Source organism: Lissotriton helveticus, chromosome 2_1 (genome assembly GCF_964261635.1).
Source record: "Lissotriton helveticus chromosome 2_1, aLisHel1.1, whole genome shotgun sequence".
NCBI lineage: Eukaryota > Metazoa > Chordata > Amphibia > Caudata > Salamandridae > Lissotriton > Lissotriton helveticus.
In genome coordinates this window covers 1,045,714,517-1,045,858,695 of record NC_136059.1, presented here as the reverse complement: position 1 = coordinate 1,045,858,695, position 144,179 = coordinate 1,045,714,517, and positions in this window count along the sequence as shown.

Here is a 144,179-nt window from a genome sequence, read left to right as displayed (position 1 = left end):
CTTAAACATATTTAACCCAAATGGTTTTTCACCACAAGAGCAAAGAGATGAAATAGTAATTAATTTACAAACGGCATATCAACTTAGCTCATCCGTTTCTTTATGTGAGGTTGAGGATGCTTTGGTAAAGGGTATTTCCTCAAAAGCCCCAGGTCCAGATGGGGTGCCCTTGGATTTGTTTAAAAGCAAACCCCAAATATGGGCACCCTTGATGGCTAACGTCTTTAAAGCAGTAATAGTGGGTAATATTCCTTCATCATGGAAAGAGGCATTAGTGGCACTGATCTACAAAAAGGCAACAGGAATGACCCTGTATGCTGCAGGCCTATTTCTTTAATTGACGCCACATGCAAAGTCCTGGAGGGTAATTCTTCACGCCTGGAGTCATGAGCTAATGCCTCTGGACTCATATCTAATATACAATATGGCTTCAGGACGGGGATGGGAACAAATGAACAGTGCCTCAACTTGTCCCTGATTATGGGTAAGTACATGAAGGCCAGGAGGGGGTCAATCCAACTGGCATTCATGGACTGATCCAGGCTTTTGATACAGTAAATCGGGGAAGTTGTGGACACTAATGGAAAAAAAGCGGGCTTTGAGGAAGCTCCTATTACATTGCTGCGCAGGTTGCATGCGTCTACCACTGTTGCTATCCGCTATGGTCCTGGGTTAGAGTCGACTAGGCCCATTGTTTCTACAGAGGGGGTTCACCAGGGCTGTATCCTCGCCCCTTTTTATTCCTTTTATATACAAATGGTTTGGAGTCATTTTTGTTATAGCAGCAACTAGATTTTCCAAGCATAGGAGGCAAATTGGTTCCCTTGTTGTCATATGCTAATGACACGGTTCTGATGGCTTTAACGGCCAATCGCCTCCAAAAAGCCTTGAAAGCTTTTACTGACTTTATGATGGCATTGGACCTAAAAGTACATTTTAGTAAATCTTTTATTATGGTATGTGGTCCTAACCAAACCAAAAGAAGAACATTTGTAGTGAAGGAAAAGATCATTGATAAAGGTGACCAATTTGACTTATTTGGGGAATGTTTTTAATAACAAATGGTATTGGGACCATCTGATTGTGGGTAGGGTCCAACACACTAGCAGAATAGTAGAGGGGCTGTTCCGCTTTGCCTGCAATCTGGGACACAAGCCGGTAGCAGAAATGATAACCCTATACAAATCAAAATGCCCAGTAGCTACTTACAGGGCAGAAGTATGGGGACATCATAAAAGTAGCCAGATACAAATTTTGGAAAATACATTTTTTAAAAGACTATTGATGATTCCTATCAGTTCTCCTACACATTTTTGTCTCTCAGAGGTGGGGCTGGATTATGTAGAAGATAGAATAAATATCGCCCCACTGATTCTATGGGGAAAAGTTTGGACCTCAGAGGACCTATTATTCTCTAGGAGTATTCTCAGAGACTGTATGAACCTTGAAAAGACTCTGGCTATCCCCTGGCTTTATTACGTCAAAGATACTTTTAACAAGATTGACTTAGGGCACTATTATGATAATCGCAATAACATTCACCCTAACGTGAAATTGATTATAAAAAAACGCATATTATGCTGAATTAAGTATGTCTAATCAGGATCACGGAATACTACATTGTGTAGATGGGTCCCTAAACCATCAGCAATTTTACTTGTCTTTTACCAGGCATGTACAATCGTGTTTCCTCATGACCAGATTTCGGGTTTGCACGCTGCACTTTCTTGTGGCTTTTCCCAAACAGGCAAGTTGGTGTGAGAGACTGACTCCCTGTCCTTGTAATATTTCAGCCCAACAAAGCACTATGCACTTTATGTTGTTTTACACACTTTTCAAAGATCTGAGGGCACATTTTCTCAAGCCTGTTTTGATGGAACTCTGTCCCTGTTCTTACCTGGAGGGTTTTAATTATTTACGATCATTATCTACTGCTGCTATTTGCAGCAATGTGCTTAACTTCATTACCAAACTTACATAACTGCTTTATTAAGAAATTGTATGAATTGTAAAAGGAAATTAAGTTTTAAGTGGTTTTACAGTTTTACATATCTTGTATTAATGTATTGTAGAATGATAGGATGATTTAATTTTATTAATATAGAATTTGTGCTGGAGGAGTAAGAGCCATGGAGGAGGATATGCTTTTAGTTAGGCAAATTGTAACTTTTAAAATTTTAAACCTTAAATCAATGTATGTATTGTGTGTCTAATCTTTGTATAAGTTATCTTATTAATACTTAATTATTTTATGTATGTATGTCAAACGTTTATGATTTGAATGAATCAAATAAAGTTATTTGACCTGACCTGACTCTATAGGTGAGTGAGTAGGTATGTTAGTAGCTCTATGAATGACTGACAGTGAGTGAGTTGGTATAGGCGGGCTGTATGGATGACCGAGTGGATGTGTGTGTAGACCTTTGAGTTATGGAAGAGTATGTAGCCTTACGGTTAAAACGGTCAACCTTGAAGCTGGGGAACCGGGTTTGAGTCTCGGTAACGACACTCAACATCCTGTGATTCTGGGTAAATCACTTAATCTCCCCGTGCCTAATGAAAAATGAATGCGTTCATCTGTAACATAACTGGTGCTTAAGTAAAGCCTCTGATACGCAATGTCTTGAGTCAAGTTTGCGCTATATAAAACTCCCCCAAAACATTTGTGAGTGGGCGTGTAAGTTCTGGTGTGGTCTGTTAATGGTTTTGAGAATGGTAGTGTGGAAGTTGCAGTGGGTGTATGAAAGGATATATTGGAGTATGAGTGGGAGCATCAGAGATAATGTGTATGATGGCATCAGTGATGTCATTTGAGATGTCATCAGTGATGTCATCAGTGATGTCACTGACCATGTCATGAATGATGTAATATGTGACATCATCAGCAGTGAATTGTGGGGGCGCGAGTTATAGTTAGCTCAACTAACTATAACGGGGGAATTTCCATGGTTTTGTATGAGTAAAATGTCCAACGAACTATAACGTCCCTGAAACCTATGGTTTTTCAGTGAATGTCTAAGGTTTTTCAAATGCTAATTTCTAATTATAACGTCCCAGAAACCTATGTTTTTTTCTGTGAATTTCTAAGGTTTTTTAAATGCTAATTTCTAACTATAACGTGCCTGAAACCTATGTTTTTTTCAGTGAATTGCAAATGTTTTTTAAATGTTGATTTCTAATTATAATGTTCATTAAGCCTATGGTTTTTTCAGTGATTTTAAATTATCATTCCATTCTCAACCTAGTGAAAATAGCCTATATCGCCAGTTTTCCAGCAATAGATTCCGCAAAAAAATTTGCCACAAATGAGAGTGACAACTAACGCTAATAATATGCAGAGTAGGCGTTCCCGTGAAAAATACGACAAAAGTACCACTTCCCGATATTTTCAATGAGCAGCCAAATCTGGTGTGCAATGCAAAAACAGGTGATAATCTGCGTTAGCAGTAGGAATTTAACATCTGCCTTTTACTGGTGCAAAGCAGGACGACAACCTACAGTGTGAAAGGGAGCCCAGCCCAGAATCACATCTAAAGACCAACACATGTCATAGAGTTACTGATCATGCAGCTCCGACACCCAAGAAGGACACAACACTCACTGCCACCACCTTCAGTACCTCCCCCCAGACCACCCTCCTCCCTACTACCACTGAGGCAGCGCAGGCCAGCTGACCTTCCAAAAACGGCATGGTTCCTCCGCCACACAATAGCTGAATGTTGGGAGATGTGGCAACCAAGTATGTGTGAAGGACGCAAGTCCCCCATCTATAAAAATGCACACAATACCAAGTGTAGCAGTGATGTGCTGGACAGGCCTCACTATGCAGACCACAAACCTCTCCATGTGGACATATACTGCTGGTGCTTGTAGTGTTGGTGACAATAGACACAACCATGTTACCTCAGATGGTGGGGAAGATCTCGGTCATGTAGCAGTGTTGTCCCCCCCTGGAAGGGGAAGCGGAGTGGGTTGGTCCAACATACGCCACTCCAGCGTAAGAGTATGAATAAATAGGCTGGGGCTCTGGGCTTGGTTCACTTGCGGGAAGGCCAAAGTGTTTGCCAGGGTGGCAGCCCTCACCCTGCCACGAGGCCTCCGCTGTGACCACCAGACTCCTCGACACAGGCCCCCTGCAAACCCAGCAGCACAGAACCAGAGACTACAGACTGCTGCCTTCAATCTACACTGCGGACAGCAGGGTTAACAATTCAGATTGAGTCGCGATTGCAGATGACGCAGTCCAGTAGGCAAGAGACATTGCTCCCAGTGCTGCCCGCCCGGACCACGCATCATCCCAGGCTCCACACACGCTAGTTGCTTAAGGTGACACTAACTGTGCAGCATAACTCAACGCCATGTGGCAGTGGACATTTGCTCACCGCTGGCTCTGGCCTACATTGTGGTCATCAGGGCTCACATTTAAAATTGAGTCCCTTGATTCATTAATTGCCAGTCCAGTAGGCAACTAAGTATAACATCCCTAAAACCTAGATAATATCCTTTTAGTATCCTTGCTTCAAGAACTTGTTTTATATTAGCTATAGCTTTACTATGATGACCAAATTCATCTTGCAAGTCCAAAGGAACACTGAATGACACTGCAGACAGCAGAGCTCACAATTTGAATTAAGTCTTGATTTATTACTTACAGACAGAATTGTACTCTGTCCTCGGACTTTGTCAAGAGGAAGTGACAAAAAGAATTCCTTGATGTCTGTGCTGACTACTGCCTTTGATCTACACTGCGGACAGCAGGGCTCACAATTCAGATTGAGTCACGATTGCAGATGAAGCAGTCCAGTAGGCAAGAGACATTGCATCATCGCTGGCTGCGCACACGCTGAGTGCCACACTGACCACTAACTCTGCGCAGTTCAAGTCAATGCCACGTGGCTGTGGGCCGTTCCTGACCACTGCCTCCGGCCACCACTGTGCTCGGCAGGACTCACAATTCAAATTCAGTCTTCATTCATTAGTCCAGTGGGCAACTAACTATAATGTCCCTGAAACCTACATATTTCGACAGTGTATTCCATAAATGTTTCATCTTTTGTTGCATACACCTACACTGCGGTCAGCAGAGCTCACAATTTAAATTGAGACAAGATTTATTTATTGCAGAGAGAATTGTACTCTATGTCCTCGCATTTTGTCAAGAGGAAGTGACTAAAAGCATTCCTCAATGTCTGTGCTGACTAAAGCCTTCGATCTACACTGCAGATAGGAGGGCTCACAATTCACATTGAGTCGCAATTGTAGATGACGCAGTACAGTAGGCAAGAGACATTGCTCCCAGTGCAGCTCACCCGCACCACACATCATCGCTGGCTGCACACACGCTGAATGCTTCTGATGCCCCTATCTCAGTGCAGCACAACTCATGGACCCTTTATGATACAATGTTTTGTGTATAATTTCACATCTGCTGCCCCTACCTCAGTGTACCACAAGACATGGACCCTTTTTATGATAGAATCTTTTGTGTATTATTTCACATCTGCTGCCCCTACCTTAGTGCAGGACAAATCATTGACCCTTTATGATTGAATCTCTGTGTCTGATCCAATGATTACTGTTGTACTTGTTGCCAGCACCAACCATTCCCGGAGGGCTGGCTTACACTCACCCCACAAGCATCCAGCACAGACGTCACTGAACATGTGACCCTGGTAATAAAAAGGAGTCGAGCGCAAGTGCCCGTACCGAGTTCCACTATCTATCTGTGTCCGTGTGGTCATTATGTATGCAAGAAGCTGCCCCAGGGCCCTACCACATTACATTGTGCTGTGGACAGCGTATGCAACCATGTTACCTCTGGCAGTGGGGAAAACTTTGGTTATGTAACTTTGTCTCGGTCATTGTAAAAGTACGTATGTAGAGACTGGATCATTAGAGTACTGCAAGGAGAGTGAATAGTGAATTTGTGAGTACTTGGGGATCGACGGAGTGATTGTATAAGTACATATGTTGGTGCAGCCTAACCCCGAACACGAGCCTGGCTCTAATTGGCTGCCCTCCATGTGCCAAAAACAGAAACTTGAACTTTGCATGGCCCGGTGTTGCTACAGCTGCAACACTCCACTGAATGTGCAATAAACATTCATATCCACACAGATGTGTCATGTCGACCATCTTTCATGTGTGGAAGTATTGATGAATGTAAAGTCAGTGATTCCACATACGTTCCATGTTGGCCAACGCTACGTGGCCCAAATTTTCATTGCAGTGATCTGTTGGTCACAGCCTAGTTGTCAGTACGCCACAGCCATTCCCTCATGGCTGATATACACCAACTCCACACCCATCCAGCACAGGCATCACAGGACTCGTAACCCTGCCAATAGGAGTCACCTCTGGGCAGTGGGAATGGATGGGGTGCATCAGCCTGGGTGCGTAGCGGCAAACAGTCACATTGTGGTCACTCATTGTCCCTCTCCATCTCTTCCTTTCTCTCCCTCACACTCTTTCTCTCACTCTTCCTCTCTTTCTCACTCTATCTCTTCCTCTCTCTCACACTGGTTCTCTATTTCTCTCCCTCTCACTCTTTCTCTCTCTCCCTCTCTCTCACTCTCACTCTTCCTCTTTTCTTTCTTCATCTTTCTCACACTATTTCTCTTTCTCTCTCTATTCCTCTCTCTCACTGTTCCTCTCTCTCTTCCTCTCTCTCTCATTCTTCCTCTCTTTCTTTCTTTCTTTCTTTCTTTCTTTCTTTCTTTCTTTCTTTCTTTCTTTCTTTCTTTCTTTCTTTCTTTCTTTCTTTCTTTCTCTCTCTCATCCTCTCTTCCTCTCTCTCTCCTTTGATGGATGCATGACGCACAATCTTATCTTGCTCTTTTGTCTAGCAGGCTGTGATTCACAGATTGACGACCCCCCCGACACAGACCTCCCCCATGAGTCGATGACTTCAGTTCCACTGACTTAGTGCCACCAGAGCTGAGTGCGTGTGCAGCCTGCGATGATGTGTGGCCATCCTGGCAATCAACACCCACTTTGAATTGTGTGCTCGGCTTGACTGCGTGTACGCAACAGCTGAGGAGGTTGCTCCGGCACGTGGTGGATCCTCTTAGACACACGCCGGTGGTGGAAGGAGGGCAGAAAGGCTTGTTTCCACAGGTGCGTGAAGTCACCTCTGGGCGGTGTGAGTGGATGGGGTGCAGCAGCCTGGTTGCACAGGAGCAGGCAGACATGTGGTACTGGAAAAATATCAAGAAGGGCCACACTTACCAATAGCCCAATAACTATTACCAAATAACCAGTCAGTTGGCAGTGAAGAAAAGGCAATCATTTATTAACAAAAAGACTCTGCGCAGAGGAGCCTCCCCGTCCACACTAAGTCAGTGCGCCGAGAAGACTGACGATTTACACATGAGACAAGTCATTTATACCATAGTTACATTACATGAAATAACCATATTTGGCAGCCTTCCAATAGGTACAGGATCTTAATGAAGGACCATATATGGCACACAAAGCCTGCTCAGAAATCTGTTTCTGCTATTATGGGGAAGGTCAGAAAGGGTAACTCCCTTTTGTCTCGGTACATGGGAGTAACAGCCCCGCGCCGCAAGAATGTGCTTATCACTTCTAAAGCCAGGTGCAACCTTGGGCCTTGGAGCAGAGAAAACATCACAGATTCAGCTGTCTTGTAACTCAACTAATTGGGACTTACTCGGTAACAGGGAAACAACACGTGATTACTACGCAGGCCCGATTCGACAAATCTAAAATGGCGTTTGTGTGGTTTCTCTAACTACTGTGCAACTTAACTTATGAAAAGAAACAAAGGCTACTTTCCGTTGTTAACATTAAATGGTACATAACTATGAATAAACGCGTATGCAGCTACATCAGGCTAACAATTATCATGTTAGCAATTACAGAAGAAGGAATTCTGTACCACAGAACCGCCCTTTTAGCATGATGTAGCTAAATTAATCCTCAAAGATGCCCTCATCTATCTGAATCAAATCTCGAATTTCCTGCTGTACCATCTGAGATTTTTCCTTCATCGAGGGTGACGGTACCAGAGCAGAGGATACTCTCCTGATGCAATAGGAACAACAGGCAGGCCCACAATGTATACATAAGCAACAAGTGAAAAGGACACCAACTATACCTACTAGTACCATTAAGATCTTCCATCCCCAGGCTGACAGTAGGCCCAAAACCAGCCGGAGAGGGACCAACTTCCTGTATCAGCATGTATTTCTGCTGCTAACCGGTGTAATTTCTGAATGGCTAAATGGACAGAGGGGGCGGAGTCAGGAACATATACACAACAGGAGCTACCAATGACCAGGCAAGCTCCTCCTCGATCTGCTAAGATGACGTCTAACACCATACGATTCTGAAGAGAGACGAGTCTTGTAGCTTGAAGCTCTACAGTCAAATTGGTCAATATGCCGGCAGTGGTATTAATGAGTCTTTCAACTACTCTGGATAATCGTCTCACCTCTTTACTGGTTATTATGGGTCCCCAAATAGGAAACACTCCCTTTACTATATCAACGAAATGCTGCTCCGGAGTATCAGTTTGATCTACTTCAGACATGTCCAATTCTCTTCTATCGTGTTTTATTAGTGACCCTTGTCCATCTAACCGATGATCCTTATGATAATTTGAGGGAGCTATATACACAGGTGGATACAGGAAGGATAAATACCAACGACCCATCCACCCCCGAGGAAGCCAAGTATGCGTTCTCTCCACAAACAAAATAAACATTCGGGGTGTTATTAATGGCGGACTACTAAAGGTACGTAATCAATAGGTGTAATTGCACCGGTAGTCTCCTACAGGGATATGTCCTGTTCCTTGTACACAAAATGCAGAGGTACTGTTTAATATGGGCACCGGGAGTGGCTTATCATCAGTAACATTTCGATCCTGGAAGTGTTGGAAATACTGGGTAAAATTAAATTCAACAAAATCCAATATCTCTGTTTTCAACCATGTGACATTCTCATATTCAGTATACATATTCATGCAAGCGTTGGGGTCCAGGGACCCCTCCCCATTATTCCCCTGCGGATCAAAACCTTGGTGTACTTCTATATAAGTCAAAATCATTTCATAATCCCTCTCGGTATATCGAGAGGTATCCACGGTATAATGCAAATACATCATACTCAGCAATTTGAACCAGGCTTCACAACTTCCTAAATAGGATAATGGTAATGAGATAAAGAAATCGTGTCGATGCATTACGGAGGGTAAAAGACCGCAAACCCAACAATTTGTCGTATTAGTAGCACTGTGAGTCTGATGCAGCATTTCCACAAATACATTTTTAACATATGTCTGATGATGTCTTTTCTTATGAGGTGCTAATGTAAAGAAATGATGCTCTATTGGCGGGGTAGGAATCCCTATCACGGTATGCAGGGGGTGATGAAATTCTAAATATAAAAATACACTCATTATTATGATTAACAACATTGCAATAGTTATCACGAAGGCGACCTTTACTCGGGTTGTCCATGATGAAAACATAGGTACATAAATGGGCATATATTGAGGAGCAAGGGGACGCTCCTCTTCAGGAATAAATCGACCAAAAGAGTACATTCTAACTAAAGTCCAAACTATTCTAAACAAGTGCAGTCCGTCCTGCCAGAGGGTGCTTCTTTCCTGTGACTGACGATTTACACATGAGACAAGTCATTTATACCATAGTTACATTACATGAATAACCATATTTGGCAGCCTTCCAATAGGTACAGGATCTTAAGGAAGGACCATATATGGCACACAAAGCCTTCTAATAATAATAATAATAAGACCATTTATTAAGCGCCTGGTTACACCTATGACGGTGTGTCCCCGCGCTGAAAAACTACTGCTCCCAGCTGAAGCTAAAACCAAGATGCACTAACTCCCAGAAGTGTCAGGGTACATTACTTGGGAAGGAGGTGAGTTTTTAGGTTTTGTCTGAATCTTGTTTCGGATGGCTCCATCCGAAGGTTCAGAGGGAGGGCATTCCAGTGCTTGCTAGGTCTTTAGTCAATGCATACAAATAATCTGTCATCATTGGGTAATCTATCTCTCTAAAACTTCTCAGACGGGGAACGCCCCATACATTAGCTGGTCGTCCAAAAATAACCTCATACGGGGACAGACCTGAACGGGAATGGGGGGTCATGCGTAAAGACGTCAGAGCCAAAGGCAACGTGTCCGGCCACAGTAACCCGGTACTCTCCTGAATTTTAGCCATCTTCAACTTCAAAATCCCATTATATTTTTCAACCAACTCAGCAGACTGAGGATGTCGTGCAGCATGAAATTTCTGTTTTATGTGTAATCCATTACAGATATGCCTGATAAGATCAGCATTAAAATGGGTCCCGTTGTCCGACTATATGACCCGAGGGACCCCGTATCTCGGGAAATATACCTTGATTAGAGCTTTAGCAGTTGCTAGTGCAGTATTTTCCTTGGTAGGGTAAGCTTCTACCCACTTGCTGAACGCACAAACCACCACCAAGACGTACTTCAGGTTGTTCACTCTCTCCAGTTGGATATAATCCATTTGGAGCACCTCAAAAGGTAAAGAGGGTGGTGCAAAATTCCCACTAAGAACAGGTTCTCCTCCTCCAGGATTGTATCGTAAACAAATCATACAGTGGTGAACCAGATGGGCGGCGATTTTAGAAATATTGGGATTATTCCAAACTGGGTCCAATAAATGACAAATTCCCTTTGCTCCTATATGTGCAGTCCCATTGGCCATGGTTACTACCGCATTAACAAAAGCATTAGGAAGCATCCATCGTGAAGAGACTGTCATTATCGCCGCAGGAGGCAAGATGGCGCCCGCACGGCTGGACGTGGACGTGCTGGACGTGTGAGCTGATCTCTCCCTGACCCACAGGTTTATCGCGTGGAGCAGCCGTTGGTGATCTGGGATGGACCGGGAGAAAACAGTGCCGCAATGACATAAATCTAAATACGGGAAGAAACGGAAAAGAAACGTGTGCAGCCCTTTCTTTTTTCTTACCTTGTGGAGAACAGTGCAACGCGACGCAGACGAGAGCGCTGACGTCGACGCCGATGCTGAAGGTGGTTACAGCGCTGACGAGACTCCGCCGAGCCTGGTGGGCGGTAACTCTCACAGGTGCTGCTGCTTGACTCCGCTACGAACGCTGTGAACACCGCCTCACTGGAGGTGGTGTGGAAAGAGGAGCTGCAAGAATTCTCAACGCTATGGCCCCGAAAGGTACACGGAAAAAACGAGAACCGGAGGCTAATACCACTCTGACTACAAGTGGAGGTGAGAATGCCTTAAGTGGGGCTGCGGCAAAAAAAACTGGGGCAGGGTTAATTTCTGAAAATTCTGGGGCAGCTAAGCAAATGATCTCCACCCTGTTTTTGGCGGTAGAGGAGAAAAAACGAAAGGAAGCGGCGTGTATTCCACAGTCAGCATCACAATTAAAGAACTGTGCTTGAGAACCTATTACGCTGGCAGTGAAAGAAGTGATGCAGAATGATAAATCGTCAGAGCAAATACCAATTATGGTGTCACAAAACGCTAATATATTACTTGGCACTTCATCTATAAATGAAAGCGCTGATGGCACTATGATAGACGGACAGCCTAGTTTGGGATCATTAGAGGGAAATGCTACAGAACCTCTTGAAGGCACGATTATGACAGAGAAAGGCTCGGCTGTAAGGGTGGATACAGTTGTAACTAATGACTCAGAATCTTTGGATTTCTACTCAGTGTCAGAAAACTCAGCCTCTTCATGTGAAGATTTGGCCACACAGTATTCCAAACAAATGCGTATGGAGGAAGTTGAAAGTGAGGCAGACGACGAAGCCGATGAATATACAGAAGAAAGCCCCATCACTGTGAGGGTTGTAGGGGATGCGTCTATAACAGAGGGCGCTGTTGGAGGGTTTCAAGAAGATCAGATGGATAATATAACTTTAGCCACGATTTATCAGACAATTCTAAGCCATATGGACAAAACTGAGCAGGAAAGCCATAAAATTCAAAATTCTTGTTGGAAGCTTCAAAGCTCTATTCGGAGATTGGCAAAATCACAGTCTGAGTTCGGGGAAAGGTTTACTGAGGTTGAAGCACGAATATCTAATATTGAAGATGAACTGGTTAAACAGAAATCGGCCACTGAAACCTTAAGTGCCAACAAAGAGGACTTATTATGGAAAATGGCCGATTTTGAAAACCGCGCTCGGCGCAACAATCTTAGACTCATGCAAATTCCGGAAGGTAAAGAAGGGCAGGACTCACGCAAGTTTATAATTGAATTGTTCCAAAAGGCATTCCCGGATTTGAATAAATGGGATTGGGAGCGAGAGATCGAGTGTGCCCATAGATATCCTTTTAACATCGAACTTCGAGCTGGACAAAATGCCATTAAACCTAGACCTTTCCTCGTGGCGTTTAACAATTTCCGTGCCAGAGCAGACATATATACGCACACCCGTCCAAACAGTAAGAGCATGGGTGAAGGGTTTACTTTTTTTGCAACACCAGACTATAGTAAATGTACAATGGACACCCGTTGGCAGCTACGGCAGTTGGTCAATCAATTTCAAACAAAGGGTGCACAAGCCTATATTATGAACCCGGCGAAACTCAAAGTGACTTATAAAGAGAATACTAAGTTCTTCACTAATGTCCCAGCCAAAAAAGGAATATTTGCATTTTATGAAGGACTCTTAGATATTTAGATTTATCATATAGAATTAGAGTGATTGGATTAATGTGTTTATCTATTAACATGAAAATTAGCTAAATGAATAATATCTATGTATGAGTTTAAGGTACCAGTTATTGATTTAGATAATAGCCTTACATCCAGCAGGATGTATAATATAGAATGGCTGCTGGAAATTCGCTTTTCTCAGTTTTTTCAAAAAGAAGGGTTCTGCATTTAGGAGTTGTATTGTTTTCTTTTGGTCTAGGACAGTCAGAACTGGAAGGTATGGATAGGATGATTTGATAATAAAAAACTAGCAGTTTGTATTTAAGATAAAGGTTGAATGGAAAGAAACCTGTGGGGTGATGACAGGGGGGCTGGAAAGCTCATTACCATCACCAGGACCATGAGTCCGAAAGACTTAGTAATGGAAGGGGGGAGGGGGGATGGCGATTGGGGGGTTAGGGGGTTGCTGGTGGAGGGCGGCACAGGGGTTAAAGGGGAAAAAAACACGTTGGGGTCAAATGACTGTATAGAATTGATAAAAAGGTCACAGATTTACTATTACAGTACTAGCTGGGGATAAGATTGGATTAACTAAAACAATAACAAATCTTGTAAGTGGAGTAGGTAAAGATGGTGGGAAAGAAATATGATGATTAGGAATATCAAAATGTGTTCTTTTAACGTTTCGGGTCTCAATAATATAAATAAAAGGAAGAGGATTGCTTCTGAAATTCGTTTTTTGAACCGAATATCTTGTGCTTACAGGAGACCCACCTCCCTTGGGAGAAAAGGGGACTAGCTGCTGATTTAGGATACATAGTGCTAGTAGCATCTCAGCAAACAAGTTTGATCACAGGGGTAATGATTTTGATTAGACCGCGTTTAGGCATGCTTGTACGTAGCTTGACAGATAAGTGGGGTAGATGGGTGATTGCGACATTAAATATAGGAGGTACACATATAACATTATGTTCAATCTATGGATCCAATTTGGATGAGGGGGGGTGTTTTTGAGTATTTAAACTCTGAGTTGTTTAATTGGAGCTCTCCCTTGGTTGTGTGTGGGGACTTGAACATTAACTTAGCGGTTGGGGAGTTAGAGGCTGGAGCAGAAAATTATAAGAGGCGAAAACCACGAGTTTTAAGGCATTATACAATCTAGCTAAGGACTACGCGCTGGTTGACGCCTGGAGCAAAAATTATCCAACATTACCAGGGTATACTTACTATTCCTCACCACATAGGAAGTTTGTCCGCTTGGATTATTTTTTTACTTCAACTAGTATTCAATCCAATATAAAGATTCAGTTATACCCAAGGGTAACATCGGACCACTCCCCACTGATAATTGAGATTGCCCATGTTGGAGAAATGAAACAAAGCAGGAGCTTTTTGTTTGACAGGAAGCTTTGCCTGGACGAACAATACAGAGAACATATGGGTATATGGATTGTAGAATTCATACAGAACAACAGGAACTCCACTAATATTGAGATAATTTGGGATACCTGGAAAGCTTGTTTTAGAGGGGAAGCGGTGAGCTACGGACTTTATCATCAAAAGCAGCAACGTGGAAAAATGCGGGAATTGTATGGTCAGTTGTGTAAGGCTGAGGAATATTTGATCAAAGAAATAGAGAAGAGGGATTATACGACTAAAATCCAGGAGTATGAAGCTTTAATTGCTAAATGCTGCGCTAATATCACAGGAGTTTGGTCTGAGGAGATAGCTCGGAAATATTTAATATATAGAAGGTATACTCATGAGTATGGGGAGACTATAGGAAGGGCACTAGCTCTGAAATTAAAAATGAAGGAGTCTGCTTGTCAATTTGCAAAAATGCAAGATAAAAGTGGTGTCATGTATGAAGACCCAGAGAAAATATTGGAAATACTATATCAGTTTTATACTGAGTTATATACTCATCAATTTATTTTATCACCTGATGTTTTCTTGCATGAGATCAACTTTACTAAAATAACAGACTCCGAGAAAGAGGCGTTAGATCAGCCTTTCTCAATGGAAGAACTGGAAAGAGCAGTCAAAAATATTCCGAATGGGAAGGCAGCTGGCCCTGATTTTATCCCAGGGGAGGTGTATAAATGTTTTTTGAACCTTTAAAAATTCTTATGTTGGAGACCTTTAGAATGGCACAACTGGGGAGAGCTCCACAGTCATGGGATGATGCCTCAATTGTAGTTTTCGCAAAGAAAGGGAAACCTCCAGAGCAACCCGCCTCATATCGGCCCATATCTCTACTAAATTGCGACAGCAAGATTTACTCGAAAATGCTCGCAAATCGCCTGTCTAAGGTCATAACACCTCTAGTATCATTGACTCAACATGGGTTTATCCCTAATAGAGGAACTGTAGCACATGTCAACAAGGTGATTACTCTGATAGATATAGCTGAAATTGAGAGAAGAGACTTGGCGTTGATACTACTCGATGCTGAGAAAGCGTTTGATCGCGTACAGTGGACATATTTATGGGCAGTAATGAATAAAAGGGGATTTGGTAGAAACTTCCTGAGAGCTATTAAGGCATTGTACAGCTCACCTAATGTGAGAGTGGTAGCTATGGGCCGACAGTCGTAAACGATAGATATTACAAGAGGTACACGCCAGGGATGTCCCTGCTCTCCACTTCTCTTCGCGCTATTTATTAATCCATTTATAAATAACTTGTTAGAGTCACCACATATTAAACCATTTTACGCCTCAAACATACCTCACTCAGTATTCGCATATGCGGATGATATAGCTATTATTACTACTGATCCTGGCAGGCAATGATAGAGATTGAACGTTTGGCCACTGACTTTGGAAATAGCTCCGGTTATAAACTAAATGCTGCAAAAACGCAGGTGCTTTGCTCAGATAGCGTTCAATTTAACGATCATAGGGTCCTTCAGGAAGTGACATATTTAGGTATTACAATTAAATCCCATACACAAGAGATAGTGGACGCTAACTGGGATAAGATATTGCAACAAATTAAACAATCTTTAGACAGATGGGGGAGACTCCAAATATCTATAATTGGGAGAGGTAACATCATTAAGATGAATGTGCTACCCAAGATACTGTATTTATACCGCAGTATTCCTTTAGAGATACCCTTAAATTATATTTATAAGCTGCAAACTTTATGCATAAAATTCTTCTGGGCACCTAGTAAAACTAGGCGAGCAATGAAATGGCTGACCTTGCCAATAGAGAGAGGTGGGCGTGGGATTCCGGATTTTGTGTTTCATTATTATGTTTGTTTTTTACAAAGAATGAGAATTTTGCTGACCGGAGAACAAATTGAAGACCCGGCGGAGTCCCCGTCGATATTTTTTATATTATTGGGGGAGCATGCAAAGGGATGTTTGTTAAAAGAGTTGGAGGGGAACTACTACAAACACACCCGCTTTAAGAGGGTTATGTCTCCATTTAAAGTCTGGAGAAAAGTTGCGAGAATTATGAAGTTAGAGAGAATTACATACTATACTCCTTTTTCAGCGTAGAAAATACTTCCATTGATATTTTGGGATAGCGTTGCTAAGGATAGGAGTAAGAAAGGGGTGGTTAGAATAGGTGATCTATTTGAAGCACACGGAATATTTAGATCTTTTTCAAATATGGGAAGTAAATATCAGCTACCTCATTCATCTTTTTTTAAATATTTACAAGTTAGGGACTTTTGTTTAAAGAAATTAAACACACCCACTCCCAATAATTTAATAGAGGCAATTCGATAAAAAAAAGGATTGGTATGATATATCGGTTGCTGACGGAATATAAACCGGAAGACTTGAATAAATATAACGTATACTGGCAGAATCAACTGGAGGAAACTGATTTAAATGTTGTTGATACTATTCTGATGGCTAAGGATATGTGTTTGTCAGCTAACTTGAAAGTGCAGGTATATAAGACTATATTCAGATTATACTACACGCCTAAACGAATGGCAACATGGGGGCCTATGTATGACGGAAAATGCTTTCGATGTGGAGGGGAAGATGCAGACGTCATCATGTCTTCTACAACTGCTCCAAATTATCGTCTTTTATTTCCAGTATAGAAAGGTTTATATTCTTAGTTCTTCATTATCCTATTAAAATATCCCCTGCACTTATGTTAGTAGGGGGGGGCAATGTGTCAATAATAATGTGAATCTATGTAAATTCAAGAACTTCTTATTTGTAGCAATGACCATTGCCCGGTTATGCATAGCCACGGAATGGTTACAACCCGAAGCACCGACGTTTGAGTTTTGGCAAAGGAAATTGTTTAATGTATATGAATTGGAATGGAATCTGTATGCTCTAAAGGGTGTTAGGAAAAAACGACTAGGTATATCGATTTGGGGGGCTCTTAAAGAGTACCTAGAGGAATAGTTCATGGTTCTACGTATTGTGTATATGAATTTCGTAAGCTTGTCCTCCCTGTTTGACTCAGACAATTTTGTAAAAGAAGGTTATGGATATCTATATTTTATTTCTTTTTCTTGATGTTATGAATGTATTATTTGTCAAATGACCCAACTGTGGTAATAAAAATAAACTAAAAAAAAAGGAAGCATCCATCACTGCTTCTCACTTAAATCAACCGAGCAACCATTATCGTCCAACCTCCCTACTTCATTCTCCCATCGGGCCAATTCAGCAGGGGTAGCTTCCTTCTGCATCTCTCGGACACTCTCCATGGTATTATCAAACATATCAGACTCCTCCACCCACCTAGCTGAATTTACATACATCGGGACATTTTAGAATTAGCAATGTCCTTTGCAATTTGGTCAGCGAAAGCATTTCCTTCTCCCACAGTATCCACTATGGTTTTATGGGCACTACATTTAACAATTGCTACCTTCCAGGGCAATGTCAGCGCAGTTAACAACCTTAATATCAAAGGGCCATGTTGTATTCGTTGGCCATGAGAAGTAAAGAATCCCCTTTCCGCCCACAGCTTCCCAAAACTATGAGTCATGCCAAAGGCATACTGGCTATCAGTATAAATGTTTACCTCCAGTCCCTCACTTAGCTCACATGCTCGTAACAGGGCTATTAGCTCAGCTGCCTCTGCAGAATGACAAGAGCCATCCACATTCAACTCTCCTTGGGGGTCAGATAGGGGTGTGTCTATGAGGTCCACCCATCCCTTCGTTTCGTCTACTGTCTGAAATATACAGTCATGTATGGCATTATTTGGTTCATCCGAAGGGAGGGGTAGTAACGTGGCTGGATTCAGAGTGGCACACCTTTTTATAGTAATATGAGGGGCAAACAAAGTCAATTCGTATCCAGTAAGACTGCACTAGTAAGATGCTGTGTCTTCGTTTCATTCAAGAGTGTGTCCACAGCGTGCGGTACCATCACTGTGAGGTCAGAATTTAGCACGAGTCCTTCCGACTGCCTAATGGCCACCGCCACTGCGGCTGTAGCCCTCAGACAGCTAGGAAGTGCTCTAGCGACGTGGTCCAATACTGCCGAAAAATAAGCACCAAATACCACCAAATCCTTGCGTTAACACTGAAAGCGAACAACTGTCCACCTCATGCACGTAAAGTACAAAAGGTTTTCGGTAGTCAGGAGTTCCTAAGACAGGTGCAGAACAAAGAGCAGTTTTCAAAGAGTCAAAAGCTTTCTGACACTCATCCGTCCAAGGTAAAGGTTCATGCACCTCTTTCGTAATCAAGTATAACAATGGTTTAGTAAGAAGAGAAAAATTAGGTATCCACTGGCGACAGTAAGAGGTTATGCCAAGAAATGCACAAACGTCTCTTTGAGTACGAGGAACAGGCATGTTAAAAATAGCAGACTCACGCTCGGGAGTCAACTTCCTCCCCTCTTTCGACAGTAGATGACCAAGATAAGTCACCTCCTGTCGACAATATTGAAATTTAGAAAGAGATACTTTATTTCCATGGGCTTCTAGATGGGACAATCGTTTAACAGTAGCCTCTTTGCAGCCCTCCTCCGTATCAGACGCCACCAATAGGTCATCAACATACTGGAGAAGGTCATTTCCTGGGGGTAGGGTCAATTCATCCAAAATGACCTTCAAAGCCTGACTATAAATACTAGGGTTCTCTGTATAGCCCTGAGGAGCACGGCAAAATCTAAAGCTATGGCCTGATAACGAGAAGCCAAAAATATGTCTGCTCTCAGGGTGTATAGGAATGCTAAAGAAAGCATTCTTTAAATCAATAACTGAGAAAAATTTAGCAGTAGGGGGAATCATAGTAAGTATCGCTGTAATATCCGAGACCACTGGATATTGTGGTACTACCACCTTATTAACCTCTTGGAGGTCAATTACAAAGCGATATGTATCAGCATAATCAGGACTGCTCCCTATAGGAGCCTTCTTCAAAATCGGTAATATGGGGCTGTTACATATGATAGAAGCTGTCTCCTCCACTATGCCCTTGTCTATCAAATCCTGTATTATCGACATTAATGCTTTTTCACCTGCTGGGGAGATTTTATACTGTGGAACACGAGGCAACTGGGCATTCGATTTTAACGTAATGGAAACTGGTGGAATATTCAATAAGCCTACATCAGTATCACCAGTTTCCCACAACGTAGAAGGAATGGCCGCCAGCTCCGGAGGGAGTTGGTCGTTTTTCATGAAATTCTGTTTAGTACATTGTTCTGGTGATTGAACCGTCCGATATACTCCATCCGGAGACCAATGCATTTTAGCATGCATCTTTTTTAACAGATCCAATCCCAATAAGTTTTCCCCGCATTGCGACGTCAACTATAATGGAGAATCTACTATAACTGGACCTATCGTAAATGAGATTGGCTTCGAAATGGGGCTTACTACTGGAATACCAGAAAATCCGACTGAAACATTATTATGCCCGGACAGAGCAGCCCCTGGGACCAATGAACGAGCAATTGAACTATTCACTGCACCTGTGTCCACTAAGAAGTTTTCAGAAACTCCCATTATTTGTCCTTTAACATAAGGCCCCTTTTGGTCAACGGGTACTGACACTTGGCCCCTTCTCTGTCTGTGGCTGTCCTATGCATAAAAACATCCATCTGATATGTCCATTCCATAATCTTCATTTGAATACTGCTTCCCATTGGTATTATAAAAATAATTCCCTCTGGACTCACCTCGTATTACTTCGTCTCTTTTCATGTCACCACGATCGACACCACCCCGCCCTCTTCCTCTACCTCTGCCTCTGCCTCTCACAGTTCCGTTCTGTGCTAAAAGGAAAGGACACTGAGCTCGCCAGTGCCCTTCCTGCTTACAATAAGCACACTGATTTTTGCCCAAAGCAATGGCCGGACCTCCTCCTCCTCGTCCTGTCCCTGCCCCTCTTGGAACAAACCCCCTTCCTCCTCCTCCCGGGGCCACTTGTTGTAATAATACATGGGTTTTAAGATCCTTAGTCTTTTTATCGGACTTGTCTTTACACTCATTCTCACTATGCTCATAATATTGAGCCATACTTAATATAACTGAGGGAGTAGAGGTGGTCCAAGTACTTTCGGCAGCCTGGAGCCGTGCTGATATTTCTGACAATAGATTAGTCACAAAACGATTAACAAACAATCTTATTCCCCGTTCTACCGATAAATCCTTTCCACTGAAATCAATAAACACACCTTCGAATCGAGCAAAAAAATCTGATACACTTTCATCCTTTTTCTGTTTACAAGCAGTCAGTTTATCCCATTCATTTTTCGGGGTGGGATTAAAGTGTGCATATATGTAATAATTCGACCTGCCAGGGCCAAAATGTCGGCCCTAGGTTTATCTCCAGGTTTCCGTTCCCCATCCCAAGCCTTAAATTGCTCCCACATTCCCCCTAACTCATTATCGTGAGGTCGGTCGTGTACCTGGTGCCACACATCATTTGGAACCAACAGTCCAAAAAATAGTTCTATGTCAGCCAAAGTCATCACAACTGAAAAAGCCGCTTCAGTAAGCTCCTTATAATAGGCAGTGGAATTTTTACATGGATCAGGTAAATGGGATTTTAGGGAGAGGACTTTGCTCCTTTTCCAAGGAGTATATACCCACTGCTCTTGAAATCGTGCTTCAACACGGGCCTGAATGACCTGTTTGGAATTATCCTTAAGTTCCGGAATTTTGGGATGTTAAATGGGATGGACTTCTCGCATGGGATGCTGGGAATCCTATGTTGGACACTTTGCAAATAATCTTTGCTGAAATCGCATAATGGTTACCAAATTTCCATATACATGTTCCTGTCCTAGTTCAAACTTATGGGCCCGGCCCACAATATTGTATAGGACCTGCAGGGCTCTCCCGTCCTCAAAACATTGTTCCCATAAAGAAATCAACTGATTAGCCAAAGTTTCTAAGGCATATTGCTGCATAACCAGTTCGTAATCCTTCATAGTTCCCCAATTGTCCTCAATAGTGTAAATAGCATTCCACACCCACTGGAACTCCTGATCTATCACCATCTGCTTCTCCTTATACCCTACAACAGCAGGTGTATATAATCGTCAAACGCCCCCCATTCCGGGAGCATGGGAGGGGATCGAATCTATCTGAGCAGGAGTTGAAGTGGCTGACTGGGAAGGCCAAGCCGCAGAAGAACAAGGCGAGATCAATGTCATTGGGGACGTGTCAGGGGTCAATGAATCAGCTGTCAATAAAGTAGCCATAGCAGGTATCGTAGAGAAAGGAGTAAAAATAGTTCCCGTTGACATAGTAGTGGCAGGAGTCACAGGGGCCGTAGCTAACGCGACAGGTGCACCGGGGGCACTAGCCAGAGGTATCGCAGGATACACTCGTTGCGGAGCGTAAGGGGGTGGAGGGCGCGTATCTAATAAGTCCTCTATTTCGTCATCCGCCTCAGGTTGTGCTATGTACGTTTTATCTGCCTGCAATCGGAACTGTCTGTCCAAACATTCTATCTTTTTTTCAGTTTGTTCTTTATCATATGCTATACCCTTTTGAGTTATGGTCTGACCATTCTGTATTTTTAACAACTTTTCTTCTCTAATTCGGCGACGTTTTGCCTCCTTCTGCCATAATCGCAAAGAATCAAACATTCCCTGTTGACTTCTTTTAGAGAATAAACGATTCTGTAAATACTGTATTTTCTTCTCATCAAAAGACCCAGTCACAGGCCATTGTAATTCTTCGTTATCCCTGGTATATGTAAGCCATATATTAAAAAATAAAATGGGCGTAAGGCCATGTTTTACATACATATCAAAATTTGGACTGCCTTCTGGTGAGGCAGGCTGACTTTCATCTAATCGTGTAATTTTCCACCAACAACAACATCCAAAACATATTTTACTAAAACACGACATTTTAAAGTGATCACTCTTCACACTTCGTCACAAACAGTCAAAACATGGCCATGTTTCATTCACTCTCTATTTTCATTGACTCCATACCAACCATACACACAAATTTAAACACACAACCTTTCACATCAAAAGGGAAAACATTTTTCTTTTCAATTCTCAATCAATATGAAACTACCAAAGAACGGAGCCCGTCGACTCCCGTTCATAGAGAAGTTGTGAACCTCCAGCCACCGGACCACACAGAAACAAAGAAAACAGGCAGTCCGGAGACTACCAAGAGGTTATCCACAGACCGGCCTACAGACCATCCCGCAATCTTCCTGGTCCACCTTCAGGACTATTCTGACAAAGCCCGCTACCTTAGCGCTGCTTCAGATGTGTCCAGAAGTCACCCAGGTACAACCACAGGCTTTTACGAGGACAGTCCGTCCGGCTGTGCACTAGAAATGCCACACCGAGGCGTCAGATTAAAACCTCTATTATTCACCAAACAAGTCCGCAGAGCATCTGCCCGTGCAGCCTCAATGCTGCCCCGTCAGATCGCCAAAACACCTCGTGGTACGCCGACCACCAAACCACCAAAATCAGTTAACTGTTTCCAAAACTTCGCCCATCAGCACAATCCATAAACAACGAACTAATACACTCACCTGGTGCACTCAAGTAGGATTGCGAGTTCTCCACAGCCCCCTCCTGAAGATAAACTCGGATCAGTTCCTGGGTTACACCCGTAGGACTCCGGCGAGGGGTCACTAGCAGCTGGGGCTCTCTGATCGCAAGAGCGGAGTTCAGCCAAAATCGTTACTCCGTCCACCCCCTTGACCAGAGCAATCCCCCTAATGTCCTTATTTCACCCCGTATTACGGGAGGATGACCCCAAACAAGTCCCAGCGGAGTTGCCAACTGTAGTACTGGAAAAATATTGAGAAGGGCCACACTTACCAATAGCCCAATAACTATTATCAAATAACCAGTCAGTTGGCAGTGAAGAAAAGGCAATCGTTTATTAACAAAAAGACTCTGTGCAGAGGAGCCTCCCCGTCCACACCAAGTCGGTGCGCTGAGAAGACTGACGATTTACACATGAGACAAGTCATTTATACCATAGTTACATTACATGAAATAACCATATTTGGCAGCCTACCTATAGGTAGAGGATCTTAAGGAAGGACCATATATGGCACACAAGAAGTCAGAAGTCTGTTTCTGCTATTATGGGGAAGGTCAGAAAGGGTAACTCCCTTTCGTCTCGGTACATGGGAGTAACAGCCTGGCGCCTGCAAGAATGTGCTTATCACCTCTAAAGCCAGATGCAACCTTGGAGCAGAGAAAACATCACGGATAGAGCTGTCTTGTAACTCAACTAATTGGGACTTACTCGGTAACAGGCAAACCAAAAATGGCGTTACTGTGGTTTCTCTTACTACTGTGCAACTTAACTTATGAAAAGAAACAAAGGCTACTTTCCGTTATTATCATTAAATGGTACATAACTATGAATAAACGTGTATGCAGCTACATCAGGCTAACAATTATCATGTTAGCAATTACAGAAAAAGGAATTCTGTACCACAGACACCTCTAGGCAGTGGGAGTTGATGGGGTGCAGCAGGCTGGGTGTGCAGGAACGGGCAGTCACCTCTGGGCAGTGGGAGTAGATGGGGTGCAGCAGCCTGGGTGCACAGCAGTGGGCAGACACCGCTGGGCAGTGGGAGTGGATGGGTTCCACAGCCTAGGTGCGCAGACGCGGGCAGACACCTCTGGGCGGTGGGACTCGATGGGGTGCCGCAGCCTGGGTGCGCATGGGCAAAACAGAGAATTAGGCATGTGCAGTTGTATATACTCTGCCATTACTGATTCTATATTTTAAAGCATGATGGATGGCGGAACCTTGAAACTAATGCATCCCTTAGGGTTAAAATAAGGGGAATCTTCTCACATAAGTGGCATAATTTTGTATCAGGTGCATTAGTTTCAAGGTTCCGCCATCCATCATGCTTTAAAATTTCTGTTCACCTTGTTTGCACTGATCAGCCTTGGATTTTGACTGTTATTTAATTAAAACCGTGGGCACATTTTTGCCAGGTTTCTCAAACATGCCTGAGTTTAAAGATAGACGTCAGGAATTGGCTCAGGACCTCTTTGCAGCGAACCCCAAGCCAGGTACAATTCAAGGTCCCAAAACGGAGGGCTTGAAAATGAAATTTCAAAGACTTGAGCGTCTCAAAACAGTGAGATGTCTAGGTGGTGGGATGGGACCACCCTAGAGAAATACATTGAGAATGAAAAAATCCCTCGTGGATTGAGAATCCTTATATTTCCAACGTTTGAGGATTTGGATCCTGAACAATTGAACGATTGGGAGGGTAATTTGAGAAATGCCTCCTATAATATGATGAAGATTCTAATCCTCAATGCTGAAAAAAAGGGTGAGAAGTTAAGGAAGGAAATTGAGGATTTAGAAAAGGAAATTGATGCTTCACCTCTCAAGGAAGTGATTAAGAAGAACTACACTACCCTTGAAAAAATTCTGGAAGCACACCAACTTTATCTCAGGGACAAAAAAATAAAAAAGATCAAACGAGATGATAAGGACTACAAAGAAGGCAGAATTTACACCTTCGCCCATAAGTATGATAATGTCCAAACAACAAGGGAGGCCAAGAGAGGTAGGGAAGAAACCTTAGAGTTAACTTCCGCTAGTAGCATCACTTCCCTGTCATCAGTCGCCAGTACAGCTTCCATAGACATCATTCCTGAAACCAATGAGGGAGAAGCAAGACCCACTACCAATAATTTTTTATTGGAAATGGAAAGATTGAGACTAGGTGCAAGACCAAAGGAACAAAGACCAGAAGGGGGGGCAGGAAGTGGCAGGAACGAAAACAGAGGCAGAGGTCAAAGTGGGGAGGCAGTGGCAGGGCGAACGAGGTCGAACAGGACAAAGAAGCAATGAGTGATGGTTTTGATAACATGATTGAAACCGACGAAAACATTGTTGTTAACCTTTCAGAAAGAGTGCTCACTGAAGTGGAAGTAACAGTCTTAAATAAGGGTTTGGGTTTTTGTCCTAACAACATGGGAGTAGATACTGATATTTTTGTTGATTTGTTTAAATTCATACGTGTTTTGAAATTGAAAGATCATTTTGTAAGAAACCCTACTATTGTGTCCACTGATTGTAATGTTGATACCCCTTTTGTATATACAGCAACAGAAATAAAAGTTATACAATCCATGATGTCAGTAGAACTTGATACATCCTTTGAAGGTGATGAGGTCTGTGCAGAATTGGGGGTGGTGGATAATTTGACATCTGATAGTGGCTTAAAACCCATGTCCAAATTTATTCCTGTAGGGACACATGCCAACATTGACATTTTCAGACAGAAGGTCACACAAGGTCTGTATCATCTCCTCGATTATCCTATTCGTCCCAATGCACGCCATTACAACCTTTCATCAGAGGAACGCATTGCCCTCAACAACCTTAAAAAAGACAAAAACATAGTCATCCGCGAAGCGGATAAAGGGGGGAATGTGGTTCTGATGAAAAAAGCAGATTATTTTTCTGAAATCGAACGACAACTCTCCGATATCTCTTGCTACACTAGAATTTCTACTAACCCCATTACTGCCCTGAGTGCCCATATTAATATGCGACTTGTAGATTGGCGAGAAGAGGGACTAATTAGTCCTGAAGAATGCAGATACCTCATGGTGTCTGAGCCCACATTTCCATGTATTTATATACTACCCAAAATACATAAGGGCGGCGTTTTTCCACCGGGCCGCCCTATCATTTCAGGGGTCAACTCTCCGACTGAACGCCTCTCGGAATATGTCGACACCTTCATTCAACCTTTTGTACAGAATCTCCCGTCCTATATTAAGGACACTCAGGATATTCTAGCCAAATTTGAAGAACTGACATGGGCTGAAAACATGATTTTCGTGACATTAGATGTCACGAGTCTTTACACTTGTATCAGAAAAGAGTTTGGCATCAGAGCATTGGAGTTCTATCTTGGACAAAGGGCGGCAGGTTACATGGATCACAATGAGGTTCTTTTGGAGATGACTAATATCATTCTCTCCAAGAACTTCTTTTTGCATGATTCCATGTGGTACCAACAAATCCAGGGCACAGCAATGGGCTCAAGATTTGCTCCAGCCTATGCCGGCCTCTTCATGGGGTGGTATGAGCGGGAGCATGCCTGGAGTCGCCATGCAGCAGAATGGTCAGAGCATGTTATTTTCTGGGGCAGGTACATTGATGACGTGATTATGTTATGGAATGGACCTGTCCCAGCGCTACTGACTTATTTTGAATATTTGAACAATAATCCCTAGTTCACTATGGAGTATAGTGCTAGTGAAATCAATTTTCTTGACATTACATTCTTTGTGGAGAACAATAAGGTTAACAGCAAAACCTACAGGAAAGCCACCAGCTGCAACAGTACACTGCACTTTACTAGTGCGCACCCTCGACATATTGTGAATAACATCCCCTATGGGGAAATGGTCAGGATGCGCCGAAACTGCAGTACTCCCGATGCATTCTCAGTAAATATTAAGGAAACAACTAATCGATTTCAGAATAGGGGATATCCCCCACAGATACTTAACAAGGCTTTGAAAAGAATTAACAATGTCCCTAGAGAGTCTACCTTAACTTCATCTAAAAAAAGTAAGGACAATTTTCCTGGTGTTGCACTCATCACCCCCTACACAGAAGAGAGCACAAGAATCTATAACACCTTGCGCAAACATTGGCATTTGCTGACTTCCATACCTAGCCTACAGGGGATCATACCAGATAAACCTAAGATCACTTACAAACGGAGTCCCAATTTAAGAAACATCCTCTGTCCTAGCTATATCACCCGAGAAAAAGGGGTGGATTGGCTCAGTAGCAAGCCAAAAGGCTTTTATACTTGTAGAGGTTGCAATATGTGTGGCCTTGGTAAGGATAAAACAAAAGACTTCTGTTTCAATACCTCACATAGGCATAAAATCAATCATTACATCAATTGCAATACTCCCTACGTAGTCTACGTTTTGGGATGTCCATGTAATCAAATTTATGTGGGCAGCACAAAGAGGGCACTCAAAATCAGAGTACAGGAACATGTCAGGGCACATAGGAATGGTGACTTCAAATATGCAATGACACATCATATGCTAGAAAAACATCTACCCAGTGAGACTATCTGGTTTATGGGTATAGATCATATCCCGATCAACCCCAGGGGAGGGGATAGACTATTAGCATTACGCAAGAAGGAAGCAATGTGGATATGTAGATTGAGGACCCTGGAATTTGGCCACAATTTCGACGATGAATTACATCATTTTCTATCATAAGTTGACCACATGCTCTGACTAGAAATGCCTGTAACACTCACCTTTCTTGAAGTTGTCGCTCTGTTATAATGACTGCCCATATGTTGGTAAGGCTCTCTTCGATATGTTTGTAGTTCCATTGCTGGATTTTCTGTGTTACGAACTATTACCAGCAATGGGGCAATTTTGTAACACCTCAAATGTACAATACTGTTACATTATACGTTATGGTTATCATGAGAATGTGTACCATGTTAATTCACAGTAATATATGTTAGAATATTACTCTCTTCTTATTATGATTTCCTCTTACACCTCCTTCATGTTTCAACCAGTTGTTGCTTGAGTCCGGTTGAGTGACATTGCGCTCTGTTTCTTTCTATGTGTACCTCATATTTCATTTCCTTATTTTGTACAGTTATTTTTATGCACCGTGATAGTTGGAATCTCCCATACAGCTTATATTTCTCACACCATATTCTTTATTCTTGAAAGCACAGGTGAGTTACTATTAAACACACCATATTGGTGTGTGTTAGATCCTCCCTTCGGGTTATATAGCTCTGGTCTATTTAATTAGAACATTTTTCTAAGAGCCCATGTGAATAATTATTATACACCCCCACTGGCTTCTGATAAATCTTTACAGGTAGGATACCTGTGCCAAATAGAGACTGTTTTTGTCTGGCTAAACACGGCTGCTTATTTAAAATTATTTTGTTGTATATGCATACAGGTTGTTAGTATTATTAACAAGGGTGTATTTTTGATACTCTTTGTTTATATTGTGGATACTACCCCGATTTGTTACTCTGGAATTACTGTTCGAGTTCCTTATTCCGTGTTATATCGATAAATGTAGACCTTTTAAACATGGCCGACACGTTCATGTTTTTCAAGGTATGTCCCCACAACTATGGCCTTTTTAGTACCGCAGGGAACCGTCGGGCTGCCTTTTTACTTCATGAATAGTCCTCGGTTTATGCTCCCTTTTCATCGCAGTCTGCGTTAGGTGGTATTTGGCACATGAGTTACCTGATAGATTCCGAGGCATGATTTACTGCTCCGAAATGGCCGCCACCGAGGGTATGGACCTGGACCGTTCCATCATGGCCGCCACTTTCTGTAACATTCGTGTAGGCTTCATAGGCGGTTACATGCATAGCGCCGGTCCCGCTACTTTAGTTTACATTTCGAAATACAAAGCACACATTGGGCGTAGTTTTATTTATTCCTTCTGGTTCTATTAGGCTCCGGACAATCATACAGCCTATATTAATGGTCCCTATTAGCTTTCGCGGTATGTTTACACCGCTCAAAGATGGCCGCACCTTATTGGACATCCGGTGACTGATTTAACACGGCGGTCATCGGATACATTCTAGCGGACCACTTTTCATGCACAACGAACGGGTAGCTATACCGTCTTTTGTGCCTTATGATGTTATTCATATAGCATTGTATAGTTTTTTCAATCTTTAACTAGCTTTTTCCATTAATAGTACCATTAGACTAGTAGTTTTTTCACCAGTTCAAAATGGCGGCCGTGTTATGTCGACTTCCTTCGGTCTTTTTTCACGCAGGTGATTCCCATCAACTAATCAAGGCAGGTATATATACCAGTGTTGTTATGGCGGGTTACCATCAGGCGTTATTCACACTGAGGGGACCTTTCGGTTGGGCGGCTATCTTCCGCTTTATTTCTCTTCTCCGAGGTAAGTGCATGTTTATATCGTTTGTCTTTAGTTCTTCTAGTTTTCCTTCCTTTCATACTTTTGGTTGAGGATTAGTTAAATTTTGGTTAAGTTAAATTTTGGTTCAGGGCTCATTGTACCTTGGGGGGCTATTCTCTTTCTCTCTATTCTTTCTTTATTTAGGTAGCATGCTTTCTAGCATAGAGAAATGGTTGAGCTACCACTTTGGTACTAGTTCCTACCTGATGGATAGAGGGCAGTCAATAAAAATTCCCATCCATCATGAACATCTGGGACTGTTTGACTACACTTTGAATACATTTGGTCTTGGGTGCATGTAGTTGTATGTTGATTACACAATAGATAGCCTGTTGCCATATCCTTCCTCTTCTCATTGGATGTGCTTGGATATTTTAGAACTACGGAGGTGGAACCACGAAAACACTTCTTTTGATGGCAGGATATCCGCTATAGGGGGCACTTGGTCATCCATAGGTACTTTTTTGTTATTTGACGTTAACTTCTAGTGTTACTTCAATGTCATATAATAGGATTTATATTAAATAGGTTTCTGTTTTTTCTCTTCCCAGATTATAGTGCACATCTAAAGTTTGGTGCACCGGATATTTATTTACGTATGAAGAATTGGATGTTTACTTATTTTACCCTCAAGACTTGGATAGTATATTTATAGGCAAGTTGGGCATACATTCCTCTTTACCTCTTCTCTGTTGCCTCACTTGTGCCAAGATCATCAATCCTAGATTAAATCACATATTGGTTCATGGACCGTTTATTATCCATAAATTGAATCCTTACAGGACTCCACCTATCAGACTTTCTTGATCAAATAACAGAATTTTTTTTTTGTAACAAGTCTTTTCTTTTCTTTTATCCTTCATCATAGTATTTGGTACCAAGACCCCGTGTATTCTTGACCCTACATGATTGAAACATCTCTTGAACATCCATATGGATACTGACCATTTTGTAAGTGGCATGTTATTCTGTATTGATGTTGATTTAGTTTCATGGATTTCTCTGGGAGGATAGAATAATTCATACGCTTGTTCGATTCCTTCCACCTTTAATCCCCAGTTTGCATATTTATCCGCGTCTGATGCTCGCATAGGTGGTGTTTTCACCAGATTCAGAGTCTTTATTAATACGTATCTTTCTTATTGATTTTGGTTGCAGTATTGTAAATAGGGATTGACAGAGCGGTCTGCCACACAGCTGGTTCCGACAACACTTTCTGGTTTTGACATCATATTCTGGACATTGAATTTCCTATTGGTAGGTGCATTTCTCCGTCCTTGGGCCCCATAATCTTGGGGTACCTAGAGGCACCTATGTTATTAGATTTTTGCATTTCCTTTTAATATGAAGAGAGGTTCATGTCGTATCCATAAACAAATTGCACATCATATATTGTTAATGTATATTCTCACCTTTAAACTAAGAATTCCCTATGGATGTATATACTTCTTTATATAATATTAAAAACACAATAACAATATATGTTTTTTGTTTATACACTGTTAACTTGGGGTATCAATGACTGGCTAGACTCTAGAAATGCAGCAATGTAAAGGTTCTCGCCTGATTAGTACAGATTTACTGTATAGTGTAGATGCACTTTGTTTTTAATGCATGGGACCATTGTATACTCGGCTGGGTGTTGCAATGTACCATCTTTTAATTGTATGTTTATTTCTCTTGTCTTTTTGTAAACACAGCCCTGAAGAAGTCCCGGCTGGGACAAAACGCGTCGGCTGTTCTATTATCACTTTATTGAAAAATAAATCATCTTAAACAAAACGGATTTGCTGGACATTTATATTTACTAAGTGTCTATTGAAAACTGCTTGTCTTATGGTGCACCTGTGCTTTTGATTAACTTTTGTTTTATTACTGATTCTATACTATGTTTTTGGATGACTCAATTTAAGGGCTGCACTAAGTCCCGGCATGTGGTTGGAGACACACCGGTGGCAAAAAGGTGAGCTGTGAGGATTTTCTCCACAGTGGCAACACTCACTCTCCCTCTCCATCTCTTCCTTTCTGTTACTCACACTCTTTCTCTCCCTCTCACTCTCTATCTCTTCCTTTCTCTCTCTCACACTCTTTCTCCCTTTCTCTGTTTCTTCCTCTCTCTCTCAGTCTTTCTCTTTCTCTCTCTCTTCCTCTCTGTCTCACTCTTTCTCTCTCTTCCTCTCCCTCACACTCTTTCTCTCTTTCTCTCTCTCTCTTCTTTGTATCTCACTCTTTCTCTCTCTCTTCCCTCTCACTCTTTTTCTCTTTCTCTGTTTTCCTCTCTCACTCTTTCTTTCTCTCTCTTCCTCTCTCTCTCACTCTTTCTCTCTTTTTCTCTCTCTCCTTTGATGGATGCATGACGCACAATCTTATCTTTATTTTTGTTTCGCAGGTTGTGATTCAAAAATTGTTGAGGGATGACATACCATGCCTGTATCTACTCTCATTTTGTTATTTTGTTAAAATTAGGCCTGGGCGGTAAATTCCATTCCGTTTGCGGAATTTGGGTAATTGGGGAGAACGTGAAATTGCCCAACATTGTGCGTTCCGCGAGTTTGCAAAATTTTTTGCTTGTTCGTGTTCTCAAATGCGTGTTCGCGAGATATTACTCCCCGAGCACGCAAACAGTAATTGCGAACAGTAAAAAAGTGTCACGAACAAGCAATTCTGCATGTTCACGGAATTTCTGCGTGTTCGCTGAGATTTTTTACCATTTCGCGGAGATTTGCATAATGAGATTATGCAAATTCCGCCCACCCCTAATTTTAATAAATGTTTTATATGTAAATCCATTGATGACTGAGGTTCTTATTTGTCCAACCTCACATGCATCTTCTTAATTATAATTGTGTGACATCAGCCAATTTGATATATTCCAGATTTCCTACGGTTGCTGTCACATTTGTTTGTGGGGGGTGAGGGGGGATGGCGGACAAGGGGCTGGTGGCGGGGGGTGTCGGAGCAGTGTTGGGTGTCTGAGCTGCATGATCGTTGGCTCCATTGCATCTGTTGTCGTTCAGGTGTGGCTCTGGGCTGGGCTCCCTTTCATGTTGCAGGTTGTAGTCCGAAATTTTAAACTAGCTCAGAGCAGGTGTAAACTTCCTGCTACTAACGCACCTTATTGCCTGTTTTGTTCTCTCTTCGACGATCTTGCTGGTGGTTGAGAAACTTGCGAAGTGATGTGTTTGCTGCTTTTTGCACGGGAACGCCTACTCTACATCTCAGTAGTAATATTTGCCGGGGTCATCCGTGACAATGCTTTTTGAGGCTGCTATTGCTGGTAAACTGGTGATATGGGCTGTTTGCTCCATCTTGTGAATGGTGCGGTAAATTTATCACCATTTTGGTTGCAATAAAGTGCTGTTAACTCGGCGAAGTGTTCTTGAGAATATACCCCTCGGTGTTTGGAAGACTTAAGAAAGACTTGAGTGCAGCGCTGAGCGCCGTGCACCCATCGCTTTCACACGGGGGCACGCTGAGAGCCATGCGAGTGCTGCAACTCCATTTTCAAGTCCTCTTTCACTTACTTACATTCGCCTTGGGGACCCCATCCCCCGAAGCATGTGAAATGTTAATTATTTTTTTTTTTAAACAAGAAGAGGGTCCCATCAGCCTCCCTCCCGTGGGTAATTCTGGCTCGAGGACCCCATCCCCCAGGGCCTGGCCTCACAGTTGGGGACCGTGGGGGAGCCCCAATGCCCCTACAGTCCAGCCAGGTCCCCGCGTCCAGCGGGAGCCGACATTTCTTTTCCACACGGGGAGCTGCTGACATGCAGCTCCCCCTGTGGAAAAGCAATCAGCTTTGGATTTTGTAAGCAAGAGCAGGTTTCCCAGCTCCTGCTTCTAAAATACAAAGCGTTTTGCTATGACAGGGCGGGAGCCACGCGGCTCCCGCCCTTTCATAGCAAACAGCAGTGTTCCAGGAGTGGGCACCCCAGGACACTGCAGGAGCCGGCCCTGGGGGTTGGCAGTACCCCAGGGCCATCACGGGCTCCAGGACGGGGGCCGCACGCTCCCCCCAACATGAGTGAAGCCCCGGGGAGGTGGTGGTCCCCGAGGCTGCTATTATTTTTTAAGAAACGCCCCGGGACCTTGCCCACCTGGGGGCCCCATTAAAATAAAATGCGGGAACCCGCGCTTCTTTGTTTTTAAATGATTACGGCGGGATTTGCGACCCCAGCGTGGATTGCGACGTCATTAAAAAAAATGCTTTTTTAGCCCTGAGGGTACTTCTGGGATACCCTGAGTAGGCCTAGGGGGTCAGGGTGTTTCTACCCTGCCCACTTCTCTTGTTTTATATCTTTGTGTCTCTGTTTTCTGGTGACTCGCTTGTACCGAGTCACAAGATGGCTGCCAACACTTCCTGGTTTCCCTACTCTTCCCACGCCTTCATCAGATTTCACATCGAACCGAGCCAAATCTCCTCAACTCATACCACGGTCTACCACCCACACCACTAGCGTTCCAAACACCACTTTGGACAAGATTATGTCCACTCTTCTCCAAATTAAAGAGGAACTTAATACTTTCAAAGAGTTGATTTTGAATCAACCCAGGCACCCCACACCCCCCAGTACCCTTTCACATAGCAAGCTCCCCACACAACCTCTACACTCACACAAACATAATCCTCCTTACTGGACCTCAATTCCCTCTCGTAATTCTGCCATCTGCCCTATGTGAAGCATCAATCGGCTTTCGGAGTACGACATACGCTCCCTCCTACACTCTTATGATCCCGCTCTCACGACCCACATAGGCACCACTCACCTTCCCATCCCTACTATCCACCCCAACCCTCACAGGTCCTCCATACAAAACAATAGAGGTATCGTTTCCAATAATCTTTAAAAGGTCACACTCACTCTGGACACCTCCTCCTCCCTCATCACTCCCCCACTTAAATGCACACTCCTAAACTGTAGATCTGCCCCTAGACACGCATCAGACATAGCCGACCTCATTATCGCTCTTGACCTTGACCTGGACATATTAACCGAAACCTGGTTAACTGAATCTTCCTCGCCACTCATTGACATTCTAGTACCCACCAATTATCACAGCATCAGATTGGATAGGACTGGCAAGACAGGGGGTGGAATCGCATGTATTCACCGGAGCAACCTCTCAGTAATTAGAGCAATTTCCCCTTTATTCTCCTCCTGTGAACACATCTGCCTCAACATCAACAGCGAGGGCAATCCAGTATGCTTTCTACATATTATCCACCACCCACCAGGGGACAACCTCACCTTCACTGAACATTTCATGGACATGGTCACAACGAACTCTGGACGATAAAACACACAAATATTCCTTGGTGATTTCAACTTCCACTGGAACGATCACAACGACTCAGTGGACAATAGTCTCAAAAACTTCCTCAGCGCTCTAGACTCACCCAAATTTGCTACAGCCCTACTCACGACAAAGGCTCCATTCTGGATCTAATCATCTCCAAAGGTGACTCCATCCAACTCGAGTCAATCCAACCTTGTGACTGGTCTGACCACCACATTATCACATTCTTCATCAATGAAAACGTGAAACTCAACCCGGCTCAATCCACCAAACCAAAGGTCTGGAAAAGAGACCTGAAGAAACTCAATCCCAATTCATTACCTTCTCCCAGTTACAATCTTCTCCTACCCGCTACCGGCACCACCGACCACTACCTCAAGTCGATGACCTCGATAATCAACGAGGTTGCCCCCCTTCAGTTAAAGAGAGTTTCATCTAAAAACTCAAATTCATGGTACAACGTGCTGCTTAACGAAGATAGACGAGCTATGAGACTGGTGGAACGCAATTGGAGATCAGTCCCTTCGGCTATGCACCTTAAAACACTAAAGAAAAAAAGAAACGCTTACTTTAGAAAAATCAAACGCTCGAAAACAGATTTCTTTAGCCACCAGCTAGACCAAGCAAGAAACCGGCCCAAAAAACTGTACGATTTAATCAAAACTGAATCCAAGGAAGAACCTCAAACACTACAAAACACAACTAGTACACTACCGACCTGTGAAGAATTCTCTACTTTCTTTAATCTAAAGACAGATAACATAAGGAAAGATCTCCTCACTGATCTAAGCCTATACTCTAGCCCCCTCAGCAAAACACCCCTTGATCTAAAAAAACAAGGCTACATGGTCGTCCTTCAATACTTCAACATGGAAGAAACTATAGGCAAGATTCTCAGTGCCCTGAAGCCCTCCAATCACCTCACTGACCCTCTACCCGCAAACGCTGTAAAGGACTTTATCCCATTGCTTCTCCCGCTTTGGACCAAAATCATTAACAGCTCACTTCAACAAGGATGCATCCCAGACTCCCTCAAAGTGGGACAAGTATCGCCCATACTAAAGAAACCCACAGCAAACCCCACCGACCTAAACAACTATCGCCCTATCTCCAATATCCCTACCTTGGCCAAATTGTTAGAAAAATGTGTACACCTCCAACTGACAAAACACATCGAGCACTTTGACCTCCTCAACTCGCACCAATCAGGCTTCCGAGCAGGCCACAGCACGGAATCAGCCATGACACACATAATTGATGACGCGCTTCAAATTCTTGATCAGAACGGTACTTGCCTCCTCATCCTACTTGAACTCTCATCAGCCTTTGATACGGTCAAACACGAGAACTTACTCGATCTGTTGAATCTCAGAATGGGTCTATCAGGGACAGTACTCAAGTGGTTTACCTCCTTTCTTCATAATCAGACTCAGAAATTCAAGATTAACAATACTATGTCCACACCTGTTCCAGTAACACTAGGTGTCCCACAAGGATCTTCCCTATCCCCAACATTGTTCAATCTAGTCATGGAAACACTCACCGCACTGCTTCAAGCATCTATTGTGAAATCTCACAAGTACGCAGACGATACCCAATCTACCTTAAAATACAAACCCCTGAAGACATCAAACTACTCAACACAACGCTTAGGAACACACAGACATGGCTGGCTGAGAATCATCTCAAACTTAACGCTCTAGAAACGGAATTCCTCCTAATAGCAACTCCCGCCAAAGCCCCCATCACTCAGGCTTGGCTTAAACATCTCACTGCACTCAACGTTCAACCTACCATCGTGCACTCAGCGAAATATTTAGGCATTACCCTCGACTGGAATCTCAATATGCAGCATCATATCAGCAATGGGAACTAATTTCCAAATCAATACTTTGAGGAAGCTGAAACCCTTCCTCCAAGCCAATGACTTCAGGACTGCAGTCCAAGCCCTCGTTATCCCTCGAGTAGATTATGGAAGTGTCACCCTCTGTGGCCTCCGCATATCCACAACCGCACCCCTAAGAGCCTCTATTAATGCTGCAGCGAGACTCATCACTGGCTCAAAAAAACGCTCACACATCTCTCCTGACTTCAAATCCTTGAATTGGCTGCCATACAAATCTAGAATACACCTGAAAATCGCGTGCAAGACACACATGGCTATACACCACAACTCGCCCAGTTACCTCGCTCAGAAATTGACAATCTCGGGTGGCTCAAGAGCCACAAGATGCGCAGAAAATCTTCTTTTGAAACCACAAAGTTTCCACAAGAAAAAAACATATTAACGCTCCTCAGGGGTGGCGCCCAGGATCTGGAATGCCCTCCCGCCAGAAACCAGACTTATCTCATCCACTGCATCCTTCAAAAAAGAAGTAAAATCGATCCTCTTGGCTAGATTCACATGAATATAGGCTAAGGAATTCTCGAGACTCATTATTTTTCGTTTTATGACAATGAATGGCCAGACTACCTATGCACCTTTGCTACCTTGCCTTGACTCTATGGATAACCATTCGCTCTTCTTTGCACAAAATGCCTTGTTAATTATTCTTTTGTCTTTATATCCCATTTGTGTATAAAGTGCTCTGATATCCGTGAGGCTCTTGTTCGCGATCTATAAAACTTTCAAAATAAATTAAAAAAAAAAATTAGAATGAAGCTCGTGGTCGGGAGGGGTCGCGACTGAACTGCATCCCTAGGTATCAATTTTTTTTATTTTTTTTTATTTCTCAGCAACTACTGAACGGATTTACACCATTTCTGATCCAAGCACTACCTTTTACCCAAATTTGGGGTAATTTCGTTCAGTAGTTTCGGCTGTAGCCTTGCCCAAAGTTTCCTATGGGAAATTGATTTTTTGACTCTTATTTTTTGAATTTCTCAAAAACTACTGAACGGATTTACACCATTTAAAAAAAAAAAGGTTGCTTTCTGAACCAAAGCGACAGCAAGTCAGATGTTATGCAATGTCATTTTCTATTATTTCATTGGGTCAAATGTCCTGTGCTGACATTCCCTGTGATGTCATCGATAGGTCAATGGACATGCAATGTCTCTTCTGCTGCCCCTGGCATTTTGGTAAATCGAAATCCATACTTCGCTGTTTCTTTTGCTTTGTTAGCTCTCTCTATGCAATTGAGGTAGGGTATTGTATCTTCAGTATTTCCCTGAGTCCCTTTTATTTTTTTCAAATATATGGCCTTTTAGGTTAAAAGAACATATATTGATAGGCAGGTTATCTTCGCATATTGCCTCACACCACACACCCACTGCATGTATTAGCCAGAAGGACGACATGCTAATAATATTCAGGAGCACATCGCTGCCCCGAGCAGAGACGCCACTTTGATAATGCAACTGGGGCTTAATAAAATGGCTTGAGTGAGCACAATTTCCACAGAAGCTATTGCAGTAGTGCACAGGGCCAAATAAATGAGGCTGTAAAGCTGCATCATTTATTAAAGCCAATACGGATCGCAGCGGATGTAGGCCTCTTTATTATTGTTTGAAGGGCTTATTAAAAAATGCTTAATAGTGAAATAGGATATCAGAGAGCAGAATATTGGAGCCTGTTGGAAAGAACATGCCGTAGGCAAAACAAAACTCATTGCCCAATGCTTTTTGTTCCTTCCTCTCGAGGTGTAGGAATGATTCATAAACTATTATGTGAAATGCTTCCATCTTCACTGCAAGCTGGATTTTCTGACAGCTCCACGGCAAAGTGTGAGGACCTGGAATGCACATTTCAATCATGTTTCTCAATTTAAGATTAGAGAACATTAGCTGATCAGATTTCCAGTTGTTATAGCATTTGAGGACACATATTTGAAAAGGTCAAATTTCATAACGGGGCACAGAAAGTATTTCCTTTGTATCAAAATGCATTTACAATTATTCAGACGTGTTGGGAATTCTAATTTTTATTGGAATGGAGAATGACTGCATGATATGTACCTGGCATTCCTTCACTCGCCACCGCTTTCACAGTTTTACCACTTTCTTAGTTTTCATACTCGCGAAAACCCCAGCAGTTGTGTACTCTGCATATGAGTCCGTCTACTGAGACCTTCATTTCAGGGTGCCCGAAGTAAAATCCCATAGAAGAATTCCCCCTGGGAAATTACAAGTGGTCTTTTGTTTCCAGGCACAATAATACCAGGGGACAGTTTTGTCATTGAGTTGCATCGTTCTTGTCCCAGACAAAGGGGGCGCAAAGACTCCGCAACCACTAAGGCCGATATATCAAGCCACGCAAGGTCAACTTGATTAGCTTGATAAATCTAGAGTGATGCACCGCAGCGCAAATCGCTGCATTGCATTACCCTGCCCCAGGAAGTGTTCTATGGGTGGAGCGTGAGTGTTCCCATGCATCCATCCATGAATTTTGGCGCATTTCCAGATTTACCGTTACTGGTAGACCCCAGGGGCCTCATTTATGAAAAGTGACGCATCGCTGCATGAAAACAGCGATGCGTCACTTTTCACTGCGCCCTCCTTGCGACACCAATGGTGCGTCATATTTTCAGTATGACGCATCATGGCGCAAGGAGTTACAGATACGTCAGTATTTCTGACGTATCTGTATGGCGCAAAAGTGACGCATTGATGGAGTGTGTCACAAAAGTGACGCAACTCCAGCAATGTGTCCTTTCACATGGGGCAAGCCCCATGTGAAAGGGCCTGCGTCAGTCTTACACCTGCTGTGAGCCGGTGTAAGAAATTGACGCATTTGTGTCCTAGAAGTGGATGGGTCATAGAAGTGACGCAGTGAAATCTATAAGATTTCACTGCGTCACTTCTATGACCCTTTCTTGCGTCAGAACGCCCCCCTTGCATACATTATACCTGGCGTAGGTAAAATGTAGCGCAGGGGTTTACAAAGTGACGCATCTACCTAGATGCGTCACTTTGTAAATATGGTGCAACAAGGCACATTTTTTTACGCTGCTGGTGCGTCACAAAAAGTGATGCACCGGCGGCGTAAAAGTGATGCACGGCCTCATAAATAAGGCCCCTGGTGAAGTGTAACAAAAAAATATATCTTTATTTCTCCTTGAATTTATCTATTTCTATGTGTGTTGCATTCCGCAGCACACATAGAAGAGGAAAATGCCTCAGAGAATTGATTTTGAGCAGGAAAGTGTCCCTTCCTACAACAAAACAATCCTGTTTACAACACAGGCCCCATTGAACCTCTGGACAAGGATGCCTGTGTTGGCGCTATGCAGCACATTGTGGGCCAGTGCAAATAAAGGACAGGAATGCACTGTATCATGTTAAATACTGCACATTCCTGCCCTGTCCCTTTCACACAGGACAGCAAGGTGGCTTGCTGCACTGCATGAAATAATTATAAATCTGTCCCTAGGTCGGGAAATGCCATACCCGGTTTTAGTAGGTGCAGCATTGCACCCAATAAAATTACAGCTGGAGAAGAGAACGAATTGCAGGTAGAGGTGGCCCCCATCTATCCCCTTAAACCGTTACGAGGGGAAGAGCAAACTCTTGCCAGAGCCAGGTACCACCCTGGCATGTACAGAGATGACTTCCTTGCCCCCAGGCACCTACTTCCTGACCGCACTGGCCCACCATTGTCATTAAGTACCTGCTCAGAGAAGGTGGTAAATGGCAAAGCAAATCTCTCTGGAATGAGGGAAAGCCACTGGAATATCGTTCTCCGATTTTTATTTTATAGGAATATCCTAAATAGATTTTTAATTTTAAATATCGCACTAATGGAGTAAAATTATAGAAAATCAACACCCAATGTGACAATATTTCTGTTACACATATTTAGGACACAATGTGCCAGATTTACAGAGCTAATGTTAGACAAAATCCTAAACTTACTACTTTTGGTATTCACAGAAGGCATTTAGTAGTAGTAAAGTTAAGATTTTGTCTTAAGTCTGTCTTAAGTCTGTCTTAACTCTGTCCTAAGTTTGTCTTAAATCTGTCTTAAGTCTGTCCTACTACTTTTGGTATTCACAGAAGGCATTTAGTAGTAGTAAAGTTAGGATTTTGTCTTAAGTTTGACATAAGACAGACTTAAAACAGACTTAAGACAGACTTAAGAGAGTCTTAAGACAAACTTAAGACAAACTTAGGACAGACTTAAGACAGACTTAAGACAGACATAGGACAGACTTAAGACAGACAAGACAGACTTAAGACAAAATCCTAACTTCACTAATACTAAATACCTTCTGGGAATACCAAAAGTAATAAGTTTAGGATTTTGTTAGTTCTGTGAATCGGGCCTAATATTTATAACAGATAACATCTCTGTACATGAAATTCCTTCATGTAATGGGTAATTCTGGGTGTGGCAGGTGATTCCCTCTTCTTGGGAGTACAACTCTTTATCCTAGTTAAATTATTGGGAGATACCAGCTGGAAAAAATAATTCAAGCTCCGGTATCTCCCTTTGGAATAAACGAAGAACCAGTGGCAATGAGGCCCAAGCGGAAATAAATAGGAATGCAACCCTAGGAATTGGTATTAAAGATCCACATCCAGTGCTTGAGACTACAATGTTTTCCTCTCATGCACTGACGTAGGCAAATTGACCTATGTGTCCGCCAGTCTCTCATGATGAATCCTGCTGAACCCCGCAAGGTGGACTACCCAGTCACAGAACCAAGGTAGTGCGGCCAAGGCAAAGATTTCCTGCTACTGATGAGCATCGCTGCTACAATTAATAAACGACTGCCCTTTGGAACTCCCCAAGTTCCTGTAGCAGGTTTGTACAAGGAATCTTATGTACTAATCAGAACTCCAGTGCCACATCTTCATGATGTCTTCCCATGAAATACACAGCTGCTGCTTCAGCTGCATAACTGGTTCCAAAGAAAATCTTAATATACTGCATGTAGCCCAAGCTTCCTTTCTGCAACACTTTCTTCATGACTGTGTTCAGGTGGTAAACTGTCATGCTGGAGAAATCCGCAAAAGGCAACAAAGCTTCATCCTCCTGCACCCGAACCTGAAGAAAGGACCTTACAGTGTTTACTGGCCAAAGCCTCCCCTTGCTATCACCCAACTTTCTGTGCCTAACTGGTTTGCTTTTGATATGGAAATTCTAATAAATAGTGTCCTCCTCCAACCATGATGATTTCACCTACACTATATTGCTGTTATCCTAGTCTTTTGTGATCAACATCAACTCAAACATCCATATGGCCCCGAGTACATCAGTGAGCATGAGTATTGAAAAAATACACGCTCATACTTCCCATACATGTGTCTACTATTGTCAGTATCAGTGCACCCAAGACTGGAACTGTAATGGCTTTCCTCTTATCTGGTCATATGTTTGCTCTTTGACCCAACCAAACAACATCCTCTGTCAAGAAACCCAGTAGTGTTTCAATCACATTTCTTGCATTGGTGATAAAGGCTCATTCTGAGATCTGATAAGCCCAAGACTATCTTCCCTTGTGCCTTTTCCTTCTCTAGAACATCAGACATGCACTGTTCTGACAACAAATGTTTTCCTTTCATAGAACATTTGTTCCAATTTCTATAGTCATTGAGATCTTTTTTATATTTAGCCACTGATTATTAGGTGAGCGATTGGCTAGCTGCCTCTCTCATCTCAGGCCCCAAAAATTCTAGTATGCATGTAGAAATTCTAGGATTTTCTCTGCAGTCTCTTGTTTCAGATCCCAAAACTTCTTTGTCTTAAAATTGGAAAACACATCCCCATCACATGTGTAACTACTAGGCCACCTTTTGCAGTCATGCTGTTGAGCGCCTGCGGTGGATGATGGCCACAACAAATAACACGGATTAGAAAAAATTATTAGGGGTTCTGCCCACCTTACCCTCCCGTACCTGAGCAGGAGACATCCAAGGATGAAAAAATAGCAACAAAAAGGTATTGAAGGGATCAATCTACTTTTAATTCTCAAACAAGAAACAATCAATTATCTTGTGATTCGCGAAATGTACGCAGCATAGGTATATATAAATACATATACACATATATGAGCAAACAGCCATGGAGCCACCATATCAAAGAATTATACAATCTATACACAACACATCACATCTACAATATATACAAATACACAAAACACTATACAATACTAAACACACTTCTCTGTACCCTTGAGAAAAAAAGAATATATACACCAATTTACATATGTACCTCCTCTCAATTTAGGGTGGAGTATACAACAAAGCGGTCGTCCCAAACACAAAAAACACCAGGGGGTAACTTATCAACCCAGCCTACATTTGTGTTGGTGTGCCTTGGAAAAAAATCCAATCTTCCTTCAATTTTTACAAGGGACTCCGTTCAAAGCATAAGGTGTCAACAAACACATACAATACAATAAATGAAAACAAACCCTCCCTAGCTATGGACCCACATACGTGAAACCATTTAGTCATACAAAGAGCAACAAAAATGCATTATACAAGTTGCAAGAAATATGAAACCCTCACACTTGACAAAGTGTAAAGCAAAGATTAGAAAAAATGATTAGGGGTTCTGCCCACCTTACCCTCCCGTACCTGAGCAGGAGACATCCAAGGATGAAAAAATAGCAACAAAAAGGTATTGAAGGGATCAATCTACTTTTAATTCTCAAACAAGAAACAATCAATTATCTTGTGATACGCGAAATGTACGCAGCAAGGTATATATAAATACATATACACATATATGAGCAAACAGCCAGAGAGGCACCATATCAAAGAATTATACAATCTATATACAACACATCACATCTACAATATATACAAATACACAAAACACTATACAATACTAAACACACTTTTCTGTACCCTTGAGAAAAAAGAATATATACACCAATTTACATATGTACCTCCTCTCAATTTAGGGTGGAGTATACAACAAAGCAGTCGTCCCAAACACAAAAAACACCAGGGGGTAACTTATCAACCCAGCCCACATTTGTGTTGGTGTGCCTTGGAAAAAATCCAATCTTCCTTAAATTTTTACAAGGGACTCCGTTCAAAGCATAAGGTGTCAACAAACACAAACAATACAATAAATGAAAACAAACCCTCCCTAGCTATGGACCCACATACGTGAAACCATTTAGTCATACAAAGAGAAACAAAAATGCATAATACAAGTTGCAAGAAATATGAAACCCTCACACTTGACAAAGTGTTAAGCAAAGATTAGAAAAAAATGATTAGGGGTTCTGCCCACCTTACCCTCCCGTACCTGAGCAGGAGACATCCAAGGATGAAAAAATAGCAACAAAAAGGTATTGAAGGGATCAATCTACTTTTAATTCTCAAACAAGAAACAATCAATTATCTTGTGATACGCGAAATTTACACACAACAAATAACACGTACAGGCCTAAGGCAAAAGCACATTGGCTGCCTACACAAAGTGACCACCAGCCACAGGGTTTCAACAAAAACAACCAGCAAATAGGCATTTCAACAACAAAGAACACATGCAGCCATGTGGCTAAAGCACACTGGCCGCCTGCACAAAATCGCCGCCAGCTACATGGTCACATCAACAACAACCAGCAAGGATGTATGGCCACAACAAATAACACGTACAGGCCTAAGGCAGAAGCACACTTGCTGCCTACACAAAATGGCCGCCATCCACATGGTCACAACAACAACTAGCAAGGAGGCACGGCCAAAACAAAGAACACATGCAGGCCTATGGCAAATGCACACTGGCTGCCTAGACAAAATGGCCACCAGCCACATGGTCAAACAACAAGAAGGAGGTAAGGAAACCCAAGAACACATGCAGGCAGGCCTATGACAAAAACACACTGGCTGCCTAGACAAAATGGCCACTAGCCACATAGTCAAATACCAAGCAGGAGACATGGAAAACAAACACATGGGAGGAACCTGCTGGACAAGAACAGAAAGTTAGTGCCTCTGGGTACTTCCTCCCTATTGGAAACAAAAGGCTTCTCACACAAAAAACAACTCCAATGGCTCATTGGAGAAGAAAATCCAGTCAAAAAGCCTCTCAGCTGTTTCTCGAACACAAAAGCTGCTCAAGCGGTGTGTTCGTGAACAGCACTACATTGGCGCCGTCGGGGCTGAAAGCAGTTCAAGCGAGCATGAAGTATCACTCAAGCTCGCTAGCAGCCAGGGGTTCTTGTGGCGCTCGTGAGTGCCAAGACAAAATCTAAAGCGCACAAACAGAAAAAAACTTTGCTTCAGACCCGGGAAGGCGGAATTCAGGAACCCCATACTCTGCCACAGAGCATCTGAATCCCACAAAATCCGCAAGGGGAGCGTAGTTTACTGTCTAGGCCTAGTATGTACCCCTGGAAATTACCGGGGTACTGACTTAGTAGAAAAATAGGAATTTAGAGAGAATAAATAAGAATTTAGTGATTGAGAAGTAATTGTTTCATTTATTTTTTAAAGGATTATAAAGAAGGATAGTGGCAAGAGAAGGTGGAATGCAGTTCCAAACTTTTGTTTCACAGGCAGAGATCATTGATTCAGAGTGCGTGTTTGTTGAAGATGGAGATCTCTGGTAGGCGCGTTTCAAAATGCAGAATTGAAGGGAACCCTCAATATCTTAACCTATTTTGCCAGCTTGTGAGTGTGGTCAAATGTACGAGTTTATGAGTTAAGCATGCAGTTTGAATGAAGATCTCTCTTCAATGGGAAGCCAGCTCAAGCGGATCAATCTGTGGGTAATGTGGTTGAACCAGTCAGTCAGTAGCAGCATGAAGTGTACATTTAAGGGAGTGGGGGGATGTCTGGCTCACAATAGAGAATGGAATTATGGTAGTTTAATCTTGAAGAACAAGAGCTTTGACCACTTTCTTACGTCTTTGTCTAGTATAAAGATTTAAAGCATGTATGACCTGGTGATTGTCATTTCTGGCCATATAGATGATGTGATTGTGGAGATTCATTAGATTATCAAGAGTGAATACAATTGATTTGTCACTTTCAATAATGGATGGTGTGCAGTCCAGACTATTAGTTATGCCCAACCAGTCTGGAACTAGTGTGAATGAAAATTGAAGAGAAGTAAGTATGAACTCAGGTTATTTTTTCAGTGTTTGGCATCAGTCTGTCATTATGCCAGGGTGGTGAACATCATAATGTCTGCAATCGTGGTGTATTACCACCTGTCATTTTTAGATCTCTCTACTGCCTGACAGAGATCTCTGTGATTGTAGGAGGAATCCCCCCCGGTCCACACAGCAGTCCCTTTGAAGGCACTGTAGGTTTACCAAGTAACTACCATGTTTGTTTGCAGCCACACAACAAACATTTTGTTCTTCAGAAAGAATCTTCCAAATTGGGAGTGTGTTTTAGAAAGAGAAAATAAAAAAATATAAACCTGACACCCTGGGTGTTATCTCTGAGGATCATTTTAATTTTTTCTCTTTGGGACCATAACACTATTCCTGGTGGTCCAAAACAGAAAACATAGACCTCCACAACATCTTCCCTAAAGAGGGTGAATGATCTGAAGTACTTAGACCGATGGTCTAATGTCCGTGGGCCGTCAGTCCGAGGGTTTTGCTGATGGAGCCAGCAGGCTCTCCACTGGCGGAATCATGATGGGTGGTGCAACTCTAAATAAAGCAAATAAGCCAACCGTTTGGGGGCCAGGGTACTCTCTAACTATCCCCTTTAGTCTTATTTGGATTGCATCCCTCAAATACAGTGAGATCCCATCTCAATATTGGAGATATAATATTCCGGAAACTGTAATGATATAATCTAAAGGTTGAAGAGTGGAAATGCTAGAGCAAATCCTTGAGAAACATTTTGAGGTACAGAAAAGGATTAAAGATTTACCTGATTGTTTTAATCTGTTGCAAATGATTACTAAAATGGGATTTGAACCAATCCAATATCCTGTCGTTAAAGCCCATGAAATCATTTCCAGTATAAATGAGAATGTAGAAGGCAGCCAATTGAGCAGTATCAACAGGCAGGCCTTTTAATTGATAGGGATGCACATCAGTGATGTGCAGGAGTACAATATCCTGATCTGAAGCCAGATTGCCGAACTCCTAGAAAGTTATGAACATTGACAAACTATTTTATTTAAGTGAAGACTAATATTTTAGGAATTTTAGTGAGGAAAAGTAGACCAGAGACTAGCTATAATTTGTTAGCTGCACCAGATTTGTAGTTATTTTTTTTACATATACGGTACACTGGTCCAAACTTTAACCATCTGTGTGTGAGTGAGAAATTGATACAGTTGGAGGAGTGTATCACAAGGTGTATACTCATTTCTTTAGCTAGATTGACAGGTATGGGACCTATGAAATAGCTCGAGGAATTGAGTTTGGAAATACTATTAAGATTGTTCTATCAGGCATAAACTCTTGAAAAAGGAGACCAGTTATTAGATGATTTTCTACATAAGGATTGGTGGGGAATATTAGTAGGTATCTTAATTGAGGGCTCAACTACTTTAAATTTGTTGTCAAAATAACTGGTCAATTCCTCACATTTCTTTTCAGGGTTTCATCCATGTATATGAGAGGGGGATTGGTGATTGCTTCTACTATCTCAAGTATTGTCTGAGTCTGTTTTTTTGCCAAGTGGATTTGGAACCTAATGGACAAGGACTTTGCTGTGAACATTTGTTTCTTATAAGCTGTTCTAATAGCACAAAGGTGTTCTATATTGGCTACAGAAGGACTGTGGCAGTAGGAGCATTCTGTCACTCTAAAACCTATCTTTACCTCATTGAGTTCCTTGGAAAACCGGGGAACAAACGGTTTTCTCTATATTCTTATCTCCATCGAAAGAAAGAAATCATTTATAAATTTGGTCAATATTCCATTTGAAGACACAGTTGTATCATTCATAGCCTAACCTTGTGAAAAACATAGGAGAATGGCTGAAAGGCATGCAGTAATGATATTAAGAATAACATTCTTGGTCTAACAAGACCATGTATTTGGTCTTCTAGGCTGTCCAAACATCATGGGTTGAGAGATGGACATCAACAACGGAATTTTGTGGTGACCCAACCTGTGAAAATGGATGGGATAATCCACTTGTATAGAATCATCAACAAGTTAGCTGTTGTTCTTAGTGATAACATCTAGAGTGGCCCCTTTGATGTACATTTATTTATTTAGTAGCTTTATATAGTGCCAAGTCGCCAATAGGTATTCAAGTGCTTTGCAAAGTGCAATGACCTGAGCACACCAAAGTATGTTTAAAAATAGGGGGGAGTTTCAGAATGCTGGGGATGAAAAGGATAAGGGGAAGCAGGGATAGGTTTCAGAGATGGGGAAAGGGAGAGGCTGTAACCTCATAACTCAAATATCAAGATCCATGTCCCAATCTCTAAATTCTCAAATGCTCTTGAGGGTTGACTTGAATGTGGCCTCTATGAGAGTCTCCATTAAGAACTTAAGATCTTAGGTCCAAGGTCTCTCAAGGAGGTTCAGTCAGAGAAAGGATAGGAAGTCTGTACAAATCTCGAGTGCTGGGGTAAAGGGATCAGAGCACTTGGAGCTGAACCTAAGGACCAGTCTATGCCTCGGTATAATTGAACCAATGAATGCAGTGTGGGCATTTTCCATTTCCGGGCTATATCCCACTTTGCAACCATTGTAGCTACACCAATCAATGCCTAGTCGGCTCTCGTTTCCCCCATCCCCTCAAAAATAACCAGCAGAGAAATCTTTGGGAACAACTCCACTTCCCAGACTAGAACCTGTGAGAGCATTCGACCTACCTCATCCCAGTAACTGGTAATTATGGGGTACACCCATACCATATGATAGAACCTAGAGAGGCGCTGGCATAGGAATTACGACAACAATGATAGAGAGATATATAAGAAAGCTCTGCTTAGCTATAAAAAACTCATCATTAAGGAAAAATGCAATTTTTTTAGTACACAAATAGAATCAGCTCAAAACTCGAGCAAACAGCTATTCCAGGTGGTTAAAAAATTTGCCAATCCTCCGGCCCCCGCCTCCATAGAACCATCTCAAACTTTTTGTAATGACGTTGCGGAATTTTTTTAAGTTAAGGTCAAAGATATTTTTAATAATTTCACTAAAATAACTACTACTGCTTCAACTTGTTTGGATAACCCCCATATATCAGTAAAGCCAATCTTGGAGGCTTTCTCCTCACTCTCTCAGGCGTCCATGGAAGAGATTATGAACACTGTCAAGTCAGGATCACCTATGGACCCATGCCCCCCACTTATTCTTAAACCAGTATCTAATTTGATAGCCCCGGTGCTCACTAATATTTGCAATGCCATGTTCCGGACAGGTGACTACCCTTCAATCTGGAAGAAAGTCATTTTGAAACCCCTCTTAAAAAAAACGACACTAAACCCAGCAGAGTTAAAAAGCTATCGACCTATTGCCTCGCTTCCCTATCCATCAAAAATCTTCGAAAAGGCAATGAATCTACAACTGTCGAGCTTTATTGACAAAAATGAGCTGCTAGATGATACCCAATTTGGGTTCAGAAAGGGCCATGGGACCGAGACCGCTCTGATAAAAGCAGCAGAGGAGGTCAGGATAATCATGGACCAGGGTGGTGCAGCGGTCTTAATACTCCTGGATCTGTCCGCAGCTTTCGACACGGTCGGTCATAACATCCTGATCGACCGTGTCGCTGCTATTGGCATTCAGGGCAAAGCTAAGGCTCTCCTGGCATCCTTTTTATCGGACAGAGAGCAGTCTGTGAAAATGGGGAGTTATTACTCGCCTGATTTCACTTGCCTTGTGGAGTTCCCCAGGGCTCCTAGTGTAGTTCCTATTATCCCAATAGGCTCTGCGCATTGGAATAATACCTTCAATAGTATAGGCCTAGACCAGACGTTAACTAGGTCTACTACTGTCGATATTAGACTTAAAGTTTTGGGTTTGCCAGCTAGCTCAGAGTTCACTAGAAACTTTCTCGAATAGGCAAGGAGGAGTTGAACCTCCCTGGATAGACAAGAAGGGATTTCGTTTCTGACAACCATAGAACATGACAACTTTGCTCTCCCCTAATCAAGAGTGTATCTCGAGAGTCATGTGAAAACAAAAGGCAATTTATTTTACTCAGTCAGTACGTGCATTCTTAGTCTCATCAGATTGTAGAGAAAAGGAAGAGACGGGCGTGTTCAATAAAAGATGTTATTTATTGATCAGTCTCTTTTCTCGTACAAGAGAAATGGATCAATATTATTGCAATACTTATGATTAAGTAAAGTGCATACATTAAAAGCAGAAGTATAAAATAATACTGTAAAAACATTGATATGGTTTCTAAGCCATATGAAGGTTTAAAATGAATAAAATATATTAAATACACATATACATTTGACTAATCGTACTCAACTGGTGTTTCTAGCTACGCCTACCCCGTGTACCTGACCTAAGCCTAATACGTGGGCGGGAATAGAAAGTTACAGTTTAAGTTAAGTTTGTTTTGCCAAGTGACTGACTAAAGAATTCTCTGCGAGGGGTTATTCAGTTCTGTACCTGGAATCTAGGATGGATGAGGGATGGTATCTCTCGTCTCTGGTCTCGATATTCCAGGCTGCCTGCGAGGGCTACCCGGAAGCGCCGGAGCTGGATTTCTCGGCAGGAGAAAAACGGCTTCTCGTTCTCAGCGCGTCAGGAAGGCGGGGCTGCGCCAGCGGGGTCTGCTCTGCTCTGGGCTTCGGCAAGTCTGGCTGCTCCGTCCTCGTCACCACCGCGTGTCTTTGCATAGGGCAATATCAGTAATATTTATACCTTTAAGGTGCCGAGATTGACGTAAGGATGGACATAGATACGTCAATAAGGATGTCATACGACCAGGTCGTTAGCACATTCTTTTGCTGAAGTTCTCGGTGAAATCAAAACAATGGCCGCAGGGTTTTTCCCAAGGTGTCATAGGTTTGATTTGTTATGAGAACTCCGTATGCCTTATCAGGGGATGGAGGAATATCGCTTGTCTAATTAGATGGCAAGCGTTATGACCTAATCAGATAACACGCTCCTGTGCCGTAGTGTGGCTTTATCAGATAACGGTTCCTGCATCATGGGGGTTTTCTGCCTCATGGGATGGCTGCTAGTTTAACTTGTTAGTTTGTTAACCAGAATAGGGTCAGGAATAGGGGGATCGATACAGAACCTATAGGAATACATCACACCCACTCCACGCTAACTATGGACATATTTACTAATCTATGCATAGTAAAACATACTGTAGAGTATCGTGTATACCTTACTACCCCAAAATACATAAATGCATTTTGAATTTATCAAATATACGGGAAAAAAAAGCATTTACATGTATTGTATGCACTCAAGCTGTAAAATAATGCTAAAGTAATCACGCATTTGTATACATTATTGCTAAATGGTATATGAGAATTTACACATGAAATGGCTCTTAATACAGAAAAAAGTTTCGAGACCATTCCATCACAGAATAAAATAATTATGAACATATCAGCGGGCAGCTAATGTCTATAAGCTATCTAAAAGTAGAAATGTTAGTTCTCTAAGAATAGCCCTTACTTTAAGCAGAAGATAGTGTCCCGAAAAATATGCAAAAATATTTTGGGGCTGCTGAAAAAATTTGCTGTCCGTGAACTGGAGGGAAAATTGTTCATGGTATTTTGCTATTCTAGTTGAAGGTCAAATTCAGGGAACGCCGTGTATGAGCTTGCTCAAAAGTCTCTATTTCTGCTCTGGTGAGAACATCATATCATTTAGACTCTCGAAAAAGTTGTCAACAGCTTCCTGGGAGAGTTCCACTAACTCGGAAATAGGTGTAACCATGCATTCGTGCGCATGATTGTCTCCATTGACATTTTGATTTGGATTGCTGACAGAAGGTCGTACCTGATCGATGCTGCTTTCATTTTGAACCTCACTACCCCTTAATCGTAGTGGTGAAGCTTCCACGAATGCCGTCATCAGGATTGGTAGCCGTTGAGGGCAGCACAAAGCATGAGCCTTTGTTGGACTCAACAATGTTTCTGCATCCATTGGCGCATCCGATTGTAGCGTCAGACAGGTGTCTAACACGCATTCTTCTCTGCATAGCAGGCACCTTAATACAGGTAAAACACATCGTTGCCACATTGGTCGAAATGATAGAAACCAAGTCATGTTCAGGTCTCTAAGCCGGGATAGTCCCAGGATTTTTGATATCCGGTCCCGGTATCCAATGGCTAGGATTGTTTCTTCCCTTGTCGCAGGTGTTTTGTCTGTGACATGGTTTGCCATAACGAAATATGAGGACTAAGAATAGGATTCCTGCAATTAGTCCCAAAATGAGGGGAAGTCCGCCAAAAATCGAGTGGACGAAATCTGGAAAAATACCCAGTATGGCTTTGAATGGTGTTAATGCCATCGAAAATACTGTCTTAAATACTTTTGAGACTCCACTGGTATCAGAAATATTTAAGATTTCATTCAGGATTTCTGCGAAATGTATGGGGGAATTAGTCGATAACAATGAATGTATCTCTGCAGTCGTCCTTGCGACTAGGAGATCATACGTTTCTTTTGATGACGTGAGCCTTGTCGGCGTCTGAAGAAGCACTGTTTTCATTCTGCTTAAAGTATCTATTCGAATAGAAGTAATTTTCAAGTTGGGCCATGCCCTTGCCTCCCTGTCTGGAAAGGAGCTGGGGAACAATAAGCGTCCACAGCACTTGACCTTCGCAGTCGTAGTTACGAGATAAGGAGTCCCGGGCATAAGACTACAGCATCTGTGGTCCACAATTAGAATGTAACTCCCATTGTAGAGTCTTTGAAAGAATGGTTCTATCTCTGTAGCAGGTGTGCCTAGCTGGTGACATGAAAGGTTATTTGAGTTCCCTTCACAGGCTCCATGCAAACTAATTCCGTTACACAGAAGTGTACCGCTTAGTGACATCGCACAATTATTGCCACTAAGAAACACTTTCTGTCCTTTATTACTGACACATGCATGTGAATAGGGCAGGTTCCATGTTGTTTTAATGTACCCTTTTCCCAATTTTTCGTACATGCCAGCCTGTATATATTTCTGGCAGTATTGAAACCTGAAGGTTGAGATTGGAATATTAATTATCCCATGTATTATCCATTCACTGACAGGTCGTTCTGACATTGTCACTGGTAATCTTTCGAGTTTCTCAATGCTCAGGATTGTATAATCAGCACCCTTCTGGGCCATACTGATTTGTTTATCAGTAAGGTTAAAGATATTGAAAAGTGACGTTGTGTTGATTAAACGCCAAGGCACATAGCCTGAACGCAGATTTTGTAACGTCCAGCCAAGCTGTACAATAGAACGCAATTGAGACTGACCGTGTTGTAACAACAGTAAGTCTTGCGATATTATGTCGATTGCTGAAGACACAATGCTGTCCAAAGAAAAAATTCTGGAGGACAGAGTCATTAACCCATTGTCCACTACAGAAAGTGATTTTTCCAAATTAATACGGTCAATTTCCCGTATTCTTTCTGCTGTCTCAATTTGAGTAACCTTCCAGGCCTCGTTGTATGCTGCATATACAGAGGCTGCTATGAAACGTTTCTGACGCTGTTTGCGCGGTCCCATAATGAAATCACGCAAGTCAGCACCATCAGTAAGTAAAGTTAGGTGTTGCTTAATTTCTGCCAGTGTGGAAGTTTGTAGCCACTAAAGGCATAATTTGCCCACACTGTAGGTGGTTATTATTCCTGGGTGTTGTCTTTGGGAATATCTAGGGTCTGGCCTGGTCATTTTGAACCCCTGTGTTCTGTTCAGGAATCTGTTTTGACAGTTATTAGTATCTGTGGGCCAGATCAACCACTTTTTCCAATCAGGATGTGTTCTGTTTTGGTTTAATACATAATTTACGTCTATCTCTTCATCTGTAGAGCTATTGCTGTTCATTGTTGGTTTTGGAATAGACGGCTTATTTAAGTCTTTGATATTGGCTAGGCCGAGACAGGTAGTTTGTTGAACAGTGTCATTTAAAAATATAATTTGTTCTGGGATCATGCAGGCTCTAAACAAAGATTCTATACCCTGTACTTGCCATTCTTTTGTACCCCAAACACTCTTTACTTCAACATTTTTGTCCCAATAATCAAAACCAAAAGTATTCATTTGTTCAAAGAATGAGTCTGAATATATCAATTTCGTGTTTGTTATCATGGTCTTTGTCCCTGTCTTATTTGACAATTTGAAATAAAATGTTTCAGCATTACTTGTGTTAAAACCTGAAAAGTATGAATATTTGTCATAAACGGTTCTTGAGCTTCCTTTTGGAGGGGTTGCACAATGTTCCCATTGATTATAATTTAAAACATTTCTAGGTTGTGCAGATCTATGTAGAAAATGGTTACCATAGTGGTTATAACAGTACATACTATCATAATTTGTCGAACCCTGCAAATAATCATGTTTGGTAAATTTAGCAGACATCACTAAGTCAGACATCATATTGTTTATACTTTCAAAGTCCCAATCATCAGCAAATGTGCTTGGTTTTACGAAGTCACTTAATGAGATTTTAATTTGGTGTGGATATTTCAGGATTTCAACCGGACCATAGATTTCGTAGTCAGTGTTGTCCCATGCTACCCCACCCGGTATAGGATTGGCTGTGAAGTTGACTGAAGAAAGTTCTCTTTTCTCGACGTGTGAAGATGTGTGTGGTTTGAGGATCAAGTTGATTTTCTGACTTGCTGTGTCCATTTTAGCATATTTTCCCTCAATGAAGCGTCCCAATGTTAGTATCATGATGAGCCAAAGTATGAGGATAAATGCACCAAAACCCACCCAAAATTCAATCCATGGAGAAATTAGGTATGTTTCTTTCAGTTGTTTCAAAAGTACTTTAACTTTATCTTTAAAGTTTTTTGTTGATGTCTGTGTCTTTGATTCAGTGAAGCCTTCAGAGGAATCATCGAAGTTTATGAAGTAGCCGGATGCAGTTCTGTCTATTGTTCCAATTGTTTCAGGATTACTGTTTCTTGCATAGTCGTTTGTTACTTCATTATAGATTGGTGTGTCTCTACTAAATGTTTTTATTTGGGTTTTCAGAGGTCTAAGTTCCATTGCATTGTTGCAGCGTCCTTGTTGTTCTTCTGTAGGCGTTTCGAATGTGATTAGCCTCTTTGTTAGGACCTCTGTACTGGTAGCAAACCTCGGTGTTCTGCTACTCATGGGGAGTCCACTTGGCCTACTGTTTGTTATCGGCCACATGATTGTGGTTTTACCAGGTCGATGGATACAACTCGGTTCTCCTTTTTACCAGCAAGCGGCGGTAGTACAACTGATCTTGTCCCGTTGATAGACAAGACAGGCACTGCTTTTCTGTAAGAAGGCCCAAATTCCTTCTTTACCGCGATCTTTTCTCTGACTAGATCCCCGACTTTTGGAATCCAGACAGGTCTTGCTGGGACAGGTGGTGGTTCTTCAGTGGTTGTTGGCTGTTGTTTCAACTTTATGTTGCTCAGGTCTTTTCTTGTTTCGTTTAAGTCCTGTAAAATAGCCAAACGATCTTTGATATCAAAGCTTTTTTCCTTTACCACTGAAGTCTGACTGTCAAGGTCAGAGATTAACATCCTAGTTCCAAATAATAATTCGTACGGACTGAATCCCTTCAGAGAATTTCTTGGCAAGAGAATCACCTTCCGTCTCCTCACCCACGCACACAAAGCCCTACACGACCAAGGCCCGAGCTACCTCAACAACCGCATCAACTTCTACGCTCCCAAACGCCACCTCCGATCAGCCAGTCACGCCCTCGCCGCCGTCCCCCGCATCCGAAGATCGACAACAGGAGGAAGGTCCTTCTCCCACCTGGCCGCCAAGACCTGGAACTCCCTCCCGACCGACCTGCGCCTGACCCAAGACCACCTTTCCTTCAGGAAGAAGCTCAAGACCTGGCTTTTCGAGCAGTAGCAGCACCCCCCCCCAAGCGCCTTGAGACCCTCCGGGTAAGTAGTGCGCTATATAAATGTCCATGATTGATTTAGACTACGTTGGACACTTATTAGATGTTTGACCCACCCAGCTCCCGAACCTAATATCCTTTCCGTTATAGATTGCTTTATGCCTTGGTTTTTTCTTTACACCATCCCGTATCCCTCAGGAAGTAAGTGAGAAGATTCCCGCTGTGCTATGCTCATTTGGCCATGTTTTTCCTCAGGCTGGAGGGCTCGAGTGAAAACAATGGTCAAACGTAGCATGCTCTTAGCGTATATGCCATTTAGACTCGCAAATCTTTGTATAACAGTCCAGACGTCAGCCGAGTGCTGGTGATCTACATTATAAGTGGAAACTAGCCTGTATATGTTAATCGGACGCTTTGCTTTTTACTGTTGATCTTTTCTGGAGTGAAGCGACACGGTATTGCACCGTTTCTCTCACCACTGCGATTCCTGTTGCAGTTTGGGCACTTTTTTACAAACATGGTATGATGCAGGCTCATGCCTGGCCACCAGTACCTTGATTGTAATTCTTCCAGAGAATCTTTTAGTTTGAGGTGTCTGAGACCCTCGCCCATATGTGCGTCTGCGATTAACAAGTTTCTCCTGTCCATGTTTGGAATCACTCTATCCCCCACTCCAGGGATTCGAGCAAAAGGGACGGAGTTTGCATCGATTATGTATGTATAATTGAGTGGATAGTTGATCGGTAGCGCTGAGCAGTCGCCTTTTGATGACGTTTTCACTGCCAGCACTGTTTCACAGTCAATATACTTCACTGTACGCTTTTTTCGAACTACGGAAGCCGATTTATTTGCTACCGCTGTGGCTGTTTCAGCCAATGAATTCCCTGCAACGTGAACGCCATCACGCTGATGACTCAGTGAGTGTGTCACGTGAGTCTTTGGTAGTTCTTTTTGTAAAAGAGCTATTTGTTCCCAGAGCAGTTTCTGCTTTATTGTTGCACCTGTGTCATCTTTGTAACCGTTTTGAATCCATGTCTGCAAATCCTTGTTATATGATTTGACGCAGTAATATGAATCGGACACTATAAGTGTCGGGAATTCGCGATCCGCATTATCTAGCGCCATTTTCAATGCTATTATTTCAGTCTGTTGTTCTGAATTAGTTTCTACCGAGTGTGTTTTTGTTAATAGAGGTCTTAGCTTACCTCCGCGCCACACTTCTTTTGTAATCTCACATGTGGGGTTGTATGCTTGTTCTCCCCAAACGGAGGGTTGAGCATGTCCGTCTGTATAGATTACACAAGCGTATTGTCGTAAGGGCAGAATGTCGATAGGCAGAGGGAATGTTCTTTCATATTTTAGATTTTCCAATTCCTTTAGTTCTGGATCAAAGTAGTAGTATACTTTGTCCGTTGTAATTGAATTCACCCATTGTATCCATTCCGGATTCAATGTTGTTGTTGGTAAATTACCCGGTGTTGTTAATGCCTCAAAGGCCGATTCTGCTGTTCTGACTGTGATATGTCTACCGTCCGCTTGATCTTTTTCTCTAGCTATTGCGGTTTGAACTGCATGAACAATGTTTTCTTTAATGCTGAATTTCTTTTCAGCTTCTGTGTACAAGTGTGATTTGAATGCAATTGGTACCTTTTCTCCCTCATTAGAGGTCAGGTATGTGAATCCGCATCTTCCTGGGATGACTCGAATCACAAGATTACGTGTGTTATCACGTGTTTCTAATTTTGTTTTAATTAGCATGTCTGTTTGTAAGGATCTCAAAATTTCTGTGTGTATTTGAGTCCAATTGGTTCTTTTAAAATCTGGTTTTATTAGATCATAAAGGGGTTTGACCCTTTCTGCGTAATTTGCAATGTATGTTCTTCCGAAATTTAGGAAGCCTAGAATTGACTGTAGGTTTTTTAGTGTTCTAGGTGCTTGGAGTACGGCACATTTCTCTAGGAAATTGTCAGCCAGGCTTTTGCCTTCACTTGATAATTCATATCCTAAGAGCAGGACTGTCAGATGGGCAATTCTGGATTTTTTAAAGTTGAATTTGTAACCCTCTGCTGTGAACCCAAGTATTATGGTGTTCACTCTCTTCAAGTGAGTCTCCAAGTCATCATCTGTTAAGTATATGTCGTCGACATAAGATAATGCTTCGTCGTCATATGTTTGTAGTAATTCTGTTACTCTCGCTGAGAATACTCCCGGGCTGTTCTTGTACCCCTGGGCTAACCGACAGAATTGTTTTTGAGTGCCATTTATTGAGAATGCAGACAAATATCTGCTCTCTGGTGCTATGTTTTGACAAAAGAATCCATTAGAGATGTCTAATGTTGTTTTGTATTTTTTGCGCACTATGTTATTCATTAGTGCAGCACTATGCGAGTTTTGCACTGCAAAAGTTTTGCAACATGAGTTAAGGTGTCGGTAATCCAAAACTAGACGATATGAATTGTCTGGTTTGGAGACCGGAAACAAAGGGTTGTTCATTTGTGAGGTGCAAGTTTCAATCACCCCCTGGTATTCTAGCTGATCTAGGATTTCTTTTACCTGTTTTTTAGCTTCTTGCTTAATTGGGTACTGCCTTTGTGCAGTAGGTTGAGATTTTAACTGGATTTTGTGATGAGGAGAGTCCTCATCCCATCCTACGTGATTTTTATATAAAGCAGGAGCTAGCAAGTGTGTATTTTTTATGAATTGGGATGTGATTTGAGAAGGCAGGCATTATTATTTCTTCGCCATGAGGGCACTCCCTGACAAACTCTGGTGGCCAGTCTTTTTCAGCTAGAAGGATGTCATAGCCCTTGGAGAGATTATCCCAAAATAGTCCCCTTATTTTTCTAGTCTTATCCCCCTCTATACGTAAAGTTATTTCATATATTTTGTGAGGTTTGCTAACTCTGGTGTCTGCAGTTTCCACTTGAAGATATTCATTCGTGTCCACTGTCTCCAGATGATTCATAAGGACTTTGCGAGCTATGCTCACTTCTGCTGCGCTGTCTAGCATTGTCTGAGCCCATTCTCGGTTTTTCAGTTGTGTCCTCAGTATTCTCGGCATTGTTGACTACCTTGATACTAGCTACCTTCTTTTTTGGAAATTGTAATTTCTTTTGTAGCTGAGCAGGTTCCTTGTCTTTGGACTTGGCGTGCTCTTCTCTTTGTTCTGATCGTCCTCTTCTTTCTGATTTCTGCGAGGAAGTCTGAAAAGATTGAGAGGGACGTGTATCAATGTCTTGATATCTATCAGGCTTCTTTATATTATCCCTATTTCTAAGGTTATATCTTTTCCCAGAGGGGTCACTTTGGGGTGACCTGTGTCTTTGGTTCGGAGATTTTTCTCTCCGCCTAGGAGACCTTCCTCTGGACTGGAATTTCTTTTCTTTAGGATTGGATTGTTTGTTTCCATCCCAGCTCTTTTTTTGTGATGTTGAATTATTATTAAAAAATATTTTTTCAGGACTTTCAATCAGTTGTGGTTTTACTGGTATTCCATCTAAACTATCTCTACCTAGTTCCTCATAGGATTTTTCTATGATTCTGGCAATTTCAGCTGGTTGGTCTGCTATATCTGTCTCTTTTAACCTCTGGCGGATCGCCACGTTTGCTGCTTCTCCCTTTATGTTGGCTAATAATATAGCCGAGACCTGCTTGAAGTCTTTTAGTAATTTCATACCAAGAGTTAAAGCGGGCTCTGGACCATATTCGTCTTGAATTTGTTTTAGCACATCTGGTATTACCGAAATGGATGGAACACCGTGCGTTTTTGTGTAGATGGAAGCAAAGACTGTACCCCAAGTGTCACAGTCCTCAATGTGTGGTGCGATTCCCATTGGAAGACAGATAGTCAGAATCCTGTGTTTTTCTAACGGGGTGGTGTCTGGAAACACAGCTTCTATTTGGGTGATTTATTGTGCTAACCAGAATGGTATTTGTTCCCGTTTAGCTGGTACTTTACCTAGGCAGGATTGTATGTTCTGTGGTGTAATTTTATTTGTGTTCCCCTGGTGAGGGGTCAGCTGTGGAATTTTAATTGCTGGTTGAATTGTTGAAGTCCGCATCACATATTGGACTAATTGTCTATGTATCTTTATTAATTGTTTTAGTTGTACTAAAAGATTTGCTGCAGGCATTCTTTCGAACTCTGGATGTGGTGTGTATCCGGCTAGGACCGGCCACGTTGCTCCTGGACTCCCTAAGGGACTGAGCCTGATGATGTCATTATTATGTTTTAGGGCGCCATTAAATAAGAGCAGGTGCTCTTGAAATTTAAGTGGTACTTCCACCTCCTCGAAAGGAGTGTACTCTCCAGGAGGTTCCTCTACTTTGTAATAGTGGAAGTACTTTGTTACAGCATTTGCTGCTGGAAAATGTATCCATGAATAGTATACCTCTGTCTGCCGATATTCGTGTGCCTCAATTACGAATATGACTGTACCACCTCTAGGTGTCAGTCCATTTTCTATAAGTTTTAAAGTTATAGATTTCCTTTTGATGACCGGGATGAGTATTATATCCTGGTCTGCTTCTTGCAGGGCAGTATCATCTGCTGCGAGTTCAGTTGCTAATCTAACTGCCTCTCTTTCATCATCACTGTCTACCATTTTACCGACAGGATGGTTACTTTGTTTGTTTGCAGATCAGGTTTCTTATGGAAACAAAGATTAGATGCACAATATTTTGGAACGGTTTATCCTTCAACGTTGACTAAACCAAGTACCATACATAGGAGTTTCCTCCTGCGAGGTTTGGCGGATATTACCTTTCGCCCACTCCAGACGTCTTTGGAGTATTATGGGAAAAGGGGTCTGAGTGAGAAAGCACGACTGAGTTACTCTAAATGTCTTACGTTAATTTTATCGCCCTTCCAAACACGTTGGGCGCCATGTAGTGTAGTTCCTATTATCCCAATAGGCTCTGCGCATTGGAATAATACCTTCAATAGTATAGGCCTAGACCAGACGTTAACTAGGTCTACTACTGTCGATATTAGACTTAAAGTTTTGGGTTTGCCAGCTAGCTCAGAGTTCACTAGAAACTTTCTCGAATAGGCAAGGAGGAGTTGAACCTCCCTGGATAGACAAGAAGGGATTTAGTTTCTGACAACCATAGAACATGACAACTTTGCTCTCCCCTAATCAAGAGTGTATCTCGAGAGTCGTGTGAAAACAAAAGGCAATTTATTTTACTCAGTCAGTACGTGCATTCTTAGTCTCATCAGATTGTAGAGAAAAGGAAGAGACGGGCGTGTTCAATAAAAGATGTTATTTATTGATCAGTCTCTTTTCTCGTACAAGAGAAATGGATCGATATTATTGCAATACTTATGATTAAGTAAAGTGCATACATTAAAAGCAGAAGTATAAAATAATACTGTAAAAACATTGATATGGTTTCTAAGCCATATGAAGGTTTAAAATGAATAAAATATATTACATACACATATACATTTGACTAATCGTACTCAACTGGTGTTTCTAGCTACGCCTACCCCGTGTACCTGACCTAAGCCTAATACGTGGGCGGGAATAGAAAGTTACAGTTTAAGTTAAGTTTGTTTTGCCAAGTGACTGACTAAAGAATTCTCTGCGAGGGGTTATTCAGTTCTGTACCTGGAATCTAGGATGGATGAGGGATGGTATCTCTCGTCTCTGGTCTCGATATTCCAGGCTGCCTGCGAGGGCTACCCGGAAGCGCCGGAGCTGGATTTCTCGGCAGGAGAAAAACGGCTTCTCGTTCTCAGCGCGTCAGGAAGGCGGGGCTGCGCCAGCGGGGTCTGCTCTGCTCTGGGCTTCGGCAAGTCTGGCTGCTCCGTCCTCGTCACCACCGCGTGTCTTTGCATAGGGCAATATCAGTAATATTTATACCTTTAAGGTGCCAAGATTGACGTAAGGATGGACATAGATACGTCAATAAGGATGTCATACGACCAGGTCGTTAGCACATTCTTTTGCTGAAGTTCTCGGTGAAATCAAACCAATGGCCTCAGGGTTTTTCCCAAGGTGTCATAGGTTTGATTTGTTATGAGAACTCCGTATGCCTTATCAGGGGCTGGAGGAATATCGCTTGTCTAATTAGATGGCAAGCGTTATGACCTAATCAGATAACACGCTCCTGTGCCGTAGTGTGGCTTTATCAGATAACGGTTCCTGCATCATGGGGGTTTTCTGCCTCATGGGATGGCTGCTAGTTTAACTTGTTAGTTTGTTAACCAGAATAGGGTCAGGAATAGGGGGATCGATACAGAACCTATAGGAATACATCACACTAAGTCCGACACTTTTTAATATCTATGTGTCGGACTTGGCGAGGGTGATTAAGTCATTTGGCATTGGATTAACATCATATGCCGATGACACCCAGTTAGGCCTGGCGATCCACAAAAATGGAGCAGCAGTGGCCGCTAACTTCCAGGAGGGTATGAGAGCAATTAGCACCTGGATGGATCAGAATTGTCTAAAACTAAATTCTGACAACACGGAGGTCATGCTATTTGGTGAGCTGACCCCGTCTTGGTCCCCAGTGTGGTGGCCATCGGAGCTAGGAGCTCCACCCCTACCGGTATCAAAAGTCAGAAATCTGGGAGTCTTATTTGACAATAGGCTAACCTTTGTCAGACACGCTAACGCAGTGGTCTCAGCGTCCTTCGATACCCTAAGAATGGTAAAGAAATTACTCCCTTTTCTACCCCCAAACGCAGGCAAAACCTTAATGTCCACTCTGGTTTTATCCAAGGTGGATTATTGCAACAGCCTATTGTTGAATGCACAGGAGCAAGTTTTGAACAAATTACAGCTTGTGCAAAACGCTGCTGCAAGGATGCTAACCGGCACACCTAAATATTCATCTATCTCTCCCATCATTCGTCAACTACACTGGTTGCAGTTAGATGCCGCACAAAGTTTAAGGCCTTGTGCATTATATATAAGGCACTGAACAATACTGGACCAGATTTTTAAAAAAAATCTATCAGTGTTTACAAACCCAATCGATCCTTACGTTCATCGGCATCCCAACTGCTTAACATCCCACGTACTATGAAAGCAACATGGGGAGACAAACGCTTCGTGGTTGCTGCCTCGAAATTATGGAACATACTTCCCCCCCATATCAAATTCAGTTCATCTTTACTAATATTTCGGAAACACCTTAAAACTTGGCTTTTTGACCAGTAAAACTTAACAGGAACCCCTTGCAATTCTGTGAACTCCAGCACCGAGACACCGGAAGGTATTTGTGCGCTATAGAAATTTTATAAATAAATAAATAAATAAATTCATGGGGACACCTAAAGCATGAGGGACTGGGGAGGAGACGTGTCCAAAATAGGTGATTGAGTTAGATAGGCGCAGTGGAGTTGGTATACTTGCACTAATCTAATCTAAATTTATTTGAGATTGTTATGGTGCAAGGGGCCATCCTAGCATCCCACCAGTCCTCCTCCTCCTCCAAGGTTCTGAGCCAATTCTCCCACTTGGTACACAGCGAAATAAACTTGTCTGGGCGTTAAAGACCAGAGAGCAGTAGATTTAGGAGATCCCCCCTTTGGAAACACATCCATCAATAGCCTGGCCTCTACTGGACAGTGTTCAGGGAACTTCATGTTCGGAGAGATGTGCACCCGTAGAGTCTTATTTATGAGTCCATGTTCGGAGAGATGTGCACCCGTAGAGTCTTATTTATGAGAGACCTGCATCACTTTTGCACCATGTAAAGTGGTTCATGCATGATACAAGGCTCTCATAAAGATTTATGGAACGGTCCAGAAAGTTGAAAACATTAGTTGCAATCTTTCGATTGTGGTCGGAAAGGGAAATGTATTCAATAAAATTGTCTCCAGAGATACAACCAATAAACTAATTTATTATGGTATCCTGTGGCAAGATTAAAAGCAAAGAAAGTGATGCTTAGGAGTGATAATTAGGACTCCGACATCTCATAGGTCTACATGTTTCACCTAAGTTCAGTGCCAAGAAAGGTCAATTGGCCTTCGTCAGGACATTGCTTTGTAGCACAAAGAGTGCAGAAACATACCATTTGCACACAATTAGTTACGTGTTATGGGGTTTAGGGTCACGGTACTGACAAAAAACAATTGACCTTTTTTGATACTAAACTTGGCTCCAGTGCTCCACATCGCTCTTAAATCCTTCCAGCAAGTTATGCAGCTTTTTATTTAGCAACACATCTTTGTCTTTCATTACATACATTCCCAGATAGTGAAAGCCCTGCTTGTAGAGTTATGACTGTAACTGGCAGTTTACAGGTCATCGATGTAATTGTGGTGTCAACCAATTTAGTGCATATGTGTACAACCTTTATCGGTTTATTTAGCATCCAGAATATTTCTGAAAGTTCTTGAATGTTTGCAGCAGCCTAGCAATAGTTTGATTGGGCTCAGCCACATACAACAATACGTCATCTGCATAAAACAATGGTCGCTACTCCCATGTACAGTCCCAGCTTAGTCCCCTACCATGAGGGAATCTTCCCTTACCCATATTGCCAGTGGTTCCAATGCCAGTGTGAAGATCATAGGGTCAAAGGGGCAGCCCTGTCTGGTTCCTCTTCCCAACTAAGAGGGGCACGACCAGACTCTATTTACTTTCACTCCAGCCATCGGCTGTTCAGATAGGAGTTTAACCCACTGAACTTAGGCCCAAATCCCATTTTAACTAGTACTGCAAACATGTATGTCCGTTCTAAGTTACCAAAATCCATTGTACAGCGTCATCAAAAGTGCCGGTTCATGGACCATGTCCATGTACCCCATAAATCCATACAGTCTCTTTAAGTTTAGACTTGTCCCTCTATTAGGCGTGAAGCAGATTGATCTGGAGGCATTAGAGTAGTCATAACTCTCCCAAGCCTAGTCACAGTTTAGCAAGGATTTTGAATTCAACATTAAGCAGAACAATAGGCCTGTAGGAGGCACAGCTAGCTTACAAATTACCATCCGTTAGTATTGTGACTATGGCAGCCAGCCACTGATCGAACAGAAGCCTGTTCTGCTTCCAAGCTATCTTGTACATTGTCAGCAAGTAAGGTGCCAGTTTTCTGCCCATGGTCTCATACAATTCTATTGGAATGTCATTAGGACTGCCCTCCTTGCCACTTATGCCCTTAGCTATTTCATCCGCCACTAGTTCTGCTATTAGGCTTTGCTCGTCTTTGAACGTGAGTGTGGGGAGTGGGTTATCTTCAAGGAAATTATCTACATCCTCTGGCTTCTTAGCAGCAGAGGCCATGGTAGTAGTAATTTGACAATTCTTCCGCTATATCTGTATCTCTTTTTATTTTTTGTCCCTGAGTGGACTATAGTTCCAGTATCCAGCTTCTGGTTCTCTCTCACCTGGCCAATAACTTCTCAGCTTTGTTGCCTATAGAGGGAGGCCAGAAAGGCCATACGTGCTCTATCCTCGACCACACCTCGGTACTCTTGCTGCTTCAGTCGAAGACGGTGAGACATTATTTCATCCTCGCTAGCATGCAATACGTTTTCCAACTCAAAGAATTCATATTCAATGGTATACATTTGTGCTCTCTTCTTTTTTCGAACACCTGTCACAAGAGACATCACTTGGTCACTCACCACAGTCTCATAAGCCACCCAGAGTGTCAACTGTGCACTGGTTTTCAGTAAAGTATTGTTCAGAGCCTTTTCTCAACTTATTGGTAATCTCCTTATTTTTAAAATCTCAGGGGTCTATGTACTACCCTTCCTTGGCAATAGGCTTGTTGCTCTGAATTTCAAAGAAGAAAAATTCTTCATGGATCTAACAAGACTTGTGAAGTGGAGGTCAAATTAATCAGGCGGTCTTAAATATGGAGGTCAAAAGGTTGACTGTGATTGAAAACAATGGTATAGTAGACAACCTGTGTCCATGAGGGATATGATAAAAGCGTGAGATTTACATTTTTTTGAGAGGATATCACTCCAGTGATATGTATTGTGAGAGAAAAGCATACAATCAGTTTTTAAACTTGTATTTCTAGCGCTATGGTTTTGATCTAAGACACATATTTAAAAAATGTTTCACAGCTTTTTTTGAGAGGTTCCATGGGTATAAAATTTTATAAGAAAATTCGATTGAGTCTTTAAAAGTTTTCAAGAGATTAAGTGGACACAGGGTCACAGTAAAAACAATCAAGAAATATTGTGGGAGGTGCAGAAATAAACAAGACATCATGGGGCTCATTTATGAGCCCTTGCGTCACTTTTGCACCACTGGTGCGTCACTTTTTGTGACGCACCAGCAGTGTAAAGAAAATGCACCTTGTTGCGCCACATTTACAAAGTGACGCATCTAGGTAGATGCGTCACTTTGTAAACCCCTGCGCTACATTATACCTGCGCCAGGTATAATGTATGCGGGGGGGGTGTTCCCACGCAAGAAAGGGTAATAGAAGTGACGCAGTGAAATCTACCAGATTTCATTGCGCCACTTCTAGGACTCAAATGCGTCAATTTCTTACGCCTGCCTCACAGCAGGCGTGCGACTGACGCAGGCCCTTTCACATGGGGCTTGCCCCATGTGAAAGGACACATTGCTGGTGTTGCGTCACTTATGTGACACACTTCAGCAATGCGTCACTTTTGCGCCATACAGATACGTCAGAAATACTGACGTATCTGTAACTCCTTGCGACATGATGCGTCATACAGTAAATATGACGCATCAGGTATGTCGCAAGGAGTGCGCACTGAGAAGTGACACATCGCTGCTTTCATGCAGTGATGCATCTTTTCTCATAAATGAGGCCCCATGTACCATGTGTAGAATGTATACCTTTAGTGTAGAGCAAGAGGACATATCTGTTCTGAAGAGAATAATATATATCACTCCCTTGTTTGTGGGTTCTGGAGAATAATAAAGTACTCCGGGCTCAGAAGCATGCTGGGGATGTAACAAGAATAGAGAACTATCTCCCCTGAGGTCAATAATAAAGCAAAGACACAGAGTAGGAGAGATCTGAAAATGTGAATCTCAATAAGCGGAAGGGTAATATCAATTTGAAAGTGGCAGGAAAATATCAAAAAAGTCCGAAAAAAGTCTGCACTAATTAACAAGATAAAAGGAAGAAGTACCTCAGACATATAATTAAGGGCCTGATTTAAATGGCGGAAGACAGGCTTTACTTAGTAAGGGTGACAGAGTAAAATACTCCCTCGGACTGACAAAGTACCGGTCCTCCGATTTTAGAGATGTCTGTCAGCCCTGTGGGCCCCTCTTAACATTGGCATGTGCTAAAAGTTTGACGGATGGCGCCATCAAACATGATGACCCCCTATCAAACTTTTAATTTGTTTTAGTTTTTCCCAAAAACGTAAACGAATAACCCCTACACCATGGAGTTGTCTCCTGTCGTGTGGGGGTCATTTAAACTTTTTCACTATCCCTTACTACCAGATTTTTCACGGCAGGGAAGGGCAGTGAAAACTGGAAGTTCAACTGCCCTCTGTTAACTGAACAGGTGGTCTGTTGACCAAAACTCCAATGACCCGTACTCCATCTAAGGAGTATGTCATCTCCATGTGCCTAAAAATTGTGAAACGTAATGTGTTTAAAATTGTATTTGTGTAATCCCTTGGTGATTTACAAGATATTGTGGATTGTCTTCTAACCCCTCATGTAATATAAAGTGAAAAACACTCTAATTGATGTGGTGCTACAATTGAATTGACAGTAGTGTCCCTTCTGGTACTGTGAGGGTGTGTGTGTGATTGGCATATAGTGTCTGAGCTGTTGATAGGAGTGATAAAATCATAATTGTTGATTACCTCACCACATATACTGAGTGTCATTACCTCCCGTCCCTCACTCGCCTTCCTTCAGTACAATTGAGGGCCTGCCTCCCACCCAGGTCCATCCCAGCATAAAAACTCTGCCTGCCTCCTCCCGGTATGCTGTCTTCCCGAAGGCCAGGTAGGACGGGTTTGTGCCCATTTTTTGTTTGTCTTCCCCTTCCTGCTTAAGCGGTTGTCTTGCCCTGTGGTACCAGCCTTGGTGCTGTACCTCGGCGGATATTCTGGTTCCTTTGGTGACACTGTGTTTTGCTGATTGGGGCTCGTTTCCTGCCTATGCTCCATTATTCCTTTGGTGGTGGCCTTGGCGGTTGTCTACCACTGGGTCGCATGGGGTTGTTGGGGGCGTGCTGTTGACCTCTTCCTCTGCGTCTGGGTCTCCGGTTCCCCTGGGGCGCCCTGGTTGCCTGGGCTCTGTGGGGGGTGTTCTGCCTCTCATGTCTGGGATGATGCTAGACTTGATTGAGGCTGCTCTGTCCTGTGCTCTGGGTTCAGTTGGTGCCTTCTATGCCCCCTCCTCATCCGGCACTTCCTTTGGGTGACTAGTTCCCTTCTGGGTTCTTGGCTGTTGTGGATCCTTCTCCCGCCTCAGACGCTGCGGATGGCTGCAGGGTGGTGGGCGTTCGGGACGTGGGTCGCTGGACTCCTGTTCTGGTCGGCTGGGTTTCCCACTTTCCTGCTGGGTGGGGACTGTGGGTTTCGTTCCTTGCTGTTCCCGGCCCTCCCAGTTGGGCTTGCCCTTGGTCCTGGTGTGGGGGGTTGGTGCTGTGGGAGTGACGAGCGTGGCTCATACTTGTTGTGTTTCTGCTGTATCCACTTTTGTGTGCATTGTGCATGTGGCTTTATCCACTGTGATAATGCCCAGCTGACAGTTGCTTTTCGGTTGCCTGTGGAGCCTGCCGTGTGCGTTCTCGCCTCAGCCCTCTATATTCCTTCTGCATGGTGTTGGTCCTGAATGGTTTCAGGTTTCTCTGTACCCTCAGTTTATGTCAGGGGATATCACTTCTGTGCTGTGGCTCCCTCTCTTCCTCTGGCGGCTTTGCTTCTGGGGGGCGTTTCACCCCTTTCCTCCCATTGTGCTGTTTGGGCTTCGTCTTGGCCGCTCTGCTTGGCTGCTGCCATGGCACTGGGGGCTGGCCTGTTCTCTGCTTCTTCAGCGCCCTCCTTTTGCAGGGTTTTGGGGAGTTGGCAGCGGCAGTTTGGGGTGGCTAGGTGTCACCTCCTTGGACCCCCTGCGTGCCTTGTCTTGTATGGGATGCAAACCTTCCAAACTGAACTCCAAAAGGAATAAACCTCAGGGCATTCAAATAACAAGTGTATTAATGTACCTGGGGTACTAGAACAAGACCAACATAGGGAAGAGGAAGTGGGAGAAAATTTACAAATGCTAACAGGAGTAATAACCACTCTACAATATACAAAATATAGAGATTGAGTCACACGGGCCCCTGCGGAGACTTTAAATAACTTTGCCCAAACTTTCTCCCATAAATTAATGGGAAAAGAGACAGATAAGTCATTTTCCCAAGAAAGTTCAACAGGGTTTTTAGGACGGGGTTGGGTATTAGATAACAACATGCTGTAAACCAGGGCAGCTTTGGGGATGTGGGTAGAGAACAAGGGATATAAAGGAGATGGTGGGGTAAGAACGGGAAATTCAGTTGGGAGTGTAAAAGTAGCTAGATGTGATGAAATAGCAGTAACAATAATGGTATATTCACATAAAAGGGTATCAGGTAAATGATATCGCAGTTGCAACTCTTGAAAAGGGACAATATTAAAGTCGTGAAGAAATTGATATACAAAGGAAACATTCTTCTCTTTCCAATATTTGTAGTAAAAGGATTTACCCTTATATTTGAGAAATTGATTGTACCAAACAAGAGAAGACAAAAAACAATGCAGGGGGTTAACATCTTTAGAAAAAGTGTCATTAATAAGAGTTTGCGAGTACTTCAAAATGGGGTATTTGGATATAAATGAGCAATTGGACATAAAAGCAATATGAGCAAAAGGAAAATCCTTCAAAAGCGAACGTTCAAAAATAACCCATTTGGGAACTGGTCTTGCTTGAAAATCATAAGCTAAGGAAAATGATTGTTTAAGTAGAAAAGCAGAATGGTAAGATTTAAACAGAGGGAAACGGACACCCCCTTCATTCTTTGGTCTGGTAAGTTTGAGTAATCCAATACGAGGGTGTTTATTATTCCATAGGAATTTTGTGCATAGAGAGTTTATACGTGAGAAGTATAAATTAGGAATTCTGAAAGGTAGCATAGAGACTGTATATAAGACATGAGGAGTAACCATCATTTTAATAGTGTCAAGCCTACCCCACCAGGAAAGAAATAGCGGGGACCATAGGAGAAGCAGAGCTTGTAATTTCTGGACCAAATTATGAAAGGTATATTTAAGGGTGTCTTTTAGAGAAGACGAAAACCAAATACCTAGATATTTAAGTTTAGTGGGACACCATGTAAATTCAGTATCACTAAACATGTATTGGGAACAATCAGGATTTAAGGGCAGGACTTCAGTCTTGGATAAATTTAGTTTATAGCCAGAAACAGATGAGTATAAATGGACTTCGGACATAAAATGGGGTAGTGAAGCAACAGGGTTAGACATGTAGACTAGGATATCATCCGCATAAGCAGAGAGTTTGGTATGAACAGAGGAGAACTTAAAACCTGTAATCAAAACGTTATTACGAATACGCTCAAGGAAAGGTTCAAGGCAGAGAATAAATAATAGGGGAGACAATGGGCAACCTTGTCTCGTTCCACGGGATAAGGGGAAATATTTAGAAAATTGATTATTTACAAAAATGCTGGCACGGGGACAAGAATATAACAATTTCACATAAGAAATAAACGAAGGCCCAAAACCAAACCATTGGAGAGTCTTAAACATAAATTGCCAATTGATGCAGTCAAAGGCCTTTTCCGCGTCTAGAGAAAGGGCGGCAAGGGGGTCCTTATATTTTTTACTCATAGAAATAATATTAGCAAACATACGGGCATTATCTGAAGCAAGCCTACCTTTAACAAATCCAACTTGATCTGTTTTAATCAAAAGGGGAATAATATTATCAAGACGTGTGGCGATGAGTTTGGCAAAAATTTTACAATCATAGTTAATCAGGGATATAGGGCGGAAATTTTTACATTGGGAGTGGTCTTTATCTGGCTTGGGAATAATAATAATTAACGCATCCATGAAGGAGCCGGAGGCCCTGGCTTGAGCGATAAAGGAATTAAAAAGTTGTAACAACTTAGGGGCAAAAATCGAGGAGAACGTGGAATAAAATTCGACTGGGAGGCCATCTGGGCCAGGGGCTTTAGAGCGTTTCAGTGCATGGATGGCAGAGATTACTTCCTGGAGGGTAATATCCTTCTCTAAAGAGGCAAACTCATCTGAGAGATTGGGAGGGGAAGGGAGGCCTGAGAAAAAAGAGTCAAGGTTCTGAGTGGAGGGTAAAGTATCATCTGAGTAAAGGGATTGATAGTAATTATGGAAGACCTCAGCAATATCTTCATCAGAGGATACCAGTTTGTTAGTGGAATCATTAAGAATGGGTCCGATGGTTTTACGCTCTGCTTTAATTTTCAGGTAATTGGCCAACATCTTACCCGCTTTGTTTTGACCACCATGGTATTTGGATTTGATTTTAAGTAGAACGTTACAGGCTTCAACAGTGGCTAACTTATTGAGTTCTGTCTTTGCCGCAATAAGGGCAGTAAGGGCAGCGGAGTCCTTAGATGTAAAATACGTGTGTTCCAAGTGTTTGAGATCACGAAATTGAGCCTCATATTTAGCTTTAGCAACTCTCTTCTTTTGTGAGACAAAGGATACAACAAAAGCACGCAGGGCAGCTTTAAAAGCACCCCACGTGTTGGGAATGGAGGTATCCGAGGGATCATTAAAGGTAAAGAATTCATTAATGAAGGCAGTTACATTTTTGATAAAAAGAGGGTCGGATAAAAGAAAGGTATTACATTTCCATCGACTAAAAGATGAGGAGGTGAGTGACAAATCAAGTGTGGCAAACACAGGGGCATGGTCAGAAATAAAAATGGAGCCAATTTCCGATTTCAGTATAGAGGGGAGCAAGGATTTACTGACCAAAATGTAATCTATCCTAGAACGAGTCTGATGCATGTTAGAAAAAAAAGTATATTCAAAGGAGTCAGGGTTACAAGTTTTCCATACATCATAGAATGGACGACAGGCAATGGCTGATTGAAAAGCTTTGTGAGTTTTGTCAGGTTAAAATTTACATTTGGAAAGTCTGTCAGAGTAAGGTTAGGACAATCAGTAGAGGACAAGAGAATTTTAATATCAGACCAAAACTTGGGGTCAGGGCGAACAGGGCCATAAATATTCAACAGGACTAACGTCTTGTTCTGAACTATAATTTTCGCCATTACCCATCGTCCATCAGCATCATGTTCAGTGGATACAATTTGAACTGACAAAGCCTTATGAAATAATATAGCAACACCACCTTTCTTATCAGGAGCAGGTGAAAAGACAACTTGACCCACCCAAAGACGTTTCAGCTTTAACGATTCCACCTCAGAACAATGAGTTTCTTGTAAAAATGCAATTTGAGATTGAAGTTTAGACAAATGGGACAGTACCTTTTGACGTTTAACAGGATTTCCAAGACCACGGACATTCCACGACACGAAATTACACATGATGAGGGAGATGAGGAACGGGAGACGAATGAAGGGTAAACACTGCAGGCAAGGGGACACAAATAAAAACACAGTGATCATGAGTATTGGAAACGGGTAAAACCACATAAGGAAATACATGAGAAGAACAAGCAAACTGCGACAGCATCATCAATATCAAAAAGAAATACTCAAAAGACGAAAAAGACCGGAGAGAAGGAGAACAAAAAGAAAGAAAGAAAGAGAGAGAGGAGAGAAACAAAAAGAGAGTAAGAAAGTACAGAAACAGAAACAAATCATGGCAACAAAGCCAGATCTGTAAGAAAGCACAAAAGCAATGAAGGTGGAGCATGGTGACAAGCGACAAGGCAGAGCACAGGCAGTGAAGAACGATAAATGATTAGCGTAGGGTAGACAGAAAAGAGAAAAGAATGATTCAAGGATGAATTTGCCAAAATATTAGGCTATATACGATAGGAGACAGCAAAAGGACATAATGAACAATAAGTGAAGACTAAAGAAAAGATAGAAAACAATTCAAGGAGGAGACAGTGTAAGGAATCATAAGAAAAAAAAACGAAACAGGAAAGTAACAGTTAAACTGAAGTATCCATTCCTGTAGAGGGAAAACTGTGTAAGAATGTCTTCAGCTTCACTGGATCGTCGAAAGTACGGGAGCAACCATCATGGGTAATCTTGCAAAGGCAAGGATGGAGGATTCCATATTGAAGATGAAGGTGTCTCATGAGAGGACGAAGCTCCAGGAATTCCTTATGTCTAGCATTCGTTGCATTGGAGACGTCCTGAGAAATGAAAATGTTATGTCCCGACCAAGTAAGACGTCGTTTGAGTTTTGCAGCTTTAAGGACAGACATAAGCTCGGTAAACTCCAAAAAGAGCATGGTGACGCCTCTGGGCCTAGCAGAGTTAGAGGCAATGCGGCCCAAACGATGTGCTCTTTGAATGTTTAGGAGATTAGGAGATGGCGGAAGTCCTAGGAGCTCTGGTAGAAATTTTTGTAGAAAGACAACCATGTTAGGCCCCTCAACATTTTCCGGCAGGCCAAAAAGGCGTAGGTTGTTTCTACGATTCCTATTTTCAAGGTCCTCAGTGTGTAATTTGAGCTTATGAATTTCCTGTTCAAGTAATGGAATTTTAGTAGTAACATCCTGAAGAGAGCCGACACGTTGTTCTAGATCCAGGACCTTGCTCTCCATAGTGATCCAACGCTCCTCCATCTGCTTCAACTTCTCATTAGTTGAAGACATAAATGGTTGCAGACCACGAACCTCCTCCAAAATGGAGTCTAGAACAGGGTTTGGTGAGGCATGTATAGGTGAAGGAGGGTCATTTTTCAGTCTCTTGGGTTTGGTGCCAGTGACAGAGGAGCGGGCTGAGTGGGCATCATTAGCCATTGCAAGCGCTAGCCAAGAAACTCTCAATGCAGAGAAAAAATTGCAGTAGCTGAAGAGAATCCACACAGAAAAATGAAGTAATCCGTCAATATAGGAGCATTGCCAGCATGAAGAGACTATGCACTCAGCGGTTGAAGAAAACGCGGACCTACACAGATCCAGTCAATGAGACATGTGAATTGTAGATGGCGATGATCCCCACATCCAACATCCACTGTGGAGAGGAGTCATAAGCGTGAAACAGCATAGGAGGAGACCATCGACGACGTAGGAGACACCAAAAATAGTTATAGTACTTCAGTAGATTCAGGCGGGAAGAGAAGGATAAAAAGGGCGCGAAAAACCAAGAACATCAAATACCTCATTGAAAACATACGAGGTGCGCACCTTTTAAGAAAAATAAAATGAAACAGAAAAAAAAAAGAATGGTAGGTGAAGAAAGTCTATCATAGCGCTGCTGAGAGGGCATATGACGTTAGGCAGCGGATGTACGCTAAAAGCGAGCGAGCAGCAGGCTTACCGACAGGCAGAGGCAGCCTAAAATGGTGGCTGTTCTCACTCGCGCTGAGGTGGAAACGCAAGCATCACGAACTGTCTCGCCAGCAGGAGAAACGTCAAGAAAATGCTGTCCTTCAGATCACCGCATGTTCCGATAGCGGTACCACCAGAGAAAGCAGAAGCAGCGGTGCAGAAACGGCATTTCGGAAAAGAAACGTTCCGCCGTTTCACGGAGCTCACGCCAGGTCCGCCATGTTGTCGCGGCGTCCAAGCCACGCCCCCAGACTGGTCCCTTCTAAAGGACAGAACCGATCAGCTGCTTAGGAGGCATGCTGAAGGTGCCCTTGTAAGAGGAACATGCTGCTGCAAAAGAGTGGGGCTGTGAAGAAGCCCAGTGAGGTGACTCGAGGCTGTTGCCAAGATAATGGGAGATACCTGCCCCACTTTGCCATGAGTGAGGCTTAGAGTCCTGCGCACATCTCCAGCAGAGGCAGGTACACTAACACCTAAGTCAGAAAAGGTCAGGAAGGGGACTGGCCAAGCAAATTCTGAAGAAAACCACCCCTAGTGCCAAGAAGCATGTCAACATTAGGAAGAGCTGACCTCCTTTGTGGTCAAACCACAGAGATTGCATCTGATGGAAGACATCACCAATGCAACCGAAGGTGGACACCTAGCATACTTGGGTAGGGGTTGGATACTGAGCCCAAACTGCAAGACTTCCCCAACTGCGAACACCACAACACAGACTCCATCTTTTTGGTAGGGGCACTGCTTTCTTCGATCCTCTTTACTTGTGCCGGTGCTGCCATCTTTAATCCAGAGGTGGGTTACGGTGCACTCAGCATGAGAGCACGTATATGTTGGCTCGGCTGCTGTAGCAACACTAACTCCTACTCCACTTGATCTGATGTGTTGGGATCAGACTACTTTTGTAGATTACCCTCACTGACAGCGACATTAGGTGTGCCCTTCCCCATCAAAATCAACCAACTGACCCCAGACACAAGAGAAGGTGGGACTCATGCATAACTGTGGAGCACATTTTGACCTGCTAACAAGCATCTAGAGCACCCCAGAGATTCTTGCACCAGGGTATTGAGCCAAACTATGGTTACTTTTAATCTGTCTCAGTAATGTACATGGACATTGCTTCCATTTGACCCCTTAGAGTGGCCCACTTTGAATTATACCATAATATTTTTAATTTAAAGAACTGGTTGGACAGTGATTTATTGACTGTTGTTCAATGTTTATTGAATGCTGAGTTTGGGTCAAATAGTGGGATCAAGTCCTGGGACATCAGTGGTAACTGGCTCTATTTCATAAGAGCAGAGACCAGTAAGCTCTGCCCCGTGACTCCTGAAAAGGTTGCTAATAATTGCTGCTTTTATAGGTGTATACATATCATGGGTGTGCTGAGTTTAGGTTTCAGCACTTATGTTATGTATTTTCTTGTTCCCTTTTGCTCAGGTAAGGTTATGTCCTGCTTCTATTGTTTTGTGTTTGATTTACATGCAGTACCTGTATGGGACATCCTCCAAAGCCTGGAGTGGATTTGAGCCTGTTTGAGATGCAGTTGTGTCTAAGTAGATATGAGTGTAACTTTACTGAATTCGGGTTGACTTACCCCTTGGTAGGTTTTTTAGTGGCTGTGCCCCTCCTTAATTTCTCCTTTTCTTCTCCCACTTTTCAGTATACATTTCCCATTTTCTAACCACTCCCATGTGCCACCCCCAAATTTACTCTGCATGGAGAGAGTCTGGCTTGTTAAGCTGTTTACACAGTGTTGCCCCTCTCCTGCTGTTTATGTAAAGGATAGGACAAAAGACAAAATGGTTGGTTGTCTCCGCTAGAGGGTTAAAGGCTACATGTTGCTGGAATTGAGATTTGAGAACGAAGAACAGATAGAGTGCCCTGCATCAAGAATGCCGCTCTATTCAGCTCGGAGCCCAACTCACCATTCCAGAGTGTTGCAACGAGTAGTTTGGGAGAACCAAGACTGCTGATAGTGCAATCCCGCGACCACTGCCCAGCTGAACCCTTCGGGCCATATTATCAAGAAAGGGCGATACATTATCGCCGGTTTTATCGGCACGAAACTGCCGCTAAAGCGGCGATAATGGGCTTGATAATATGCCCATGTGAATTCCCATAGAAGCCCAGGTTAACACCAGAACCTGGGCTTCTATGGGAATTCACAAGATTATATTATCAAGCCCATTATCGCCGCTTTAGCAGCAGTTTCCTGCCGATAAAAGCGGCGATAATGTATCAACCTTGCTTGATAATATGGCCCTTAGTTTCCACTTATGAGTTATGGTAACAGTGGCATGCCACACCTTATATTACACGTATATAACGAGACACAGTCAGTTCAGAATATTGATGACTAGTGTACTTCCCTTAATTACTGGTAAGAGGCACCTTTTGCAGTTTCTGTGCATGATTTTTTTGTGTGCTATGCGAATATGTATTCCTTGTGGTGCTGCTATTCTTTTTTTTCGGGTTGTTGTGTAATAATTCTACTGTTTGTTTTATCTTATGTATTACGTTGCACTGTTTTGTATGATGTATTTCTCCACGATATCCACGAATTGTGTTTGGTGTGTACCCTTTTATGATTTTTACCTAAAAATCTAATAAAATGTATACGATATGATATGACTAGAATGCTAGTAGTGAGAACGGATTCAGCTGTTAATCAGTAGATTTTCTAGTGGTATATTTGTTATACAACCAATGGAAGGCGTTTTTCTTTCCCAGCGATGGGCATATGAGTGCCATGGTATTTCCAACTTGTGAATAAATTGTCAATGAAGAAAAGCCAACTAAGTATCTATAAATTAGGCAGGGGTCTTTTTGGGGGCTATCTCTGCCGTGCTTCCACCAGAGTATGAATACTGCATGCATCGCAAGGCTTGAGGTGAAATCTCTCTTCCATTCATAGGCGTAGAACACATAAGGCTTTTTCAACTTAGTCTAAAAGCAAACCCAGCTGTAATAATGGACTTCACCAGCACTTTCTTCCTAGTCTAACACAGGAACAGGCCCTGAATGCGAATTCCCCACAACAAAAGGAAAAGAATCAAATGGGGATTAACACAGCTGGGTATCTGAGCTGCCCGCCCCCCGATGCACCCTTGAATCACACAGCAGCCTGTACAAAGCTCAGCACTTAGTTCTGCCAGAGCTATTGAGTGTGACAGCAGAATTGCTCCTGCTCCTGGAAATGCAAGGCACTGACGAGCCCTCCTAATGAATTATTCATGGGAAGTGTCCTCAGCAAGAAACACAGTGCCTTTGATTCTGACAGCTTGCTGATGTCTCCAGTGTTTTAACAGACAGTGACATTATAATAATCTGCTGAAAGGAATGTCAGGCTTCAGGTGGCCGAACTACAATGCAGGAACCCGCCTTTTCGAGGCTGGTAAAATGAGACAATTTGGGATAAAACGCGAATATGTAAACATATATTTAAGGTGGCAGGAACCCTGTAAGAAATAGATTGGGTCCGATTCACAAAGGTAAACTTGCACTTTTGTGTGTTTGCGAATTTTTTCAATTCACAAAATAATTTTACGAGTAGTATCTTTACGATTGCGAAGTCTCCACACAGGTTGATTCACAAAGGTAAACTTGCACTTTTGTGTGTTTGCGATTTTTTTTCAATTCACAAAATAATTTTACGAGTAGTATCTTTACGACTGCGAAGTCTCCACAAAGGTAAACGTACACTTTTGTGTGTTCACGATTTTGTTCAATTCACAAAGTAATTTTACGAGTAGTATCTTTACGACTGCAAAGTCTCCACACAGGTTGTGGAGACTCCACACAACTGTGCTTGATTCACGAGGGTAAACTTACACTTTTTTGAAAGCTTACAATTTTTTGTAATTTACAAAGCAAATTTACGGGTAGTGTATTTATGACTGCCTATCCTATCATTTTATGTGTTGAGGATCCATCTCAAGTGAGGAGACTCTGCAGATGTGATACACTACTCGTGAAATTACTTTGCGAATCAAAAAATTGTAAACACACACAAAAGTGTAAGTTTACCTTTGTGAATCAGGTCTGTACAGTGTTTTGGCAAGGAGAAGGGATATTCAGATGATGCGCCCCCACCACATTTACTGTACCATTTAGACATTGACATTCTTTGAAATAATGTTACTATATTTAATGATTTAGAAAAGACTGCATGGAGTTAACATTCAGCGGGGTCCATTGACAATCGTAATATAGTAAAGTTTACAGGGTCTCACTTATCACAGTGCCTTTTGTCAGGTTTTGTCAGAGGACTGTTTTATGCAACATTTTTTGTATGACTCGAGGATAATTTTTTGCTAGGACGGTTGTATTTATCCTCCAAAGTGCAAAATGCCCATTTGATAGAATTTTCTGAAGTCCTGCCTTACATACCTTCAGTAAACAGGCAGGATTCTCCCTCTGATATTCCAAAATAGCTGCAAATGCAGTGATGTAGGCCTGCGAGGGGCAGCAGATCGCTGTCACAGCACTCACAAATGAAATTATGGCTGCAATCAAAATAATAACTTGCCATGATGCGAGAGAATATAGGGAAGCAGGGTACCCCCACACCTTGATGTCCACAGCCCACATTTTCAAGGTTGGCAATGTCTCTGACAGACAGCTTCTACTTCGCAAATGAAAAGCACCCCTGCGAGAGTTCGTATCCCTTCAGGGGTAGTCGCCATTGCCTCAACATGGGCCTGACTCACAAAGGAAAAGTCACACTATTGTGTACGTTTACTTACTATTTGTTTTGCATTTACAAAATACAAGTTCAATGTTACTAATACTTTACCTTTGTGAATATTCCCCTAATTAGTTAATGAAAATACGTCCGAGCATCATCTTAGTGGTTTCTATACTGCCCCATCTAGTAAGGTATATAGGAGACGATTGTAAGGTGCGACGTCTGAGCTTTCCCATTATAGTCAGAACATCAATCTATATGCTTTTCTTGAAAATCGAAGTGAAAAGACCATCATATAGGTTTTTAAGAAGCCCCTCGCAGGCACATACATTTAAGTTAAACTGCTTTTCTTAACTTTAATCAAAACGCATGTAAAACAAGCATTGGCAAAGCCAAATGGTCTAGCTTGCATTTTGCTTCCTGCAAAAATACTGCTATTGGAAGAAAAGAAAAAAAATGCTGTCTGCATGCAATGCATCTAAGAAATAAATTAATTAAAGTGTGAGGAGTCATATTTTGTGATGTAAAATAGAGTACCAAACATTGCAATACAAGCACTCCTTAAGAGGTGAAATGATACACCATATATTCAACAGCATGAGGTGAGAGAGCATAATCATTCTGGCAGAACCACACCCTATCTATATTTTAAGGAATTGGTAAATCTAAGCCTTCAGACAACTGTGGTGCCAAGTCAGATCTAAAAACGAGTTGAGAATTAAGAAGTCTCTCCAGTTGGAATCTGTTAAGTCAAAATATGCCAAATATTTAATCGGGACGGACACTATCAGCATTTTGGTACATAATTTAATTATTTTGACGAAGTACAAAGTTAATCAGGTTCCTCCCCAAGAGACAGCCAAGAGACAGAGATTTCATAAAGGCAATTCCATGTAAGGTAGCTGAGGCATATGGATCTGGACTTTGATTGAATCACTGAATACTCTTGTGCTGTTACATTCGTGAAGGGATACAATGTAACTTGAGTGAACCATTTTGGATACTAGTTTCAGATTTCGGTTTTACTTGACCCAGGTAGTCGTAGCTCAACAGTGAAAGAGGTCTTTTGTTGAGTTGTAGTGTAATCATCCTCTTGTTTAGAGATGATGACGGTCGTATCAGCCACTAAATGTTTTGCTATTTTACCCTCATGACCTCGATACTATCATTAAGCCTCAGATATAAAATCTCAAAGATATGTTAAAAGTAAATTTCCTACGCCGTAGGAGCCAGTTCTTTCACTTAATCATAATGTATATGCTGAATGATTACAAACCTATTGTTTTTCCTAGAGTGACTTAAGATCCCTAGTAACATTTTATAAGTCCAAGCATCCATGTTAAGGCGCTTGGTGAAGAGGATTGAAACTGATGAAAATGTTGAGAGTCTTTTTTCCAGTTTTAGATTTTGGTTGGGGGCAATCAATGCCACCGTATTGTACTATGTTGCTGCGTCTTTCGGAAACCCACCTGTATTCTTTATAATATACATTGTGATTTGATTTGATTTGGAAAGTTGTAAAGCGCACGATTGCCCTAAAGTGTCTAGGCGCTGCACTGGGAGGTGCAGGAAAGAGAATGGAAAAATGAGTTAGTGAACAGCCAAGTTTTTTGTGCCTTTCTGAAGGAAAGCAAAGTTGGGCTATTCTTTATATTGAGAGTTCCACAATTTCACTGTCCGCAGAACAAAGCCTCTTCCACCCCAACGTGACTTGTTGAATCTGGGGGTTTTAGGAGTTTGCTCTGCGCTGATCTTAGATTCCAGGCTAAGAGTACAAGATAAAGGGCCAGAGTTAGGAGGCCTAATTCCGGTTGGTAACGGGCGAAATTACTGGATTTCAGCCGTTATCGACCGGAATTATGCTTTTCAGATGTAGGTGGCCACATTTCAGATTCGGTAATGTACAGAATCGGTAATTTAAGGAATCGGTAAATTACCGATTCCTTAAAATACTGAATCCGTAAATTACCGAATCTCAAATGTAGAGAGAACTCAGGTGAGTGCTTTTTCCATTTAAGGATTCGTTATTTACCAGCAACTAATAGTTGGTGGTAAATACAGAATACCTTATAAAAAGCAATTTTGTGCTTTTTATTCAATGCCATGTGGCAGACATACATGTATGTGTGTCACATGTGCACACAAGCACGATTCAGGGGTGCAACAGGGTGTCAAAGTGACACCCTGGCACCCTTGAATGTTTTCCCCATTTTAGCGAATCAGTAAATACCGATTCGGTAAATACCGAATCTTACCGATTCGGTACTACTTTCCGAATATTTAGCTACATAGCATTTACCGATTCTAGAATACCGAATCGGTATAATTCGGTATTCTAGAATAGGTAAATGTACTTTACCTACATCTGGCCCTTAGTGTTGTTTTAGGTGCTGAGGACCATACCTGTTTAATGCCTTGAAAGCTGGACATAAGAATTTAAATTCTATCCTTTTCTTCAATGGGAGCCAGTGTAGCTTTATCAGTCTATGGGAGATTGACTGGAATTTCAGAATGTCCAGCAGCAATCTGGCAGCTGCATTCTGCAATCATTGCAGTTTAAGCAGATGCTGTTTTGCAAGCCCATATTAAGGCCTTTGCCATAATCGAGTCTGGCCAGGGCTAGCACTGTCACCAGTGTTTTTACTGATTTTGGTGGAATAAAGGACCAAGCTTTCCTAATTGTCTTCAGAGTAAAGAAGACCATAGATGAAAGCTTGGTAATCTGATGTTGAAACGTCAGGCTATCATCAAAGATAAGGCCCATATTCTTCAACTTCCTCACTGGGGAATCACCCAGCCCGACTGGCCACCAGCTATGCGACCAAAAGGATGTGTCGGCACCCAGCAGGAGTACCTCAGTTTTTCCCCCTTTCAGCTTTAGGTTGTTCGAGTTCATCCACTGATTCACACGGTACATACATCGGTTAAATTGGTCAGCTGTTTCATCCAAATTACTGGAGATGGACACCACCGAGTATCGTCCGCATAGGAAATCACGGAGAAGCCAAACTGCCTAATTATATCAGCCAAGGGGTCACGTATATGGTCAATATTGTGGGGCTCAATGAAGAGCCCTGTGGTACCCCACATGGAAGCATGAAATGTTCTGATAAGGATGTTCAGAGCTCACCATACTGAAGCCTATTGTTCAAAAAGGATTTAATCAGTTTGAGGGAAGAGTCCTTAACCTCTGCCTCTGAAAGCCTTCTGATCAGTATGTCGGTGTCAAAGGCCGCAGATAAATCCAAAAGAATCAGAGCGGCCTTGGCACCAGAGTCCAAGATTGCTCTGAGCTCTTCTGCTGCAATGACTAAGGCTGTTTCCGTTCTACGTCCTTTCCGGAAACCGTATTGCGAAGGATCTAGCTGATCTGCAGATGATATGAAGGCTGTAAATTGGATGTTTAGAATTTTTTCCAGAACCTTAGCAGGGAACGATATCCTGGAAATTGGTCTGTAACTACTGGTGTCATTAGGATGCAAATCAAATTTCTTTAAGAGAGGTAGGATTGAGACTGTCTTCCAAGAGTCGGTAAAGATACCAGAGATGGTGATCTCTTTCAAAATTATACTGAGTTGCTCGCTCATGAGGTCAGGTGCCAGCTGAAATATTTCTGGGGGGCTAGGGTCTGATGGTGCTCCAGACTTTGTTGATCTGACCACCTGTGATATCTGCTCAATGTTCGATCAAAGGACAGCAATACGTTGTCGGATGTGAGAAGTATACCGGCTGATGAATTGCCAATCTTATCAGTGACCTTGTCTATAAGAGATCTGCACATGGTCTCCACCTTCTCCTTGAAGAATTGTGCTAGTGAATTAAAAAATTCATCGCTTCTGTCCATGTTGGCTGTTTCTGGTATTTTATCTAGACTTTTTAATGTTGCAAAGAGCACTTTGCTAGCCTGCATATTTTTTTCTGAGTAATATTTGTTTTGTTTTGCAATTATCATTTTGTTGTAGTCGTTTAGAGTCTGTGCATATAATGTTTTTTCTGATGCACTGTTCTGCCTTCTCCACCGTCTCGCGGACTTTCTGCATAGTTGTTTCTGTACTCTCAATGCATCACAGAACCATGGTTCAGAAGATTTTTTCCGCCTGGTGGAGAAGGTTTTTTCCGGGGCTAATGTATCTGATACTGCTTTGATCCAGTCAGTGAACCTACTGGCTGCCAGATTCGCCCCTGTTGTCAAATAAGCTTTGAGTTTGACAATGCTGATTGCAGTAACTGAGGGTCGATGTTCCTCCAATCATGCCCTTTTAATGCGCTGAGCAGATTGTGGGTAGGCAGTAAATGATGTGTGGTTGTTACTTTGAACAATATAGCTGTATGGTCTGACCAGGTGATTGGCAGAACCTCTAGAATTTTCAGACCGGAATTGGATGTAAATATGCTGTCTAATGTGTGTTCAGCATCGTGTGTGGAGTGCTTGGCAACTTGTCATAAGTAGACACTAGCCATCATGTCCATTACCAAGGCTGTATTATGATCCTCTAATTTTTCAACGTTTTAGTTAAAATCCCCCAAGATCGAGAAGTCCTCTGTATCAATACTGGAAATTAACGGGATGATGGCTTCCGAAAAACGTTTTTTGGGCCCACAGGTCTGTAAAGCAACAGTCCTTTGAAACTATAACTTTCACTTAGGGTGATTCTGAAAGATAGCAGTTCAAGTCTGGACTACTTCTTGTGGGGGAACCATTTCTTGTCAAAGTGCCTTTGAGGATGATAGCTTGCCCACGCCTCTTTAGTCTTGACAATCACCTCTGATGATCGTGTAACCTGTAGGAATTGCTAAAATCAAATCCGGTCGGAAGTACTATCCGCCCAGGTTTTAGAGACAAAAGCCATGTCTATCTTGTGAGAAGTCCTCATTTCTGCAAACTCTAGATTATATTTAATGATAGACCTTGTGTTGATGAGCATACCCAAGAAAATCTTAGGTGAGGGTATCAGTCCAGGACTTTCCTGATTGACACTGGTGTAGGCTCTTGTTTTGGTAAACTGCAAATTTAATAGGCATTCATTGCATGCTTTAGGCCCGCTAGGTAGGTCCAACAGAGGGCAGTTGTGGTGCTTGTCTGACCTATTACGGCTTATTAGTAAGCTCCTAAAATATCAGACAGTGGGCCCCTTACTTGAGATGGAATGGACAGGAGTTGTGGCCCTGGGCCCGGTCCTGGCGCAGATGTCCGCAGACGGGCTTTCCTTTGACACGCTTTTGGCACGCCTGCAACCGCTCGCAGCACATCCGCTCCGGTCTCCTGATTAAAAGCCAGAACTCGCGCTAGCACCGGATGCCCCTAATGCCCCAGAAGAACAAAGAAAGTTTTTCCGGTCCGAAAATGCCCTCCGCGCAATCAGCACAAGCTGTGGTGCAACGGGGCTAGGACCGGAACTCCCAAGGGAGCTGCCTGAATGCCTAGGAAAGACCAAGAGACTGGGGCTGGTAAGCGCTGCGAAATTGACTTTTGGTTTTAAAAGCTGTCCAAGTTAAAAGTAAGTAAAAGCGACAGAAAGTGCAGAAAATATCATTAAAAATGCGCAGTATATATCAGGTGGCGGCAAACCTACCGCTGGTCATGTATTTCTGCACCTGTGGTTTTTACATGCAATTGGCAGGCATTATTTACCATGGCCACAATTTTCATTCTCATCATTTTCTTTCTAGCAACTTTTCTGGCCCACAAGGCAACATCCCAGAATTATCCAGTCATTTTATGTTTTTCAATGTAACTCCTGTCTTGCATTTCCAATTTCAACAGTTCAAGCGAAACACTTGGCAGGAGCCACAATCTTTCTTCCTCCTTGATATTCTCTGACATAATACAAGTGGAAGAGAGCCAAGCTATGTCAATGGGACTAAAAGGGCAATGTAAATCCGAGCTCTTAAAATCATGACCCAAAATTACTATTTCAGCCAGGCTCAACATTGACATTGAGGGCTCGATTCCGATCCGTTAAAATCACCGTCCGTACGACTCGCATCCGGAGCCGTCTCCGTACGACTTGTACGGACGCCGTACGACTGGACGATTCCGATCCCGATCGGGTGACCTGGACGCGATTCGTACGGTCCACGTCGATTCGTACGGAAAAGCGCACGATCACCTACACACCGTACAGCGCGTACCCCCCATGATCGCAGGGGTACGGCGCGTACTCCTGCGATCATGAGGGTACGTGTCGTACTCCCAGCGTACATGGGGGGTACGTGCCGTACACCCAGCGTACATGGGGTATGGCACGTACACCATGTACGCTGGGTGTACGGCACGTACCCCCATGATCGCAGGGGTACGGCGCGTACCTCTGCGATCATGGGGGGTATGCGCCGTACCCGGGGGGTCGTTCCGTACCTGTTTCAGGGCGAACTCTGACTGTACGACAGTTTCCAGCTCCCGTAGAAAAAGGGTCGTGCGGAGTGTACACAACACGGATCGTACTTGCCGGGTCGAAAAAAGCAGCCGCGAAACGTATGAACGTCGTGTACAGCGGCTTCCGAGAGCGATTCGTACGGGAATTTCATACGTACAGTCCCTGTTACGATTCGGACGGATAGCTGCAACGGGTGTGGATCGTACTACGTCGTGCATACGGGGACGGTTACGGGTACGATTCGTACGGAAAAAAATGCTCCGTACGACGATTCGGAGTGCTTTTTACGGTATCGCAATCGACCCCTGAATGTGCACCAGCATGCCCTACAGAAAAATACTGCCTCAACGTCCTTGTGTCCATGAATCAGTTAAAGCATGATAGATTCACTGTAAGCAGCAAAACACTAAGATATGTCAAATTCAATCTTCTAATCCTAGAGGTCATGTACTGTGGTGATTGAAAGTGGATAACTGTGAGCAAAGTAAACTATAACAGTCAATCGGTTTTGGTGTTACAGAATGATTGTTCAAGGTATTACAGTATCACATGGCATGCAACTGGCTAATTTCCCTCTGCATATATCCGTTTCATAAACACATCTGTGGTGGGCATCACTCAAGCAATAATTAACAAGCATTGGCATAGCCAATAGGTCTCTCTTTTGGGACCTTATACGTGTTTAGCCATGCAACAGTTGATGTTGCAGCACCAAGGATATTCTGCTGCATAACTAAATACTTATAAGGTCCCAAAAGCGAGACCTATTGGCTATGCAATAGGTCTCGAGTTTGAGCTATTGACATTGCAAATGACAATGCCTTTTATTTTTGTTTTAGTTTTTAAAACATAAATAAAAGGCATTGTGATTTACAAAGCCAATAGCGTAAACTTGGTTAATGCGAGACCTATTGCATTGCAAATGCTTGTTAGGACAGGAGGTCAGGGGGGTGATAGACCGGCATGACAAAAGAAGTAGGGCGCGGCAACAGAAGGTATGGGGTGGAGACAGAAGCATTGATAAAGACTAAGGCAGGGAGAGAAACAGAACAGGAGGGGAACAGACAAATGTGCAGGGGTGAAAAAGAAGCATGGGTAGAGATACAAAGGCCGGGGAGAAACCGAGTGGCAGAGGTAGAGACAGAAGCACAGGAAAGACAGGAAGGCAGGGGAGAAACAGCAGGTCAAGGGGAGAAACAGAAGGGCAGGGGTACAGACAGAAACACGGGTTAAGCTAGGAAGGCAGGGGGAGAAACAGAAGGGCAAGGGGAAAAGCAGAAGGGCAAGTGGAGTGAAAGAAGTGCAGGGGAGAAACAGGAGCCGTATTAAAGACAGAAACCCTGGGAAGAAACAGACAGGCAAGGAAAGCGACCGATGGGCATTGAGGCGACAAGGGTATGGGGAGAGAAGGTTATAGGAAAAACAGAATGTTGGGGGAAGAGACAGGAGAGGGGAGAATCATATGGTTGTTGAAAGTAACAGAAGGGAAGGAGGCAGTACAGAAGAAGGGCAGTAAGAAAAGGTTAGGCTATTCCTAGTTTTCATCCCGTTCATAGGGACTGCACGTAATTTTAATGTTTATGGGCAGGGTGGGTTCAGTGCGTGTACCAGAGCACAGATGGCAGCGGTATGCCGCTCATAGAGCAGTACACAAGTGCTCCTGTTCACAATGGCTGTGCATTCTTTTACTGCTTATGGACATGGTGTACATGCACTGGAGCACACATGTTATCATGTACAGCGCTCACAGAACGGGGAATTGCTCCCGTTCACACAGGCTGCATGTTATTTTACTGATTATGGACAGGGTGGGCTCAGTGAGTGCACCGGAGCACATATGGCGGCATGTGCAGTGCTCACCTAGCGGTGCATGACTGCTCCCGTTCACGCGATCTCCACGTTTATTTTCTGTTGAGTGGCGAGGTGTCCTGTGCTCAGAGGGAGAGGCAGGGGATGTAAAGATGCTGATTGCTTCCTAAGCAAGACAGGACACAGCATGAGGGTAATGCGCTATTTATTTAAACTTATTGCTTAAGAGAGCACCGAGCCGGTAAAGCGTCTGGTCTCCGGCACTCGCGCCTTTTCAATGTGGCTGCGCGCGCATCCACAACATGGCCAGAGGCACGTCGCGTCGTCACGCGGCGTGCGTCAGCTAGAGCGCTGACTCTACATATCTCCCTTTTTTCCAAACAATTGAACAACATAAAACTTACAGTCCGCTGCTCATATCATAGTCCTGGAACCTGGACGGTCACACCACCACTCTCCCACTTCGGGTCTGTCTTACCGGGGTAGCCGTGGCTTCCCTCTCATGAGTCTCTGCGCCACCTCCTCTATTGTTCAGTCAGCTGGGCTCTCCATTGACCCCCTAGTACTCATCTCCTTCTCCTTTCCAGGGCTACCTTCGTCGCTATGCTCCTCGTTAACTTCTCCTCTCCCCATGTCCATCTCCAAGTCGAATAGTTCATTTCCTACATTGGGCTCCACCGTCCCTTCTGGCTCCAGCTCACCTTGGCTCCACTGTAGTACTTTGTTGCATCTCGCCATGCGGTCCTGAGACCATACGTTGCCATCGCTTAACAAGGCAGCTCTACCATACACCTCCTTGACTTGCAGGGGTCTACTGTATTTACTATCCCCTTTCCTTTGCATTACCGCCAACTTAACTCGCACCCATTCTCCTTCTTCTAATCCAGTGTCCTTCACATTCCTACGCATGTTGTAGTATTTTGCATAGACAGCTTGTGCTTTCTCTAAGTTCGCCTGAACCACTGCTGGGGACCATTTGCTGGTTATTGTTTTCTCCTTCCATGCTCGGTTGTCCTTCGTGAAGGGGTCACGGCCCCTCAGAATTTAGAAGGGGCTATACCCTGTTCCGGTGCGCCCATATCATTTGCCATATTTCTTTCTCCCAGTCCTTGTTACTCGTTATCGCCGCTTGCACGGACCCCATCACCACCCGGTTGAAGCGTTCTACTAGTCCATTTCCTGCCGGGTGATAGATTGAGGTGTGTTTGGAGAGGATGCCATTTCTATCCATGAATTTGGTCCACTTTTGCAAAGAAAACTGAGGGCCGTTGTCACTCAGGATGGATTTGGGTATGCCCTCTCTCACAAACGTGTCGCTTAAATTTTTTAGAATTGTCTCTGTGTCCATTACTTCGTCCACTTTCACTTCAGGCCATTTTGAGTACCTGTCTATAAGGACGCACACGTACTTTTGGGTCCCGTGCCCGTCCAAGATCGGGCGTAGTATGTCGATGGATAATTCTTCCCACGGGTTCTTTGGGGAGTCGAATTTTCCCAGTGCCGGTCTTAATGGCTTGAGCGTTTTGTCCGCTCCTTGGCACTGTATGCATTCCCTGACATAGCGTTCAGCTTGCAGGTCCATGCTTGGCTACCAGTATCCTTGTTTAGTCAGCAGTTTTGTCTTCCCGATCCCAAAGTGACCTTCATGGAGTATAGCCAATAGTTTTGGTATTATACCTGCTGGGGGAATGACCTTGTCCCCCCTGAATACAAACACCCCTTGATCGTCCATTGACAATTCTTCCCTGACTTCGTAGTACTTCCTTAGGTTTTCACTGAGGAGTTTCTTTTCTGGCCAGCCTTTTACTATGTATTCCTTCACCTCCTGCAAGGTCTGATCTTCTTTATAGGCTCCATTCCACTCCTGGTTGCTGATGACCTTCTCCTGATCGTCCATCAGGGCTACCATTTCCTCACCGCCTGCTTTGTCTTCTTCTCCTGGTTCCATGGCTGTCGCCCTACTCAAATAGTCTGCCACTTTGTTCCGACTGCCCGGAATATATTCAACGCGATACAAAAGGGGATGATGGACGGAGCGTTTGAACAAATCAAACACTCACCCCCAGTCAACTGATCTGGGTTTAATCCATCACCATTCTTTAGTTCACTCAGCCACCCCAGTTCAGACATGGCTATATGCAAATCAGTCTGACCCTGTGCCTCATGGGAACAGCCCAGCCCGAACTGCCAAGCCATGTCTTCCCTGGACCGGAAACAAGCATCCTGGGACCGGTTTCGGATTCATAATCCTCATCAGCCAGGCTATCTTGAATCCAGTGGCCAAGTGAACAAGGGACTCACGTCTGAGCATACCCTGCCACAATTAGGGCGAACAAAGCGATACAAAAGGGGATGATGGACGGAGCGTTTGAACAAATCAAACACTCACCCCCAGTCAACTGATCTGGGTTTAATCCATCACCATTCTTTAGTTCACTCAGCCACCCCAGTTCAGACATGGCTATATGCAAATCAGTCTGACCCTGTGCCTCATGGGAACAGCCCAGCCCGTACTGCCAAGCCATGTCTTCCCTGGACCGTAAACAAGCACCCTGGGACCGGTTTCGGATTCATAATCCTCATCAGCCAGGCTATCTTGAATCCAGTGGCCAAGTGAACAAGGGACTCACGTCTGAGCATACCCTGCCACACTTAGGGCGAACAAAGCGATACAAAAGGGGATGATGGACGGAGCGTTTGAACAAATCAAACACTCAACCCCAGTCAATTGATCTGGGTTTAATCCATCACCATTCTTTAGTTCACTCAGCCATCCCAGTTCAGACATGGCTATATGCAAATCAGTCTGACCTTGTGCCTCATGGGAACAGCCCAGCCCGAACTGCCAAGCCATGTCTTCCCTGAACCAGAAACAAGCATCCTGGGACCGGTTTCGGATTCATAATCCTCGTCAGCCAGGCTATCTTGAATCCAGTGGCCAAGTGAACAAGGGACTCACGTCTGAGCATACCCTGCCACACTTAGGCGCGAACAAAGCGATACAAAAGGGGATAATAGACAGAGCGTTTGAACAAATCAAACACTCACCCCCAGTCAACTGATCTGGGTTTAATCCATCACCATTCTTTAGTTCACTCGGCCACCCCAGTTCAGACATGGCTATATGCAAATCAGTCTGACCCTGTGCCCCATGGGAACAGCCCAGCCCGAACTGCCAAGCCATGTCTTCCCTGGACCGGAAACAAGCATCCTGGGACCGATTTCGGATTCATAATCCTCATCAGCCAGGCTATCTTGAATCCAGTGGCCAAGTGAACAAGGGACTCACGTCTGAGCATACCCTGCCACACTTAGGGCGAACAAAGCGATACAAAAGGGGATGATGGACGGAGCGTTTGAACAAATCAAACACTCACCCCCAGTCAACTGTTCTGGGTTTAATCCATCACCATTCTTTAGTTCACTCAGCTACCCCAGTTCAGACATGGCTATATGCAAATCAGTCTGACCCTGTGCCTCATGGGAACAGTCCAGCCTGAACTGCCAAGCCATGTCTTCCCTGGACCGGAAACACGCATCCTGGGACCGGTTTCGGATTCATAATCCTCATCAGCCAGGCTATCTTGAATCCAGTGGCCAAGTGAACAAGGGACTCACGTCTGAGCATACCCTGCCACACTTAGGGCGAACAAAGCGATACAAAAGGGGATGATGGACGGAGCGTTTGAACAAATCAAACACTCACCCCCAGTCAACTGATCTGGGTTTAATCCATCACCATTCTTTAGTTCACTCAGCCACCCCAGTTCAGACATGGCTATATGCAAAGCAGTCTGACCCTGTGCCTCATGGGAACAGCCCAGCCCGAACTGCCAAGCCATGTCTTCCCTGGACCGGAAACAAGCATCCTGGGACCGGTTTCGGATTCATAATCCTCATCAGCCAGGCTATCTTGAATCCAGTGGCCAAGTGAACAAGGGACTCACGTCTGAGCATACCCTGCCACACTTAGGGCGAACAAAGCGATACAAAAGGGGATGATGGACGGAGCGTTTGAACAAATCAAACACTCACCCCCAGTCAACTGATCTGGGTTTAATCCATCACCATTCTTTAGTTCACTCAGCCACCCCAGATGAGACATGGCTATATGCAAATCAGTCTGACCCTGTGCCTCATGGGAACAGCCCAGCCCGAACTTCCAAGCCATGTCTTCCCTGGACCGGAAACAAGCATCCTGGGACCGGTTTCGGATTCATAATCCTCATCAGCAAGGCTATCTTGAATCCAGTGACCAAGTGAACAAGGGACTCACGTCTGAGCATACCCTGCCACACTTAGGGCGAACAAAGCGATACAAAAGGGGATGATGGACGGAGCGTTTGAACAAATCAAACACTCACCCCCAGTCAACTGATCTGGGTTTAATCCATCACCATTCTTTAGTTCACTCAGCCACCCAAGTTCAGACATGGCTATATGCAAATCAGTCTGACCCTGTGCCTTATGGGAACAGTCCAGCCCGAACTGCCAAGCCATGTCTTCCCTGGACCGGAAACAAGCATCCTGGGACCGGTTTCGGATTCATAATCCTCATCAGCCAGGCTATCTTGAATCCAGTGGCCAAGTGAACAAGGGACTCACGTCTGAGCATACCCTGCCACACTTAGGGCGAACAAAGCGATACAAAAGGGGATGATGGACGGAGCGTTTGAACAAATCAAACACTCACCCCAGTCAACTGATCTGGGTTTAATCCATCACCATTCTTTAGTTCACTCAGCCACCCCAGTTCAGACATGGCTATATGCAAATCAGTCTGACCCTGTGCCTCATGGGAACAGCCCAGCCCGAACTGCCAAGCCATGTCTTCCCTGGACCGGAAACAAGCATCCTGGGACCGGTTTCGGATTCATAATCCTCATCAGCCAGGCTATCTTGAATCCAGTGGCCAAGTGAACAAGGGACTCACGTCTGAGCATACCCTGCCACACTTAGGGCGAACAAAGCGATACAAAAGGGGATGATGGACGGAGCGTTTGAACAAATCAAACACTCACCCCCAGTCAACTGATCTGGGTTTAATCCATCACCATTCTTTAGTTCACTCAGCCACCCCAGTTCAGACATGGCTATATGCAAAGCAGTCTCACCCTGTGCCTCATGGGAACAGCCCAGCCCGAACTGCCAAGCCATGTCTTCCCTGGACCGGAAACAAGCATCCTGGGACCGGTTTCGGATTCATAATCCTCATCAGCCAGGCTATCTTGAATCCAGTGGCCAAGTGAACAAGGGACTCACGTCTGAGCATACCCTGCCACACTTAGGGCGAACAAAGCGATACAAAAGGGGATGATGGACGGAGCATTTGAACAAATCAAACACTCACCCCCAGTCAACTGATCTGGGTTTAATCCATCACCATTCTTTAGTTCACTCAGCCACCCCAGATGAGACATGGCTATATGCAAATCAGTCTGACCCTGTGCCTCATGGGAACAGCCCAGCCCGAACTTCCAAGCCATGTCTTCCCTGGACCGGAAACAAGCATCCTGGGACCGGTTTCGGATTCATAATCCTCATCAGCAAGGCTATCTTGAATCCAGTGGCCAAGTGAACAAGGGACTCACGTCTGAGCATACCCTGCCACACTTAGGGCGAACAAAGCGATACAAAAGGGGATGATGGACGGAGCGTTTGAACAAATCAAACACTCACCCCCAGTCAACTGATCTGGGTTTAATCCATCACCATTCTTTAGTTCACTCAGCCACCCCAGTTCAGACATGGCTATATGCAAATCAGTCTGACCCTGTGCCTTATGGGAACAGTCCAGCCCGAACTGCCAAGCCATGTCTTCCCTGGACCGGAAACAAGCATCCTGGGACCGGTTTCGGATTCATAATCCTCATCAGCCAGGCTATCTTGAATCCAGTGGCCAAGTGAACAAGGGACTCACGTCTGAGTATACCCTGTCACACTTAGGGCGAACAAGGCGATACAAAAGGGGATGATGGACGGAGCGTTTGAACAAATCAAACACTCACCCCCAGTCAACTGTTCTGGGTTTAATCCATCACCATTCTTTAGTTCACTCAGCCACCCCAGTTCAGACATGGCTATATGCAAATCAGTCTGACCCTGTGCCTCATGGGAACAGTCCAGCCTGAACTGCCAAGCCATGTCTTCCCTGGACCGGAAACACGCATCCTGGGACCGGTTTCGGATTCATAATCCTCATCAGCCAGGCTATCTTGAATCCAGTGGCCAAGTGAACAAGGGACTCACGTCTGAGCATACCCTGCCACACTTAGGGCGAACAAAGCGATACAAAAGGGGATGATGGACGGAGCGTTTGAACAAATCAAACACTCACCCCAGTCAACTGATCTGGGTTTAATCCATCACCATTCTTTAGTTCACTCAGCCACCCCAGTTCAGACATGGCTATATGCAAATCAGTCTGACCCTGTGCCTCATGGGAACAGCCCAGCCCGAACTGCCAAGCCATGTCTTCCCTGGACCGGAAACAAGCATCCTGGGACCGGTTTCGGATTCATAATCCTCATCAACCAGGCTATCTTGAATCCAGTGGCCAAGTGAACAAGGGACTCACTTCTGAGCATACCCTGCCACACTTAGGGCGAACAAAGCGATACAAAAGGGGATGATGGACGGAGCGTTTGAACAAATCAAACACTCACCCCCAGTCAACTGATCTGGGTTTAATCCATCACCATTCTTTAGTTCACTCAGCCACCCCAGATGAGACATGGCTATATGCAAATCAGTCTGACCCTGTGCCTCATGGGAACAGCCCAGCCCGAACTTCCAAGCCATGTCTTCCCTGGACCGGAAACAAGCATCCTGGGACCGGTTTCGGATTCATAATCCTCATCAGCAAGGCTATCTTGAATCCAGTGGCCAAGTGAACAAGGGACTCACGTCTGAGCATACCCTGCCACACTTAGGGCGAACAAAGGGATACAAAAGGGGATGATGGACAGAGCGTTTGAACAAATCAAACACTCACCCCCAGTCAACTGATCTGGGTTTAATCCATCACCATTCTTTAGTTCACTCAGCCACCCCTGTTCAGACATGGCTATATGCAAATCAGTCTGACCCTGTGCCTCATGGGAACAGCCCAGCCCGAACTGCCAAGCCATGTCTTCCCTGGACCGGAAACAAGCATCCTGGGACCGGTTTCGGATTCATAATCCTCATCAGCCAGGCTATCTTGAATCCAGTGGCCAAGTGAACAAGGGACTCACGTCTGAGCATACCCTGCCACACTTAGGGTGAACAAAGTGATACAAAAAGGGATGATGGACGTAGCATTTGAACAAATCAAACACTGACCCCCAGTCAACTGATCTGGGTTTAATCCATCACCATTCTTTAGTTCACTCAGCCACCCCAGTTCAGACATGGCTATATGCAAATCAGTCTGACCCTGTGCCTCATGGGAACAGCCCAGCCCGAACTGCCAAGCCATGTCTTCCCTGGACCGGAAACAAGCATCCTGGGACCGGTTTCGGATTCATAATCCTCATCAGCCAGGCTATCTTGAATCCAGTGGCCAAGTGAACAAGGGACTCATGTCTGAGCATACCCTGCCACTCTTAGGGCGAACAAAGCGATACAAAAGGGGATGATGGACGGAGCGTTTGAACAAATCAAACATTCACCCCCAGTCATCTGATCTGGGTTTAATCCATCACCATTCTTTAGTTCACTCAGCCACCCCAGTTCAGACATGGCTATATGCAAATCAGTCTGACCCTGTGCCTCATGGGAACAGCCCAGCCCGAACTGCCAAGCCATGTCTTCCCTGGACCGGAAACAAGCATCCTGGGACCGGTTTCGGATTCATAATCCTCATCAGCCAGGCTATCTTGAATCCAGTGGCCAAGTGAACAAGGGCCTCACGTCTGAGCATACCCTGCCACACTTAGGGCGAACAAAGCGATACGAAAGGGGATGATGGACGGAGCATTTGAACAAATCAAACACTCACCCCCAGTCAACTGATCTGGGTTTAATCCATCACCATTCTTTAGTTCACTCAGCCACCCCAGTTCAGACATGGCTATATGCAAATCAGTCTGACCCTGTGCCTCATGGGAACAGCCCAGCCCGAACTGCCAAGCCATGTCTTCCCTGGACCGGAAACAAGCATCCTGGGACCGGTTTCGGATTCATAATCCTCATCAGCCAGGCTATCTTGAATCCAGTGGCCAAGTGAACAAGAGACTCACGTCTGAGCATACCCTGCCACACTTAGGGCGAACAAAGCGATACAAAAGGGGATGATGGACGGAGCGTTTGAACAAATCAAACACTCACCCCCAGTCAACTGATCTGGGTTTAATCCCTCACCATTCCAGGATGCTTGTTTCCGGTCCAGGGAAGACATGGCTTGGCAGTTCGGGCTGGACTGTTCCCATGAGGCACAGGGTCAGACTGATTTGCATATAGCCATGTCTGAACTGGGGTGGCTGAGTGAACTAAAGAATGGTGATGGATTAAACCCAGATCAGTTGACTGGGGGTGAGTGTTTGATTTGTTCAAACGCTCCGTCCATCATCCCCTTTTGTATCGGAATATATTCAACGTCATATCTAAATTCCAGCAGCTTCAAAGTCATTTTCGAGATCCTGGGGGTGGCGCTGGCGTGCCCACTGGAGGTAAGTACCTTCACCAATGGTTTATGATCCGTCTTCAATTGAAACCGTGTACCCCACAGAAATTGTCGGAACCTTTTCGTCGCCCACACTACACTACAGCCAACATTTCTTTTTCAATAACACTGAACTTTCTTTCCGTGTCACTCAGGGTGCGAGACGTGAAACTCAGTGTCTCCACCACTCCTTGTCCTCGGTCCTGAATTAACACAGCGCCCAATCCTTTATCGCTGGCATCTGTCGTGAGTACAGTATTGCCTTGGGGATCGTATCCTTGCAGGGGTATGGCACTCGCGACGTCTTTCTTTATGCTTTCGAACTCCCTTTGTGCCTCTTCCGTCCAGCAGAACACTGTCATTTCTCTCGTCAATTGTCTCATGTGGTGCGTCTTTGTTGCAAAATGCTGCACGAATTTGCTATAGAATTCTGCCATTCCTAAGAAGGACATGACATCTTCCTTGCTGGTGGGTGGTGGTGCATCACTAATCGCCTTTACATTCTCAGTCTTAGGTGTGATTCCTTGCACTCCTATTTCATGCCCTAAGTAGGTCACTGATCCCATACCTAGGTGGCACTTTTTCCACTCTGCAGTGAGGCCTTTTTCTTCCAACACCCTCAGTACTTTGGTTAGTTTTGCGTCGTGGTCCAACCTGTCGCGACCCATCACTAGGATACCATCCTTGGAGTACTGGATGCCGTCCATATTCTTGAACAGCTGGTGCATCAGTTTCTGGAACACCGCCGCCGCCGATGCCAGTCCAAACGGCATGCGACCGAACTGGTAACATCCGAAGGGGGTGATGAATGACGTCAACCTCCTGCTCTCCGGGTGCAACGCGATCTGGTGATATGTTGAGGTTAAGTCAATGGTGGAGTACCACTTAATTCCTCTTCTTTTAGCCAACATCTCTTCGATCCTTGGTAAGGGGAACTTCTCCACCACAATGTTTTTATTCAGTTCGTGTAGGTCTACGCATAGCCTGACCTTCCCGCTGGGTTTCATTACCACTACTAATGGTGCCAACCATTCAGCGCACGTGATTGGTTTGATTATGCCCCTTCTCTCCAACTCTTGCAATTCTTCCTGCACCGCCTCTCTCACTGCGAGGGGCACATTTCTCACCTTGTGAGACACTGGCACTGCTCCTGCCTTGAGTACAATTTTGTGCACGAACTTCTCGAGTCTTCCCACTGTGCCTCCAAATACCTTGGGGTACTCTCTCTTCCACTTGTCCAGGTCTGGCCAACCTTCAGGTTCAGTGAGCAGGATCTGGACTTTACCTCCCGGGTCCAGTTTGATGCCCAGGTCACCCTGGTCCAGCCATCCCAGCACCGATGGTCCTTTTTCAGATATGTACAGTTTGCAATTGGCACTGCGTCCTCTGAATTCGAACTTTAATGGCCTGAACCCTACCATGGGTATGCGATCTCCATTGTACGGGACGGGTCTTATGTCCAGTCGCTCAAGTTCTGGGCCCAAATGTGGTTTAAATGTTTCATTCCACACCGCCCTCTGGACTATGGTATAGGGCGAACCTGTATCTGCCACTATGCTTATTGGCACTCCACCAATCGTCCTGTCCAGCACCGGCTTAGTCGATCTCTTGGTATCCACACTTAACACCTGGTCATAGATGCAGAGTATGGTGTCGTCTTTTCCTGGTTATTCTCCTCCGGGTCCTCTTGTCCTTGCTCAATGTATTTAACTGTACTCCTGGCGGACTTCCTGCGGCACACTTTCTCGGAGTGCCCTACGATCCCACAGAACATGCATTTGGCGCGAAACGCCGGACATTTCCTGTCGTGGGCTTCATGTGCCCAACTTCCGCATCGATAGCAAGCCTTCTTGTTGTTTCCCATCTGTTTTCCCGGTGGTCCTGGATTTCCTTGCCACCTGTTCGGTCCCTTCTGTGTGGTCCCTTTGATTCTACTGTCTCTGCGGGGCTCCTCTTCTTCTATCCTGTTCACCATCGGACTGGCCAACTTCTCTCTCTTTGCCGCTTCCGCGCATCATCGCACCAATTCTGCTTTTTGACTATTACCATTACTTCCTTCAGCATGGCATCCCCACTGGCCCACAGCTTGTCTTGCACGGCAGTACTTGTAGTATGCATTACGATTTGATCCATAATAAATTCATCTTGGAATGTATCGTATCTGCATGTGGACGCCAGCTTCCTCAATGCCGCCACATATTCTTCCACCAATTCCCCCGCCTGTTGCTTCCTTTGTTGAAAATTGTATCTATCAATTGAGACACAAACCGCGGGTCTGTAGTGTTCATTCAATTCTTCAATTGCGTGAGCATATACGTCGTCATCTGTACTCCCACGTTGTTTGGGCACTAGGTTTTTGAAAATCCTGAGCCCCTCCGGGCCTAGATTATGTAACAGTATCCGTTTTTTCCTCTTGCTGGTAAATTTCACCTCATTTTCATCCTCAAGTACTTCAATGAAGTTGTCGATGTAGTCTCTCCAGTCTTCCCATCTCATAAGGGGTTCCCCTGGCTTGGGTAAGAATTGTACGGGCGCTGTCGCGGACGATGCCTGTGCGCACATGGTTTCCCGCCTTCCCGGGGGTGGAGTCCCACTGTGGCTTCTGGGGCTGCCTGGTGCGCTGTTCTCCTCTTGCTTCCCAGATTGCAGCTGGGGGCTTTCTGTCTCTGCCCCTTCGCTCTTACCTGAGGTCGCCAGTGCTCCTTCCCATGGTTTGTGCTGTGCAATGGGGTGCCCTGTGCAGTCTACCCCTCTGCGCCCTTTTATTCCTTCCCGGTGCTCAGTGTGGCTCCTATGGGAATGGGGGGGCTCTGCCACGCTCTCTGATGTCCCTCTGTCGCTGTTCAGCTGCGTTACTTACAGGCTCATCGAGCTGTTTGCTTGTTGCTCCTGCCTGGGTTCGAGGCTCTCAGCTTCTTTTTTTTCTCCCAAAGTTATGTTCGGTTTTTTTTTCGTTTTGTTGTCTATTCTGATCCCGAACTCGTCGCCATTGTAAAGATGCTGATTGCTTCCTAAGCAAGACAGGACACAGCATGAGGGTAATGCGCTATTTATTTAAACTTATTGCTTAAGAGAGCGCCGAGCCGGTAAAGCGTCCGGTCTCCGGCACTCGCGCCTTTTCAATGTGGCTGCGCGCGCATCCACAACATGGCCGGAGGCACGTCGCGTCGTCACGCAGCGTGCGTCAGCTAGAGCGCTGATTCCACAGGGGAGACCTCAAGGAGTACGTCTCTGGCCTCTGAACACGTGGTGCACCATGCTTCCATTAAAGTTGATTATGAAATCTCATGCGCCCCTGCACGGGAAGGGTTCAGTATTAGTTGCTTGCCACTGGAGCCTGGCGCAGTGCACATCAGATGGAAGAGCGCATGGGGGAGAGGTTAGGGGGCGGGAGTCTGGAGCGGCGCTATCCCCCCTTTCTCAGCAGTGGTGCTGGGAGGCCTGCGTGGCCAACTTATGCAAGAAAAATGCATTCCAGCCCCCTGACACATTAAGTAAAAACAACTAATTGCAATAGCTATTAACCTGCAATTCTCATTAATACCGTTTTAAAGCAGTGCTAAACAAAATGAATGCTGACATCCGCAGTGTTACTGTGTGAGCTGAAGGTCACAGATGCCACATTTAAGCAATGTTTCAAAAGGGAGGGAGAAGGAGGATACGGCTAGGTTCAACCTCCTTAGTTTAAACTACAGCACAAAAATCCATAGGTAATGAATCGTGGGAACCTAGCCAGAAAAAGCCTCATAGGCTTATCCAGACTTTGGGTATACCTATTTAGAAAAGAAAAGAACATTTTTCTTTCCTTGAGTCCCCTCACTCACCCAGGGTTGCCCCTAGGTGACATGCTTCATCATTGGGGCCATCCCAAGCATCTGATTTGTGAATCTGTGTGTGGTGCAGTGTATGGTGGAGTGGTGATTGTGCTAATTAAAAATACCTAGCTCGTGAGCTTAAAAACTTTATTAATGCTCCTAGCTGGTATGTTAAAAGAGGGGGTAGATAGAGGAAAAGTAACTGTTATGTAGTCAAGATCCCTACCATCCTGTCGACACGTTTCATGGTGTCCCCTACACCTTTTCTTCAGGACAACATGAGGTCTAGACTCATGTGTACCACTCCTGTAAATAACCTAAATTCAGGTAATGACAAAAATATTACAGGAAAAACACACCTTATATTCGTGTTTTACATTACATGCATACAGTTTAGCGATGTACCCGCAGTATCTGCATTTGTAGGAGAAAAAACACAAACTTGTAGGTTAATACAAACATTACCTACCTTGATGGGCAGGTCTTTCTCAAGTTCACTTTATATAAATGTGTTTTTTAGTGCCTGTGAAAAATATCAAACTATAAAACACTGGTGCGTGTATTAGTGCTCCTAAAAATAAAGATACATATAAATTTGCAACTTTCAACAGCCTCTCGTGTTCCATCTGTGGCTGTTGTGGATGTTCCTGTATACATTAACCTTTTCACAAACATATTTGTAAAAACACTCGTTTCCTTGGACACACTCATTCACATGCATGACATATAACGTTTGTTGGGAGGAAAGGATGATCGAATGGAAAAACATACTTTTTAGTAAGCACTATTATGCCCCATGGTCTGCCCGTGTGGAGGGGCCTGTCAACTTTGTCTTGGCTTCCCTCCGTCTATGCAACCTAATGGTCCCAGCTCGACCGCATCTTAGCGTGTCATAGCCCGTGGCCGTATTTAAGAAATGAAAGTTTTCCATCAGTGCCTCGCCGCGTGCAGCGGAAGGCTAGAGCGTGTCTATTGAAGTTTTTGTATGGCGCATAGTGTTTGCCATTACTATTCCTACGGGTGATCCCACACGGTCCCCGTATTTTTCTATGTGGATTTTTCTAATTAAAAAACCTCCTTTATATGGAACCACTGCAAGTCAAAATGTGATATTAGAATACTCAGGACTATCGTGTCTACCGACATTGGGGATCGAACCCACCACAATGATAATCGCAGCGGCCATGTTTGGTTGGGACAGAGATTGATCATATTTGGTACCCATTTTTGCAGATCCTAGGACAGCGATTAGACTGCGGTAGTTCAATTGTTTGGGAATTTATGATTGTACAGATTAAAATTAAAATTAAGAGTTATAGATACCATGATAAAGATACCAAAAGACAAAACGAAATTAGGAGGTTAAGGTAGTGTTTAGGTTGCCCTCCAATATTAAAATTGCAATTGCAGCAGTCACTTCATGGGTAGTAGGGTTCATGGTGCTGGAACCTATTTCAAGAACTGCCCCCATGGTATGTTCTCCTTCAAGCCTCTGACGTCAGTGCAGAGTTTGAACACCCATCTCTGTTCTTTTTCTAACAAGGATTGTTCAAAGTTGTCACATTGTTTAACATGCTCCAGAATGACCCAATTCAAATCATTTGGGGTATGTTGCATCTCATTGAAATGTGCTGTCATTCTGGTACTTGCCCTATGACATCTAATGTTGCTTCAGTGTTCGCAAATTCTAGTACTTATTTTTTTGGTGGTCATACCTACATAGTGTAATTCACACACACATGTGACTAGGTACACCACACCCACTGTGTTGCAGTTAGTGAATTTGCGCAGCTCCCACGAGTGTCCTGTGTTGAAAAACAGCTTTTTTAATGTGCTTGTGAGATGGCACACACTGCAGTTGCCACAGGGATGGTGGCCTGTAGGTAAGGTACTGATGACCTGTTGCGTGTTTTTGTCCTGTAGTCTCGGGCGGGTATGTACCAGTATGTCTTTAAGATTTTTAGCCCGCTTGTGTGAGAACATTGGCATTGGTAAGTTCAAACTTCCGCTGTTAACAATCTGGCAATGTTTTTTTACAAATTTTTCTACTTGGTCTGATGCAGCGCTGAATGTTGTTATGCATATTGGTCTTTTCTCTTTCTCGGACTCATTTTTCTCATGCGTCCCTGTGATTGTTTCTCGCCCGTTTCTTTGCTTTTGCAATTGTTTTTGCAGGGTATTTTCGCACTTTTAGTTTGTCAGCAAGCTCCTTGGCTTGTGTGCCATAATCAGCAGTGTCTGAGCAGTTCCTCCTTAATCTTAGGAACTGGCCAAAAGGGAGGTTTTATTTGAGGTGGCGGGGATGGAAACTGTCATATAACAGTAGGCAGTATTTTGCAGTAGGCTTGAAGTGCGTAGTTGTTTTAAGAGAGCCTTCATTGGCAAGAATATTCAGGTCTAAAAATACTAGCTCTGACCTGCTCATAGTGTGAGTAAATTTGAGAAATGGATCTTGTAGGTTTAACCATTTGATGAAATTGTCTGCCTCTGTTTCATCTCCCTCCCATATTACCAGAATGTCATCGATGTATCGCTTCTATTCTAAAATTCTTTGGCGGTGGGGGTTTTGTTGTGATAAAAATTTTCGCTCCTCTAGGTGGTGGACATAGAGTCCTGCCACACTCGGCGTGAAGGTACTTCCCATGCTCGTACCATGTTGTTGTTTAAACAGATGATCCTCAAATTAAAAGATATTTTCTGTCAGCGCCCAATTGCAGCATTCTAGTACCACGTGTTGAGGCGTGTAGTAGGGCCAGTTTGTACTGTACAAAATTTCTTCAAGGATATCTAGAGTCTCTTTGTGGGGCAGGCTGTTATATAGGCGTTCCACATCTAACCCTATCAAGATGTGTTTTCCAGGGTCAAAACTGAGGTTTTACAGTAGGCATAGTGTTGTTTTAGTGTCCATCAAGTAAGTAGTGGTGGATTGTATTATTGGGCGTAGGAACGCATCTGCGAACTTTGAGCGCTTGTGCGTGTGACTGCAAGCTGGTGGACGCTTTGTTAGCACTTTGAAAAGCAGCTTACTAAATTTCTCGCCAGATCAGCACATGCGCTAGCTCAGGCGAGACCTAAAAAGTATGTCACAGGGCTGAGGATTAGGGAGCTCTTTAAATTAATTCTTGCAAGTTACCACATTTAGGAGTTGCCTCTTGTTTACTGACACAAACCACTTATCTCTGACTTTTTCTCAGTAAATTGATTGCACTATGACAGTACCTACACAGAGATACTCCACTAAAGCAATCCCAGTCGACAATTTAGATAAGAATTCCATATTATAATGCATGCAGGTAGTTTTAGATTGTTTTTATTGTAATACATTGGTGAGAATCATATCTTTTTCAGGGGCATTGTCACTGTCCCAATTAAGTTATTAATATTAGCACAAACCTCTTGTGTACTCGAGCTACAGGCCACAATGCATACAATGAAAGCACATCACTGTTTAACTGAAATGATATTAACTTTGAAGGCCTATGCGGCTCCCCAATCTGCTTAAAATGTTAAGCTTTCATTGGAAATCGGGGGAAAAGGAAAGCTAAACATGTCCGACAGACTGACACAAACAACGCTGGCTGGCCATGTCTTGCATGCAGCTCTAATTGCTGTCTTGCATCCCAGTCTTTGAACCCGCTGTCACCGAATGAATGGATTGATTTAAGAAAAGACTTGTTTAGGAGTGCTCTCTGCGACGAGCCAACTTAAGGGACTTCCTGGAAAATGAGGTAGGGTAACCGACAGATTACAAATGACTGGTGTAGAACTTTTATTCTGGAGGCTAAGTGATTGGTTTGATTGGAGATGATAAAATGAGGCATATTCCATGTCAAGGGACTTGTTTGAGAGCTAATGATTTAAGTGCCTGGGAAGTTGAGTCATTAGGTTCCTTCCTCGCTTACAGATCTGCTTCGGCATTCTAGACCACTTGGAGCTGCGATATATGATGTTTGGCAAACTGATGTAGAAATAGATAGTCACTTTTGGGTTTTATGGTGGCACCCACACTGTGCAGTTTTACTAAGGATGAAAAGAAAGGTGTTTCTGAACTGGCCAAGGCAGTGGTGGAATGTTCTAGCACAGGAAAGATCTGTGATCATTGGATCACTGACTAAATATCGAGGGACAAAATATAGACTACCCAAAATATAGATTCCAAAATATCGACAGACAAAATATCCAATTCCTATCTACAAACAGGTAAGTACCAAAATATCGAACCCAAAATATCGTTTATATATATATATACTTTGTAAAAATATGGAATTTCTTAAAAATAATGTAAAATAAAAAAATAATAAAAATAAATAGCTAAAATATACTTAAAAATACTTAAATTACCTTAAAAGTATTAAATAACTAATTTAACTGATAAAAAAAATACAGTCATATCTGTTAAAACATATATATATATTAACGTAATATTAGTAAAAAATACACAATATTATTACCGTAGGATAGCGTAGGGGTAAAAATTACTATTCCCACTCCAGAGAGTGCAACAGTAGGGAAAGAGTTGGATAGCATAGGGATAAAAATGACTATTCCCACTCCAAAGAGTGCAACAGTAGGGAAAGCGTTGGATAGCGTAGGGGTAAAAATTACTATTCCCACTCCAGAGAGTGCAACAGTAGGGAAAGCGTTGGATAGCGTAGGGGTAAAAATTACTATTCCCACTCCAGAGAGTGCAACAGTAGGGAAAGCGCTGGATAGCTTAGGGGTAAAAATTACTATTCCAACTCCAGAGGGGGCAACAGTAGGAATAGCGTTGAATAGCGCAGGGGTAAAAATTACTAGTCCCACTCCAGAGAGTGCAACAGTAGGGAAAGCGTTGGATAGCGTAGGGGTAAAAATTACTATTCCCACTCCAGAGAGTGCAACAGTAGGGAAAGCGTTGGATAGCGTAGGGGTAAAAATTATTATTCCCACTCCAGAGAGTGCAACAGTAGGGAAAACGTTGGATAACGTAGGGGTAAAAAAAAAAATATTCCCACTCCAGTAAGTGCAACAGTAGGGAAAACATTGGATAGCGTAGGGGTAAACATTACTATTCCCACTCCAGAGGGGGCAACAGTAGGGAAAGCGTTGGATAGCGTAGGGGTAAAAATTACTATTCCCACTCCAGAGAGTGCAACAGTAGGGAAAGCGATGGATAGCGTAAGGGTAAAAATTACTATTCCCACTCCAGAGAGTGCAACAGTAGGGAAAGAGTTGGATAGCATAGGGATAAAAATGACTATTCCCACTCCAAAGAGTGCAACAGTAGGGAAAGCGTTGGATAGCGTAGGGGTAAAAATTACTATTCCCACTCCAGAGAGTGCAACAGTAGGGAAAGCGTTGGATAGCGTAGGGGTAAAAATTACTATTCCCACTCCAGAGAGTGCAACAGTAGGGAAAGCGCTGGATAGCTTAGGGGTAAAAATTACTATTCCAACTCCAGAGGGGGCAACAGTAGGAATAGCGTTGAATAGCGCAGGGGTAAAAATTACTAGTCCCACTCCAGAGAGTGCAACAGTAGGGAAAGCGTTGGATAGCGTAGGGGTAAAAATTACTATTCCCACTCCAGAGAGTGCAACAGTAGGGAAAGCGTTGGATAGCGTAGGGGTAAAAATTATTATTCCCACTCCAGAGAGTGCAACAGTAGGGAAAACGTTGGATAACGTAGGGGTAAAAAAAAAAATATTCCCACTCCAGTAAGTGCAACAGTAGGGAAAACATTGGATAGCGTAGGGGTAAACATTACTATTCCCACTCCAGAGGGGGCAACAGTAGGGAAAGCGTTGGATAGCGTAGGGGTAAAAATTACTATTCCCACTCCAGAGAGTGCAACAGTAGGGAAAGCGATGGATAGCGTAAGGGTAAAAATTACTATTCCCACTCCAGAGAGTGCAACAGTAGGGAAAGCATTGGATAGCGTAGGGGTAAAAATTACTATTCCCACTCCAGAGAGTGCAACAGTAGGGAAAGCGTTGGATAGCGTAGGGGTAAAAATTACTATTCCCACTCCAGAGAGTGCAACAGTAGGGAAAGCGTTGGATAGCGTAGGGGTAAATTTTCCTATTCCCACTCTAGTGAAAATAAATTAATATAATTCACATAATTATCAATTAATCAATTAATAAACATTAATTATCAATTAAGAATTAATTAATTATCAATTAAAAATTAATTAACAATTTATTCAAAATAAATACCAATAAATTGATTAACATATTTAATTAATTATAATTAAATTACTTCCCACCCTATTCCCCTATAAACCCACAACCCGCTACAGAAAATAAATTAATTTAATTCACATAATTATCAATTAATAAAAAATAATTATCAATTAAGAATGAAGTAATTACCAATTAAAAATGAATTAACAATTTATTTTAAATAAATACCAATTAATTAATTAACATATTTAATAAATTATAATTAAACTACTTCCCACCCTATTCCCCTATAAACCCACAACCCACTATAGAATTAAATTACGCAAAAATTAAATAACATAAAATTAATTACTTAAAATAAATTACAAAAATATATACACTTTTCACACATATATTAACATACAAAACACTTTAAAAAATTCAATATTATTAAAAATTCGATATTTTTAATAAACTATATTATATACTTCGATATTTTGACTGTCTATATTTTTAAAATCGATATTACATTACTTACCTTCAAAACGATATTTTTGATGTCTATATTCTGTCTATTCAATATTTTGTCCATTCTATATTTTGGAGTCGATATTTAGGTTTGTCTATATTTTGGAATCGATATTTTGACCATTTACCGTGATCAGTATATGTCATTGCTGACTTCCAGAATTTTCTGTAGTTTGAGGTAATTGTCTAGATAACGGAAATTATTGTGTTTTGGGAGTAGAGACATATAACTTCATTTTTTGTTTGATTGACTTTCAGCCAAGGGACGAGTCAAAGTCTGTGAGGCCAGTATTTTGGTCCTGGTATAGGAAAGTATTTCAAAGCCCCCAGATGACCCAGAGAGATTTCATTAAAAAAACGGGAAATGATGAGACGTTTTAAGCGGTTTTCTCTTGCAGCCTTTGGTCCGTGTCCAAAGACAGTCAAATGTTTAGTGTGATTGACCATGGAGTAATTACCTTTTACAAGTTACTGTTTCATGAAGATCTACGTTTAGCTGTGTGTTGCTTCAAAGTGGGGGCATTGTATAACCAGTGACAGTGTCCTGAGTGTGTGTACTTAATGGGTACACAGCTATATAGCTTTTTTTATTTAATTGTTATGTTTGAAGCATGTACATTTAACTCAGAATTTCTCAGAACCAGTGATAAGCTGCAGACAGCACAGCTTGTAAACCGAGAGAGACAACCACTGTTCACTGTTTACAAGTGCCAGTGTTGCACTAGCCTACAGGGCAACCAGACAGAGCCCAATGGGCTGCTTTTACAGGTCAGTATTGGGACATTTTTTGGTGACTTGATTTGGAGATTAAAAGAAAGGAGACGGCTGTCAAAAAACATATTTCTAACTGTTCACAAGTGTGATGACATTCAGAACTAGCGTACAGCAATAGAGAATTGATGCCAGAGCCCTCATCAAGTGCAGGAGATGATGCCGGATAAAACGTGTTGGCTAGCTTATTTGGAAGAAGAGAATAAAGATCTGGATTTCCGACAAGATTGGAACAAACTCTACAATAGTGCACTCACAACGTACAAGTCACTGTACAACCAAAACAAAACTGCTGCATCAACTCTCCTTTGTTATTCCCCAAGTGGGAGAGAGAGACAAACACCCTTATGTGGTTCTACCAAGACATACGGCCAGATTCATCAACGTAAAATTGGCTTGCAAAGGGCCAGATTCTGAGAATCTGGCCCTTTGCGAGCGCAATTTTTGCATTTGGGATTCATCATCACAAAAGCAAAAATCGCTATTATAGAATTCGCAATTTTGCGAGGAATTGCATTTAAGGAATCTCTATTTGAGATTCCTTAAAAGCGATTCATGAAACATTTAAAAATTGCGAATTCGCAAATTTGGGCCGCTATTTACCGCGAAGTCAAACCTCGTGGTAAATAGCGGAAACTTAGAAAAATGCACTCAAGTGCATTTTTCTAAGTTGTATGTTACACACACACACACATGTCCTTGGGACATGTGTGCGCGTAACACCAGCGTCCAATATCATTTCAGGGGTGCAACAGGGTGTCCTTTGGACACCCCTGCACCCTTGGAATCGCAAACTCAAAATGCGAATCGCTAATAGCGATTCGCACATTGATATGTCTTCCCATTCATTCCTATGGCCTCTAGGCCCATAGGAATGAATGTGGAGTTATTCCTTATTTGCGATTAGCAATTAGCTAATCGTAAATTAGGAAGCTGTAGGAATCGCAAAATAAAGTGCGATTTGGACATGAATCCCGTTTTGCGAGTCTGTAATAGCGATTCCTTAATAATCGCTATTACAGACTCGTAAAACGGGACTTTGATGAATCTAGGTGATAGCTCTTTAATTCTCAAAATCCCAGGAATTAATGAAACAGCAACAACATAGATGTTAGATGTGAGAATAAAAGGAAGTAAGATAAGGCAAAGCACCTCACTGATTGTACAGCAATTGTTTCTTGAATTGTACACTGAACAAGGCAGCTTTACCAAGGTTCCTCATTGCAGTGCATCCATCCCATAAATGCAAACATGTCAAATATACACCCACCACAGGGTCAAGCACGTGATACCAACAAAAAACGTCCGCCCCCCAAGGATACCTGAGGACATCATGTCATCAGCATCCAACGAATACAAGCTTCCCCTCTGTCTCCCAGAGGAGTGGAATACACGCAGTCTGATCTTAAATACACAACACCAGGACACCAAACAACGCTCTGTCCCTGCAGGGGCACTGATCACCAGGCAAAGCCCCCTTTCATCATCCAATCCAGGCAATTCAGAGTAGAGCAGAAAGGCCCAGGACTACCAGCAGATCAGGCCCCTCTCCTGTCGGCCCTGTGCCCTGAAAATCAACACCCCAACAAGGGGATAGAACCAGCACACCAGTCCAATTTCTTTCCAGGTAGCCCCGTTCTCTTCTGCTTCAAAATCCACCATTTCTCTAGGGGCGGGTGGGTGCCTGTCTTTTCTGAAATGCGACCCCGGCCGCAGGTTCCCTGGTCCATGAAAAGTACCTCTGAAGTGTGCGGTCGAATAAGGGAAAGGCCGACCACTCGCCTCGTTGCTGTTTAAATGCCATAGCTATGGCGCCCACTGATGATGTCACTCTGTGCTTCCGAGAGTCCTCAACCACCGGACACATCATGCTTAGCTGCTGCCAGTGGCATGACTAATAGCGTCCCTCCGTGATGTGCAGGGTCCGCCCGACCAGTTATCTTTTGTGTGATCACAGGACTTCTGTATAAATTAGAATAGCCCAACATTTGAAATGTAGTTTAAAACAGAGGGTGATAAGCAGCTAACTTTCAACAATCGTGTACTTGGCAAATACAGTATTTTTGTTAATCATTTTAGCGCTTTATGCAGGTGGATTGATGCATTTCAGGCCAGGCACCAGTGCTCAAGCGTGAGATTGGTCCCTTGTCCTCCAATTACGATTCTCTTCTGCTACCCAACACGAGGGAAGGGAGGCCCATTTTCCTTGCTTGAATTAGGTTCTATGGCATCCTTTCTACGCATGCACAATATTTATGGGGTATACAATACCACCATGCAGGGCCGGTCCTAGAACTCCTGGGGCCCCGGGCGAAAGGGAAAATGTGAGGCCCCTCTAATTTGCATGTAACTTCCAGTCGCAGCCGGCATGACTCGCGTGTGGAGGGTCTCGCGGGAGTTCAGGAGGTGGGGAACAGGAAGCAGGCAGCCTCCCTCCCCTCCCCTAAGCCAATCCCAATGTTGCAATGGCATTGCAGCCTACATAGAGAAAGGCCAGAGTGTGCATGACTGGTTAGGTCGAACAGTCAGCGCCCTTAGCAGTTGGCAAGGCACTCCTCTCCTGCCCTAAAGCAGACCCGCGCGCCCCCAACCAAACACTTATGCTTCCTCGCAGTGCTAGAAGTAGAAACATAAAACGGTCATTTTAGCATTTTGTGTTTCTGCTTTTGCGAGAAAGTAGTGGGCCGACGCTCCTCCGCCCTAGTGGAGGTCCCGCCATTGGTAACATCACAAGAAGTGACATCTCAGAAAGTGACATCGCAGGACTGTTGATCTTATTTGGCATCACTGAAGAGACCTAACGTGGATATCAGTAACATGGACAAAAAGCTAAATATACAAATGAAATAAGTCCATATGTTTTAAAACTGTTAAATGGATTACATTTGTCTCATTAGATGGAAAAGATAGGTGCAGGTCTCACAAAGATATATATTATTTACTCCTCGTTAAATGATTGTTTCCAGATGAGTGCATGATACACTTTCCAATTCTGCCTCATAAAGGGGAGAGATCCTGTTGAGGTAATGAGGGGCGGGATCATTCAAAATATAAAATTACACAAGAAAAAACCTCTCACACCATGGATATAATTGCACATTTCAAAAGGCTCCCTTATCTTTCTGTGCCATTATTGTGCTACCTTAGGATGACATTAATACTTCGTAATTTGTTTTAACGTAAGTCCTCTCACCAGAAACCCACACTCCCATGCTAAGAGACGTAGGACAATCTTTTTTGAGTGTGTGCTCTTTACTCGCCAGAATTGTACATAAACGAAAAAAGACTTAGAACAACCTAGACCACTGCTAAATAATACATTGACTTGAATGTATGCTACAGATTCAAGGGGTCGTCAAATCAACGTTTTTGATTTGGTGGTAGAACTGTAGGAAGTAGAAGTGGCCAGCTTTAGGGCTGGTGGAGCCCTGTGCGACAATGTTGGTGCCCCCAATAACTTGCTCTGCCACGGATTCCATCACTACCACCCATTAACAGTGCCCCTCAAGTCTCCATAACTACACTCTCTCTCAGATGCATTTAATTTGTACCATCACTGGTTTTAGTACTGTGCGCCATGCACACACCTTAGCGCTGAAGCGCTAGGGTGTGTGCATGAGTGTAGCATAGGTTTTGTACAGAAGGGTACCCTTCTTGTGCAAAATACTATGCTGGATACGATACAAAGCTTTTGCCACTTTGCATACGTGCTGCACAGTGTAGCGCGCATGCAAAGTCGTAAAAGCATGGAGAAATATAAGCATTTCTCTTGTTAGCGCCTCCTTTGAAGGGGCGTTAACTTTTGTCGCAAAACCATCTTCAAAAATTTTTGTAAATATGGTTTTGCGTCAAAGGGTATGTGTGGTTACATGGGAACGCCCATGTACCACTCCCTCGGCGCAAAGTAACGCAAAGCAGTGCTTTGTGCTGCTTTGCACTACTTGAAGGGTGCTTTCCAGCGCAAAACAAGTTTTCGCTGAAAAGAAAATAACAGCAAAAATAAATTGCGCCGGTTAGCGTCACTCTTGTGATGCAAAACCAGCGCAAAAGGTTCGAAAATCTCCCCCTTCATGTTTTATCTCTCTCTCACCTCTACCCTCCATTCGCTGTTTCTGCCTCTCAAGCTTCCACCTCTCCCCTACATGCCTTGCTATTCACCACTCTTCTCTCCGGCCTCTTACCTTGCTTCACCTCTTGTGCCAGGACGCAATAGAGGCCCCTGCAGCACAGATGGGCCCACAACAATTCTGAGGGCCCCATCTCACCAGGGGGCTCCCATTCAGCCTTGGGCCAATGAATATCTGTGAGATCTTGGAGACTCTGGGGCCCATTATCACATTCTGCAGAATGGGGACCCCATCATTTTGTGTTACACAACTGCTCTTGTGTTACTTTTCAGATGCGTAAAGCAATGGATGGTGAGTGGCTTGAGGGGTATATTACTTGGGTGTATCTTGGAGGGTTCATTACACTCCCCTTGGGGTGATAAGGATGAGTGTGGGATCATCCCCCATCCCTCCCCCTAACTGAATGTTAGCATCTCCACTAAACTTTTAAAGACCAAATTGCTCATTCTTCCTTCAATTCACATCAATTACATGCAAATAAAAAACACCAAGTGCTTATAACTGGAGTTTATTATTTATGTTTAACTCCTTTTATGTTTGTTTTGTATGAACATGCTTGTTTGAGAAAAAAAAACAGTTGCAAAAAAGAGAATAGAATAATAAGCGTTTTATCCATTTTCTGTCTTCTCCCTTCCATGGAAGGAGCAGCGCCTTTTGTGATGTGAGATCACTCTGTTTTTGTGTTGTGAGCCCTGCAGGATGCTCTGCGTTTCATTCATGCAGGGGCAGGGCTCACTTCACACCTCACAGTTCAAGTAGCTGCCTAACTGCTGTTATGGAGATGCAGCGATTAGGCTGATCACGGCCACAAACACAAACCCGCCTTGCCCACTCTGCAGCATCTGAAAGGATGGGGTGTCATATTGCTTTTTCATTCCATGGCAGCCGGGCGAGGTGAGGGGGGCCCCCCGCCGTTGGCCTCGCACACTACACTATGGCAGCAAACGCCAAGGGAAGCGGCTCCCCCCCTGTCACTCTTACAATGACACAGTTTCAAAGGTTGATGGGCTCGGTAGGGGGCCCCATCACAGTTAGACAGCCGCGAGGCCCTGGGCAGCCGCCCACTCTGCCCATGCCTAGCGCCGGCCCTGCCACCATGTATGGCGCATGCAGGCGGGAAAAGTTGAGAACATATGCTGTGCCGCACTATTAGGAGATTTACGGAATTCTCTCAGGTGTACGTGCTCTACAATCACTCATACACAGCAGAGCGAGCTGCGCTCACCTCATGGGAAATCATTTGCTGCCATACATAAATGCACACGATGAGACATATAATTCAATTTCAAGCCGCAGTGGTGAAGAGGAGCCTTTTTATGTTGTTACTGAAATGATGATGCCGCGCGGCGCAGGATTGGAGTCGCAGTGCTCAGCATACATTTGCTTAGAGGGAAATCTACTAACAGAAGTAGTTAATCTCCGTTCCCAGCAAAGCCCACTGGCATTAGAAATGATTACAATGACACCACAAATTTGAATTGGTTTTGTCACTACTTTCAGAATGTGTGACAAATTGTGGCGCACATGCACTATTAAGGCTTGGAAGGGACTGGCTGATCTCATTGTCTTCACCAGGTCTGCTGTGAAAGTCTTGGCACAACGAACGAATTGTTTTTATGTGCCACCTGTGTTCTGTGTGGAAACCATCTCCTCTCAGCTGTATGAACCTTGTAAAGTGCACGGTTTGTGCATTTGATTAAAATCCATCAAGAGAGAAAATGAAAGCATGTAGTGATATTTAATTTCCACTCTAATATAAAACAGTCTGATTCTCATGACAGGACAATCACAGCTTATCCAGCAGGCTGATCAAGTGATCACTGAAATTTTGGTCGAAGGTTCACACCAAACAGACTCTCCAGCACTTTTGTATAAAGGCCGCGCTTTTTACAAAAGTACCCGTGAAATGTTGTTTTATATGGACTTCGACCGCTCCGTCGATCTTTGCCTAACACCTCACATAAGGTTAGATAAATGTGCCCCCAGGGCTGCCATAAAAATGTCCCTGCAGTGCCACAGCGAGAGCTTTACAGGTAGATGCGCCACTCTGCATCGTGCCTCCACACTGATGGAACCAATTCAACTGCCTACCATGGCTATGTGGCCCTGGCCAGCCCAGGCAAAGCACCTGATATGCAAGGGGCCTTGGCAGGGTGTCTGAGGAAAACAACCGAACGACTCCTGTGTATGGCTAAAAGAAACTGCCCAGACAAGCAAGCAAACCAACCCATGTTTTGGGGATCCTGGACAGGCCTTTTTCTTACACCCCATATCTGATCCCCTCACCTCAGCTGGCTCTTCCCCTTTTCTGCATTCTACTCTGAGCGGACACCAGCTCTAAAGGGACCAGAATCCTTTCCCAACGGCTGTGCCCTCCCCCCCTTCGGGCCGTCTCCTCATCCAGCCCATCCACCACCCCCTGGTAAAGAAGATGGCGGGGTTCTAAATGGAACTGTAAAATGGGAGCGAGCACCTGTAGCAGGTCTGCAATCGCATTCAGTCCCACACAGCACTGCTGGAGCACTTCATTTCTGACCTGTAGCTAGCCGCCTAGAAAGAGAGAGACAGAGAGAGGGAGACAGAGAGAGAGAGAGAGAGAGAGAGACAGACAGAGAGAGAGACAGAGAAACAGTGAGAGAGAGAGGAGACAGAGAGAGAGAGAGAGACAGACAGAGAGAGAGACAGAGAAACAGTGAGAGAGAGAGGAGACAGAGAGAGAGAGAGAGAGAGAGAGAGACAGACAGAGAGAGAGACAGAGAAACAGTGTGAGAGAGAGAAACAGAGCGAGAGAGGCAAGAGGGACAGAGAGGGAGAAAGAGAGAGAATGAGACAGAGGGAGACAGAGAGACAAAGAGAGGGACAGAAAACGAGTGAGAGGGGAAGATATAGAAACAGAGACAGTGAGAGACAGACAGAGACAGAGAAACAGCGAGAGAGACAGAGATATAGAGAGGAAGAGAGAGGGAGACAAACAAAGAAACACAGACAAGAGCGAGACAGAGATACAAAGAGAGGCAGAGAGAAAGAGCGAGTGGGAGAGATAGAGACAGAGAGAGTGTGAACAAAAGAGGGGGAAGGAGAGCTAGAGAGACAGAGAAAGAGAGGAAGAGACAGAGAGAGAAGGAGACAGAAAGAGAGAGCGCGAGAGAGAGAGATAGACAAGAGAGAGAGAGCGAGCGAGAGCTGCCAGCGGCCTCAGTGCCACAACCAAAATCTGAGTACAATAACTTGCATCCAAACGTTATGCTTGCAATCTTTAAAAAAAATGGTTTTTGGAAGAGGTTTCCTCTCAAACTGTACATGGAAACCTAGCTACAGCATAGACCAGTCATATTTGCATGCAAGGAAGAGCCTGCCAAAAAAACAGATCATTCACCATCATCGAAAGAAGAGCTGGCTTCTTCCTTTGCTTTCATCAGGAAGTAGGGATTTAAATATTATAAAACATAAAATATACTGAAACAGTTTCCATTGATTTAACCCGTTCGATGCTCGGCACAGTGGAGCTGTGATCATGACGAGCTGAGCTCGTCATAACAGCCGCGGAACGCCCACGCGTGGCTAATTCCCCTCCTGTGCGGGGCGTTCCATTGAGTGGGCGGAGTCGTGACAAGCTCAGCTCATCATGAGCAAAGCTCCACTGTGAAGCATGACGAGCTGAGCTCGTCACGAGCACCGCGGCGCTGCGCGCGGCTCCCCTCCCTCCGCACCGCGGGGACATGAGCCCCGTGTGGAAGGTGTTAAGGCTGAAAAGGAATGCTTACAAGTAAAGTAAAGTGCTGCAATAATGCCACAAAATGTCTATTTTTGTACCACAAAATTTCCATGTTTGTGCCGCAAAATTTGCAAATCTATACCACAATATCTTGAGGGGTCTGACCAAAGCTCTCAACAACTGAGCTGTTGACTGTTTTCCTGGAGCTGTGTGTAATGGGAAAACAGGCACCTGTCTCATGTTTCTCAAAGATTGCCTGAACCAATACAAGAGAATTGGTATCCTGCTGGTTCATTTGGACTTATCCTGATTGACAAATCTGGTGAGGTAGATAAATGTAGCTACCGACCGCAATCATACCATGCAGGTCTTCTACACATTGCAAATAGACGTATTATAATTAACCTAAATTACAGTCAGATTATTTTATTGTAATCAATAGGTTTATGAGTGTGCACCTGAAATGAAATTTGAAAATGATACTTTCAGACCTGAACTTGGTGGCATATCAACACCTCACATAAATCTCACTGGGAAGTTCAGAGGCACATCATTTCAAGGACTTTGAGTTTTTATCTACCACTTTTGAATTACCACAGCATTTCTTGCTATGTATTAAGTTCATGTTTGTTGTGTGGCATCCTTCATTGTGGACAATATTGTGTTGTGCAGGCGCCATGCCACACTTGTGTAAAGCCCAGGACATTCAGCTACCAGCTGAAGCCAGGGAGGGACTGGCCTATCGGGCAATCACACAGTGCCTTATGGGCTAATCTGACAGGTCAGTGTGAGAGTGGGTTTTATGGCTGTTTGTCGGCCTGTTTTATTTTCTGGTGGGCATATTTTTGCTATAAATTTCCCTGATATTACCACAAATATTGTCTGCAGCATACACAAATGCACGTAGTCACCCATACTTTGCAAGACTGACTATTTGATTCACTAAATGGAGGCACTTTTATTTTATTGCTCGGGCCTATTTTCTGTCCCAGTCAACACTCACTGATGTTCCTGAAAGACAAAAAACAATGCATTAAGAACACTGTCATGATGTCATGTCAGGAGGACACTGGCAGTGGAGAAGTGTAATTTGGATCCCAACCTGAGATACTGTAGGAGTGCATCATAATCATGCATAGTTAGCACTCATATATATTTTGTGTGATCAATGTTACTATGGAACATGGAGTATTGCATATTTAAAGTACTCCACGTGAAGAATTGTGTGTATGGAACTTGACTAATAAAAGTCTATTTAACATTTACATTTAATGTGAAAGAAGAAGTTGACATAAAATGTGTTCCATTGTGAGGTTAATAAAATAGAATATGTATGTGTAGACTAATGTTTCAACATGTATACATGTAACAAGAATTATTTCCATGGTGGTACATTTTGAATTACATCTTTGTAATTTTTTACAATTTATTCATGTACTAAGTGGGCCTCCAGAAACCCATTCAGTTCAAGCTCACATTTAAAGTCTAACATGTAATTCGTAGTTAACCTTCAACTTTTCCACTGTGAGTGTGGACAAAACATCATTAGTTAGCATAGAAGCGTTTTGTTTTCATTACATAGCAAGGTAGGAGAAGATGAAGTGTGGCAAGGAGAAGCGCGGTAACGAGCAAAGAGATGAGTACTCATGGAGGAGAAGAATGACCAGGGACGAATTAAGTTGCAGCTTATTGATGTGGAAAAGGTGGTTCAAGTGTCCAGATGTGCTGGAGTCCTTGAAAAGTACTAGTACAAGTCATGTTGGATTGTCTACCTTGAATACAATTGACATTTTATGCTGTAACTTAGTGAGAGACAGACAGGCTTTACTAGGAGAAGATCTATGGATCTGCTTGTGTGGCTTTGTGCTACATGACCCAGGGTTAGAGTGCCTTCTACTGAGATTCCGACAGCTGACACCTTTCAAATTTTACCTTTACTAAATGTTCCTTAGTTTAGGGTTGCCCCTTTAAGGTGGTGTAGGGAGGGATAGCTTCCTCATGCTTACCTTGCAGAATCATTTGATGTGGTGTAATATTCAATTTTGTTCCTAATCATTTGCATTATCATCATAGAGTTAGTTGTCTGTTTTGTATTATAGGCTAAATCTCTTCAGGAGATTTAGACTTAGTTTTGTTGTTCTATATCATAATGTTGAGGCTGGTCTATGCCGATTTGTTTCTAAATGAATACAAATTAAACCCTACTAAACTAAGATTAAGTTGTTGAGTGGATTATTGTGTGACCTACTTGGTTACCTTGTACTGCGATTTAACTGTGATTGTTTTATCCCTTTTAGCTCTCAAGCTGCTACCAAGGCCATCAGTCTGGAAATAAATGTTTAGGTGGGCCCAAGCTCTTGCAGCGGTCAAGGCAGCAGTACACTGAACAATACTTCTTATAAAACATGGGAAAAATACAGAATGTGAAGGGGGCAAAAGGGATTTCAGGCAGCGATATCAAAGGGATAGCATGGGTGGAGATTAGCTCCCAGCTGAAGAGGAACAAATGCGATAGGCAGGGACATTGAAATAAATCACTAACGTTTCTCACAGTTAACATTTATACAGCAACTAAGACACAACAATTGGTGATGAAGTAAAGAGACAAATTCACGAGTGATAAAGAATACATTATATACACTGACAGCGGACAATGCAGTTGAATCCTGACAGAGGGATGAGTAAGCCAGGAAGGGAGTGGGAGACAGCATAAAGAAAGAGCCCTCACACCTACGCACAAGAGCAGAGAGTGGAAACCCCACAAGAGGCTGTTTCACTACAGTGTAGCCACTACTATACCAAGAGCACCAGGAGGCCTGGCATAATTATCTTGTCTGAGCAGCCACAAAACACAACCACTGCATGCCAAAAACAGCTTCTAGTGGTCTGCATGGAGTTAGTAGGGTGAGAGATTAGTTCAAGCTTTAGGTTGTCTAAGGATACTTCTGTGAAGCATCTGAAGGTTTAGTCTTCTCTTTTACTTTGAGCTTGGTTTGTTGGTAGAACGCTGAGCAGGGAGACAGGAAGGGGAAAGTGGTCAGTTCAGACCAGGGGTGTTGGAGGTTTTCATTAAATTGTTGGTGATTTTGTTTTTGAAAAACAATTCATTGGTTTTACAAAGAAAGGGAGTAGTGGTGCCACTCAGGCGGCAGAGACCCAAGACACAACAACATAAATATCACAAAAACAGAGCGTAGAGACAATAGTTTACAAAGAAACTGCATAATAACTTTGAGCCATGCAACAAGGACCCAAGCCCCACAACCCATATGTACTGCAACTGTGTCAAGGCTATCAAGGCATGGACATCCCAAATGGACCAAGGTCGATCCACACACTGTTCCAACTGTATGCCGAGCAGCACTTATTCCAAATATTATAGTGTTTCTGGGGGCTTTCCCTCACCAGATGTATTGGGCGCTCAAGCCCCATACAGTAATCCATACCCTTAGCCCATGCCTCAATGGAGAGGGCCATAGCATCCTTTGAGGCCCTTGCAATATCTCTCTTGGCAATGATCAATCCAAACCAAAGCACTGCCCCTTGATATCTAATACCCCTGAGGTCGTCAGTAATATGTAAAAGGATCATCTTAGGGTCCCTAGGGATAGCCCAGCACAGCGTCTCCTCCTTCCACTCCAAAATACCAATCCAGAAGTGAGAGAGTGGGGAGCAGTGGCAGAATGTATGATAGAGATCTACCTGTGGATCATTACACCTCAGGCCTATGCAATGTAGTCATGCTCTTGTGATATAGACACAATGGAGCAGTTTCAACTGTATTAGTCTATACTGGGACTCTATCACCAACTCCCTAGAGACGCCAATGCCGTCCCCAATACTCGTCATCCAACTGACCCAAATCCCCCTCCCACGCCACTCTCACTGCCACCATTGGATCCGGCAAGTTGTGTGAAAACATTTTATAAATCTCAGACAGCTGGTTCATGTGAGAATTTAGCCTGGTAAATGCTGTCCACTAATTAAAGTGGGCCCCTTGCACCAGTCCAAAAAACCCTTATGGTGATTTAAGAGGTCAAAGATAACCTTAGAAAGCTATCCAAGTGGTAGCTGTGGAGATCAGCCTTCAGGCTTAGTCTTGAAGGAATGTTAAACAGCTTGTTTTATCAGAATGCTACCTTATAGTATTGGTTAATTGACAGGAGAACCACTCAGTAGTTATAAAAATATCTATTTATTCATATAACACTATCTAGTATGACACAATATCTCCTACATGGAGATAATCACAAAACACACAATACTTAAGCACAGAAACGATAGTAAATAGCACTACTACACAGTAGGCCCGGGGGGGGGACCAAACCATATACTAAAATAGTGGTATAAGAACCACAACTCAAGTCAAGACAGTGTCTAGAGGACGTAGAATCACTGGGACCCCAAGGAACCACCCAAGGTGAGTAAGTAGGAACCCCATGGAGGACGGTTGAAGTGTGGGAACACGACCGCATGCTCCATACAATTCTACGGGAAAGTCGAGGTTGAAGTTTTAGAGTTTAAGGACCCTTCCCAGTGGACTTCAAAGAAACCCAGTAGAAGTTAGGAGGTTGGAGAGCCACCCCATCTGCGGAATCCATAGCACCAGAATTACCTATCCCAGGGAAGCCAGGTGCCTACGTCTGAAGTGGCGTCAGAAACTACCCTCAATCTCAATGGAGGACTTCGAAGAAGAGCCACTGCTTGAAGAAAGAAAAGTGTCAGTTGGAATCAAAAGGTGGATTCTGGTCGAAGAGTACCTAAAAGCAGAGGGGACAGAGTCTGGGTCACTCAAGAGTGACCAGGGGCTTGGTAGACAAATGCCCACCGATGTTGGGTTCTTCAGGTGCATTGAGGGGGTCCTTGACTCTGCAGCCACGGGGACCAGGAGACATCGAGGACAACCAGGAGCTGTACATGAGTTGTCCCACAAAGGATGTCAAGTGCTGAGGGGTTGGTGTCTGACGGAAGTACCAACAAGCCTTGGAAACAGCAATCCACGCAAAGAAGGTTACAGTTCGGACCAGCAAGGTCCAGGAGACGAACTAAAGCTAGGAGAGTCAGGGCGGGCCTGGAGGAACCAGGGGAGCCCAAGAAAAGCAAAGTTGACCCTCAAATGGACTCATAGGCCGGAGGCACAGGAGTCGCAAGAGGACCTCAAGCAATTTCACCAAACAGCAACCCACAGAGCATTCGGTGTGCAGAGGCCAAAGTTCTTTGTAGGAAATGGTGCCAGAGGTTGGGGCTACTTGGAGCCCAGTGCACTTATTCTGGAAATGCCAACAAGCATATACACTTGCATATGAAGGAGGTGCACAGGGATACGGGCATTGCAGCCCCCATGAGGGACTCTGGCCTCAAACTTTGTAAGAGGACAACTCAGACCGTGAGGGATGTAGGGACCTACCTCCTATGTTGCTAGAGCTGTTGGAGTTTGTAGGAGCTCAGGAGCCGCAGACCAGTCAGTCATGATGTAGTGCCTGCAGATGCAGGGGAGTGGCTCCTTCACCCCAAGCGAGATGTTGTCATTGTCCTTGATGCTCCAGATGTCAAGAACAGAGCCTGTATGGTGCACGGGCACAGACAATGCTTTGGACTGAGAGGGAGAAGAAGTCAGGCCCAAACAAAGTCCAGTGAAGTCCAGAGTGTCCAGATGGTTAAAGGCCAGTGGTTCCTGGTTCAGAATCTTGTCCATGTCACATTTAGGGTCCTACAGCCAGGTAAGCCTTTTTGTACCCACGGGAGAGGGTTGCACAGATTCAGGAAACCCTCCCGGGGGACGGTCTGGACAGTGGGAAGGTTAGTTTTGCACCAGAGCGGGAGCCAACGGCCCCCAGGACTGGTTTGAACTGGACTATGCACAGGGACACCAAAAGCACCCCTCATGCAGACTTTCAGAAGCTGGCAAGCGCACCTTCCCAGGCCAAATACACTAAATCCTGTCTGGGAGGTGGTCACACCTCCCTATGACAGGATGCTCTTTGTTCTGCCTTCCCTTGCTTGAGCTTGGCTCAGCAGCAGCAGGGCAGAAATCTGTCTCTGGTCAGCAGCAACAACTTTGTGCTGTCCGGGACTAGAAGGCTGGTACCGGGAACACCAGGGACCCCATGAAGCTCGCTTCTGAGGGGTGGAATCATACCTCTCATACTGGTTACCATTGTGGGGGTATGATTCCAACATGTTTGATACCAAACACAATAGGGTTTGATTCAACCACTTTAGAGTTAGTCAGTACGCGGTTGCATAATGCCACTCTATATGTCGTATATGGCTGTATGACTGACAACCTAGGGGAATGGACTCCGTTGGCAGCAGGGGTGTCCAGTTCATGCTAGGACACCCACTCACTTAGAGCCTAGCACCCGGCATTCAGGATTGGTAAGACCTGCTATAGGGGTGACATAGGTTTTAAGTGCCGTAACCCTTTAGATATAGTGCACCTATATCTAAAGTAAGTGGTGCATGCCCCATTGTACACAGGCCTCCACAGACCGTATGAGTGGTGAGAGTGCATGGCAAAGCTGTAAGTAACCAAAGAATTGTGTTCGATGTAGCTCTTATTCCGCCTGTAAGTTCTGAAAGGACTTCAACGTCGCCTCTTGAAGCACATCCCTAAGTGTGGAAATATGATTGTGTCCCAAGTTGAGAAGCCACGTAAGGCCACAACCTGCAGGAGCAAAGTGCCCTGCCACAGTGGAGTCTCAAGCGTCAACCTACCAGTTCACACAGTGGATTTCATGGCCAATGTCGAGACCCCAAGCATCACGCTTGTGGCTGATGGGAGGGTCCTCGACAGTACCATAGCATAGAGCAGATGTGAGAGACCCAAATAACCCATCCCTCCACTGCATATGCCAGGTCGGAGAATCCACTAAGCAAACAGGTGCACCGCTCAGTAATATAAAAGCAGATCTTGGGTGACTATCCCCCCTTTCTAGACCGATTGACAGTATTTGCCCAGGACTATGTGAGGTAGCCCCCTCCCCATTGCAACTTTCTTTTTGTCAGTCCACCTTAGTGAAGAAGGTCTTATCTAACTGGAAGGGGTTATTCTGTAGTTGGTAGAGAAGGTGCGGCTGGGAGGCCATTTAAAAAATGCAGAGCGCTCCAACAGGGACTGGGGGTGACTGGACTAGAACCAGACCATCCTGCTGTGGCCTCAGATTACAGTCATAGGACCTCTGAGCATCATCCATGATGTAGACCCCTTCATATTTAAACTGTAAGGGAGTATTAGAATCCCTGACAGCCACAACATGTCCACCGGGCAGGAAGCTATGGGGTATATCTAAGACTTATTGATGTTCACATGAAGCCCAGAGTAAGACCCAAATATTCACACTGTATGGAGAGCTCTGGGTCCCGACGAATCTGGATCATGGATCAGGAGGACATTGTCTGGTAAAGTGAGATTCTGTCTATCAACTCGGAAGTCCATTGAACACCTCGGCTCTGTGCATCAACTCACACCCAGGCTGCCAGGGGCTCAATCACTATAGCAAACAGCAAGGGTGTTAAAGGGCAACCCTGACAGATGCCACGTGCCTTCAGGAAGCACTCCAAGGTTGCCCTTCCACGCTCACTCTAGCTGTATGGTTAATATGAAGAAGGTGCACGTAGCCCATGAACCGTAGTCCAAACCTCGCGAGGCAGAAGACCGAATAAGTATTCCCAGTCCACAGAATCGAAAACCTTCCAAAAGTCTATTTCCCCGGTAGGGTTTACTCATCTCGATCACGTTCTGCAATCAACGTAGGTTTTGTCAAGTGGCTTAATGGGGAATAAGTCTGGACTGGTTCGGGTGGATCAGGCAGGTGATACCTTTCACTAAACGGGTGGCCAGCATCTTAGCTCAAATCTTCAACTCAGATTTCACTAGCAAATTTAGCCAAAAGTCTTTGCAATGCATGCCCACCATAACGGGCTTCAGTATCATGATGATTTCAGGAGTCCATGAGCAGCTCTCCCCTCTTTAGGACCTCCTTTAAGACCCCCAAGAGCAGAGGACCTTTCTGGGGTGACACCAGGTGCCGCAACTCTGCCGGAAAACCATTAAGTCCTGCCGCTTTACCCGCCTGCAATTGTGCCAAAAGCAGCGCATAGTTTGTCAACGTAAAGTCTGCCTCCAGCAAGTCACGTTCCTGTGGGGTCAACAGAGGCTTCAGCAGATCAAGCACAAATGTCTTTAAATCTGCTCGAGGTTTAAGGGGGTCGGCGCTATATAACTCTCGGTAGTAGGAGGCGAAGGCCTATGCGATGGGGTCACTCCCGGTCAGCCTCGAGCCCTCCTCATCCTCTAAGTAGGCTATTGGGGCCCACAGCTCTCTAGGGGCACACAACCAGAGGAGATTCTTACTGGGCTTGTCACCCCATTGATAAACTCTGCCACAAATGGCCATTCATGCCTCCCGTGGCCTCATGAGTGAGCTCCTGCTTAAGAAGCGACTTTGTGTACAATGAGTTCCGTAGAAGGACCTCTTGCATCAACACCACATAGCGGCCCTTGAGATCGAGTATGCGTTTTTCAAGGTCTGTGACCTTCATGGACTTCTTGGCATTTGGATACATAATGATAACTCCCTGGGCAATAGCATTCTGAACCTCCCATAATGTACCCTGGGAAGTCACTGGCCCTTCTTTTTTATTAAGGAATCGCTGGCAGGCTTGTTGACACATTTCCCTAAAATTCTTCATTTTTAAGGTGCCACCTGTTCAGGTGCCAACCTGCCACCGCCCTGCCCCGATTTCATGCTAAATCGTTCATCACTGATGAGTGATTGGAGAGGCCCGAGATAGTAATCTTGCATCCAGAACACGGTGACCCGTGCGTCAATGCAGAAGAAAATAATCTAGCCGGGGAAAAGAACGGGGGCCCCTGAGTAAAACATGTATCCCTTTACACCTGGTTGATATGTTCTTCACATGCCAATCAGGTTTAAGTTATAAAGAAAGCTGGAAAGCTGCGTTGAGCTATAACCTGCAGTGGTGAAGGTCGAGGAACGATCGAGGCTCATGTCAAACACCCCATTAAGATCAACCCCAAATATGCATGAGGCCTCTGGAAACTTCTGGATGAGGTCCCCTAGTATATGCCAAAAACTGGACGTCAGGGGAGGGGGACATAGGCATATAACAATGAGAGTGGTAAGCCATTTAAAATGCCCTTTACCACCACATACCATCCCAACCCTTCGTACCATACCCTAGAAACCATCAGGGGCATGCATCGCCTGACAAGAATGGCAGTACTCTAGGGGCCCCAATGAAATCCAGAATGGTATACCTTTGCATAGCTTCCGCGAACTAGAAAGGGACACCTATTGCCCAGTAGATGAGTTTCCTGGAGCATCACTATATTGACATCAATCTATAAGGATGCTTTTAGGACTGCTCATCTCTTAGTTTTGTCCAGCATCCCATTTATGTTCCAAGAGAGGGCTTTAAGAGTACCTGGGCGGACTCTTGTGTGCTTCAGGACTGTGTGGGCAGATGAGTCAGCCATTATCCAACTGTATCTGTAGAATGATCTGAAGTGTTGTGTGTGCCCGCCAAGCCTCCGCTCTCGCCGCCACCGTCAAGGATAAAAACAAAAACAATAACCCTAAACCCCCTCCCCTCTCATACCAATGACTAAGAACAGCAAATGAGAAAAAAACCTCAAAATCATTCCCAACCACCCACCCCTCCCACAACCCCCTCTCCATACTTCTGGAAGTACCTGTCATGGTGCAGCTAGGGACCTCAGCCAGCAGGGTGACTTGAGATGTACATCTCTCCTGCCGCACAAACCCCCTCCCCACCCAAATCAACCTCAACCCCTGTAGCAGAAATGAAAAGTAGAAGAGAATAGGAGAAAAGTAAGGAAAGAAAAAGAGAGCGAAAGAGAGAGGGCGAGCCCTTAAATTGTACCAACCACCCCACGTCTTCAGCAAATGCAACAACAACACCAACACTCTGCATCCAAAGTTACATCACGGATCATCTGGGGAAGCCCGTGAGGATTCGCCAGTGGCAGTAAGCCCAGCTGAGTCCTCTGCTGCTGCTTGAGAGTCAACTTGCCGGAGGGAACGTTCTGTACCCCAGGACCGGGTTCTCTTGTCCCAGTAGCGTGGCTGCTTCCTCAAGGCAGTATGTCATTCCCTGGGAGGACCCCCACCTTCCTCCTGTCTTTTCGTAGTGAAGTCCCTCCGGTGTTTAATGTGGGACGTTCTTCCACCCATTCCCAAACCACTTCAAGAGTCTCAAAAAAGAATGTATTGCCATAGAAAATTACCTTCAGGCAGGCCGGGAAAAGAAGCGAATAAGTGATTCCCAAGGCTTTCAGTTTTTGTTTGGCTTTCTAAAAGAATCTCCATTGCTGTTGGACCTTTAACATATAATCTGGGAAGGTCATCACAGTAGAGAAGTAAGCAACAGAGATCCTATCTTGCAGGCCACCCTTAGGACAGCATCACAGTCAGCGTAGTTTAGCACTCTCACAATGAATGGTCGGGATGCGCCCCCACCAGGGGCTTGACGATCAACACCCTGTGGGCCCTTCACGCACTCCGGGATGCCACCAACGGGCAGGTTGTAGTGCTGTGAGCTGCCTTCCGCAACTTCGACACAGGCCTCCAATTGTCCCACTAAGCGTTGCAGGTTTACAAGGTGAGTTTCATCCGATTTGGCTGTATCTTCCATTTCAGACACCCTGCTCTCTCCTTCCATGATCCTGTGAGTGGTAGTCCATAAGTCATGTCAGATAAGGGCCGGATTGACCTTTAGTTAACCAATTTTCCCCTCCCAAGTGACTTTAAGATCTTGAATTGCGTTCAATATGGTGGATGTTTGTGACCGCTCGTCTGCTGCGGAATTTCCACCGGCCACCCCTACTCTCCCACATAGGCAGTCTACTTATTGAATGTGTCAATCTTTTGTTGGGAGGCAGTGGTCACCGGTTTATCCTTCTCCATGGCTTGAAAAGATGGACACAGTACCCACAGGATCGCAGTCACCAGCCACTGAGGGGGCGAATACTATAGCTGGTCTCCTTTGCTGTGTGCCCCAGGTTATTACCTTATTAGTTCTGAGAGGGCTCGAGTTCCAGTACAACAAACCCCCATCACCACATCCTTGAGGCTCAATTGTCGCCCCCCAATGCAGGTCAAGGGGCTGCGCTCGTCCCCCCAGTGCTAGGCCCCTGGACACTCCACAGCCAACTCCCCAGTTCCTCTTAGATTCCTTTTGCTTCTTCTCAGATAAACATGGAGCAAGGCAAGCCCCACTGGCCTACGTGAAGCTCGCACAGGTGATCCACGTGCGTTAACCTGCGCCTCAATGGGGAGGAGCACCCCACAACCAGGGACTGTACTGCAGCCTCATTGGCCAGCTCAACCAAGAGCAAAGCAGGGGCCCCGGCTTTCAAGGCCACTCGCACTCGCCCAGCACTCCCTGAAATTTGAGGCTGCAGACAAAGACACCCAACAGCTCCAGTGTTTCAGAGTGCGACCACCAGTGTGCCAGGCCACACACAGCCCCTCCTGCTTCGAGGTCCAAAAGGAAAAAAGTCAGGTGTGCAGCCAGTAAATGTGGACCTCGAGCAGTACCTTCCAGGCCAGTGTTATGCCAGGCCTGCAATCCACTTCAAAGAATCCCTCTGCTGTAAAAAAAAAAGTGGAAGAAGAGGTGCCCCCTCTGCTCCCCCTCCTTTTCCACAATCAGGCAGCGCACTGAACAGCAGACAGGAAAAGAATATCATGCCTCCGCAACGCGGGCCCACCAGCCGTGCACAAGCTGCTCTGAGGCTCCACTGGTGCAGCCCATCTTGCTGCGTTCGTCAGTGGACTGGCGCTCCACAGAGTTTAACCCTCAGCACTCCAACAAGTAGCCCTTGGCCCTGTAAGGTCCACGTCTTCAGAGCAGCTGCCACAGATGACTCTGCCGGCTGATGGAGTCTCTGCCTGGAGCCCCAGCCCAGGAGAATCAGTGGGAAGCAGCTCCAGGTGGTTGGGGGGTCACCGGCCACAGCCTTGAGTCTGACATAGCTCCAGCCCCAATTGGGCCTGCTCCATAGGTCACCATCGCCGACTGTAGGCAAATAAGCCCGGTCTCCAATACTCCCTCACCACACTCCGCAGACTGGAAAACGGTGGGGGTGCTGTGCTGGTGTACGGCCACTTGTAGCAGCTCACCCCAGGCAAACGTGCCCCCGGGAGCTGGCGCTACGATGGATTTCTGAAGTGGGTCGGGGGAGCACTCAAAGAGCGACCGCCATGTTTGGACGCTAAGCCACACCCCCAGATTGTTGGTGATTTTGAGAAGACAAAGTTGAGGATGAGGCATTGGAGCGTGTTGGTTGTGTGACATGCTGTTCCATGTTCAGTACATCAATGAGGTTTCAATTTTTTTGAGCTTCTCTTATCTGGGAGGTTGAAGTCACCTAAGAGGTTGGTGTGGGGATGTCGGATGGACAAGGCGGTACGGAGATCTGAGAATTCACCAATGAGGTCCTTCTGCCTAGGCCCGGGCACAAATTTAATGACTCCACAGTAATTAGAGTAATTTCTGTAATTGTGCTTTACTCTTGTGTTGTGAAATTACAGAATATTATGCAATTATCCAGTTCAGGCAAAAATGCCTACCCAGGATCACAGGAACAGAGCGTGAATGGCTGCTGGTTGCTGCTGATCCTGCTCTGTTCCATTTAGCGCTATTTACTTAAAGCAAAATGCATCCTTGGGTGCATTTTGGATGCAAGGGAGCATTTAGCGGTAAGAAAGAGGCTAAACACAGGGTTACACTCCGCTCATAATTCAGTGTATTCATGCATAATATTGCTGTAATTTCCAGTAATTAACCCACAGCAAATTACGCAAGTTACACCCAACCCTAGTTCTTCCTCGGCGACCTGTGGATGACATTGAAGATGGCGGTCTGAGTTGCAGAGATTGGGAAATGGCATGTTGGGAGTGCCATGGAGCTAAGTGTTGCTTGGTTAGAGAGCAGGACCAGGAAGACTTATAGATGACAGCAAGGTTTTCTCTTTGTTTATGCATGCTGTCCTCACAATAGATGATGTAGACCGTGGGAAGAAGGATGTCTAGGATGTGCAAAGATGTGGGTGTCAGCCATGATCCAGTGATGAAAAGAGATGATGATGTCTGAGATGGCTAGTATGTGGAGCACTGCAGAGTGGGTGTTAATGAGTATGAGTTGGAATGTGTCTTTTGTAGTTTGAGGGTGTGTGGCAGTTCGTGTCATGTGTACGAGATTGGATCTATGTGTTTTGTGAATGCTAAGTGGGTAAGATGTCTACAGCTGGATGTATTTATGGGAATTGGCAGTATGGCATGCTGGGTGATATACATAATTTTAACTTACCTTGTAAGTTGCAATCGAACAGGGCTTCCGGCCCTAACAGGCCCATGCTCTTATCTTTGTCTGGCCTTAACAGGCCCAAACAGGAAAAACACTTGTCTGTATCCACCCTTTGCTGGGTCACTCGGGTGATGAGATGCTCTGAAGAATTGATTGAAGTAGGGACCAGGCAGGATTTGATGTCACTTGATGTTAGAAAATAAAGTCCTCTTGTTTGGCTCCTCTTAAAGGCAGTTTTCAATGGAAACTGCCTGTTGTCACTTCCTCCACAGATGGATGATGGAAAATGCAGAGCTGTCCTTTGTGTGCAGATGGATGATAGGAAAACTATTTAATCCTTCATGCACCATAAAAGATAGTTACCTAGATTTGTTGCAAGGCTTGTGAAGATATCTAAGACTCATGACCCACCAAGCTGGTTGACAGGAATATTTCAGCAATCTTGAGCTTCGTTGGACGTGCGCTTTTGAGCCTTGAAAAGTTATGTCCTATTTTAGTGAAAGGAAGAAGGTTCTAGCATTTGAGTGGGAACAACAACCTTTCATTGCTCATGTGAAACGATTTCACCATTACCAGTAATCTGTCATCAAAATAAAACTCCGTTAAACCCAGTGCTGAGTAGCTGTATAACTGTACAGCAAATAGAGAGGGTGCCAGTTCGTAACAACCACCTTTGGTATTAGTACAGATACTAAACTGTAGCATATACATTTTGTAAATGGGTTGTTTAGTCTGGCATCTGGGTTTGTTGTGATCTTTAAGCCCTGTTTAACCTATTTTGACATTTGAAATGTCAACGATGTGCTCCTGTTATATTCCGGAACCTGAGCATGAAGATGAACTAAGGAGTAATAATGGCCTCATTTACAGCTGCGCAGTAAGGGCTCACCTGCATATGCACCCATGTTTTCATTCCTCCACCTCCATTAACGTGCAGTAGGAGGCAGTGTTCCCAATGGCTAAGCAGCTACCAGCTCCATCAACCTGGACGCCATTTTAACAGACCTTCCACAGACAAGTATGGCATCCTCTCTGTCCAGGGACAGCAACGAAACTATTGTAGTCCCAAACAGGATAACCTTTCCCCCACCAGTCTCCCCCACCCTAGGAAAAAAACTCCCAGCGCATCAAGAGCACTTGTTATGTGGATCCTGAAAGTGTTCCCTAGTTAGGGGATCGATTTCAACAGCTTACAGACAGCATTTCTGCCATTCCATCATATTTTTCCTACGATGCAGCTCTGACTATGCAGGCAGAAGATACTTCGGGGAAGAGGGAAATGTCCACTGCAAGGGTCAGCAACTATTGCAGAAGTGGGCTCTGTGCCACAACAGTGATTCAGTAGCAGAACGCAAAAATGTAAATGGCTGTAACCTTTTGAAAAGCTTAAACTGTCAAAGCTTGACAGCTTAAAATGTACTTGCAGTGAATGCTGCATGCTCCCCCTATGACCAGTATCACAGTATGTCACTTCCTTTGGCCCCTGGAGACATGGGATGCTGGGATAGAGGTCTCATGCCTCACACAGGCCTCTATTCCAGAATTCACAATCAGTCACAAAGGATGTCAAGCTGATTCTCCATTAATATTGAGGAGAATGGTTTGTGAGCATTTTTAAGTCGAGCATTCGAGACCTCTTGTATATACTTTAGTATATACTTATATGTGTACGTACTTTGTGGGCTCTGGAGATCAGCCCTAGGACTCGTTTGCTTCCTTCTGCATAGGGACTTTTTTGTGTTCAACTGCCTCTATTTAACTGTCTTAATAGAAAACGACCAGCAGAAGTCAGCAGAGGTCAGTAAAATACCAGAATTACTTTAGCATTCTCTAGATTTCAGTCCATAGAAATTGTCTTCCACGAGCACCTGTAGACAATATTTTTAATCAAATCTTGTATTTTCAGTGATATGACCACCGAAAGCCGTGATTTTATATTAAAAACAGATCTTTGAACTATACCATTTTCAGCTGAAACGCAATATTTCTCAGTAGATGTTTCAGCACCCAGGCTAATGTGTTGCATAACTAAATACATATAAGGTCCAAAAGGAGAGACTGATTGCATTGCAAATGCTTGTTTGGACTGTCCCTTTGCAGTGCAAGTGGTTTGAGCATCATTCGTACAACAAAGAGAGAGGCTTCCTCACAGCCCAATGCACAAATTGTGTTGCAACCAAGTCCATTCAAAATTGTAGGTATGCAGATTTAATTTCATGTTGTTTGAGAAATTCACATAATGCAAATTTTTCCAAATTTGGCTACTTTGCATTATGCATAATACCTGAAATGTATGTTCCTTTCAGGACAATTACCTGTATTATGTATATTTGTGCGAGAGTCCACAGGTCGTGCGCTGATAGACGTTTGTAAACTGTGTTACAAACTTTCGGTGACCCTGTTGACAAATGTTTAAAGCTGTTCTGTGGACGGGCTACTTCCCAACACTTATACACTGACTATTTATAAAGAATTATTGGCAATATAAAAAATATTTTAAAATTGTTCACAGAAATATCATTCCTTTGAGAGTACTTCTTCTACTATTAACTTCAACAAGGTGATATTTTTGTAGACAATACATTCTCAGGCAAGTTTTTAAAGAGCAACTAAATCCTTGGCCAAAAGGTCACTGCTAATGAAGTCAAGAGGAATTATCATTTTATTTTTTCATCCCAGGGAAGTTTGTGTGCATGATCATGGTGCGGACATTATAGAAGAATGCTAGACACCTATGTGTGATTTTATCACAAGTTGCCCATTTTTTCCCTCAAGGTGTATTTTTCTTTGGTGTCACTACATTAGTTATCTAGTCACACAGACTCTATTGGCATGAATGAGTGTCTACAAATGCTCTCTTTCGATGTTAAATAAGGTCAGAAAACAAGCCGAAGGTAGTTTGCATGCCAGAGTGGTCTGCTGTAGCAATCTGGTCAAGGAGTAGAGATGCTGTCGAGATACAGACGTGGTTCTTTTTTGGGAGCGGTTCCAGTTAGACTATCTACAGCAGGCCCTTTTAATTCTTTATCAATAAATAAAGTTGGGGCTTTATTCAACTCAAGTGAAACTAAGCCAGTGTTTTTCCTGTTCGCATGTTATATTGTTTATATGATAATACTCTGACTAATGGGAAGGTTTGGAGATTCCCCACCCTGGTTTATTATGTTTCATCCCATTAACATGCTCACCTCCTCTCAGGAATTTTACTTCTTTCCTATGAAGTGACAGTGTGGTAGGGTGTGTAAGATATTGAATTATTAGTTGAGGAGGATAAGTACCCAGCTCAAGTAATAATTCCAATCCTTGCTAGGGTGAATCACTAAAGTCACTAAATTAACCTGAGGTCAACCCCCTGGTAGCTATGGAACAGAGCTGACAGGAGTAACTAAGAGGCAATGTGTGAAATATTTATGCAGTACTAAAAAAGTGATACAGTCAAAGCATAAAAACATAAAAGCCAAAACAGATTAGCATATGGTAAAATGTAATAATCAAAATGACACCAAAATGACAAAAATCGAATAGGGTGAACTGGAGATATTCATTTTTAAAGTTATAAGTAGCAGCAAAAATTACAAAGTGCCAATGATAGTACATTATCACTGTAGAGCAGGATCTAAGAGCAATTTGATGCTGACCATCATCGAGTGCAGTTCGGAAACACTAACAAGGTTCATCCTGGTATAAATATGTAACCTTCTGATTTTAGTCCTTTACTTCCCAATCCACTGCAGGAGTACACTTCCAAAGGCTGCTAGGACCTCAGGGGAGTCACTTAGAGACACACAGGTGGCACTCAGAGGCCCACAGGAGGGTCCAATCCAGGTCCAGTTGCCATTGGTCAGCTGGGCAGTTGCAGGAAAAGGCGTTTTGTAGCTTGTTGTGTCCCTGAAGTTGTAACAGTTTTAACGTTTTACCAAGAGGTCAGTCTTATGAACCTTGGAGTACACTTCTTTCTCCTGGGTTTAGGAGGGAGAGACTGTCCAGTCATCTAAACTCTTCTGGTGTCTCAGTCAGCAGAATCAAACCTCTTCTGATCATCTGCAGGTCCAATAGGGTACAGAAGTGGGTGTCTGGAGATGTCTCATTTATGAATGGCATAAGCTAGTGGGTTGGAGTGACCCTTGGGGACAACCTAACCAATTGGATAAAGGTTTCCAGGGCTAACCCTTCCCATCGGACACTGTAATATCAAAGAGGTCCACTGTGATTAGAGCCAGCCTGACTGGATTGGGCAAAAGAAGGGCCCCGCCCAAGTGTCTGCTAACATTTGGCTGTGACAGGGGAGGCCTTTTTGAAGTGCACCCAATTGTCAAATAAAAGACCTAGCTGACTTGTCAAGCAGAATGTCACTCAAGCAGGATTTGACACTTTAAGATCAAAAGGTAAGCTCACAGCCACTTCCTGCATTTTCTGTCAGGTTCAGACCGGTCATCTCTACCAATTCAGGATAGCCTATTGTGTGCTCCAGGGAGGCATTTCACACTAATTCACACCTATGCAAATGAAAACTACTGACTAGCAGCAGAGGGAGAAAACATGGAAATGGGCTTCCAGAGACTTTAGACAGGGAAAATGTAGCTTTATACAAGTACCTTTTTCAAAATATTTAGTAAATATTTAGTAAAATTTCAATTTTCCTATTGAATTGGATTTTAATAGCTATTTGAAAAACTATTCAAATAGCTGTTTAATTATTTTTCTAGCTGGTCTCATTCCTGAGATATATTCTTAGCATTTAATATTGCAACCATGTTTTCCTATAGAACAGCCAGGTGAGGCTACATTCAAAATAGCTTTTGGGACCTTTTCACTGTAAGGACGTATGCAACATTTAACTTTTTTATGTTCCGCTTTTAAATATCAATGCCCCCTGTCTTATGGGCAATAGGGCCTATTTAGGGGTGACTTCTAAATATTTAAAAAGAAGATTTAGGACTGTCATAAGGTGTTATTATGACAGGTCAAAATTGCAGTTTAAGACTGCACAGCTAGGCTACAGAGGGTAGACCTGCAGTCATGCTTACACTGTCACTGTAGTTGGTGGCACAATAGGTGCTGCAGTTAACTGGTGACATTTAACTTACAGGCCCTGGGTAAACTTTGTACTTCATACTAAGTACTTATAGGTGATGTTAAATTTGCCGATAAGGAATATCCCAATTTTACCATGTTGAGAGGAGGAGCGCAAGAACTGTATCACTAGTTAGCAGGGGTAAAGTGCACAGAGCTCTAGTACCAGCAAACTTATAGAGCCCAGCAAAAGACAAAACGCCTGGTGTGACCACCCAGAAAAGGCAGATTTCCTACAGGGAAGGAGGATCCTTAGTGAGGGATAACTGAACACCACTTTCCTTATTAATATTAATGTCATGTTATGGTTCTTTGACGTTAGCGCAACAGAATAATTATGTCAGATGCCCACACACGTAATCTTATCAGAAGTATAGTGGCTGGACAACCTTTCCATTTTGCCTATAAAATGTTACCTTGTTTAGAAACGATGCACTTAATACATATTACATACTTTCATTATCTTAGCAAAATTTTCCTTGTTGGTACATCTTGCAAAAAGAGCTTTTGCAGAAGATTTCTCCCACTATTTTCCATTAAAAGTGACTTTGTCTGAAACTTTTGCCATAAAGCTACTTTATCAGAACTTTGTTCGCAATGTAAACTTTTTACCCTTTAGAAAGGTCGCAAAGCTTGCAAAGTGTATTAAAAAAAACTGCACAAAGTTTGCAGAAGCAAATGTTTGCAACTTCTGTTAACCTTAACTAAAATGGCTTTTTCCTGTTGCTCCTGAACTCAAAGCTGATGCACAGATCAAGATTTTCACTGATCTCTTGTCCACAGCCCGGGTTCACAAGGTAATACAAATAGTAGTCGCAGCCTGTTAAAAAAAGGCTGTACCATCTGGGTATATTAAATATGCTCACTTTACTATCATTCGAGTGTATCCTGTGAATTGTCTTCCAAGTGTGACAAATTCTGCAGGAAGAGAGGTGCCTTTTAGCCCTGGCTTTTTGGAAAGAATCAAGGAACTAATCGCTATGTAGCCAATCTACCAATGTAAGTGTCTAACCCTTATGTGATAATAAAATCAAGATTATTCATTCATTTGACTAACTTTGGAAAAGTACAATGCTGTGACCCTTTTTTAAGTCAAGCTGAGTGTGGCTAGACTCGCTCACCACAAGCTAGCGGTACCCAACTGAGAAATACTTGACCCAAAACCCAAGTGGTCCAGTTGACTCTGTCACAAACTAATTTAGGTATTATTGCGTATAAAAAACATTGTTAGAATACTTTTTCCATCCTTTCCCTGACTGTGACAGTCAACCTGACTAAGGACTTTAGGGAAAAATAGGTATCAGTAGATTGCTCATTATTAGGGACACGGTCCTAATGAATGTTCGGGACCCACACATGCCAGTAACAAGGGCAGAAAAATATTGACACCAAAATATACCAAGGATCTGCACCATACATGAACTTTGTGTATCCTTGGCTTATTGATGAGACTGGAAAGCACCACTAAAATTAATTAGCCTCCCTGGACACTTTTTAACTTAGGGCGTCATTACGATGGCGGTCGAACAATCATCTGACCGCCATTGCAGTGGGATTGAGACCATCTGACAAGTAGTCAGTGGTCCCACCCACCATATTTTGATAAGACCACCATGTAGGTGGTAGGAAACTGCCTTTTTCTACTGCGTCTTGTGCTGTGAGCCTGAAAAGGGCCGCAGCACAAGCAGCAGTAGAGAAAGGCATGTTTTAAAACATTCATGCACCTTGTGCTAGGCACCATGTGGTGCCTGGCAAATAGTGCATGGCGTTATAAGGGGCACCACATGTGCTCCCCTGGCCCCTTAGCAGTGGTCCTGCTTGGGGTCCCCAAAGTCCCTTCCCGACAGCCGTTTCATGGCAGTGCGATCGCCATGAAAAGGATGTTGAAAATGGACATCTTAATCCCTATGGTGGTGCCTGCTCAGGCACTGCCTCCGTTGCAGGGATTAGTGTCCGACCAAGCCACGAAGAACTCCTTGCGCCTGTTGGAAACAGCTGTCTGTCCACCACCTCACTGCAGTCCAACCATCCGCATCTTAATACAGTGGTCGAACCGATGGCCTGGATGTCGGTGGGACTACCACCAATGGCCTGTTTGTGGCAGTCCCACCAACATCAAAATGAGGCCCTTAGTGTAGTCCCAGTTCACCTGCGCTATTGAAAGCTGTTCAAACTAGAAAAATACTACAACCTCTTAAAAAGCTTCAGGTGGAAAGCACCTCACTTGCCAATTGCGGATTTGCAATTCGGATGGGCCCAATGATGAAGCATGTCACCACAGAAGGTGAGGGCTTCAGTCCTTTTTAGGGAAAATCCCTTTGCCACACACTTGTATAAAGGTGCACAGTCAAAATATCAACTTTTTTTATATCGACCTACATTTTTATCAAGTTTCAAATATCGGAGGGACATAATATCGACAGCAAGAATATCGGTGACCAGAATATCGACCTTAAGGTTAGTAATATCGTTTTCAATAATACAGATGTCAATAATATTGACATTTATATCAGTGTTATGTATTTTAGTAAGTATTTTATATGCATGTATTTAACCTTTTGTATTATGTTTTTTATATATTTTTAAATATATGTATTTAATGTGTAGAAGTTATTAATGTTTTGTAAAGTTAATTTTGTGTTTTAGTATTGTAGCGGGTTGTGGGTTTATAAGGGAATATGGTGGGAAGTAATTTAATTATAGTCAAATAATTTATATATTTTTTTAAATGATTAATTATTTTAAATCAAATTTTGCATTTTAGTTCTGTAGTGGGTTGTGGGTTTATAGGGGAATAGGGTGGGGAGTAATTTAATTATAATTAAGTAATTAATATTTTTTATTTATTGGTATTGGTAATTATTTATGTTTAATTAATTATTAATTGCTAATTAATTATTATTAATTGATTAATAGATCATTATATTAATAGTGTAAATATTTTCACGGAGTGGGTTGTGGGTTTATATTGGAATAGGGTGGGAAGTAATTAATTATAATTAATGTATTATTAGTTTTTTATTTATTGGTATTACGTTTTTTATTTATTGTTAATTATTTATTATTTGGAAATTATTTTGTATAATTAATTAATAAATAATTATATTAATTGTGTTATGTTTTATTTAGAGTGTGTTGTGGATTTAGAGGGGAATAGTGTTGGAAGTAATTTAATTATAAATTAATAATCATTATTTTTTACTGAATGGTATTTATAATTAATTTATTTTAAAATAGCTATTAATTGGTAATACATTTGTATTAATTGATAATTATGTTAATTGTTTAAATATTTTTATGAAGTGGGTTTTGTGTTTATAGTCGTATAGGGTGGGAAGTAATTCTTTATAAATAAGAACTTATTAATTTAAATGTATTGGAATCTATTTAAAAAAAATGTAATTCAGTATTAATTGGTAATACTTTTTTAAATATTTGATTAATTGATATATTTTATTAATTGTGTTAAATTATTTTATGAGCATATTGTGTGTTTATAGGGGAATAGGGTGGGAAGTAATTTATTGTTAGTTAAGTAATTATTTGTTATTTTTTTATGGGTAATTATAATTTTTTACTCATTTTAAAACAAAAACATAATTAATAAGTATTTTAATTTAAACCCTCTGCTATCCAACGCTTTCACTACAGTTATACTTTCTGGAGTGGGAATAGACATTTTTACCCCTCCGCTATCCAACACTTTCTCTACTGTTGCACTCTTTTGAGTGGGAATAGTAATTTTTACCCCTACGCTATTCAACACTTTCTCTACTATTCCACTGTCTGAAGTTGGAATAGTAATGTTTACCCCTCCTCTATCCAATACTTGCCCTACTATTGCACTAAGTGAAGTGTGAATGGTAATTTTAACCCCTACGCTATCCAACACTTTCCCTACTGTTGCAATCTCTGGAGTGGGAATAGTAATTTTTACCCTTACGCTATCCAACACTTTTCCTACTGTTCCACTGTTTGGAGTTGGAACAGTAATTTTTATCCCTACGCTATCCAACACTTTACCTACTGTTGCACTGTTTGGAATTGGAATAGCAATTTTATTCCCTCCGCTATCTAATATTTTTTGTATTAGTTTAGTTAGTGTAGTACATAATTAATTTAAAAAAGATTAAACATTATTTACATATTTTAATTTGTTATACATAATTTTTTTATATTATTGTTTTATGTGTATAGATGTATTTATAAGATATTTGTTAACAATGTATAAGTTATTAAAATATGTATTAAAACATATTAATAAGTAAGTATATATATTATATATTATATGTATATGTTTAATTTAATTTCACAATATATATATATATTACCTAAAATTTTTAAACATTTTGAAATATTTGGAATTATGTTTATTTTAATTATATGTATTATTTACTTTATTTTACACATTTTTTTAACTTAACAAAAAAACGATATTTTTAACAAACAATATTTTGGACATCGATATTCTTGACTTCGATATTCTTGCATCGATATTTCTGTAGGTGGATATTCTGACTTATTTTTCAAACTTGAAAAAGCACCGCTTCAAAGTTTAAATCTCCACCGAATATGGATGGTAGAATACGCAATCAAAGAATGTCCCAAATGAAAAGACGCTGAATCTTAATTGCAAAAAAGTTCAAGGTTCTTTTAATAGTCCATTTAAGAAACCAGCCAACGCGTTTCGTTCCGTCAAGCGGAACTTCTTCAGGGCTGTAAGTCATAAGGAAGAAGGACAAACAAACAAACAAAAAACCAGTGTAAGATACATTGAAACAACATGTGTACATACATAAATAAATACATGGAAAATTACACCATAAAATACCCACATTAAAAAGCTCCTATCTAGAAGTTGCAACATTCAATCACATGAATACATTATTAAACCATTTCTCTAATTGTAATGCTGTGTATTTGGTTTGTTTTTATACATTACTTTATATGCCCCGGGTCCGAGCCCAAAAGTAAAATAATATTGTTAGGTGAAGCGCCATTTGGCTATTCACATCTTTACTGGGGATAAATCTTACTGCATGAATAGTTTCAAATTGCGATCACAAGAATCAGCGTCATCATTGATATTAACATCTAAGCATTGTGCTCTGGTAATCATTCCGCACCAAACATATTCCATACTTAATGATTCACATCGCATGGTATGAGACCACAGGCACTTATATAACCCCGAAATGATGTTGTTACAAGAGTGTTGAGGAAAGGAGTTTCCATTTATACAAGCTGTCAATAGAAAACATGTAGCTACACCAGGACAATGAACTCAAATTCCAAAATGTCCTCGTGAAACAATGTGCCAAAAAGCTTCATTGGAAGACATATTAGTATATGGGTGCATAATCTAGATTCATTCGTCCCCCCAGTTGTCACGAAAACCAGTTGAATATACATGAAATTGATACTACACTCTCCATGGCGTTAGAAACATAAGGATTGAAATTTTACCAGTTAGGTCAAAATAGTGCAAAGAATATATATGTATGTATATATAATCCTACCGCAATCGAGGTCACCACGCGTGCTTATTATCCAAAGCAAAACGTCAAATCAAAGTACATCCATTCCCTCTATGCGGATGGTCGAAATGAGGTGAATCCAAGTTCAAGAAATTATTTTTTCTCTACTATATCGATTTTTTTTGTATGTATAATTCGCCTAAGAAAACAGGAAATAAAGTATGAGGGAGATTTTTAGTCCCTAAATCTTAAATATATATGGCCATATAAGCCTATATATGTAATTCCTACGTGATAAAAAGCATAGGACTTACATACCTAAAATCTGGACGGGCGCATTTCTCACAGTCCAAACCTCCTACTTCTTAAACTTTGCTTCAGGCGTACTGTTAGAATTTCATTAAGGTAATAACCTAAAACGATATATTTGATGTAAATAATTTACCAAGAAATTGTATATATACTCCTCATCAATACCTATGTACATCGCAAAATGCGGATAAGTAAATAACCGCCATGTAATTTAGAGAGTGACCTAAAACATAGTCGACTCGAAAACGACCCACCCCCATCGGTCAATCACAACTTCTATCTCGTGTGTCCATGTAAGGCATGTTTTGAAAACCACTGTTGTTAACAAATACCCGAATTGAGGATGATTGCAATCTCCGTTTCTAACTTAATAATTAAACGGTTCTGGCATTGTGCATGAGCTATAATTGAACATACCTTAATAATGTGACGTGCACGTTTTGCACCGTCTAATGGTCCCACCTTTTTGGTTCTTCGTTTGGAACACAATATGAAAGTCGCTTTAAGGTAGTCACCTAAAAATAATATATAAACGCTTTTAAGCTATATTATATATATGATTCCAAGCACAAGTCGGAACGCGGTATTTTTACAGACCGCCGTTTTCATTTCTGAGATGGACATATCAACAACTCGTTGTGAGACCACCTGTATTTCTAATAAACGTGCATATAGCACATACGTCGATATGAGGGACATAGTTAGCTAGATGAAGTCGACGGTGAGTTATTACATTACACTATTTTCCATCAAGGAGATTCCCTATATGTCCTACCTGTCAGGGTCGGTCTTGAAACCCCCAGTTGGCGTCTCCAAATCCACACGCCGAATTCTTGTGGCAAGTCGAAACGGGGACCCGCCCTTCAAGGAGTTTAAATGTAGCCGCTCCTAATCCTCATGGGGCGGATGTTAGATCCCAAGCCCATTACCACTACATATCGGTCTAATATGACCGCCATTTTAACCTAGTCAATCATAGCTCCCTATGGCTGTATTTCCTTATTCGGGTAGAATGTATTACAAGTATATATTTAAAGATTACAAAATGTATCGCGGGGAAAATTAACTATTTGTGTAAGCAGTTCCTAAGCCGATCTGTCCACTTATATTTAGAACCAAATTTAAATTCCTGTTTAAATTTGCCTGAGGTATTAGTTACTGAACGGCAATGAATCCAAAGACGCATTATGATTCTTATTTTTGTAAATATAATACCAGAACTGTTCTTATAATAATTTAGATGTTGTGTATATATTATCAATCAAGAAGGTGCATTAGTCGATATTAACTATGAGGGGTGCATGCCATATGCAAAAAAAGGGGGTCTTAGTTTAGTTTCATGCAGTCTCAAACTGGTAATGTGACAACCTGGGATCCCGAAACACAATGGAATCACCAAGTAATATCTTCAACACTTATTCAAAAGGTTATAACACAAGCAGTGCAAAGATCTTAAACATTATGTCTAACCAAACAATTGCAAAAATTATACACAGTTCTTGAACATTTGTCAATCTATGTATTTTGTCTAACTATTGGCCACAGGATAAGTTACAGAGATCAGTCAGAAAGCAAAGGGAGTTTAACCAACAGTACTGCGGGGTGGGATACAGGTCCCCTGATGTTAGCTACAAGGCAATAGGTACTATGTCAATGATACACAACATGTTACACAGATATTAATGCTGACACACTAATTTAATGCAAATAGTAGTGCATTTCATCCTCTGTGTTGTGTCCCCTTTCTACACATCTCAAACGACATATCCATGCTGCTTCACTTTTCCTTAGGGTAAGTTCACGATTTCCCCCCCTCGGATGTGGGGGTACGTGATCAATACCCAGAAACCATATTGTCTTGTTATCTCTGTGGTGTTCTTGCATGTGATATGTCATGGGGTACTTTAAGTCATATTTTTTCATAGCACGTATGTCCTTGTCCTTCTTCCTTATGACTTACAGCCCTGAAGAAGTTCCGCTTGACGGAACGAAACGCGTTGGCTGGTTTCTTAAATGGACTATTAAAAGAACCTTGAACTTTTTTGCAATTAAGATTCAGCGTCTTTTCATTTGGGACATTCTTTGATTGCGTATTCTACCATCCATATTCGGTGGAGATTTAAACTTTGAAGCAGTGCTTTTTCAAGTTTGAAAAATATGGACGTTTTTCCTAAGTTCTTGGGATATACTCTCAGGACAGGGAGTATTTGAAAATTGCACGCAACTCTATTGAAAAGTATATATACTCATTGGTGATATGTGGGTTGGTGCTTTGAGATCTTAAGAGTGGTCCACTGTCCAAATTGTGTTGTATAAGATTTCATTTCTTGGACCCATTTGTTGCACAATCCAAACCAAGAACATTGTTTCATTTTCGGTATTGGAAATATTTTGCTGTGGGATACTTAGTACGCACCATTCATCTTAACTTAGGATTCAATTTTGTAACATTATGTCTAAATTCAAAGATACTCGAGAAGAGATGGCCTCAAATCTATTTGGCAATAGTCAGTCTGTTGGTGCCAACACATCAAAAGAGCCCAGTACAGAAGGCCTTCGAGCTAAATTCTTAAAGTTAGAGAGACTCAAAAAGCTAGAGATGTCCAGATGGTGGGACGGAATAACATTACAGAAATATTTAGATAATCAGAAGATTCCACGAGGCTTGAGGATTCTGATCTTCCCAACCTTTGAGGACTTGGATGAGGGGGGGAAATCGTGAACTTACCCTAAGGAAAAGTGAAGCAGCATGGATATGTCGTTTGAGATGTGTAGAAAGGGGACACAACACAGAGGATGAAATGCACTACTATTTGCATTAAATTAGTGTGTCAGTATTAATATCTGTGTAACATGTTGTGTATCATTGACATAGTACCTATTGCCTTGTAGCTAACATCAGGGGACCTGTATCCCACCCCGCAGTACTGTTGGTTAAACTCCCTTTGCTTTCTGACTGATCTCTGTAACTTATCCTGTGGCCAATAGTTAGACAACATACATAGATTGACAAATGTTCAAGAACTGTGTATAATTTTTGCAATTGTTTGGTTAGATATAATGTTTAAGATCTTTGCACTGCTTGTGTTATAACCTTTTGAATAAGTGTTGAAGTGTTGAAGATATTACTTGGTGATTCCATTGTGTTTCGGGATCCCAGGTTGTCACATTACCAGTTTGAGACTGCATGAAACTAAACTAAGACCCCCTTTTTTTGCATATGGCATGCACCCCTCATCGTTAATATCGACTAATGCACCTTCTTGATTGATAATATATACACAACATCTAAATTATTATAAGAACAGTTCTGGTATTATATTTACAAAAATAAGAATCATAATGCGTCTTTGGATTCATTGCCGTTCAGTAACTAATACCTCAGGCAAATTTAAACAGGAATTTAAATTTGGTTCTAAATATAAGTGGACAGATCGGCTTAGGAACTGCTTACACAAATAGTTAATTTTCCCCGCGATACATTTCGTAATCTTTAAATATATACTTGTAATACATTCTACCCGAATAAGGAAATACAGCCATAGGGAGCTATGATTGACTAGGTTAAAATGGCGGTCATATTAGACCGATATGTAGTGGTAATGGGCTTGGGATCTAACATCCGCCCCATGAGGATTAGGAGCGGCTACATTTAAACTCCTTGAAGGGCGGGTCCCCGTTTCGACTTGCCACAAGAATTCGGCGTGCGGATTTGGAGACGCCAACTGGGGGTTTCAAGACCACCCTGACAGGTAGGACATATAGGGAATCTCCTTGATGGAAAATAGTGTAATGTAATAACTCACCGTCGACTTTATCTAGCTAACTATGTCCCTCATATCGATGTATGTGCTATATGCACGTTTATTAGAAATACGGGTGGTCTCACAACGAGTTGTTGATATGTCCATCTCAGAAATGAAAACGGCGGTCTGTAAAAATACCGCGTTTCGACTTGTGCTTGGAATCATATATATAATATAGCTTAAAAGCGTTTATATATTATTTTTAGGTGACTACCTTAAAGCGACTTTCATATTGTGTTCCAAACGAAGAACCAAAAAGGTGGGACCATTAGACGGTGCAAAACGTGCACGTCACATTATTAAGGTATGTTCAATTATAGCTCATGCACAATGCCAGAACCGTTTAATTATTAAGTTAGAAACGGAGATTGCAATCATCCTCAATTCGGGTATTTGTTAACAACAGTGGTTTTCAAAACATGCCTTACATGGACACACGAGATAGAAGTTGTGATTGACCGATGGGGGTGGGTCGTTTTCGAGTCGACTATGTTTTAGGTCACTCTCTAAATTACATGGCGGTTATTTACTTATCCGCATTTTGCGATGTACATAGGTATTGATGAGGAGTATATATACAATTTCTTGGTAAATTATTTACATCAAATATATCGTTTTAGGTTATTACCTTAATGAAATTCTAACAGTACGCCTGAAGCAAAGTTTAAGAAGTAGGAGGTTTGGACTGTGAGAAATGCGCCCGTCCAGATTTTAGGTATGTAAGTCCTATGCTTTTTATCACGTAGGAATTACATATATAGGCTTATATGGCCATATATATTTAAGATTTAGGGACTAAAAATCTCCCTCGTACTTTATTTCCTGTTTTCTTAGGCGAATTATACATACAAAAAAAATCGATATAGTAGAGAAAAAATAATTTCTTGAACTTGGATTCACCTCATTTCGACCATCCGCATAGAGGGAATGGATGTACTTTGATTTGACGTTTTGCTTTGGATAATAAGCACGCGTGGTGACCTCGATTGCGGTAGGATTATATATACATACATATATATTCTTTGCACTATTTTGACCTAACTGGTAAAATTTCAATCCTTATGTTTATAACGCCATGGAGAGTGTAGTATCAATTTCATGTATATTCAACTGGTTTTCGTGACAACTGGGGGGACGAATGAATCTAGATTATGCACCCATATACTAATAGGTCTTCCAATGAAGCTTTTTGGCACATTGTTTCACGAGGACATTTTGGAATTTGAGTTCATTGTCCTGGTGTAGCTACATGTTTTCTATTGACAGCTTGTATAAATGGAAACTCCTTTCCTCAACACTCTTGTAACAACATCATTTCGGGGTTATATAAGTGCCTGTGGTCTCATACCATGCGATGTGAATCATTAAGTATGGAATATGTTTGGTGCGGAATGATTACCAGAGCACAATGCTTAGATGTTAATAACAATGATGACGCTGATTCTTGTGATCGCAATTTGAAACTATTCATGCAGTAAGATTTATCCCCAGTAAAGATGTGAATAGCCAAATGGCGCTTCACCTAACAATATTATTTTACTTTTGGGCTCGGACCCGGGGCATATAAAGTAATGTATAAAAACAAACCAAATACACAGCATTACAATTAGAGAAATGGTTTAATAATGTATTCATGTGATTGAATGTTGCAACTTCTAGACAGGAGCTTTTTAATGTGGGTATTTTATGGTGTAATTTTCCATGTATTTATTTATGTATGTACACATGTTGTTTCAATGTATCTTACACTGGTTTTTTGTTTGTTTGTTTGTCCTTCTTCCTTATGACTTACAGCCCTGAAGAAGTTCCGCTTGACGGAACGAAACGCGTTGGCTGGTTTCTTAAATGGACTATTAAAAGAACCTTGAACTTTTTTGCAATTA